Source organism: Hypomesus nipponensis, chromosome 27, assembly GCF_054491055.1.
Source record: "Hypomesus nipponensis isolate SF chromosome 27, ASM5449105v1, whole genome shotgun sequence".
NCBI classification, from domain to species: Eukaryota; Metazoa; Chordata; class Actinopteri; order Osmeriformes; family Osmeridae; genus Hypomesus; species Hypomesus nipponensis.
This window is the reverse complement of record NC_140387.1, coordinates 13,174,066-13,291,422: the sequence shown is the minus strand read 5'-3', so window position 1 is coordinate 13,291,422 and position 117,357 is coordinate 13,174,066. Positions and strand designations below refer to the sequence as shown.

The 117,357-nt window shown below is 40.3% G+C and overlaps 3 protein-coding genes across 4 annotated transcripts; all 3 read left to right on the top strand.

Moving 5' to 3' along the window:
- The first annotated feature begins 569 nt into the window (after positions 1-569).
- ror2 (receptor tyrosine kinase-like orphan receptor 2) lies at positions 570-72,855 on the top strand. 2 transcript variants are annotated; one of them, XM_084694184.1, is made up of 9 exons: positions 570-1,030; positions 49,385-49,462; positions 58,695-58,982; positions 60,177-60,207; positions 68,000-68,121; positions 69,140-69,454; positions 69,677-69,922; positions 70,172-70,377; positions 70,497-72,855. In XM_084694184.1, exons 1-9 carry the CDS (start codon positions 943-945, stop codon positions 71,949-71,951), a joined length of 2,829 nt encoding a protein of 942 aa, XP_084550310.1. In that variant the 5' UTR covers positions 570-942; the 3' UTR covers positions 71,952-72,855. The 2 variants fall into 2 exon arrangements, with proteins under 2 accessions (XP_084550310.1, XP_084550309.1); XM_084694183.1 differs by having other exon boundaries at positions 69,665-69,922.
- Positions 72,856-76,969: 4,114 nt separating this feature from the next.
- On the top strand, positions 76,970-80,772 carry nfil3 (nuclear factor, interleukin 3 regulated). The gene is made up of 2 exons (XM_084694223.1): positions 76,970-77,146; positions 78,982-80,772. Exon 2 carries the CDS (start codon positions 79,138-79,140, stop codon positions 80,515-80,517), a length of 1,380 nt encoding a protein of 459 aa, XP_084550349.1. The 5' UTR covers positions 76,970-77,146; positions 78,982-79,137; the 3' UTR covers positions 80,518-80,772.
- Positions 80,773-81,466: 694 nt separating this feature from the next.
- Positions 81,467-110,183, top strand: auh (AU RNA binding protein/enoyl-CoA hydratase). Its single transcript, XM_084693656.1, has 10 exons — positions 81,467-81,727; positions 86,076-86,143; positions 86,241-86,328; positions 86,631-86,717; positions 89,447-89,539; positions 90,605-90,661; positions 100,716-100,903; positions 106,654-106,704; positions 109,191-109,238; positions 109,542-110,183. Exons 1-10 carry the CDS (start codon positions 81,499-81,501, stop codon positions 109,617-109,619), a joined length of 987 nt encoding a protein of 328 aa, XP_084549782.1. The 5' UTR covers positions 81,467-81,498; the 3' UTR covers positions 109,620-110,183.
- Positions 110,184-117,357: the final 7,174 nt, after the last annotated feature.

Genomic DNA, 117,357 nt, shown 5'->3' with positions numbered 1-117,357 from the left:
ACTTTGTATAGGCTATCACAAGTTTAAGCCTATTGTACATTGCATACAACATACAAAATGCAGTTTTTGCCTTGTGTTGCTGCAAACCTAATGAATGAATATTAGTCAAATAAATTGTGGGTGGTTAGCCTATTTAATGATTGTGTTTTTTGTGCTAGGGTTGTACATTTAATCATTTAGCAGACGCTCTTATCCAGAGCAATTTGTTTGTACACTAACTAGGAATATTATGTCATTTTGTCGCTGTAAGTTCCCTAGTAACCTTTGTATTCTGAATAGTAGCCTATTTAATACAGCTCTGAAGAAGAAAAAAATGACCACTGCACCTTTTTCTTTACTTAAAAAAAAAAGTTGAGAAGGTCAATTTTGAGTGAACAACAGAAGGGTAAAATTTGGTAGTGGCCTCTTAAATGTGACCATTCTGTTCATCCCTCAAAATTGTCCTTTTTTACTTTATTTAAAAGGAAAGAAAAAGGTGCAATGATTCTTTATTTTTTCTAGAGCAGTATTAATTAAAAGTTGTGTCACCAACGTCTAAAAGATTCCACCCCTAGATGGCGTGTCTTTCGAAGAAATCAGTTCCTCTTTTGGAGAGCGATTCAAGATAGTCTACGTCATGTGTTGAGCACGTTCACTTTTCAGCAATGATACCTTGGGTTGCATAGGAAAAGATCGAATCTCGACGCACTCAGTTTGCCGCAAGGGATGCAAGTTACACTTTTTTGGTCTCCCATTGCAACAGAGTTTTTTTTTCATCGCATACATTCAATTTAAAAATTTGATCCCCCTGATGATCTAGGAATGTTTTTTTTTCTCTCGGATCTTTAGTAATTTCAACAACAGAATTCGTCCCTCAACAAGAACCATCTCAAAAGCAGAATTGTAAATCGGATGCGACCCTCAGGTCAAGTTTCATATAACTGACGAGTCCACTCTGGAGCAATGGCAAGGATAATGGCTGATGTGCTTATCCACTCGGTGAAAACTTTACTTCTGGCTGTCGTCGTAGCTCAAAGTTGGAGATGCACAGGTAAGTGCCCATGTGATGGGAACTTGAGTGTTAAATAGTAATTGTAAAAATAATTTAGCTCATAAAGATATTGTTAAATTCTTCTGAAGAAAGACATTTCGCCCACGAGCTTCACATCTTCAAGGGTGCGAGAAAGTCTTAGTTCACCTTGATGTCATGCACAAATGTGATTTCTTGAACTGATGGTTCAATTATTTTGCAGTTACTTTTCTCACGTAGCTGGCTGTAGCGTGCAAGTTTTTTTTTTTACTTGGGTGCATTCGTGTGTTTAAAGGCGTTTTGTAAAGTCAATCCCTAATACCCTGTTTTGGGTGTTTATAAATGTTCAACAGACTGCTTGGTTGCACCGACAAAGCTCGTTGTAATAAAACAATGGGAAAGGAAGTCCTAACTATTGAGTAAAATCCAAATAATTGACAGAAATGTATTAGGGTAGGCTATAGCAAAGTCGAATAACGTTGGCTATGTTAATATTCGAGACTTGGCAGACTTCCTAATTAATTTACTCTCAGTAGGAGTGAGATGTTGAGATTTCCTGTACTTAACTTAGGTTTCCCAGTTGTGCAATTGGGTGTCAAGACAGGGGGGATGGGCCCCTGATTAGCGCACTATCACCATATAGTTATGTCGTTTGCTCTAAGTAAAAGCTTCGGACTTCATTTGTAGCTATGGTGGACTACCATGGTAAGTACTGGCTAAGCTTATGTTTATGGTAAAAGCAGTCATTGGATTGAAGAGAAAGGTTATGGACGTGACTTTGGAATTGCTTTCAATTTCTGTAGAATTGTAATTATAAATGGGTCTAGTTAATTTTACTATTCCCTTAAATTTACAATTTCCATAAGCTAAAGGACCACGACCCCTCCCAACTCTATTCAGATAATTGGTAGAACTGTCTTACTAGAGCTTTGGTTAGAAATAGAATTGCAAGTTGATGTAGATGGGGCTAGGCTAGGTTTCCCATGGCCTTGGGAGGTGCAAGCAGGGGGTATCCACAGAAGGATCAGCTCCTTTTGCTCCTCACCCACCTCCCATCAAAAGGTGTTGGGGGATATCAAACCAGGCCATTGACATGGTAATTGATTCACTTGCTAATGGTGGCTTGTGAACCTACAGGCCATTGTCTTAGAGCCCAACAAAGGAACATTCCTTGAAGAGGAATTGTTTTTTTTTAAATGTGAATGACTGGAGTAAGTCATTGAGTCCCTGAGCTGAGGACTATTCCAATTAACTGGAATGATTATGCATATATTGTCTAAATGATGTATTTTATCTAGTCTTTCTTGTTAATGCAGTATTGACATTAAAGTACAGGGTGTGCAAGGCATGGCGCAAGCAAGGCAACATCCAGATGAACGTTTCACTTTGTAGCTCCACTATTGACCAGATCTTTTTTTCCCATCCAAAATTAAAAGCTATTCCCAGAGTTTCCCCATTGGTGCCTAGCTTGTTACTCTCTGAAACTTGATATATTATGGATGTGTAGTCATGTTCGGTTTAGAATTAACTGTTGCAAAGAGGTGCCCTTTAATGAGTCAATTTGATTGAGAATAATAAACATCTGTCATAGTACGGTGGATCCCACCTGTGGTTTGTAATGGTTGGTCAACAACAGCAACAGATGGTCACTAGCACACCAGGATACATGGCACACTCATTGAGGACATATCATAAATTGTTGCAGAGCAGGGGAAGTAAGCAAAGGGCCGGGTTGTCTCTTTTAGAAACTTTACTGCTCCCCACAATCAACCTCACCACAGAGCTGTGAAGTGAAGCGAGAGGTAGGCAATGGACATGGTTGAAGAGTTAGCCAGAGTTCACTCTGTTAATCTTGTGTTAACCAAGGCTATGTGGGAAATCTTCAAAGAAGGCAGTGGTCCAGGCCCAGAGGTTTTTCTCTTTTCACAGGAGCAAAGTGGGAGTTGATCCCCTTAGCTTTTCTAAATATTTAATCCCTCCACATTAGGGGACTAAGAAAGGTTATTAGTGATGCTTGTGGTCGTTGATATGCATTCAAATGGCCAGTGTTTAGATATTACGTTGTGTTGATTTGCTGACAAATGTAGGGGTTGAAGAATCAAGTGTTTCCATATCACAGTGACCTCCTGAAAGTCAGTTATAAATTGTGTCTGTTCTTTCTTGGAAGTTGGCCTACTTGTTAGCTGTTGATGAGTATGAGGAGAGAACTGAAACTGATATGATATTGATGCTTATGTATTTTACAGCTATGTAAGAGTTGGGGAGAGGGAAGGAATAGGCTGTAGACTAGAGCTTGTTTCTCATGCTATATTGAATACTACCATATATTACAATGACTGATTGTTTGACTTATAAAACCCATTCTTTATTCGCCATGAAAGTTTGCACAGACAGGGAATTTACTTTAGCAGGAAGGTGCATACAATAAACATATAGGAACCTAACATTTAAATATGTGGACTGTCTATACTAAGGGTACATAGGGTATAAAAACTAGCAGTATTAAGTGGAATTAGAATTAAATAAAATGTACAATAAAATAAAATAAAATCCAAGTTGTCATAAAATATAAGTTACCACTTACAATATAAAAATACAAATATTATTTAAAAAAATACAAATGTGCAAGATACAATTGTGTAATGTAATGTGTTTTAAGTAGTCATTACAGTCAGTGTGGACCCTTGGCCTTGTTGAAGAGGCCAACAGCGGATGGGAAAAAACTGTTTTTGTGGCGTGAGGTATTGGTCCTGATGGACCGCAGCCTTCTGCCGGAGGGGAGTGACTGAAACAGGGAGTGTCCAGGGTGGGAGGAGTCAGCCACAAACTTCCTTGCTCGCCTCAGGGTCCTCGAGGGAAGGCAGACTGCAGCCAATCACCTTCTCAGCAGTGCGGATGAAACACTGCAGCCCGCTCTTGTCTTTGGATGGTCCTTGGATGTGCATTAATAATACATTCAGTACCCACAGCCAATCTGAATCAAGGGCACACAGTGCGCAAACTGTCAAAAAAGTCAGTCCTTAAGCCCAATTTATACTTACGTCGCAGACACTTTTGAAAAGGTCGCCAACAGAAATGACGTCACGGTCGACACTTTAAACCGTCGCTTGGAAGTGTCGCCCACCAGGAGAAATTTCTACTGGCGCTGATGTCGTCACATAGTGAAAAATTAAAATGGTCAGTTTCTCCGATCGATCACCAAGGCTACAAAGCGTTAACAATGTAACCATAGCTATGAATGTAATGGTAAAATGATTCTGTTTACGTCACGCAAACCTTGAGCACAGGCGACTGTTTGCCAAAGAATAAAGTACTTTGTACTTAAAGCACTTAAAGTACCTGTGCTCAAGGTTTCCGTGACGTAAACATTTACATTTAGTAATTTAGCAGACGCTCTTATCCAGAGCGACTTACAGTAAGTACAGGGACATTCCCCCCCGAGGCAAGTAGGATGAAGTGCCTTGCCCAAGGACACAACGTCATTTGGCACGGCGGGGAATCGGTCCGGCAAGCTTCTGATTACTAGCCCGACTCACCGCTCAGCCATCTGAATCCCCATAATCAGAATAATTTTACTGTTACATTCATAGCCATGGTTACATTGTTAACGCTTTGTAGCCTTGGTGATCAATCGGAGAAACGGACAATTTAAAATGTTCACTATGTGACAACATCAGCGCCAGTAGAAATTTCTCCTGGAAGGCGACACTTCCAAGCGACGGTTAAAAGTGTCGACTGTGACGTCATTTCTGTCGGCAACCCAACAAAAAAAGTGTCTGCGACCTAAGAATAAATTGGGCTTTAGAGTCTGGCCAAGAATCCAAACATGGAGAAAGGTCAAATAGACAAGCTTTCTTTCAAACCAAACCAGGCTATATACATTGGCCCGAGGGACCAGGAAAAAGCCATGCTAGTCTACAGAGGTGAACACAAGACATACCTGAGGTTGTGGGAAAAGAGAGCCTGTGGTGATCTGGAGGCTTGGCTGAATGAGATCTCAGCATCACGTCATTAGATAATCTGACACATATGACATGCTGAGAGAGAATGAAGGATAAAAGGAGGTGGAGGATAAACATTTTTCTTAAATGATAATGATAACTTGCTGCAGGAGCAGGTACTTGATTAAAATACTCTTTAAAATGGACTTTTGAAAGCTGGGTTTCCTTCAACCGATATACACATAAGTGACTTGTGTTATCACCTCCACATTTGACACACTGGCATTGAATGCAGTCAGGCCCCAGCCCTAAGTAGCAAAGAAGCCAAAGGCTCTACATAAATCAAAAGCACCATTGAGTTCCAGTCCTAGGGAAGCACATTTAAAATAATCTCCCATTATATTAATATTTCATTTGTTGAATACAAAAGGATCTAAAGGAACATTTGATCTCACTTCCAAGTTCAATTCTTAGGGTCAGCTTCTTCTTCGTCTTATCTGACCTCTTATATTTTGTTATGCTAGATTGCTTGCGTTGTCTTGGGAGACTGGCGTTGGTCACGGTTTGTAATGGAAGGGAGAAAACAGGACAACGCCGGATATTGCTATTAATTTAAAAAAACAACAACAACAATTTATGACGACGTAGTTAAGGCGACAGGCGTGTGTTGCTTAGGCAGCCGCCTTAACTGAAAAGTGCTGCAGGAAACCCTGAGATTAGATGTTGCCCGACAGCTTTAAATCTTTGCGTAAGCACATTCAGACTTTATAATCAGGAAAATAGTCTGTAAAATAAACTACACCATCAATGCTACATTTTAAGTGACAAAGGAAATACAAATGTGGTTGCCTTTTATTGGACAATTTCACCCCCCCCCCCATCCCTAAAGGCAAGTACAAATGTTTTGTTAAATATTGAATCCCCCAATGAAGGCAGTTTAGAATCAGCATGATTTTACCATTCTTAATTTTAAGTCATGCATGAAGGATAGAAGGATAAAGAAAAGAGAAGTGAATGTATTACTTTGCAGGTGACATTTTGCCCGTCTATTCTTGCACATTGTGTTATTATAGAAAACCCAAAACTAAGGTTCTGCCATTACGGTTGTTGCTTTAACACAAACTGCTCAGCTCTGGAATTGTCTGTATTTATTTGGGGAGTCTAAAACACTTGGTCATAATTTTAAATTGATGAGACTGTTTCATAGGGTTTCTGGCCTCTTGTTCCTTAAATGGGCTTTGTTTACCTTGTATTACTTTGTCAGAGGTTTTCAACAGAGAAACTTACTGCATTCCATTCAGTGTAAATAACTTTTTGTTCCCGATCTCTTCTTGGTCAAAGCCTCCAGAAATGGAAAAACTCTTAAAGGCAATGTCTTAAATCCATTAACTGCTGGGTTTTAATTTTTTGGGCTGGATCATTTATTTGCATTTGATTGGGTGAAATTATTTTGATTGCATGCCAAACCAGACAGAATTTTTACTCATGCAAACTGTGAGCACATCTATACATTTATGGTTCCAGTAAAAAAGAAAGAAATTGATGGTGAAAGGGATGTTTATCAAGAGGACGACGGTAACTTTCAAATTAAGATAGAGGAAAAGGAATGGAAGGGATAGTTTATTAGTTTACAGGTGTGATAATAATGTAGTTCATATTACATTAGGCTATGTTTTCTCTTCAAGAGTGTCTGAAGAGCATGTGTTTGTCTACAGTCGTGGCCAAAAGTATTGGCAGTGATATACATTTTGTGTTTGCAAAGTTTGATGGTTCAGAATTTGTGGATACCTTTTTCACGTTTCTATGGAATACTGGAAAACAATAATACACATTTCATAGGTTTTGAAAGAATAGCCATTTTGAAATGGACAGAATTTGATTAAAGGAATCAATCCTTTTTGATTTTTAAATGTTCTGCATTTCCGGTTACTGTATGGATTTAGTAGTTGTATAATTTGTCAGCACACAATAGAAGTTTTTTACATTGCTTATGTGATATTGCATTTAACCCCTATATGGATGTTGGGATAGCCCTCATTTAAACTATATTTACCCAGGGACGTGTAAAAGGCCCATACATTAGGTTTGTTCCGGTAGTGGAATGAGGTTATGGAAAGAAGCCAAGGCTGTAGTTGGTAATAAAGGTGTGTTGAGGGGTTGCTTCCATTAATGTCTGTCACATTCCAGAGCTGGTGATTCTAACAGGCTTCACTATCCCATCTGGAGCACCAGGTGTTCCAAATAAGCCCTACGTTTCATGAACGGATACCCGGCCTCTATAATAGACATGAAAGACGTAGCAAGAAGAAGGATGCCTAAAATTCAAGAATGTAATCAAAGAATAAGAGCGATAGTGGTAGAGATTTCACATTCTCAGGTTTCAGGTTCTCAACTTAGTGTGAGGGATTTAAGAATTTAAGATTTCCTGTACCACAGTTATGTGGTGAGAAACATATTTAGAATTTCCTAGTTTTCAATTGTTTTTTTCTATGATTTTTTTGTTTTGTAGATTGGCAGAAGGAAGTTAAATAGACTGAGCCCTACAGAAAATAAAATGTGTGTAAAAGATGTATGACTATTGTTTTGCATAAACTTCTGTCCTGATAGTGTGTTATTTGTATCTGTAAGTTTCTGGCTATGCTTTAGCAGTACATTTAATAGTCACTGAAAAGGCTTGTCTGACTGTTTCTGTCTTTGAGAAATCCTGGATCTATGAATATTCAAACATGTCAATATCACAGGCCTTGTGCCTTGCTAACCACTGATGCTTGTGCTAGTTTGAATTCTAATTATTGTACCTCAGATGTCCTAGAAGTGCCTCACATGTAAGAACACCAGAAAACAGTTGACTGGTACTATGCCATCTGGTAACCTGAAGCATGATGCAAACCTGATGCAATGAGATTGCGAAGCAACATATTGCCCTGAGCATATAGTTTAAAACACATCATTCAAATCATTAGTGACAAAATGGCCAAGTAATTTTATTTTATAAATGAAACAAAGCAAAAAATTATTTCCCATCTTCTGTAATTCTTACTGACATATTTTTGTCGCTGCCATTTAATGTCATCAATTTTGCTGAACTGTGAGCATACTCGGGCTGTCCCGACTCAGTCGACTGGTCAATTTTTTGGTCGTTATGCTCTAGGTTGACATGCTCTTGGTCGACTAAGATATTTTTAGTCAAGCTGCCGTATGGCAGTGTGGGAATTGATTCCCGCTTGTGTCATCATTGCTGAATTAACGAAATCTTCTACAGAAATTGTAGATTATATTATTGAAGACAAATAAAGCAACTCTAAAAAAATATAATTTAAAAGAAAAGGTGTTACTATTTCCCCTTTCCTTAATCTGCGTGTATTTTGCACAGGGCACTAGCACAATTGGCTGCAGAACTACAAACTCTGCCATAGCCTACTTTGTCGGTGTTATTAGTCAAAATGGCAAAGAAATCTGTGGTATGGCAGCATTTCATTAAAGTACATTTACATTTACAAAGTACCGGGTGACTCGAAAAACATTGAATGCAAACTCTGCCCACAACGATTTATTTGTCATAGTTTGACATTGAATATGATGTAGCCTACCACCTGAAAAACGTAAGTTGGCCTAGCCCTACTTCGCTCATGCTAACGCGCTGGGTTGAAAAATGAATATGCCTATTATAAGACCCAGTGCCAGTCCTACCACATTCGGCGCCCTAGGCGAGATGTATGAACAGCGCCCCACCCCCCGTGCCCTCTGCTGGTGGTGCGGGACTGTTAATTGATGGATGAACTTCGGAATTTGCCGCCCCCCTCTTGATGCCGCCCTAGGCGGCTGCCTAGGTAGCCTATGCCCAGGACCGGCCCTGATAAGATCCAAACCACATGACATTATCCGGTCTAGACAACAAAATCTTTCTCTGTTGCACCGTTCCCCACTCAGCTTCTACGTAAGTTCGCGTGCTGCAAGATCAGGCAGTTTTAAGCGCGCTCTGATGATTTGCATGTTAAACAAACAATGTTTTTAATTTGTAGTAGGACCTACATTGTAAGAGATACTAAATACCATCGGCATTCGGTTACAACAGGACTGGTGATACGAGTCTTATATTTAGTAGGCTATTAGCGGCTGAATCTGCAATGTCCATTGCGTCAGATCGCGTAAATGAAATTGTATGTTTTTTGGGGGTGAAAAAAGCGTTTCAAATTTCGATTAGTCGATTTTCAGACGTTTTAGTCGAGTCTTGGTCGACCAAAGAAAATCTTAGTCGGGGACAGCCCTAGAGCATACTTTCAATAAATGCCTTAGCCCAGCTCTATATGGACAAAAAATGTGAGCATTTGAGCATGCATGTGAGCCCAATAAATGCATTCCAAACATTTCAGCAGCATAGTGGGATTTTTGGTCAATGTTGGAAGGAAGCTCCAAAGTCAGGTTTACATCCATATCCAAAAACTGCACACTGCACCCTGTTTGCCTTCAAACCTTTCTCTACAATGCTAATGCAAACTCTGTACCTATTAATCTGCTCTTGAATGCTGGATCCTTTGGGTTTCTTTGCCCGGATTTGAATGTGGTTTTTGAATTTATGACATACCCAATCTAGTTTGCCCAGGAAATGTTTGAATCTCAGATTGTGGCGAAGAGCAGAGACATCTCCCATTTCAGTAGAGGAATGAGAAAACACCGCTCTTGTGAAGAACTTTGCACTGATCTATCAAAGCATTGTCAAGGTCAGCCATTTTAGAGGACATAAGAAACATAAGAAAAAGACAAATCTGGAGGGAGTCATTTAGAAAGACCAAACTATCTATTTACTGCGTGTTCTGGAGTTTTGCAGATACCTAACAAGAATGTGTCGGTTCTGAATCAGATTCCTTGCAGCTGAATAATAATTTTCATTGCTCATCTATTATGGATGGTTTTTATCCTGTAGAACTTTAACATCTGGCTGACTAATGTCTGTTTAATTTGAGGTTTAGATTAGTCTGGGCCTGTGATAAACCATTAAGCAGTGTTCTTAAATCTGTTCCCAATCTACCTCGTAAACAGTCACAGGACATTGTCTCATGTTTGATAAAGCATTCTTCCCCAACTATGTAATCTTGTTTAATTTCCACTGCTGTTTTTTGTATTCATGTTCCTCCTGGGCCCCTAGGCCCCTTGTCTTGCATCCTACCTAACTGAGTTAAAATAAATGGGCCTGGTTCTAAACCAGGCATGTATATAAAAGACTGCTCTGCTCCCTTTTGATCCAGCAGTGAAAGGAGTTAATTTAGTGTTTCCAAAAATTTTAAAGTAATTGTAGCAGTTTTGACAGGTGAAAGACAGGCATATTTTATAACGTTGAGTTTAGAAGCATCTTAGGGCTAGTGTTATAATGAACCCAAATGAGTTGATGTCGTTCAAGAATGTCCTACCTCCTCTTATTTGTTTCTGGTGTTTTTCCTTTACAGATATGTTTGGAACAGCTTGTTGTGAATGTTTGGAAACACCATTTGCGAACCATTAATTTTAACAAGCTGTTAGATGGAAAAGGAAGTTGTCTCTGCCTGATCACACGGATACTTTGTTAAACATAGATTAGTAATGGAGACTACAATAGGATAGCTTGGAATTAATATTTTGAGCTGCTTTTACCAACCTAAAACTTAATTGCATACTATGTGGCTGAAAGAGAATACACATCACACATTCAGATTTTCTACTCTCCTGACTGTCATGGTAAAGACAAGGGGAAAGACAAATGTAGTTAACATTTGTAGGGTTCTGCACTCAGTTTTAACTAGACCTAAACAGTTTTCCTCAAAATTGACCAAACTGAGGTCAAAAACTCCCTTTAGTGTACACTAGCTTATCAGTTAACAAATAATATATGTGAATGGATGTTTGCATCATTTATTATTGTTGTGTTTTAGCCTTCAAATCACATGAGCTTCAAAGGATGCTGACTCAATTTTACGAGATACGAATTGTTGTTTTAACCCAGCCACTGGGATGGAGTTACCCCTCTAAGCTACCTTGACAATGAGGGCACAAATCCTGATTCTAGTGGGAGGAATGTCTAATTCCATAATATGGGGTAACATTCCAGTTGTATGCAAACACAATCTTGTTGCAAGATATGCTGATACTGCCAACAAAATGACCGTGCAAACTTGTTCTATGCTTGTTTTGGTGCTAGATTATTTAAGTGATTGAAAGTGATGTATTGTTGTGTCTGCTGTTCAGGTACTGACAAGTTGTAGATTGTTTTTCAATTGATAATTATCTGAGAATTATAGCGCTTAACATAAATCACAGGATGTAGTCATAATACATGTCTTTCTGAAACAGAATATGACCTGTTGTAGTACTTTGGAATCTTGGTTAAACAATTATTATCTAGATAAAATCTTAAATTGGATTTTAACAGTAAATATGTAGAAATGGGATAAACAAATGTTGCTTTTATCACTGATATACGGTATAGGCAAGTAGGATCAGGAAGGGAAGTAAAGGGGCATCTGCATCTAATTATTGTAGGCTGCAATCCCTGGTTCATCTTATGAGTATGGGGAGCAGCCTGCTTGTTTCTGATGTGATGTTTACAGCTCCACCCACACCCACTCCTGAACAATTAGAAGCACTGCTCCATCACTAGAAAGTGACCAAGAAGAAAAACCTTACAACCATTTTCAGATTCACACACTTTTATACTTTTATACCTACGGCAAGCATCAATTTTGTACTTGTCATTTTATTAGATAAAATGACAATGTGGAGCCCCCCTGTCCCCCTTACTATCAGATACAGATGACATGGCGCCTTATGATAGGCCATAATGTTTGTAGAGGGCATGGTATTTTTGGATTGAGGCCAAATTTCTCTAACCTAAAGTTATTTTTACTGGCCAGAAGCTGTTGATTACGTGTTTGCTACAGCTTTGTCTTACTAGCCATGAAGCCATGTCCTCCGGGAAAGAAACAACATCCTCTGTTGATTTGTTTCTCTAACTTCGCAAGGTTTCTTTTAAAGGGGTCATTGATTGCGAAACCGATTTTACCTTGGCATAGTTGAATAACGACGAAAATGCACATACAGTGAACCTCAAAGTCCATTGACACCTCTTTCCTATTTAAATCTCACAACTTGAAACTGCATCTGTAAAACGATCGGTTTTGAAAAAGCGGAATTTGTGACGTCACAAATTCCGTATCAAATTCTGCATCACCTTTGTCACGCCCCAACATTTACATACAGACAGCCTCCTGTATCTAGCTTAGGTAGAATGCTAAATACGTTTCTAAACACTTCAACATAGCTACCTTACCAACATAGCGAATGACTCTACCTAGACTAGCTGTAGTCGGCATTAGAAGGGAATAGCCTATTGCTAACACCTGTTTAGATTAGTCTGTCTATTTGAAAGAACTGGAGAAAGGCAGGTGCTAGATACAGGATACGTTAGCATTGCTAATAACGGTTGCCGACAAAATTGTACTACAGCTGGCGGTTGTGATGAACATAAGGTCGGAACGCAACTCTTTTCAGCAACAGCTTCATAGCAAATCCTGCTTTACATTTTCCCAGGTTTTCAAAACCGTCCTTGGTGAAATGGTTCGCGCAAATGTGTCGAGTGTCGAACTGCACAGGGATCTACTACGCTATGGTATAGACAAATATCAATGCTCGTTGAGTCAGTGTTAGCTAGACTCTAGCTCATCTGCTTTTTATTAACGCTGATTTGGAAGGAATGGAACAGCTAGATAGCGAAAACACCTAGACTGTAGGCATGTTAACTAGTTTAGCTTGCTAACGCAAGAGCATAGGTAGAATGTGTGATGATTTAGCCTAGTGTATTGGCAATGGGGATAACGTTATTTCATGTTCCTGACTCTGTTTCATTCAAATAAATAACCTGTGTTGTCCTGTAAATCTACAATTCAAGATGCATGTTTGTCCAGATATATTTTTTCAGCAAGATACTGCAGCTAACTAAAGCTGAGTTGAATCACGATAGTTTGTTTGCTAAGCTGTAGTGCTAACGTTACCCACCTAGCTAAGGCGATCCTGTTTTCTTTCGATAACAGCAGTGAAAACAACTAACGGAATAATTTCAAATTATATCTAGTCAATCTGTTGAAAACAGTGTTGTGTAGACACAATGAATGTATTTGTATTAATGCTGTCAGTTAAACGCGTCATTAACGGCGTTAACGCAAACCCATTTTAACGGCGTCAATTTTTTATCGCGAGATTCACGTTCTCTTTGGTCTAGCAAACTTTGTAGTTTTCTTCACATGATGATGCAACAACTACTGATGTTAGAAAAACTACAACACCACACCGGATTGAGCTAGATCGGAAACAAAACAACAGGCACACCCTTGTTTGGGCTTGAGAGCCGGCTAAGGAGTAGTAGGCTAATGTTACGTTTTGAGGGGTTGGCGAGCGCGAGGCGCTGAAATGGATGTCAATAAAATACTGAATAGAAAGTTTACTTTTAAGAAGTTGCCAAATGGTTCCATTGACAAGACCAAAGTGATATGTGTGTTTTGTTGTTGTGCACTGAGCTATCAACGCAGCACGTCCAGTCTGATATATCACTTGATGGCCAAGCACACAGCTGATGCAAATTCTCCGCCCCCTCGTCAAAGCCAGGCAATTGCAATGTTGTTTTCAATAAAATAAAATAAACATTTGCACTAAGCAATCAGATCCACTTTTCCATGTTGACAAGAGCGTTAAAATGAGAAAAAATTATGGGACAAAAAGAAATCAAGGGACATTTAGAATAGATAAAAATGTGCGATTAATTGCGAGTTAACTATGACAATGTAATTAATCGCGATTAAATATTTTAATCGTTTGACAGCACTAATTTGTATGTTTTTATTTCAAGTCTCCAACTTCATTGTTTCAGTGAGTGTTGCGTCTTTTCTCGGCAACTTCACTCGTTGTAAACCAACCAATCAGCGCGCATATTCATGAGCATACCATAAAAGGAGAAAACCTAGCGTTTTTTCCCAGGGAAATTTCACTGGAAATATCAGGGGGTATAGAACAGCACCCGGGACAATTGTAGCCCAACCAATGTTACATACCCTATTCGGAGACCTTAAGGAACAGTGTGAAATACCAAAACAAACCAGTCAATCACCCCTTTAATGACGTAATATGGGTTTTTTAAGTTTGCAGACAAGTTGGCGACAATCAAACCATTTTTGTGAGAATGAACTTACTGAAGTGTTTGATCTTCTAACAAGTTATGCACATACTGACTAACAGAAATGGTAATCAAATTTTTTGCTATTTATTGACAGCTGAGTAGGCAGTTTTTTGGTTATCATAACCAGAATTCTACAGACTGGCTTTATGGCCCTCTGGGACAATGAATTTATTGTTACCATTGATGGCCTACCTCTTATGGAATTATCTCGGTGCTAAATACTAAAGCGTTAGCCAGGTTTATCGTTGCACAGAGGGTGGGATTCGCAGGACAGGGGATAAGAGTAAGTGTTTTTCCAGTGTCAGTAACTCTAAATCCCTCTCTACACATACAGCCAGGTGTTAACTGAGAGCTACACTTCACACAAGGTAAATGGGGCTTCACTTTTAGGAGGAATCCCCCAAAGGAGCTCCAGACTTGGAACAGGTTTTAGAATGTTCTTGGCCACTGACAAGACTATAGTAAAAGTATAATTTGGCATACGTCTTAGCTGTGTGTGTGTGTGTGTGTGTGTTTTATAATGACATTTTAGGGCAGCGAGTTACCCACGATTATCTTGAGAACCAGGCACTATGCAAAGTTTTGCAGGTGTCCTTTTCAGAACCCAAGGGAGTACAGTGCCGCATTTGACATTGTTTGGATAAGTGCTCCGACAGCGCCCCTCCAAAGAAAGACCACCAGTTTTGTTCTCTCCAATCTCGACTCTTTAAGCCATGTTGAGGTGGCTGAGCTGCACTAAACTAGCTACTGATCTCGCGAACCAATAGGATATGGATGGGTATAGCGAGCCGAAAACAGGCATAAGATATGAACAACATTATTGATATCAATGCGTTACAGAAAATACAAGACTATTTTTCTGCACTGCTGTGACTAAGACTGCTGTAACAGACTAAGAGGGAGAGTAGAGGGTTTGTTTGATCACATGACAGTCAAGGTACAAGCAGAGATCGGCAACAGGATCTGTAACAGACGTGCAGGATGCTGGGAAAGTTTGCGACGGCCAGATGAGCTGGGTTTTAGTCATGGATGAAATACTGACTAGCTAAGAGAAGGACGATATTTAAAGTGCAACGTGTTTTTCAGTAGGTATAGCTGGGAGGTTATTAGCAACAATTGATGCTGTGTAGACTACACACTACAGGCAAGTCACAACGGTTTAGCCTAGATTGACTACAGGGGTTTGATTTCCATTGCTTTAGGCATCATCAAACAAGGGCTAACTTGCCGGACAACCTTTCAATTGGAAATTCATTAAAAAAAAATTGTGTAGCCTTTAGTCTACTGTCATTTAGAAGCTAATCCGCTTTTACAACGGCGTTACGGCCAAGTGAGCAGTGCTGGCTTCTGGCATAACATTGAGTTAGCTTCTTTCAAAGGGTTCTTTTTATGGATGCTGGCTAGCTAACAATATTAAGTGGATACTTTATTCAGAATAGTTCAGTGACAATGTGTTAACTTATGCAAGAACTCTGCCTGCACATTGCAAATGTGCCTTTGTCTTCTTTATGTCAATGTAATACAGAAAATACTATTTTACTGCACTGCATAGCACAAAGGAAAGAAATACAAATGTCAATGTAAACATAGCAAACACCCCTTGGACAGAACTGAAAACGCAGCGCTGTATGTTTTTAGGCCAATAACTGTCTCAACCTTTGTTAATGTAATTAATTCAATTACATTTTTCAATCATCAACTCGCAGTGCAGAGTGTTGAGCAGCCATGTACCACTGAATTGTGTTGATTTTACACAGATTACTACAGTACATATTAAAATCAAACAGTGATAACTAAATTCACAAGTACATGGATACATAGATATTATTATTATTATAATTAATGACTTATGTAAATAACTAAATGTCTAGATGTTTGTGGGGGTAAGACAATTGAAAAGAAAACCAATATAATACATTTTGATCAACATTACAAACAATTTATACCGTAGTAAACAGCAGACAAATGAAGGCTATATAATCATTTGCATGAATGCAGGCTACCACAACATTGGCAATTTGACTAGAATAGATGTGGAGGTTGAACAAGTACTTTAGAGATGACAGACAATTGATGGCGGTCCTAGGACATTTGGCTCTCCGGGCAAGCCGTAATGGATTTGAGGTGTGCCAGCACCAGGCTAAAGACTTCATTACCACAGAGGTCAGGGCGATGGGTCTGTAGTCATTAAGTCCTGTTGGCCTTGGCTTTTTGGGCACAGGGATGATGGTGGAGGACTTGAGACAGGCTGGCACATGGCCTGTCTCCAGGGAGGTGTTAAAGATGTTGGTGAACACTGGAGATAGCTGGTCAGCACAGTGCTTCAGGGTGGCTGGATAGACAGTCATTTAGTCTCTCTCACGCCTTGCTAAACCTGTTCTTTGACTCCTGGAATTTGGATCTGTCCCCACTCCTAAACGTTTCCTCCTTGTCCAACCGAATCCACCGGAGTTTAGCTGTAAACCAGGGTTTGTCATGTTGTAACTCACCCTGGTGTGTGTTGGTATGCGGCAGTCCTCACAGAAACTGATGTATGACGTCACATCCTCCATGAGCTCATCCAGACTATTGGTAGCAGTCGCAAACATATCCTAGTCTTTAACACTGCAAGCACACCCGCAGATCCTCCAGAGCCACACTGGTCCACTGTTTGGATGTCCTCACAGCAGGTTTACAGAGCATTAGTTTCTGCCTGTATGCAGGAATCATGTGGACTATGGTGTGGTCAGAGTGTCCCAGTGCTGCTCTGGGGACAGCGTGGTGGACTCTACTGACTAGTCTAGCAGTGATCCAAAGTGTTCCCATCTCTGGTAGGGCATCACTCTAATGTGTCGAATCAGTGTGTGAGTGTGTGTACAAATTTGAATGGGTTTAGTTTCCCACGCTCATTTCAAGAACCGGGCATTTTGCAAAGTTCTTATTCTGCATAGGTCCTCTTTATAATCCAACGGAGTGCAGTGCCGCAATTTACGTTGTTTGGATAAGCAATTTTACATAAAAGAATGGAAATATTAATATTAAGTTTGACTTGATCTCTTTGCGTCCCAACCCCTGCACTCTGATTGGCCCTCTGGTCAGCAGCAAGTTTGCTACGAATGTCTCGGAACCTTTTTATAATCCAACGCAGTGCAAACCGGGCAAAGGAAGTTAGGGAAATTCAGTTTCGTTATTTAGAAGCAAGTTCTCTTTTACAACTGATATTCAGCTGCTTTCAAAGTTGTGTCGTCAGCAAACTCAACAAGGAGGTTGGAACTGTGCGTTGCTGCACAGTCGTGCGTGACCAAGGAGAACAGGAGAGGGCTGAGCACACAGCCCTGGGGGGTACTTGTGTTGTTGATCAGTACAGATGAGGTGCGGTCACCTATTCTCACCACCTGTGGCCTCCCTGTCAGGAAGTTGAAGATCCACTTGCAGATGGAGGTGCTTAGTCCCAGGTTCACAATCTTGGAGACAAGTCTGGAGGGGATGATGGTGTTGAATGCTGAGCTGTAATCAATGAACAGCATCCTCACATACGTATTCCCTTTGTCCAGGTGGGAGAGCGGTGTGCATTGTCAGGGCAATGGCATCGTCTGTAGACCTGTTGGACCGGTATGCAAACTGCATAGGGTCCAGGGTGAGAGGCAGCGAGGAGCAGATGAATGATTTGACTAGCTGCTCAAAGCCGCTCTTCATGCTGGCAAGCTGGCACTTAACCTGCACCGGATCAGACTACATAGCCATTGCCAAGGGCTACTTATAGAAGCCAGGATGCTCAAAGGCATCCCATTGTACTGCAATCTGTGTGATAGCCCATAGGGCTGAGGGCCCCCATTATCTCCAAGTCTAAATTAGTCCCCTTGTCAACCCCTCTCTGCTATCCTGCAGATACTCTAAGTATCAATTGTGCATTCACAAGTGGTACCCTCTTATGTGTAGGCCTTGGTCAGTTCACCGTTTCCTGTCATGGGATTCAGGCTGGACTTCTTCAGTTACTGAGATAAACAGTGTCTCTTAGAAAGTCTGTTGGTGTTGTGAAGGTTTCTTATCATTAGATTGGTAACTACCTAATTTTGACTTGTTCAGGGATTAGTGCTTTTGTGCATCATAGTGATAATGATAAATAAGTTATGTTTAATAATCTTGGTATTTCAAAGGCATTGATTGCTCAGATTTTGTTGTTAACTTAAATATTATAGTTAAGACTGTGTACTTCCCAAAAGAATGTGAATTGTTGAATGTTGGATGGAAATATGTTCTCCTCTTTTCTCAAAGATGCTAGTGATTGAATGTGTTAAAGCTGCAATTGGTAACATTAGAAAACTAAACTAAACATGGTGCCAGCAATTTGTGTCAGAACGTCTGCTCTTTCTCCAGCTTGAGTTTGACTGTGGTTTCACTAAATTAGCCAAGTAGGAAGGCTTGCCTCGCTAAAGGCAATTGCTAGAACATAAGTGGCTGGAAAGTCGTGGGCTGCTCCAAAATGAGAAATTAGCAGTTGACTGCCACTAACATGTCTGTGTTGGTAAATGACTTTCAGAGGGCCACATTAGCTTACACAACATGTTTATAGGTGACAAAAACTGTATTTTTACTGAAAAAAGTATTGCTTATTGTACCTTTTCAAAGTGTGCTAAATTACAACGTGTCTGTATTGAGTCGTTATAGTGTCATCCCAGTATTTTTTGTATCCCATGTGCATTGCTATTCTCACAGCTCTATGTGAGCTAAAGTGAACTTGAATTCCATTTTGGATGGATACTGTTTACCCAGTTATATTCACCAAACATAGGTGTTTCAGCCATACAGCATCTTTGTTTTGTTTTTTATTAAGTGAAACATTGAAAACTTCACAATGACTTCTAATCAAAGTGCTTATAAGAAGCTCTGTTTAGGGTGAGAGACAGATGAAATGGGTTGGGAACCACCCTGGGTTGTTGTTTCCAGCCAGACGGAGACTGTCTTGCTGGCTGGGTAAATTGATGCCAGTTGGAATCTGCTGCTGCAAGGTAATAGATGCCTACCACCCCAAAATGGACCATACCTCAGTAATGTCTGGTGACTAATGGACTGACTCCAACCTCACTACAGACATAATGGTGTGTGCAGGTCTTCTCTATGAAAGGCATGGTATAGAGCTGCCATAAACAAACTACAGCAACAAAATAACTTGTGGTGAGGGCATTGTGGGGGTTTGATGTGCAATTTTTGACTTTGGTGCTGCAAAATGGTTTTAGTTTGAAAAATAGTGTATTAACTTTGAGAGTTTCTCATATTAGTTGGTAAAATGTCCCACCACGTGTTTTCTATAAACAAAACTGGATGTTTTTTTAAATGGAAAAGCTAACTTTAGTTATATAGTCATATGGCCAGGTAAACAAATCTGACCTTATTTGACTGGTCAAAACAAATTGCTTTATTGGCAGCTTGGCGGCACAAATGGCAAAATGAAGCAAATTAAAGTAAATAATGTAAGTAGTCTTCAATTCTACACTTGCCTATGTTCAGTGCCATTAAACAACATTTCCCCATATTTCAGATAAACTTGTGTTTGGCTTTACTTTTTTAAGTGGCAATCTCAAATAACCTAAATAAATAATGATAGTTTTGCACTTGCCTGAAGTAATAAATGCTTAATAAGAGTGGGACTGAACTGGAAGTTGTATAAGCTTAACATTTGAGACCTTTTGCTCACAGTTTGCTCCCCTCTCCTTCAGACATCTCTCCAGCACCTGCATCTTCACAGACTGTGCCTGCCACTTCTGTTGTGTGTCCAAGTTTTATATTCCTGGGATGTAAATTTTGGAGAGGTATTGGCATTCTGGATGTACATCATAACTTAACTCATAAATCAAAAAAAACAAAACTAAAACACTCCATGAACCTTGTTTTATTGTTCTGTTTTATATGACACAACTTCCAACATTTACAGAGACTTCAACATAAAAAATGCAGCATGGAAGAGTGTAGCCATGCAAGCAAGGTTGGTTAGAATTGTGAAATGTTTATTGTAGGCCAACAGAATTGAATATTTTGAAGCCATGTATTCATTTGTTATAGCTAGCTCATTGCAAATATTGTGTGATCCCATAAACATACAGTTGAAAGCTACATATGAGCTCAAAGGCAAAGCACTGCGAAAGTTGGAAAGATTATAGTCATGCAAGGGCGTAATTATATGGGGGGACAGGGGGACACGTCCCCCCCAATATTTAAAGAAGGACAATTTGTCCCCCCCAAAATGTGTTTATATGTATGATTATGCGGGCAATATCGATGACTGCTAGCTTACGACTTTCTTTCCAGCTCCGAAAATATCAAATCCCGTCAGTACATTTCCCAAATCCATTCGACTTGCCTTACACTATACATTAACAAAACCTATTTCTCCTGAAATCCATGTCATAACTTATACGTCAATGAGTGAGTTAGCAGCGCAATATCAGACAGACATTTGGCAAGTATTTATGGATGGTAAATATCCAGTATTTGGCTAACATCATCCCTGAGATAAGGACCAGGTGAAATACACTAGAATTGTAGAATTAGTGCGAATTTCGATTGCAATACTATACAGCTTGTATAGGACTTTTGACAAGCTAGCCAACAGCAACTCATACAGGCTAGCATGTAGCCTGGCTTTACAGCAAACTGGGATAGCAGTCATGCAGTGACAGGCTAGTCAAATGTACCAAAGCTTTGACAGCGTTTTGGGCTACGTTCCTGTTCTCTGAATTGGGCAATCGCAAGTTATTTTAGACTCCTGCCATTTGTTCTTTCTTTCTTCATCGTTTTCATACCTATGGAATTGCGTTGCTGTTGTATTTCCATAGCCTGGCTGCCAGCCCAACTTAGCCCCGCCCACAAACAAATTTGGTCGGGAAGTTGGGTCTGGGATTTCTAGTTTGGTGAAAAAGTATGTCCGAACAGGAGAAAATGAACCAAAAATGAACGAGACTTCAGCAGCTGACGTCCGTTATTTCTTTGGAAAGAAAAAAAAAGTATGTTTCTGGAGATGTTAGGCATTATTAACAGAGTAGTAGTTAATTTAACAAGTTTTCAAGGTACAGGACATCAGACTGACATAAATAGTTTTTAACTGACATTGAGTGAATGTATATGGGTACGATGAGGTAATAAAACCAACACAGAAAATCCCACAGCTGTCCCCCTCAATGTTTGATTGACAATTTCGCCCTTGTAGTCATGCGACTATTAGTCAATATATTGTGATTAATACCGTTACCGGTCGTGTTTCAAATGTATGCTGTGATACATTTTAGGCCATACTGCCCAGCCATAATTCCTACTGCTAATTTAAATACACAGTATTTCAATACTCTTCATGTGTCTAACGCTTAGGGTTTTTGTGTATGTCTTAACGCAACATGCAAAAGGACTGGACTTGAGTTTGTAGTCCCTTATTACTCAAGGCAGAGGAAATTGCTTTTTCCCCTTCTTTGAAAAAACATTGCCTTCAGACATGTTCAGTCATAGACCTCAGCCCATCAAACCTGGCAATTAACAAATATCTTAACACAAGTCAGCTTTTCAGTGCATGCAGCCCATCTGGGGCCCACTACGGATTTATGGACATTTGGGGACTTGAGAAGGAGTCTGTGATTACAAATCTAACTACTTGTTTGAATGGCCTTCCAAGTCTTCTCTCCTCTGTTTCCCTTCCCACAAACATGTTGCAACAAGGAGCTTGGATCATGTGATTATGATTTGTACAGGTAACCTCTGGTTTGCCTGTCATTTACAGAGCATGGATAGACAAAGAATGTGTGTGGCTGACCACTGAATTATTTTGAATATTCATGGGGTGGATTTATCAAGGCAGATTGAGACTCTTTTAGATTTACCCCTGCTTTGTCCTGATAGCATTTTAGCGATTAAACCTAGCCCACTAAAAATCGGTCGAGAAACAGACCAGGATCTCCTGTCTTGTTGTACAGAGAAGTACCAAAGGAACTGTAGCCTACACAGACAGTTGTGTTGCTCCTGGAAACATTTAAATCCAGTTTGTGTGACGTCTGACCTTTGATGTGTTCAGGCTTCAAGGCAGTGGTGATGAACCGTCATATTTTGAAAGGAAGCTGCAGGATGCATGGCTTGCTTGTATCTGACAAACCACTACGGTCAAGTAGTGTCCCATTACCATTCTCCTACAGCAAAAATGTGTTCTAGGTCATGGGAGGACTAATCCTATTTTTCATGCAAAGTCTTGGTTATAACAGACTTGTTTGAAGGAGATATGTTATCCAGTCTGGATTGTATAATTCCTATAGAACTATCTTTGAAGGGAAAACATTCTTATGAATTCCTTTTGACAGAAGCTATTTGCAACTGATGCATTGGGACATAGACTTGTGCTGTTTTGGTGCATTCCCACCAAAAAACAAAGGGTTTGTTTAAAACAAAGGGGTTTGCTTCCGGTCTGCAGTAAATCAAGGGAGTAGCAGACGTTTGACATGCACATTCCACTGGTGAGGCTCAGTACCGCTCTCCCAAGCAGCCTGTGAACAGATGGACAGATATGAAATTCTGATAAATCAGCTCTCAGAAGTCTTCCAGACGTTCAAAGCTCATTTCAAAAGTATTCCAGAACTGCTGCCAATTACCCTCCACTCCCTGCTTTCTCTTCGCTAATCTGTTTGGATAACGCCAGCACAGGATCTCGTCCCATTTTGAGCCCGAGCTAGCTGATTGGCTGCTTTTCTAGTGAGGTAACGCAAAGCAGCTGGGATAAGGGTTTTGTACCCCATCTTGTGCTGTGTGCAGACTGCCGGACAACTACGACCGCCAGGTTTACCCTCAGTCAGAGCGTGTGGGAGCTAAATCACTGCAAGGCTTTGCAAACACAGCCCCTGTGCCCCCTCCAAAGCTTTAGGTTAGCCCCCAGACAGGAAGTGAGGGCTCAAGGCAAGAGTATGAGAAGAAGTCTTGGGAAGCTCAACCTCCAATAAAAAGTGTGCTAGAGTTTTCTGTATCACCACAATCCACCAAAATGTGTGCTCTCTATGGTAACCAGGGTTACCTGGTTACAATTAAATCGTGATGCTTTTGAGGAACAAAATGCACTTACCCCTTTGGAAAACGAGAAACTCACCAGAAGATCTGTATTTTTTTTTGCCCCATCTGTGGATTCTCCATAGTCTTAATGAATAAACCCAAGACTCATGAAAGACATTTAAAGATCAAGGATTGGGCAGACTTGTCAGTGCCTTCAACGTCGCACCTCCAAGTCCCTGTACCTGGCAGGGGGCAATATTATGACATACTCTCGTCTTTACTCCCATCCCATGTCTGCTTAAGTTTTTGGGGCCGTTCCTATACTTGTCCATTTATTGTACAGGTTTTTGTAAAGGAGTGACAGTAGGTCAGGTGGAAGAAGTTTCCCAGCTGTAAATTCCGGAAGGATCCTGATGATCTCCTCTGCACTACACAGCCATTGAAATCAGTCACACTAAATCAAGGTCCCTCTGCTGTTGCCGTTGATCCCTCCTGCACAAATGCTTTCACGTTGCCATGGTGATTCAACCTCTTTGTTGAGCTACGCCCTCAGTATACTATGGAGTTATCTGTGGAGTTAGAAGAATCTTCTCAATGCAGTAGTAGGCACTTCTACATCTCCAAATGTTGGCGGAGAACTCTGGAAGATAACCAAAGCCTTGTGGCATAGAGACATAATGAGCAGAAGACAGTGGCCCCTCAGGGCTTTAAGATGTGATGCTACTCCTCCAGCCATGCACTGATTTAACCCTAGTAGGGGTTTAGTAGTCAATTGACAAATGGTTGCCATGTGTTTGTTAAAGCTCCTTTTTTCATTTGTTTGCATATCTGGTCGTGGGGAAGAGGTTATCGGAAATCCCAGTTTGTCCATTCACTGGAGTTCAGGGAGGAAAGTACTTCATCAGCAAGGAACTGGTATTAAGCGTTGTATTTTGGTTTGTAATTGCAATGTAATTGAGTGTTTGAACCTTGCACTATTCTTAAAGAGTTCTAATGGTACAGTACCAGTCAAAAGTTTGGAATTATTTTCAAGGGAAAATGTGTCCAAACCTTTGACTGGTACTGTATATTTGCACTGATCTTGAATAAGTGAGTTTTCCCAGCTAGATGTCAGCTATTATGACAAGTGTTGATCAAATGAACACCAGGTTTATAGATGACCTCTCCAATGGCGGCTTGGGCATCTGATTGTTGAAATTAAAAAGCAGTTTGCTAATTCCTCTATCAATCTAAAGTCTCAAGTGTTCTTAAATTCTCAATTATATATCTAAGAAAAACGTATCTAAGAATGGTTTTAGGCTTCAGTAATGATTATGGCTGTAAGGCAGGGTTTTGATTTTACGATTCATTATTTCATACATTTTGATCTGATGGGTTCAGCCACCAACACTAGGCCTGATATTTAGATAAGTATTGTCATCTAGTCTGTTCATCATATTTTATTAATTGAAGGGATAAATATGGTTGTCCTACTGGTTCTGGGCACAGAATGTGATGTTTAACCAGCATAAAATTCAGAATAAAATTTAAGAACTAAAGTGCCCCTTGGAGGTCTTCAAATAGAAGGCTCTGCCATATGTCATTGTGTGTCTTCTTATGAGCTGTTTAACTCTGTGTGTTAACAGTGTGTTAAGAGCAGCCACACTCAAGGTCAAATTATCATCTTCCACTTGTGCAGTCCATTAAAGAAACCTTAAACTTTTAGCACCCAGCTTGATGTGGGTTTCAAAGACCTTGATTTTTCATGTTGCTTGTATGTAGCTTTTTTGTGAATTACCAAATAATAATAAGAAAAATACATTGCTAGCAAGTAACAGTGGCACAGCAAGGGGACCTTGGCAGTTTGGGTCACAGGTGCTAGGGATTGTCTGCTAATCTCCTCCATACTATCCCAGTCTTATCCATGTTTACTCCAACGTCCAGTCTCTCAGGGAGGTTGGATAGGTGTAGACTGTAAACTTTGCTTGAGGTGCTGAAAGATACACAAGTGAAGCCCCCCGAAGCTCGAGAGGCATGCACTATGAAAACAAAGGGGAGTCTAAAACCCATGACTGGGCCTACCACAGGGCCATGTGTATATTGAAACTGAAATGATTATGATATTCGCCATAAAAAGCACTACAGGCTCTGGACTGTTTATAGGGCTGGGTATTGTCATGAAGGGGCCATGCAGACGGGATATGGGGAGCTGTACTGCTGATTAATTCACTGCCGTGCCATGTGTGGTCTGAGAACGTGGGACCTGACATAGGTAGAGAAGCAGTCAGGGCAAATAGTGGGAACTGGAGAGTTGATTACTTTTCTGAAGGCCCATGTAAGGCCAGTTGAAAAGGGAGCCAGTAGATTGCTCTTGGGCCAGTATGGTCCTGCTATTTGTCTTGTCTGTTAAATTGAACTAAGGAAGCAAATGTAGAAGAACCAAGTTTAAGTTTTAACAATTTACTTTATCAGTCAGTGCATTCATTAAGATTGATAATCCCAGAAAAAGAAACGCAGTTTAACCAAAAACACAAACTGATGCATGCCCACAGAATTCCATGTCCGCACCCTCTTCTGTGCCACTGCAGCACGCACACATAGACCAGGGGCCTCATGTATAAACGTTGCGTACTCACAAAAACCTTTCAACGCTGGTTTTCACGCACACTTTGTGATGTATAAAGATTTATTTGACGTGAAAATGTGCGGGCCGTCACGGAAACTTTTGAGCAGACGTGAGAATGTGCGGACTGTCCGTAAAGTCGTCTGGCTCTGTAACGTGGAAAATGTGAACTGAAAAGTGCCAAAACTCACCAAATATTACAGAATCAAGTTTCCACTACTACGTTTATGACGTTGACTATTCAAAAAACATTAAAATAAAAGTTTGATCATTAATGTGAATGATCACATCAAAATGGCAAAACCCAAAACAGGAAATGCTACATAGCCTTCTGTTTAATCCGCTACCACTTAATAACTTCTGTTAAACTTGAGGGCGTCAAACAAATGACAAAATAACTCAGGAAATGCATGATACGCTAACCCTATAGCTGCCATGCTGTTACGATGCGCCACCACTCAATTCTTCATTTAAAGTTTTACATCGGACCATTTCTTCTTAATTTCTGCCATGGTCTGGTTCACTGAACCCACGGCATTTATGGCCCTATAATAACAATAATAATAATTTGATTTGTAATGCACTTTACATTTGGCTAAATCTCAGTGGTACAGGTAAAAACAAGAAAGGGTGCAAATAGTGACAGTTTTCCACTCCGCCGACTTTCTTTTGTCGCTAATACCTGATGACAGGCCGCCAAACAGGACACATTTTCTCGCCTCCACACTTGGTTGTCAGAACCTCGATTCCACAGTCACCGTATTTCTTTGAATAAACACAGCGGAGTTTAACGTTCATTTTTGGTGAGGTGTTTATTTGAGGGCGGAGTTTATTTGAAGAAATACGGTAATTCAGACAAAGAAATGACTTCATGAGTGCATTTACAGTTCATCTGCATATTCATTTATGGGAGGAGGCAAGGTCAGTGGCTCGTTCACTATGGAGCTAAATCAGGACCAAATGTTTTGTTAATTCAAAAAGAAAATCTTCAGTCGAAAAACTAAAGCTTGATATTGAAAATGTAGGTTTTGGTCGAAAACTTGACAAATAAAACCATGTATGCAAAAAAAAATAAGTGTACACATTTTTTTTTCAGGTTGAAAAAAATGTCAATTACATTTCGGAACAATTTTGAATAAGTTATTAACTTTCATTTTTCACTTTCATATTTTCATGTTTTCAGATTCAAACCTTTTTTCTTACAGCTTAAATGTTTTTTGGGAGTTTCATTTTTATTTTTATTTTTTTAGTTTCAGACGATTTTGCGTAGGGGGTGTGGCTTCAACTCAGAGGCGGGCATTATGAGTGACAGCCTAACAAAGAGGCAGAAGACTCTGCAGTCGGCATGCCGTCCGCTCCGCCAACCCAGTCTCATACTTCTGCGTATCTATGACACGGGTTTACACATCTATTTTGTGTATTCCCCAAAAAACTGAAACTCCCCCCCAAAAAATTGAAGCTGTAAAAAAAATATTTTGAAATCTGAAAACATGAAATGTGAAACTGAAAATTATTCCGAAAAAAAAAATTGTACACTTATTTTTTCTTTGAATACATAGTTTTATTTTTCAAGTTTTTGACCATTTTCAATGTCAAGCTTTAGTTTTTTGACTAAAGATTATTATTTTTTATTAACAAAACATTTGGCCCTGATTTAGCTCCATAGTTCTCATGCAGTCAATCTCAATTTTCATTGTGATTTATAAAGGAAAGGTGCGCAGGACCTGGCGTACGACTGGTTTTATACATATTTATGTACGTAGGTACTTTTCGAGTTTTGGCTGTACGCCATCTTCTGGTATGAAAGCTGCGCAATCATTTATACACAAGGCCCCAGGTGTCAATACGCAAGTCAGAACTGAGGTAGGCTAAGAACAAATTACGAACCTATAGAAAGTTTCTAAATAATAGGCCAACCGATCATCTTATTTTGACTCAAACATAATAACAATGAGTCCAACATATTATATAACATGAAGCTGAAATAACATTATTTGTGCTCAAGTTATTGAGCACAAATGATATTGCACATATTGATATGGCCAGGTTAGCAGTTCTGGCATAACATTGAATTAGGATCAAGGATTTTCTTTATGGATGAAATGCTGACAGTTAACAAAAAGATAACGTGAATACTTATTTCAGTTTAGTTGAATTGAATGAATATTTTTCATGTTTTCAAGACCCTCCATGGGCCCATGTTTATAAATTGAATACCTTCGGTCACCCCTTCTAACAATGGTTTTGTTCTTTTTGGTCTAGTCTATCTTCACCCCTGCCCTCCCCATAACACCTTTTCTGTGCATAAATACATAAGCGAAAGTAGGCTACATTAGATTGAAGTGACATGATGACTGAAAGCCGTAAAGGTAGCAGTATTTGGACGCATTTTAATGAAGTGTCAGCAACAGTTTCCTCATGCACCATTTGCAAGGTGCCGATATCCCCCGAAGGTGGGTCCACAAGTAATGTTCTCAGACATTTAATGTTGAAGCACCCAACTGCTCAATTGACCCCAGCCTGGGGCAGCAGAAGAGTCCAGGGAGGGTGCGAGCAATACCATTAATGCACCCCCAAATGTTCCATCTGGTAGAGGAAAGGAAACAGAGCACACTGACCCATTTTGTTACCCATTAGAGCAGACGATTATGAGGAGCTAGCAACAATTGTAGCTCCTGAAACTTTTTCAATTGTTTTAAGACAGGGGGTTTTGAGGTTACACAAAGGCTTTAAATCCCATATATGCCTTGCCTTGCAGGAAAACACTGTCCAATACAGTTATTTCTGAAATGTACAGCAAACCCCCCAATCCTAGACGAAATAAAATGTTACCCCCCCAATATACATTACAACGTAGGTAATGTGTTACAGCACTACTTTTGGTGTGTCCCCTCAAAAATTGCTCTTGTGAAAAATGTTATGTATTAGTCAACCACCCCCCCCCCCCCTTCCAAAGTATATATGACATTTTTGCCCCTGTTTCACATGTAGACACTTTGGAATGCTTTTTCCACTGCCTTTTCGCAGACAAAAACGATGTCTCAGTGTAGATGGAAGGCCAAAACGGAGAGAAAACAATGCATTTTCAAACGAAAACGTATTTGTGTGAACGGGGCCTGAGATTTAGCAGACAGCCTGTGCCAATACCCCAGTAGATGGAGCAGTCTGGCCCCTATCTATAGCCTACTCTTTCCACCTTTCAAAGAGCCCTTTCATGGTTTGGGCAGCAGGCAACAGGAATGCGTCAGCCAGCTGATATTCAGCTATGGATATAGGAGCGCTCCCTAATTTCTAAGGACTAAACTGCTATAAATTGGAAGGGAAAGTTATCTCACTGTGCATACACTATAATATAGTAGGCTTATAGCTGCTGAATAATGGGCTACCATAATTGTTCATTTGTGTCTGTTTTTGAAAGATTTTAGTTTTCTGTGACTAGTTGGCCTTGGGTATGCTGGAAAAGGGCAACATATACTGTTAAGCCTTATTTGGTCAGTAGTTTGAAAGGGGGTAGACAATCAGCTCCTGGCCCTTTTTAAGTTTAATTGCAGTGTTGTAGTTCACAGACAGTAAATACTTCCTTTGGTGACTTCTAAACCCTAAATGCCTCTCTATCTGCTACACTGCACTAAACCTTTCTCTCAGTTCAACATATATGGTGAAAATCCTCAAGTCAATTTAGATCCAATTTAGCTTGGATAAAATCTTGGGAACACATTCCATCTTATCTAAAACCCAGGAGTATAAATTTGGCTTTGGGCAATTCAATACGTAGGGTCCTGTAGAAGTTTCTAGAGTTTACCATTTATTTTGACATGAACTTAAACTACAGGCCCACCTCAGGAAAGACAAAGCCCTGACTGTTCGTTAAATAACAACAATAATCCAACAAGATGTATGATGTAAAACAGATTAATATAGCCCCCTGTATTTTCATTAGGTTTATGTTACATATCAGGGTAAACTTTTCAGGTTTGTGAAAAGTCAACTTTGTACGGTAGAAAAACACTGGAATGAATGTACAATCAATGTGCTGTGCCCTAGTAAGACCTCAATCATCAAATTCGACCAATTGGCTCCATGGTGTTACAGAGAGAAACTAGCCAACTGGGTCCCATGGCACCTCAAAAGGAAATGAATGCCCCTATATTCCCACAAGGAGCAAGTCTCTGTTGACAGGGTGGAGAGGTGAAAGGGTATAGACTGTATACAAAAATGGGGGTGGGGGAAAAGGTGGGGAATCTCGGAAGCAGCCTTTGTCTATGTCTTGTTTGACACTGACAAATGTGTTTGTGAGATCCTGTTTGTTCAGTACTACTCTTTTCTCAAAAAAACATTGTAATCATGTTGTAGGATTAACGTTAAGGGTTTAACTTTGTTGCTGACTTGCCGTTCCAATGTGAAGGGTATTCTTTAAGCAACCTCCTCAGTAGTGTCAAAAATAAGGTATGATGGTGTCGCACTTCTAAGATTCAGTGCTTATGTTATTACATCTAGCTTTGATGGAATTATCTATTTGCTTCTTTCCTTTCATCTTTAAAAATCAGAAAATAAGTGTAATTCCACAAATAGAAATCAGTGTTTGTATTAACAAGCCTCTTGGAGGTCAAAGTCTGGCTTGTGTTAGGCCAAACCACAACACAGAAAATAGAAGCATGGGTATAGAGGGAAAAAGAGCGTGCTTTTGTTCTCCTCCTCTACCTCCACCACCACATCTGTCAAGCACATGGTGGTGGCACGGGAGAGTGAGAGAGTGGGGTGATGGGAGTTGGCGTATCAGTCTTTAAGGTACCACAGTCGCCGCCTTGTGTCTCTGGTCTTGATTAGCTCCCAAGGAGACCTGAGATACAATCAGTCACACAGACACAGTATCCATTTCACACAGTCTCTGTAAACAAGACCAACTATATGCCCTTAGATGAGTATAAACCATCAGATATGGTTGAAAGAATACGGTTGGGTCTCTTTTTGTGCCAACCCTATTGTGGGTTGTGTTGGGTTCTTTTTTTTAAATATATATAATCTAAAATGATGATTCCGAACAGTAGATTTTTCAGACACACTTTTTGCTGCATACATCTATAGCCCAGGAACACATCATGCTGGTCAACACTAGTTGGAGCAGTGTGCCTGCTTCTTCAACACTAGTGGGAAAAATGCCTTCTCTACCCTCTCTCCATCGACTGCCTTTTTGACCTGCTGAGTTTCTTTCGTCCTTCCAACATCTCTGTTTTACATTTTCGCAAAAACCTTGTGTCTCTCACTTCTCAGCAGTGATGGCTTTATCCAAACCAGAGCAGACAAGTCCCCACTTACAGAAGACTTTTATCAGTCTTTCCTTCTGTTCTCAGGACCCACAATGTTTGATGTTGCCTTCTCCCCGTCCCTGTCCCCCCTCCCCAGTCCCTTCAATGAAACATAAACGTAGAGTATGTGCATCGTTTATGGATGGGAAAATGTACAAGAGAACAGTGTTGTTCTCTAGACCCTGGGTTTAATTAATTGGAAATCTAGCCCTTTGACTTTATCTAAACAAGTCCCATCTCAAGCAGACACTGTCGTGCTTGGCTTAAGTTTAAGGAGTACATGTCTTGCCTGTGTGAAATCTATATTATGTACTTGGTTGGCAGTCACGCATCTGTTTTTAGCATCTGCCAAGCCTCCCTCGAAGCCTAATCTAAAGACAGGACTGGAAAGTGGACTGAATAAACAAGATCTGACTGCATTGGTTTCACCTTTCACCTTCTGAGAATAACTAGAGTTTTCCTTAGTTGTTATAGAATTCTACAAGAGGTTTAGCTACTTTATTAGAAACTGGAAACAGTCATATCTGTCTGATGGAAAATCCCCAAATGTTACCAGTATAATGCTGGTGTAGCACAATGCTAGTGAAACTGAATGTAAAAGCATGTAATAACTGGTAGGTCTATTAGTAAATAAACTGGAAGGATAAAGGATAATCGAACCCATATTGGCCATTCTAGAGTTTGAGATGCAGGGATGTGGTCCTCTGTGTCAGCCAGAGGGCATATAAAAGGAAGTGTGCATGTGTGAGTTTGTTCATAAGATTGACAGCAACAATGTAAAGAAGAATGCTTCAATTGTTTCAGTTCTTTTCAGGCCCAAACAACAGATTGAGGATTTATTTCCTGATCCTAATCTTAACCCTTCAATGCAAGATATGTACAAAAATGTACACGACTGGATTAATTGCTTTGACCATAATGACAGTTTTGACATTTGATTAGAAAAATTCAAAGATTTGCTGAATTTTTTTCCAGTTTCGTATCAAATCCATGATGCTCTCCTTTGACTGCCAACTCTGATTTAGGACTCATTGTGTTTTTTGGCTGCCTTGGCGAGCAGCGGAAATTGTGTTTTGCTGTTTTTCTGGATGTTGTGGTACTTGAGGTCTGTTTGCAGATGGTTAAACCATGTTGATTTTGGTTTACTCCAACTCAAACTGCTATTTTTGAATTTCTGTCAAGCCGGCACTGTAGAATGGGCTGCAAAGGCCAAATGCAAATTCATTTAGCTAAATGTTTGTTGGGATGGACGGCAAGCATGATGATAAAATAAAGGTGGTCTTCCAACAACTACTAATTGTATTTCTGAGTTAAATAAGGTAACACACACACATACACTGTGATCTCCTCTGATTGAAGTCACAGCCCAAGAAACATTGTTATTTCTACATTGAAATTGTTATTTGTTATCAGTTGCATAGCATATGGATGTCTGCTATACCCTTTAGTTTAACGGTACAAGGATTCATGACAACAAAAGCTACACTAACACAGAATATTCGGTTTGAACATGAACAATGTTGTAGCATTGCTAATGATACTAATTGCTAATCCTTGGACCCACTCTACATGAACCCGGTGTCCCAAGAGTCACATCCCAGTCAAGTTTGAGTTGAGCTAAACAGGGAAACACGAGGACTACATAAAACGCGAGCAGTAGGCCTGTTTGTACTTTCTATTCAAATCTTCCAAAGCCTGAATGAGTGTGTAAAGTTATCCATGACATTCTTGACAGGCTTTTAAGTTTCCGGAAGCCTTGGACTTTCACCTGGTCAGTTTATGAAAGCTACATGTTAGCCATTATAGAAAATAAATACATTCTAGTTTACTCTTTATTTCCTATATCAGAGGGGGGTCCGGGTCCCCAAAAAAGGGTTTGTAGAATATATGGCGCTTCCCATGGAATAGAGGACCCCAGAGTTCTTTGTGTGAGTCCATAGGATCAACATTGCAAATTATTGATGGTTTCTCCTCACTGTGAAAAGACTTTCATTCTTTGTTACTTACTGATTTGTATGTGGCTTAATGGACCTAGACATTCTTACTTTTTAAGGTAAAATGTAATTCATGAAATGCATGTTTTAGCAATTTCTCACAGTCTACGATCACTGATCTGACTAGTAACAAAAGCTTTCCATGTCTCATTACCTTTTGTGAAAGGTAGGGGCTAAGGAGGAACTGTGTGTGTGTTTTGTGAAAGGAAATGTATAATAATGGAGTTTGGTAAGTTTTTAGCTCCTAAGCCTGTCTCACTAGCAGCTCCTACAGTGGAGACTGTTGTCATACCGGGGCCCTAAAAAGTAAGAGCCCCCTCAGGGCTTCGCTGACACTGAGGCAAATTACTCCTAAGCTTCCTGCCTATGACACAATACTCCCATTAGCTTTTAGTGCATGTGAAAACCCCCTGCCACCCTTCCAAGAATGCTGAAAGAAAAAAAGAAAAAAATTACAAGTTTTAATAAACTACTCAAAACAATGTTAGCTATACAATTCCTCTTTCAGAACTCTGAAAACTCAAATTGATGCGTGGCACACCTCACCAATGCTTTGTCCTGGGAATTCAATTTAGTTTTATTCTTCTTCTGGTTTTCCACTGATTATGCTACAAAAAAAACGGTGTTAGTAAAATGATCTGTGTTTTGTTGTTGTTGTTGTGAAAGTACCCACTTTTGATAAGACTTTACCTGCTGTTGCTCATCTAATCCACCAGATGCTATTTTTGTGCATGTGTAGATCAGTTAAACTCACTCCTCAGGTATGTATACAGGCAACCAGCACAAGCGAATTGCTAGCTTTTTGTTGGCGTAGCTGGCAGTGGTCATACTTGAGGAGTCGGAGGTGGCGGGTTTGATCCCAGGTCTGGGCAGCCATGTGTAGCCTTTCTCAGGTGGTGGAGCGACCATGTCTGTTACACACACATGCACACAAACACACAGGTTAATTCCATGGTTTTTGTGGATTTTGTTTGTGGATATTTCCTCATACTTTTTGGGCTCATTGCCGTGCTACAGGATGTCATGATGTCCAATGAGAAGAGGCATTTAGTGCATAAAATAAAAATGATGCAGTCCGTTCTACTTTTGCTGTCAGCTGTCACATCATAAATGAGGCAGTTCCTGCATCAACCTTGGATGCCAAAGCCTAAAACAATACAATAGTAAGATTTGGATCATGACCACATCCTTTTTGTTCATCATACGTAGTTCGTGGACTGTATCCAGGGCCTTTTTGCTGCCTTCTCATATTGGCTACCGTTTGAAGTTTTGCTTATGTAGACCTATGCATATGGTAGACTTGGACATGTCTTTAGCTACATGCTGGAGAGTGTTTCGGATCAGTTGGGATGTTATTACTTCTTACGTCTTCTTTAATCTAGCAGATTGTTTTCCATGATTGGGCTCACCTTTTTTAGATCGCATGTGCACTTCTGAGTTTCTCACACGATCACCCAGTTAAAACAAAATCAAAAGAGACTGTAGTGATGAGAATCTAGACTAGATATCGGCAGATTAGGTATAACCACATTCATCTGCCAATTTTGAAACAGCGGCTAGTAAATTAAACAAATCTATTCCTAATCTGTAAGTATGGCATCAAAAGGTAATGCAAAACTTAAATGATATGAAAGAAATGACATGATAGAGTTTACACAATCTGGCATAATGTATACTATTAAGGTATAGTAATGAAATTATCAACATCAAAAACTGTGAAAACCATAATTTTCCAAGCATGGCCTCACAAACTTCAGTTATTTGGCCAAATTAGAAAAGTTAGTTTTTGTGGGATTGAATTGACCTATTTTATATTGATGCAAATAATTACATCTTGGATGTGTATGCCTTCTGAACAGGGTTCTAAAATGAGCAAGTAAAGCCTTTGACAGCAGCTGCTGGCAAACAAGCAGTTGCTCAATAAGAAGAGACTTATCAGTCTGCCATTTTGGAATCCTATTATCAGTCAAATGCCTGTCAGCATGTTGCAATAATAAGAGTTTACTACTGAAACGTATTTTTTCCTTTCTAACTGACATGCTCAGTCCAGTATGATTTACAGTTGACCGATTGCTCCTAGCAGATGGAGAGGGATCCCCTCGAGAGTGTAAGTACAGTCCATAAAGCAAACATGAAAGAATTATTGCTCATACACCACTCTGGAGTGAGCAGAGGTCATACTGTGCATAGCTCCATGGAGATGGAACCACTATTAAATGTTGTAGCCCATGTCAGATGAGTGCCAGTTCGACGTCTGTTCAAAGATTCTAACTAAATGAAAAAAGGTTGATATACTCTTTTCTATTTGCTTTACCTCTTGCTTGTAATGTTTTTCAGTAGTCAGGAGATTTACATAGCAGGCTGAAATTTAATGGAGGCAGGGTGTAGTGTGATGGAGCCAGGCTGCTATGGGGCAGGGGTCTGACCAGCTTAGGAGCTTCTGCCATAGTGTGTGTGTGTGTGTGTGTGTTTGTGTCTCTGTCTATATTAGCATGAGCCAGTGTTGCCCCACAACACACCAGTCTCACTTCCAGATGTGTATTGGAAGTGGCGACCTCAGAGGAAGTGTGCTTCACTGGGCCCATCCTTACTGTGTAATAGTTACCCTTCAACACTTGGAAGTGATATAGACCAGAAGGCTGCTCTGCACTACTCACATGGGAGAGACAAGTTACAAATAATGCCCTTTATCTAGGGAAGCTTCGCTCTACTTTAAATATTTCATTCTAACTGCACTTGTAAACAGACACAGAAGTAGTTACTTTGTCGTGTTTTTCTTTGCCATTTGTCAGAATAGTTTGCATGTGTTTTCTCCACACTTGTCTGCACTGACAGTTTGTATTATTTGAGGAGCAACAAAAAGTACTGAGACAAGTTAGTAGCACTCAAAGCCCTGAGGTGGATCGCACTAAAGGAGACCACCATGTGTAAACTATATTTATGTTATTCCATGTCTTCTTGGAGATTGTTGTAAAGTAAATGTTCCTGAATCAAAAAGCAAAGAAGAAGCTTTTCTCTGTGGTCTGACTGCTCACAGATGAAGCTGCAGTAGTCTGCAAAATGTCCCACCCAGCTCCCCGACCCTTTATGCTAGATTGGGCATTATTACAAACATTATATTATCAGATCAGTGTAGCTATAGACAGCAACTGTTCTCTAGGGTGGAAAGTTGAAGCTATGCATGTCAGTGGTTGTAATTTATAGTCCCTAGAAGCTTGACGTGTGCAAGCGAAACGGGCCACCGCAAGCTGACTTTTTGGTAAATGTGTACTTTGTCAACCTTCCAACTTGAGCATTAAAGTCTTTGGGTCCAAAATATGTGTAGCCTATGCCTAGCTGGTGATGTTGAGCTCTGACAAGAGAACTTTGTCCCTGCTTCAACACGGATCGATGTGTTGTTTGATTTCCCTCCAGACATAAATATTAAGAGACTATAACATTACAATGGTAGCCTACTTATAATACTACACAATAGTATGCTATTACTTACTGTTAGATAGCCAACAGGTACATTAACATTTAGTAGCCTAGTCATAAGAAATCCAAAACCTTCTTAAATAGCTAGTCTAGCTTTTAAATTACTGTAGGTTACTTATTTTGCCGTCCGCATCACAGGTTGGCATACTTTGGAGATACCCCATTGGAAATCAGCCATCTCAAATTGCCAATAGCCTGGGTTTTACACCATAGAACTCAAGTGCAACTTAGTTTAACCTAGCTATAGGTTCCAACCAATTAACGTTTTGTGAAAATGTCACCATGTAAAACCAGCCTTAGTCACCACAATGTCCTACAGCAGAACTTGTAGAGTATGGTGAAGTTGACTTAACAAGAACAACCTTCTGAAGTCCACAGAATATTATAAGTCATGGTTGCCATGCTAAAAATATTGCTTTGAGCCTTTGATTCTAGTGGTGCAGTGTTTTATGCCACATGTTATAGCAGCAGAACTGGACAGCCATTCATCCTCTTCAGATCTCCCATACAAATGACGGGATAATGACAGTTCTTCTTCTTAGACATAAACTGAACATTGCCGAAGATGCAAGGTTCTGTGTTTATCCTTAGGAATGACTGTAGTCATAACAAGGTTTCTATATATAAAAGTGTAACAGATCATTAAACCAATGGAGAACATGGAACAGAAAATGTTCATACCCCCACCCCCTTGTGATGTTAAGGAGGTGGAGATATGGATGTTGATGTCAAAAGCAGGGTGGAGTTATGGCTTGAACCTCCAGCTGGAGTTGCTGTAATAAATCATGACTATCAGCCATGGCAACCCCAGAAAAAGAGAAAAATAATCTCTTCCCCAAATGGTTGTTTGGTTTTTGAGGTTCTGAACTGTTCCACAGTTCAGTGAATCGTATGTTACTCCTGCGCATGCAAACAGTAGGCTAAATCAGCAGAGACACTGGCAGAACAGGACCACCTCATGAGGTGCCACAGCATTGCTAATAAGATATATAAATAATTTGGCCCAGTTAAATGAGGGGTAACAACACTGTACAATGTCCTACTGTGTACATTCAAGACAACTTGGATTTGAAATCTAAAATGCATTATTAATAGCCATATACCTTTTTCAAGGCTGAACATTTGAAGAACTATTATTATTCCAGAGCATAAAATAATTTACTAGATTTGAATTGTCTCCATAAAAATAGGTTATCATTATAGAAGGCCTTTATTAAGGTTTCAACCACCCGAGAGGCCAAGTTTCTGGGGTCTGAGGCAAGAATGTTTGCTCCACTGCCTCATAAAACCTCTGGTATGATGCAGAAGATACACTGGAGAGAAGAAAGCAGGAGTTGGATGGAAGAGCACAAGTTTAAAGTGTGGTTCTCCTAACCAGACTAATTTCTTTTCTGCATGTTCATCAGTGTGAGGGAGTAGCAGTTGCCAAGGGGGCTTGAAAACAGTTCGACTGAAGCCTGGAAGATATCCCAATCCTTTCCTGCTTCCTGCCAGAGAGCCTGGAGCTTCTGGAAAGCATCTATGGTTAACAGAGGCAGCACCACAGTCTGTGTGCTTCAACAGACCTATAAAATATACCATACACAGCTAGAGCTGTCAGGTTACATGAATTTAATGGATCCATATTAAGCTACATTGATAGTAAAATATCACTTGAGACAATTCAGAATTTAAGGTCATATAGATCATCAGGTAGTATCTGTTGTCAAGATGCAGAATACTGTTTTGAAAATGTATTTGCCTGGTATGCCTGGATTTAAGTCCCTATGACCATGTATATCATATTTGCCCTATCATTCATGCATCCTCATGCCTGTTATGAGTAAAACCGTAAACATGAAAAAATATCGTCAGTAAACAAAATAAAAGACTGCATTCTTTCACAGGCTGGGAGTTTTTCTTAGCAATTGGGACAATTTTCTTAGCAATTCATTCAGTTGTTAAAGAATGCAGCAGACTAAACCTGGTGGTCAACGAGGTTAGTAGGAATTACATCCGATGTTGTTTTGCCACGACTTGTTATTAACAGGTTAGCTAAGAGGCAAAGCCCCAGGTTCAGAGGTTTAAGACTTTTTAATGTTTAGATTAACTTTAAGACTCCTAGAGGATGTGGAAATGATAAGTATATTGTGTGGGCTTTACATCTGAAAGCAATATGCCATTCATAACTGTTATGCTTGTTAAAGGAAGCTGGGCTTTAGACCAGAGGCCATCTGAAATGTCATTTTTTTCACGTTTTTAACCAGTGCGAGCATAGCAAAAAAAAAAAAAAAGAGAGATTTACTTAACATGGTATTTCCCAGGAGAGCTGGAAATAAGAGCTTCACTCTGGGTTCATTTATTTTCTCTCACTGGCTGTCCAGGACAAATAAACATTGTCAGGAGGGATGACATTAGCCAAAATTCAGGACAATACATTCTGGGTTGAAATTAAATAAACGTATTAATGTGTGATGTGTTTAGCACTTAATGTGTTAGGTTATGAACTTAATAGTTAAATAAAAAATCTTCAAAGTATCTCTGCTTCCTTTGATTAAATGCAACTGCTCCATTTGGTGACCTCAGTCATAAGAGACGAATTTTGCATCTACCACACCATAGATTAATAAACATAGCTTTGACCAGCTTTGTGCCATTTTTGGCAAAAACTAAACAAAATCTCAACTGCAATTTCACCAATTTCGTGTAACGTTTACTGTTCTTCAGTCATCCATGGATGAACATTACTTTTGTTTTCATTGTAGACAAGTTGAGCATGAAGGGAGAGGGAGAGTACACATTTTGTAAGGCAAGATCTGTGCTGATGTAAGAGGTATAAAAAGGAAGAAGAAAGGAAAATCAGCTAATTTCATTTTAACCTGTTTTCACAGGTTCACCATTATTGCCGGTTTTATGACCCACTTTCACCTTCAATTAGATTAAAGCCTGGGTGTCTATAGTGTTGTAAATAAGACCATTACAGAGGCCTTGTGGTGAAGTTGGCTTAAACCGTCTGCACACTAGAATTTTGCCTACGATTTGGTCATCTGAGACACATTTTGAGAATCCTAAAAGATTCCTATAATCCTAGGCCAAAATATGTAGTCTTTGATCGCTAGTTTGACATATTTCCTAACAGCCGATTAATGGCTGTTGGATCAAACATTTTCTCAGATTAAATTCTGGCAGTGTCAGAAGATTTTAGAAACTGTTTTGTTGGTTTTTCCTACAACGATTGTGTCTTTAATTAATGTTGATTGAGTCTTCTTGCATGCGTCCGTGTTTCGCATCTTGACTGTCGTACAGTCTGACATTAATGACAAACGAGATCCTACTGTGTGACATGGCTTACAGTGGGGATCATGTTCGTACCTTCTGACAGTAACAAGTAACAATTGCAAAGGACGGTGTGCAAAATGTGAAATGTGCGCACCTGGCTTTAGTCATTTAATTGTGTCTACAAAGTCTGAACAAATCATTTATGCAGTGTACACAATGCAGTATGTACAGTATACATAGTACAGTATACAAAATGACAACTGTAGTATAAGAGCACAGCCATAGGCATCATACCACAGTAAGTCTGATGTCCTTTCGCACATTGTAATTTATGGCTTTGTGTTTTATCATGATCAAGCTCCATTACATTTTCCATTGGTTTTAAACCTTGGCAGAGTCAAGAACAAGACATGGGAGATATTTCCAGACATTCCCTTCATCTGCCTGGTTAGCGAGTGGAAGACGTGAAGAGTTTCTTCCACAAGCCGGAATGTGTTTACCTGGAACCTCAGTGACCACAATGAATAAATGATGGAATACAATAATTAATTCATCAACAACAGCTAATAATGTAGATTGCTTATGTGGATTAAAATGGGGAAGGGTGTTGTTGATACTAAAGTCTGTGCAAAAAATCTTCACTCCCAGTTACAAGGTCACACTTTCCCATATTACTGATGGATGGTAAAAATTGTGATTCTATTTGTAATGACTGATTGCAGTGAAAAGCAATCTGAAATACACATCAAGTACCATGTAGTAGGTAAATTGGTGTAAACCATGACAGTCTCCTGGGATGGGCAGCGGGGGGTGTTGAAAGAGCTTCAAACAGCAGCTTTTGGTGTGATAACTGGGCCAAGGTGTCAGAAGGCAGCCAGTCATAACACTCATGTTTGTTTGTGTTTTCAGGGACCTGAGGGAACCTCATTGCATGGCAGTGTGTTGTCTGCGCAGACACACACTGGTCCTTTGCTCTTGCTAATGTCCAGTTAGTTGCTCAACGACCATACATCAACACCTAAGATGCTTGCTGATTCACGCTGCATAAAAGAGCTCCCTGGTTTGAGGACACAAACTTGTGGCCATTAGCACAGAAATGAATCGTCCACTTATCAACTCTGGCTGTAAACATGTTTCATAGTTACAAGGAAGGATAGAAATTAAGGTGCAGTCAGTCATAGTTTTGCTATTTGTTGGATAGTGTCTTGTGCCAACACAGTGCTTTATTTTTTCAGCATAAAACTAGAAAATGCTGATGTTCCTGTTCTGCAGTAGACATAACTTAAGCGCTGGGATTATCACAATGAAGGGTTTATATGTGCAAATTGAATTTACTATTTGTGGTGACGTAAAGGGGTCCTTTACTTCTGGGTAACATATCAGGGAGGGTTGGTGGAATCCGGTAGCAACAGTACCGGCTAAACTAATCTCAACAGTACCGGCTAAACTAGAGTCAAAAAGGCGGGTCTAGTCGGGTCGAGGTGAAATGGTACCATGCAGTGGAAAAGCGCCATAATATTTCAAGCAGGTTTAGTAGGAAAACAATTTCAGTAGACGTTTTAAATGTCATGTGTCCTTTACACCCACAAAAATGCCACATTTGGAGAGTTGGACAAATCTCACAAATTGTAAACAAATGCACAATCCTGTACATGCTCCACAAGTACCAAGGTACAGGCCTAGTCCGGTGTGAAAGTGGTCTGAAGTTTCTGGAAGTAAATTCATAATTGATTAGTTCTAATAGGCTCTCATCGATTAGTATTACTTGCTAAAGGTATGAATGCGTGAAGCACTTTACATTGTTTCCACCCCTCTCTACTGTTCCTGCTAGTTATATAAATTTGTTTTGATAATTTTACAAGGCTATAATTATACCCCACCTTGCATTACTCCTTTTGATGCAGCCATGTTTTTCTTTGTACACTGTACTTATAAAGATTTGCCCAAGCTGTTTTAAATTGCCATTCAATGTAATAGACAATTTGCACTAATTGCTGTATGACTAATTTGATTCTAATTACATTTCAAATGCTGTTACATTTACAGATTTCTTATTAGCTTATAAATTTAAGAGGTTTTGACTGCTTACCTTCCTTGCCAGTTGAGGGTTCAGTTAGCTGTGAAGTTCTCATAACTTAATGAGGAATTTGCATGCTGCATATGGGAAGGTTTTATAAAGATCACTCTTGGGATTATGGGTAGTGTAGTTAGTGGGTAATGGACTAAATGTCCGTGTATAATGAAAAATGTTAATGTAAACAGTCAGTTTACACTTTGATCACAGATTACTTTGGTATGGATTGGTCAGCATTAAGGCATGCACCCATATTGACGGAAGATAACAAAACATGTAGGAGGGCATTAGAAGGAAGCCAAACCAACATCAGCCACCTGCAAGTACCGTTCTGAGAGTGCAGCACAACACAAGCTGTAGTAAAGCTGTCTGACTTATTTTGGTCTGAAATTAGGTTATACTCAAAGTTAGCCTCCATTTGTGTTTCTTTAAGTTTGTTAGAAAGATTCAAAATAAATATGGTCTTATGTCATGTAATCCACTCAAACTCCAGAACTGTGTTACTTTATCATATATTTAAAAACAGCAACAAAAACAACTGTAAAATGTAAGCAGCAATGGTTAATTCCTCCCGATGTTTGCAAACCATTTAAAAAATTACATGGAGACATGTATTTCACACATGTACACATTTCAAGGCATTTGGAGCAATACGCTATTTTAAGTTCTTTTTTCACGTCACTGTAATGAAAAATTTATCACGCAGACATTATGGGTTCTTGAGACTTGTTTGTTACCCTTGAGCAAAAAGGCATGCATACCAACCTTCAGACACTTTGGCCTGAGATCACGGTCGTGGAACTCTAATGTGATTAATGTGGAAAATGCCAATTTACAATAACGAAATTAGTTCACTTCATGCTCTTATATTTGAGTATTCTGTTTGCCCACAACGATCTGCTTTTGGCTGTTCAATTTCTTTGAGCAATTTCCTTTTATTCAGCCTTTTTGATTTTATGACTTTGTCAAACCAGCCCTTTCAGAATGGGTCTCCAGCGGGTCACAGAGAGTGTTAACAAGCTCCTACATTTTGAGTTGGACCAAGAAGAGGTTTGCTGTTCAATCTCGGGCTGAAGCCCAGCTAAACCGATGGGGAGCCTGGGAGGAATTTAAGGCAGCTCGCCCCCCTTCTTTGCCTGTCTTGACAAACACTTGGAGTGGCCTGGGTCAGCCTAGCTGTTGCCAGGTGAAATGAATGCCGAAAATGAAGAATACCCAGTGGAAGGGCTGTGTGAATCAGATGCCCTAGGGCTATTTAAGGGTCCTCCTTGGGTGGAGCAAAGAAAATCAGCCAGTGCACGAAAATCAGCGAGTGCACGAAAAAATTAGCCAGGCTCACTCCACACTGGCCCTTTTAAAGGACCCCTTTAGTCAAAACATCAGTCATTGTCTCTCTGCCAGTCTATCTCCCCTCCTCTCCCCATATTTATCTTTTTGTTTCACTGCCCCATTTCACCCCCCGACACACTGTCCTTACTCACTCACTAACAGAATGTATACCTCTTTACACATTTTTTCTTTACTTATTTTTGAAGTGAAGGGGAGGTGGTAATGGTGTCCTTGTTGATTATTACAAGGGATCATTATCAAGATGGCCTTTGTTCTGTTTGGCTTTTTGGTAAGGTCTTTAGATGTCAATGAATTTAGGAAAAGTGTCATGATATAGGTGTCACATACATGAGACCTATAAAGCAGGCAGATGGTCTTGAAACGCAATTTTGGTCACTCATGGGGTGAAAAAAGCTAAACGTTGTCCTGGGTTGAACTTTAAATGCAGATGTCAGAACAATGGGAAAAAAATGTTTTTTAGCAAGCCTCTTCATCACAGGTTGAGAGAAACTGAAGTGTGCTGTTACAGGGAGAAGTTGTTATCACTGAAACATTTATCTCCTCTCTGTCCTCATTTATTACCCAGTGAATATAAATGACTCCTGACTTTCTGTTTTACAACAGGCCTTCATTCATCTTCTCTCCTCCCTTCTGGACACCACAGAACTTTTGGCTGGGGTCAGCTTTCAGACTCCATTATTCGGAGCCTCTGCAAAGCAAATTAGAATCACTTAATCAAGTTGATATTTGACTTGTGGCATTGTGAAACAAGGCGGCCATCATATGAATGTGCCATGCTACAGAGAATATGTGTGACAGGCTGTAGGTCATGCTTTTAGTTGACCTCAACAGCTGAAGCTCTGTATTTTGACAAGTTACACTACTAGTTAGTTATTATAATGAGGACATACACAAGATCTCTCTTATGCTTTTAATACCACAAAGCTGACAGAAAAAGTTGTGAACATCTACCTAAAAGTTGTCAAGCATAACAAGGCTACAGTACTGGCAGTAAGCAAAATGTCTTGTTTATCTCTTTTTTTGGTAACTTGCTGTTGAAAGTCAAGTCCTGGCTGTTTGGCTGGTGTCTGTAACAATGGCAACCTTATATTGTCGTCAGTGTCACTCAGGGTCTGGGGATCTTTAGCTACTAGTCTTGAGTTAGCATGCCGTTCAAGAGCATGCCGTTCAAGATGGTTTGAAAGATTAGAGGTTGTGTTCATGGTGGTGGAGAGGTGTTTTTAGTTGGGCACAATGTGCATTGTACAGTTTTTGTCCTTTTGCGCAACTATACGAAGTAATGTGCATACCTCCATCCCTCAAAAGACGTCCTAAGCGACTCTGCCATTCTTGTCTCGCCTGTTGAACTCTGGGGCTAAGTCAAGTGACATTTGTGTTGTTGTTTTTTCTCCTCCAGATATGCAGATCGCATTAATGCAAGTAACGCAAAACATTTTTTTAAATTAGTAACTGTAATGTGATTGCTGAAGTTATCAACAGTAATGCGTTACATTACTGCGTGACAGACAAATGTAATCTGCTTACAGTAACGCACAAAGTACTTTGTAACGTGTTACCCCCAACACTGTATAAACTGTAACTACATAACCCAACTTAAGATATTTTCCATTCTTTGAGGGTGTCCAAGGAATTGAAAGAATGTGAATGGGAGATGACTGAACAGCCACATATGCATATGGTTCCCTGTTACGCCTGGGACACACTGGCTGCGAAGCACTGCGAAGCGCCTGGAAGATGCCTTTTTTCTTTCGGCGCCCATGTTATCAATTTGGACCGGCCACACAGGCTGCGAAGCGCTGCGAATGCCTGCCACTTGCAGCGATCGTTTCGGCAGCTGGTCGAATTTTTACGCGACACGCTTGCGAATTGGCTGCAGGATGATAAAATACACCATATTAGTTCATATACTGAATACAAAAACATGTTAAGATTTTACGACATTAATTGTAGACTACGGTGAACATTTGTAAAGTTGTAGACTTTATAAAAAAAATAATAATATGACTTTGGAGGCCTACGTAGGCTACCCTGCTTTACCAATATTCACCCTATATAAAACCTAATTACACAATGTTGGTAACGAACGAAGCCGTTCCAAGTGGTTACCCTGATAAAAATGAATGAAAAAATATAGCTGCAAGCAGCAAGGGCGGATTCCTACAAACATTGCGAAACATGAGAAAACATTTTTATTCTTCACAAATTGTCATTGTATAGAAAAATCCATGCTGCAGACTTACCAATGGGCAGGCCCAAACGGTAAACGCGGGTGCAGAATTCCGACGAAAACGATTTTCAAGTAGAACGCATTGGTCTGAAGCAAAATGTTATTACAATTTTCAACTTTACTTCTCTGTTATTAAATCGTTGAAAAGGAAACATTTATCGACCCAAATTACAGCAAGAGACAGGGCCAGGGAGTTTTCGGCCGATCTTTATGAGGATGGATCAATTAACGGAGATTTTCAGTCTGAATAACCGCAGAAAATTCTGAAATGTAATACATGCAAGATCCACAAGGGCCTTTGCTTCAAGCCACAATCAGGAGCCACAATCTCCTGAAATGTTGTGTGTGTCTCGCCAAGCTTGCGCATGTGTCAAGGGACTCAAGCCCCTTGCGTGTTGTGCAGGGGTGCAACTACCCAGTGTCAGAGTGGTATGCAGCAACAATTTTGCGCCCCCCCTCACCCCCCCAAAAAATAAATAAGTGCCGGACATCATCATGTATAGGCTTTAAATAATAAAGGTTTATTTGAAAGTATATCAGTCACTGTAGGCCTACCATAATTATAAATAATTATATATGTGTATATATAGCATAGGTATATTCAGGGATCGACAAATTGTGGCAACCATATTGTGACAAGTGGTAACCTAATCATCACCCCTGGCAACCACATTATTGTAGCCTATTTTTTTCATGTACTTTATTTTCATTACAAATAAATCATCATTGATGGCATTTGAGCATATGCTTTGCGGATGTTTAAATTTGAATTCTGATTTGTTTACGTTGTCCCCACTGTCAGACATAGGCTAATTGTTATATTTCCCACATGCAGGGTTTTGATACAGAAATGCATTTTTCATTTGCAATGGCAAGATTAGCTTAGCCCATAACAAAACATGTTAAATTATTTCGATTTGGCATTAGAACATGTCAGACTTCATCTGTAAGCAACCCCATTTTAGCTCACATTAGCAAACACTAGCTAGTCTGAAAACAGCTGTTTTCTGTTAGCATGAATATTTGCAAGTCTCCAAGTTTGGTAGAAAATCTATGCATGATTGCACACTGTGCATGATTGATGTAAACCAGAGTTATTGCATTATGTTTTCCAGATTCTTGTCATTTATTGTACATGCTACCTTATATTTTCCGGTTTTCAGCTCAGCAACCTCGGTTTTGCATATTCTAAACTAGCCTTAAACCCAAATTTGGCTGCTACATTGCCAGTGTTAGCAAACGCTAGCTAGTCTGTTAACATGAATATTTGCAAGCCTCCAAGCACAAACGTCATACTTTAAATCCTACCTGTTGCCTTTAACCATCCACTTATTTACTACTACTGTTGCATCTCTTGACATGTCATCTCCCTTTCCCTATTTCTTTTTCTATTTTTATCCCCCGACAACTGTTTTGATTTGTCCATCATTTTCCATAGACGGCAACTCAATACTCGTAACTGCTCGCTCAGCGCTCACGGCGCCCCGCTCCCTCTACTAGATGTCAAAATTCTATCTTATGAGATAGGGCGCCTAGCCTAGCGGTTCTAAAATGTTTCATAACCTTGAGGAAATGCAGGAACGCACAACAGCAGCTATAAATAGAAAATACAAAAAAAATATTTAATATTTTTAAATTTATTAATTTTTAATCTTTATTAATTTGGCGCCCCCATGGTGCGGCGCCCCTATGCGCCGCATATAGCGCATACCCACTTTTTGCGCCCCTGTGTGTGTGAGAGAATTTGGAGCACGCACGGTGAGGAGCAGAGGGACAGAGGATTTGGGGGGAAAGCCCTAGCAATTAGCCAAGCATGCATATTTAAAATATTCACAAAAAATCTACTTTTCATCTTACAGTCAACTTATTAGATTTGTGTACTAAACATTCTCAAGATTTCCTTTATTTCAATCATTTTTGTAGATAAAAAGTTGCCTTTGCACATCGTAACATATTGTAGTGTCTTCCACGTGACATACCAAGTTTGGTGTTGATATCTCAAAGATTTGCTGAGATTTAACCCAATTTCCTGTTTGGTTGCTTTGTTGCCGATTTTGATTGGCTGTACCAGACAAATGGTTTTGATAACTTTTGTGAGGCTCAGTCCGGAGATCATCTCTGGCAATTTTGAAGAAAATTTGACAAAAAATGTAGGAGAAGTATAGCCTGGCTGCCAGCCCAACTTCACACCGCCCACAAAAAAATTTGGTCGGGAAGTTGGGTCTGGGGAAGGTCGGTTGGGGAAAAACTATGTGCGAAAAGGAGCTGTTCGGACCAATGAAATTGTCAGGGCGGGCTTTATACGATGATGGACAGATGATCAACAGTAACGTAATCAACCATGTCACCAAAAAGCGCTTGGGTTGAGTTCGTTTTCAACAAACAACATATTACGTTGCTCTGATTGGATGTAGGTCTATAGAATTGAGCAAAAAGGCATTTGTATTACGAGTTTTGTTGAAACACGCCCCATACTCACAGCCCAACGGAGAGTTATCAGACTCATATTCTGACTAAAACTATGAGTATGACAACGTCAGGCTAGGAGAAGTAGGGAAAAAACTTGTTTCCTTAATCTTTATTGTACAGAAAAATCCAATATGGATTATAGGTTATAGGTTCTTGAGGCTTTTTTGTTCCTCATGAGCAATAAGGCATATATACAATTCCTCCTTAATGAGGTTTATGTACCATGTCAGCGTTACATGTGGGAGTCAGGTGGCTGAGCAGTTAGGGAATCGGGCTAGTAATCTATAGGTCGCCAGTTCGATTCCCGGCCGTGCCAAATGACGTTGTGTCCATTGGCAAGGCACTTCACCCTACTTGCCTCGGGGGAATGTCCCTCTACTTACTGTAAATCGCTCTGGATAAGAGCGTCTGCTAAATGACTAAATGTAAATGTACATGTGAAAAGGAAAACACAGAGTAGCTTGGTGACGTCTGGTGTAAACAGCCTTGAGTCAGTCGTAGCCGATCAGGCTACTTGCGGTGTGTCAGCCTATGTGAGTTGCGTAGTGGACTGGATAGGACTTAAATAGTGCTCGCCGCTACCCCCTAATGCTAATCGCTAATTGACTGGCCTACAGCGCATTCCTAACCAGAGACTGCTGGGAAATTTTACTTAAATTAGTGTGGAAGTGCTTTCAACTGGTCAAGCTGCTTTGGCTGCCATGTCTCATTCTGGTTTCCTTTAGACTCAGTTTATATAACAAGCAACTTCTCAATTGTTGGTTGTTCGTTAACCTGTTCCGACACCTTATGTTATAGTCAATTAGCCTATGCTGCACAGCTGCAACAAATTCCTCCCTGCTTATTGTTGTTCTATCAATAATTAGCCAATTATGTTTTTTTCCGTGTTTATCAAACATCTACAGACCATTTATCTAATAACAAAATTACTAGGCTGCACTGGTGCCTTTAACACTGATTATTTTCTAGCCAGGGTTTGTTGAGTCATTCTTTCTTGTAAGACACAAACGACATGCACTTGTTTGCCGATATTGCATGCCAGAGATGTAATATAATTAGTTTTGTCCAAACCCTTTTGTCTTTTGCTGCAGGCAATAGCAGTTCTCATACAACTCCATATCCCTCTTGTCAGACTAAGCCCCTCTTTACAACACAGCTGTATTTGGTTTTTAGACACTGCCTTTTTGGATTGCAGAGCCCTGCACTCCTCTCCCTATTTCCCCTTCATCCCTGTCTCTGTGTGGCTCATATTTCCAGAAATTCAGACCTCCCAATGATATTATTTTAATTTTCTATGATAATTTTTTAAGCTGCTGGTTCTGTATGCGGTTGACATCACCATTTAATAATATAATGATAATGTATGATTATGGTGAAGTCATAAGAAGCCATGTTTTGCATTGTCATCTGGTCTGTTTGACATCTGTCGTGAAAAGCAGAGTAGATTTATGTTCTAATTCTCTTCTCTCTTTTTTTCCCTGTAGCTGAGTCTAGCATTTCCCAACCAATGGAATCAGAAGGTCTGGCAGAAGCCCAAAGTGGAGCTGCACCCACAGCTGAAGGTTAAAATACCCCTGACTCGCTTTCTCATTTGTTTTACCCCCTCTCTGTTCCATAATCATTATTTACAATGACAAACAGAGCCTTGTACACACATCTGCTGTAATTTGTCATCTGCTGTAATTGTTTCTTATCAATCCAACAAACTAACTGATGGATGGACTCCTTTATCTTTCCAATAAGAATAGTGGTTCATGTTAAGTCAGAGTGAGGGAATACAGGCCTCCAGAATTTACCCCATTTAGACTCTAAATGACCTCCCTGTTAAGTTCTGTGAAGACCAGTTTCTTCTCAAGCCTGGTGTCTTTGGTGCTCCTGTTTCCCAAGTATCTCTGTCTCCCTTTTTAACAGAATCCTTAATTTGATTCACAGTCAATTAAAGGGATGGATTATGTTTCCCCCATGGGGAAGTTCTGCAACTAAAAGCCTGCCATGAACAGAGCTAAACCTTCTTTAAGCCAGCCCTCACCCTTCAGCTCGGCCATTGTGTGGTGATGGCCTTTGACTTTAATGATTGTAGACTAAGGAAGCAATTAAGTCAGAATGAAGCATTTGTCATAGTAGTTCCTTCCTCTTTGCCCTCCCCCCATATTTATCTCCCCCCCTTAAAAAAAAGTTACCTTGAAACACATTTCTTCTGTCACATTGCAATATTTACTGAACTGAGTATGTTTTGAAGTGCTGCTCACCATGGAGGGAAATTGAACCCCAGGTTGGAAGAATTGGTCACAGATCTTATCCACAACAAAATATTACTGGAAAATGCCCATACCAAAATGTCTCCACTAGAAACCACACTCCACGCTCAATTTTTAAACAAGGGGCCCCACAGCCTTGCAGTATTAGGATTATTAATAACCACCGGATGAACTGTTTAATAACATGTGTGGCTGAGAACACTTATGTCCAACAGAATATGGCCGTTCAAAACCCTTGCAGATCGTTATCTACATGAGTAACAGCTACTGTAAGTATGGCTGAAGAGTGTAGAGGAATATCACGTGTATAGATCAGATTGTAATTTTAGGAGAAGCAACCACTTTACTTTAGTGGGCCTGGGTAATACCAGCAAAGCTAAATGTGATGGTGCACCATGGACCATGCACCATTTTGTTGGCCATCAGTTGTGAGCCGAGAGGAGCGACACAGATTCGAGTTTCAGAGGAAGCTGCTTTTCATTACATCTATCTCTCAGGGCGAAGCTAATCAATCAAGCCTTGATATACAATATGACTCCATTGCCGCAAGAGCCCCATGTTGGTCACAAAATAGTTTGTCTTTTGACCAGGACTGATGATGACTGTATACCCTTTAGATTACTGAACCAGGCCCAGTTTTTGTGACTTAAGCAGATGAAGATGTATTTAATTATATACTATGTCCCACTGGATCAGGAGTGCAGACATTTTGGATGCAAAGGTATTATGAATTAGTCGTTTTTTAAGTCTGCTCAAGAGCATTTATTGTCGCAGTTAGAGAGGAGTTTGTGTGGAAGTTGAAGAGTTGCGTTTTAAGCTATACTCTCTGAAATGTTCACCTCCTAATGAGCTTTCTGCATATCTCTAAATGGGTTTAGGGGTGTCTGGCGATGGTGCAAGGGTTGTTGACCAATTGTACGCCAGTCTGTCAGTACTTGTAGCTTTGTTTGGTGTCCCCCAATCATTACTGAACACAATAGTGAAACCCATTTGATTATGTGTGCCAGGTGTGGGCTCCATGGAAAAGAAAAAGAGCCAGATTCCAAATGGAGGACAAGGAAGCTTAAATGAACCCCCTAAAATCATGACGTCATTCATCTCCACTGTTCTGAGCACAGTGCTCTGCCATGGTGGGGATGGGCACTCGTTTCCTTGTTTCCATTGCGTAAGCTTTACCACAACTCCAGGCAGATGTTGAGAAAAGGCAGGAGGGAAGTTGTGAAAGGGTGAGTGTGTCTATGCATGTTTAGATTATCTCATACATTGTAATCAGTAAAGGACATGGTGAGGTATGAGGGTCTTTAGGATGAAGGCTACACACTGTAAAATAGTCCTGCTGTCGTTTTCAGTGGGATCCAGATGGAAAACAAAAACTACCTAAAAAGAACGCAAAACGTTCAGTATTCTTTCATATGGAAAGCTTTACGAGATGGTACATTTGGAAATTGCTTTTATTGGGAAAATGCCATTTTTGTTAATCATCCCTTCCTCATATCAGTTCCAAGTTGTGTATAGAAAAGGATAGTGTACAATAATTACCAACAGAAGACAACACAGGATGTTTATAACTGCAAACACCATTTTATTTTTGTACTTTTTTCTGCTATCAACCTTTTGTATGGATGTTTAGTGGAAGTTTAAATGTATAAAGCCTTTCACCAGCTTTTTGAACGGATGCCTTAAGCACAAGAAAACAAGATATCTTCCTGACAGTGTGTATTTATTTGAACCAACAATTTGTGTCAGCCAACAGCCTTTCTGGCCTTGAGGAAGGGGAAAAACTGATTTAGTTTTTTTTCCACTTCCACTTCTATCTGTGAAATCTGTGGATTTCACTTCACCCTCTCCTTGGCCTTATTGATGGCGTCCGCTGTTTTGGATTACAGTTTTAGGCTCATGTTGCAAGTTGTGGTTTGGCAGTCTACGTCAATAAAAGGTCAGTTAGAATTAAATGTTACTCTACTGTCACCATATTGTTTAGCAATTGAGGAGCTAAAGGAATACAAGGAAACGATTCATCCTTGTCCTACAGTATTTATCTTATTTACCGTAAGGTTGGGCGGTATACACATTGAAGCACGGACGGTAAAGGTATACGATATAGTAGTTTTTCTTTAAAAATTCTAGTGTAGTTCGTTTCAATAGAATGCAATCCGCACCAGCTTGAACACAAGGAAATTGAATCTTTTTATTTCCGCCTGGATTTTATTTTGAAAACGCATGCCTGCAGAGGCCTAGAGGTGGTAGGTATCAGCTGGAAGACACAATTGGACCACAACATGAAGCCTTACCTAATTCAAGTCAAAAGTCAAATATAATACCACAATATATTAATATTTTACACGTTTTTCTAAGAGTACATCCAGGCGTTTTCTTTTGAAGACTCCAAAAGGACCCTTGGTAACCAAGGTCAAATACTTAAAATAAAAATTATGGCTGTCGAAGTTAACGCGTTAACACAATCCCACTTTAACGCAATAAAAAAAATTATGCCGTTAACGCAGTTTTCTTTTTTACTCTGGGAATCACCTGTTGTCACATGACTTCGACTGTCGACGGTAGCTGAATGATGGAGAGAGGGCCTTTAGATGGGAAGTTCCATTTAAAAAAGCTGTGTGTGGCTGTGTGTACTGATTGACTGGAAAAAAGATTTGTTCATTTTACTGAACGAGATTCAAAGAACCGAATCAGTAAAATGATCCGAACTGATGACCCATCACTAATGATCTTTTTTCATATATAAGGCGCACTGGACTATAAGGTGCATTAAGCGAAACAAAACAGTCAGATAAGTCAGTCAGTCAAACTTTATTAAACGTGTTCACAATAACTCTCAACATTGTTCAAACGTTAATGAGCGTATTTACAATAACTCCCAACTTTGTTCAGTTGTAACACGTTTAAAAATAACGCTAAATCGAACGTTAGCGTATTCACAATGTAATATTATGGTGAAGCACAGTATGTATTACTCCGCGACACTCCTGACTACGGTAGCCGTAATGCTGCAAGCGGTGCGGCTTTGTAGTTTACCAAAGTCGTATTAAAACATTTTGACAGAGCGCCGTGTACCACACAAAATCGCTTAGAACAACCAGAATTAATCATATATAAAGCGCCCCGGATTATAAGGCGCACTGTAGTTTTTTGAGAAAATTAAAGGCTTTTAAGTGCGCCTTATAGTCCGGAAAATACGGTACTCTTATTAGTATCCAATGACTAGTTCTATTGATTGGTGAAAAGTTATATTGATTATTGAATAATGTAAGTACACAGGAAATCCCAATTTCCTCCACAGTGGCTGAATAAATTGAGCCCAAATGGGTGGCAAATCAAGAGGGCGTGACACCTGTCACTCACAAGTCCACACTCTTGTACAGTACCACCCCCGGCTGTCATTGGTCAAATTTCAGTGTCCGAATAGTGTGCTGAATAATTTAAGCCCAAACCAGAGCCATAGAAAAAAAATTGCAACACTCCCATAGACTTCCATTGTAATCGAAGATCTTGCAAGACCGCAAGGACAAGAGAACGTACCTATCCTGATTGAGATGCGTGTGTGCTTGGCTATTGCGCAAACTCAGCTCATTAAGGCAGCGGTATGACAACAACACTGGCATTATCATCGCAACATTTGATAAACTTTTACTACCTTGTGTTATAAGGTCATGTAATAAATGTAAACAATAACAAGTAGCAGACATAATGCAACACACCAGTTACCAATTGATGTAAAGCAGGATTTGCTATGAAGTTGTTGCTGAAAAGAGGTGTTGTTCCGACCTTAAGTTCATCACAACCGCAAGCTGTAGTATGATGTTGTCGCTAACAGTTATTAGCAATGCTAACGTATCCTACCTGTATCTAGCATCGGTTGAATGTGTGAAGATTTAGTTTATTGGCAATGGGGCTAATGTTATTTCATGTTCCTGACTGTGTTTCAAATAAATAACCTATGTTGTCATGTAAATCTACAATTCAAGATGAATGTTCAGAGCTCGACAATAACGATGGCCCGGGGCCAGTAAAAAGTAACGTCGGGACAGTTAAACTAGCAACTCACTGGCCCGATCGGGCCACTGCAAATTATTGATTGAAAAAAGAATTTGCATTGTAAAAGTTAACATCCTTCATATGTTTTGCTATCTGCTAAATGCACAAATAACTTTGCAGCTCGTGGGGCGCACAGTTGGCAAATCAAGAGTTGAGGAGTGATGAGTGGTTGTCAAATTGTAATTCTTTAATGTCGATACATTTTTTAACAACTGGCGCGAGACAAAAAATTGAAGATGGCAGCAAAGTACAGCTACGAGCTCAAAGGGAAGCAACTTTTTTATGGAACTAAGATGCACTGTGTTGTTTGTCGTATGTTCCCGTCTAAAGCAGACAAAAGTGGATATTTTTACATTTTACAGAGGCACCGACAATTTTCGAAAACAATACCTGACCAGCCATGCTAGCAGTAGCAGACAGCACCTGGTTTGCGTGACAGCTAGCAAGTGGATGGTTGACAATCCATCTTCCAGGCCGTTGACTATGCTGGTCAGGAATTTCAATGTAGATGCCCATCGTGTTATTGCACGACTTATAACAACGGCATATCACGTAATTAAAACGGGCCAGCCATTCGCCTCGTTCCGCCAGGCTATTGAACTGCAGCGGAAGAATGGTGTCGACTTGGGTACTTAGCATTATACTGATGAAATGCTATGGAAGCTTTTATATATTAGCATTGAGGGACCAGAGGTTTCAGTTGTGCAGAAAGATGGCTGTCAGCAGGGAAGAGAGCACGTCACGTTTGAGGTTAAAAGTCAATTGTTTTGCTAACTATTACCTTTTTATTATCACTAGAAATGTGATTTCATTTTTGTTCTTTTTATATCCAGGATGTGTTTAATAAATGGTTAAACATGTTAACAGAATAACACAACTTGTAAGTCTTTGGTTTTGTTGTAACAATGATAAATTACAACTTTGAGGGGGGGCCAGTAAACATCGTCTTGGGGCCAGTAAGTTTCAAACCCAAAAATGTTAATGTTGAGCCCTGAATGTTTGTCCAGATATATTTTTCAGCAAGATAGCTAGAGCTAACTGAAGCAGAGTTGAATCACGATAGTTTGTTTGCTAAGCTGTAGTGCTAACGTTACCCACCTACGTCAATCCCGTTTGTTGAAGTGGAAACAACTAACGTTATAATTTCAAATTATATCTAGTCAATCTGTTGAAAACAGTGTTTTGCAGACACATTAGATGTATTTGTATTTTTTTATTTCAAGTCTCCACTTTTGATGTTTCAGTGAGTGCTGTTGGCTGTGTTGCGTTTTTGCTCCGCAGCTTCGCTCATTGTAAACCAACCAATCAGCGCGTTGCTCATCTATATATTCATGAGCATACCATAAAAGGAGAAAACTTAGCGTTTCATTCTCGGGCTATTTTACAGGATGCATCAGGGGGCATAGAACAGCACTGGGGCCAATTCAGCCCAACCAATGTTACATACCCTATTCGGAGACCTTAAGGCATTGTGTGAAATACCCCAAAAACCCAGTCAATTACCCCTTTAACAATCTGTTTTTTTACAATAATTATCTCATTATCTTGATATGATCGCATTATCTATTCAATATTAAAGACCACTGCAGTGAAAGAAAGAGAAAGAAAGAAAGGAAACCATGTATCACAGGGGACATTCAAGATGAGACAGAGCACATGAAAAAGAAATTACTGAGCAGGATCTTATTGAAGGTGTAGCTTTGTTTGATGTGTTCCACCAAGGTGGAAAAGGGACCCATGATGGTGCTTTAGAGGAGGCAATGACAGGATGTGCATCACTTCAACACTGAGCACGTCTGATACTAATCTCTGGAGGTAAGTGTGAGGGAACTGGCAAAGGCTTACAGGGGGAATGGTAGGATGAGGAAGAGCAGTGAAAGAAACAGACATACAGACAGAATGAAAGATGAGAGGAAGAAGCTCAGGCAAGTCAAAAAGCAGAGTAAGTAGAAAGTGAACAGGGAGAGGGAGGCTGGGGAACAGCCATGTCTGTGATAAGGATGAGATGAAGAGAATGCACCAGTGAAAAGTAAGAGGGTTTTGGGGCAGGTTCTCACAGGCATCTCAATCTTTCATTAGAGCAGCAGCATGACCATAGCCTCTCTGGTGTGAGCTTTGCTGGGTATGCTCCATCAGCTGTCTAAAGAGCTGATTACACTATGCACTGAGGCTAACTTTCACAATCAAAAACTGTGAACACAACACAAAGTCTAGCCTATAGTCTCCAACCACTCAAACATAGATACCTGCAAAACCAACACCATACTGACTCACACCTAATTACTCACAAGGGAAGTGACTAAGATTATATTTCCCTACAAAACTCCTTGTAGAGAGTATGGTATCTTTGCTATCTTTACTGCCAGAGGGCTGGCGTAATCAGGCTTTCATCAACTCCTGGGAAGAGAACAGTATTGTAGAAGATGCCTTGATCAATGATGTATGTCCTTGCACAAACAAAAACATACCGTCCACCCCTATTTTACAGTATGAACGGTATAGAAATATATCGGTATGAATTTGGCCTACGATATGGATTTTGACTACACCGTGCTAACTGCGGTAGAGCCTTCCAGAAATAAGATGTCACAGCCCCATTCACACCAGGCATGGCTTACAATTACCGTATGGAACATTAAAGCAAATATTCCAGTCAATCCACGCAAACATCGCAAGCATTCTTCCAAATCTCTTATTGCACAGATGGAGTAGAGCATTGTTTTTGGGCTTTATCATTTGGTTTTATATGACACAACTTCCAACGTTTACAGAGACTTAAACGTCAAAATGCAGCATGCAAGAGTATAGCCGTGCAAGCAAAAATACCAGGGGTGCGTTTTCCGGAAGCATCGTAAGCCTAATTGACCGTAGAATCCATCGTAAAACTAATCTTAGTTTTACGGGCCATTCCCCAAGACATTGTAGCTTAAGTGTCTCTTGAAAATTCGTAGCTCTTGAAAGCGCATAGATTAGCATACTCCTTACGAGCATGTTTGGGAAACGCACGTAAGAAATATCAATGGTTTTGTTTTTGCTTGATCGTTGCTATGATCCATCGTTATCGGGAAACGCAGTTAGAATTGTGAAATGTTTATCATACTATGGTCTGGGTGAATACTCAACTCTGATTGGCTGCAGGGGTGTCCATTATCAGGACACATGATTGGTGGCTATAACAACACAGAAGTACAATTACAGTTATTTTAATGCTGCTCAACAACAAAAATGGAGATTGCCAAAGTAGTCTCTAGATAGGAATACTTTTGTCCCTTGGGAAGGTGAAAAGTTGCTAAATCTAGCGACATTGTTGCTAACTTGGCAACACTGTTTAACTGATGGTATTAACCTGTAAACATTTGTATTGTTGGTGAACAGTTACACGGTTAATCATGAACATCCCTAATTTAGACCATTCTATGTAAGGGATCATGCCCGAGGAGGTGTCCAATATCAGCTGATAATGGACGATGCGGAGGCGTGAGCTTCCTTGGAGTCCATTATCAGATGATATTGGACACCTCGAAGGGCATTATCCCGCTTATACCATGGTCACTTGCCAACTATTTTTTTTTGCAAACATTAATTTATGTCTTCAGGCGTTTTGCAAAAGAAATGTAACGTTTTTTAACGTTAGCCTGATATTTTACAGTCCGCTCAGCTCATGGAACCAGCACTGGCTTTCCCTTGGCTGAGATATTAGCTCGAAAGCTAACGTTAATGCTAGCAAGATTTAAAGGCAGTAACATTGTGTACGGTTGACAAACAGTAAATATAATTTTACAGTATGTTTGACAATAAGATTTGCTTGCTAACCAGCCATGTCACTGTCCCAAAATCAATATCAAGATTTTCACGAACAATATCGGCCATATACTAGTAGCCTACTAGGCTACAGTACAGTATGGCTACAGTACAGTATGGCCGCAGCCTGTGGAGCGAGTTGAATAGCAAATGGATGTGAGATGATCGCATCAATCAACATTTTCTCCAAACAGTGACTATAATTTGACAGTATGTTTAACAACAAGACTAGCCAGCTATCGAGCCATGTCATTGTCCCCAAATAAAATCAAGATTTTTATGTATAGTTGCTGCTACTGTCGTGTTGACCGCAGCCTGTCTGAAGATTGACTAGCGAGGTGAATAGCAAATGGGATGTGAGATGAGCAGTTACGTGACACTGACGGAAGTCTTCTCAGAAAACAACTCCCATTCACAGGCAGCCCTGACACAGTTAACCGTAGACCTTTACTAGACATTATAATCACACTATTGATTTTCCTACACTCTACTCTTCCCTAAGATGACTTCTGTGGTACTTTGCCTTGATAAATTGTATTTCAATAAAACTGTTCAAAACGATTACAATGAGTTTAGAAGAACAAAAACACTTCAGTAGTTTGTCAAATGGATTTCTCGACATACCTTTCTCCTTGAACCTCCCTTACCTTTAGCCATTCTCATCCCTCTCTTTCAAATACAGGCTACTACTTAGAGTTTCAGGAGCCAGTCAACAACATCACCATTGTCCAGGGTCAGACAGCCACTCTGCACTGCAAGGTGATGGGGAACCCACGGCCCACCATCCGCTGGCTAAAGAATGATGCTCCCGTGGTGCAGGAGCAGGGCAGGATCTCCATCAGAAAGACTGAGGCGGGCTCCAAGCTCCGGATTCAGGACCTGGACACCACTGACACAGGGTACTACCAGTGCGTGGCATCCAACACTGTCAAGGTGATATCTGCCACAGGGCTGCTCTACGTCAAGCTGGGTAAGGCTTCTGGTGATCTTTTCATGTCTGTTGTATTTCCTGGAGGTCACCATTGTTTATACACCAGCTCAACATGGCACCAGTTCATGATCAGAACACATCTCTGTGTAGGCACTTAATTGGCCTTTCATCTCCTCGGACATCCATCCATCTTTCATTTTCTGTTTCTCTCACTTCCATTAAACACCTCTGTACCCCTCCTTTTTCAGTAATGGGTTAAAGACAGAACCAATTGTTTGACCTACATTGGTCTGAATGATTACATAACTGTTCATTGTTACATAACCGCCTCCTGACCATGCCCAACCAATAAAATAAAAACACAGCTGTAAACAAAAAACACATTGGAATTTCCTTGTAGAGGATGTAACTTCTGTGTCAAGTACGCACGTTTAGCGCAGTCCAATTATTTTAGACTTATGTGTGCTAGCACATTTATCTGTTAAAACTGTTTTAGGGCCATCTGCTTTATGTCTTAGCACTGAAATTAGATTCATCAATGGGCCTCCCTGAGTATAAATCTTTCGCTTCTCAGCATTAGAAACAGAATTCCCTTCACCCACTGGGCTTGGCAGTTGGACAACCTCCTCTGTGTTTTTTTTCCAAGTTAGTTAAATTAGTCAGATGAAGAAAAACTTGACAACACTTACATTAATGTTATGTTGATTACCTTAATACCTATACCTATAATACGTATAGCTATACCTGTAGTAACAAAATCATACTTGTTGCATGGGAACTGCTAAATAGTTTCTCTGCATTATGGTTTACCGACACAAGTGGTTACACAAGTGAAACAGTATGGGGGAGGTTGGGCATTCATGGGGTAAGTGTATGTTAACATTGATCTTGTTTTGGGAACACAACCTTAAACTGCCCGATTATAGCACCACCACTTACCCCTACAACTCTTCCCCCCCACTGTGCCTTCTTATACTTTTTTAAATAACCTATACCTTTAAGACTTTATACCATTTAATTGCATACCAATTCCTATGCACCTACAATGATTTACAATAGAAATGTCTTTGTATATGTTAATATACACTCAATGTTAAGTGTTGCCTCTTCTTTTTTTCTGACAGTTTTAAGGCCTATATAAAAGGTATAAGAGTATAAAGAGTAAAGAGTAACAGCATAATACCTAGTGACAAACTTGTCATATTTACACTCCACCTCTTTTTTAATCCACAGGGCAGTCACCTACACATGGGCCCGATGATGGGTAAGTATTATTACTTTGTGTGTTGGTCAGTGTCCTTCATATGGTAATTTCTTGTGTTTATGTAGTTTTCCAGGAGCAAAACACACCCATACATACACATGCTCACGTTGTAATTACAATTATCAGTGCATTTGGACACTCTACACAATGGGAAACATAAACTTATTAAGACCATGAATACTTATAGCCTTAACACTCTCCTTTTTTATGCTTAACCCGAAGTTACAAAAATAACCAGGAATAGATACCTTTCTTTGATGTCAGACTCCAGTGGTTAGGTTGATTAGGTTGGTCTAAAGTGGAAAGAACACTGATTCATTGGCTGTTGTGACCAATAGGTCACATTCTCACTCGGCTTGTTCATCAGTGTGCTAACAATGAAGTGAACCATTCGAAAGAGGCTTTGTTAAAGACAGGATGCATGCCAGACAGGCTAGAATTAGGTTTGCTTAAGAGTCCCTTTCATCAGCTTGCGTTATTTCTGTGTTAGTGTTTTGCTAAGCCTGTGGGGTCAGACATTATTGAATACACACCCCAGCATTTTTTAACACTTCATGTTTTGCCCCTTTCTACCCACATCCACCCTACCACTTGCACACACATAATTTAATTATGTTAGAAACACACTTGCACACTCTTTACAGGCCTAACACAACAGACAGTTTGGCCGGTAAAAAAATCTAACAGCGCCTCACTGTGTTTCCTTAAGACAAGAAAAGCTCAATAGGCCTTTAGTCTCAGCCGGCCTTGGCCCCCAACATCTAACCTGTGACTATGTACGCAGCTTCTGATGACTGTGTGTGTGTTCCTCAATCACACTCACCCTGTAAACCCCCCTCAAATTTACCCCCCACACACATGTAGACACTCTCTCAGCCTTCCAACCCACCCAGTTACCAGAACCCTAGTTGTTGCTCTTGGCTGATGCAGCGTCCTAACAAAGCTGGTGCAATAATTGGAGGTGAGGAGTTAAACTGTGAGGTAGAAGGGCTGACAAACAGAAGTTACTGCCCTCAATAGGTGCAGCCAACTCCACCCGGGACACCTTTTATGAAGTTAAAACTAAAGTTATATTTTGGTGTGGGCCTGACCCTGTCTAATGTCCCAGAGAAACTGGAGAATAACTGGCAGTCATACTCAGTTTAGTGTCCTAGTTGTTCCTACCCATGGTAAAATAAATATGGGCATGTCAGAGGGGACATTCTTGAAACAGCATGCAAACAGTGAAGCTGAATGGAGCATGTGAATGAGGCTTTGTGCAACAGAAAAGTTATAGAGGATGGTTTTGACGGGAAGCCTATCAAGCGCACACAATGGCATGTAAAAATGTGTTTGGGTATTTCTGACTTGGTGGATCACAATGTCTGTAGTTTACACACACACACACACACACACACACATATTGGAAAATAATCTTTGATGGTGCCTCACCGCTACCATTCCAGTCACCAGTGTGGTTCATTTGATAGCACGCCAATCCTCTTCACCTCTCTTCCAATGTCTGACTCAGCTGGATCTTCTAACAACCCCTTTAATTAAGCAAATGTGCATGACCTGTTGCCTTTTAAGTAAAACATGGTAGGCAGTGTTAAATAAGCTAAACATAAATAAAGTAGGAGCAATTTAGGCTGGGAAATGGTGAAAACTATGATTTTGTGGGACACTTTAAGCTGAACTTCTAGACGGTCATTATCAGAGAGACTTGCAATAAAATGTTGGACCTGTAAGATTGCCCTGAAGGCTAAGAAGGCAACATTTCTGATGAGGGGGCAGGTTTCCATGACTGTTGTTCCCTAGGCTACTAAAATGCAGGACACAGCATAGATTAGGGCATGGTCATAAATACCAGACTGGTAGAAGGCCTTTGTTTCTCCCAAGAGCTCCATTATCTTTCAGCATCACCCTTTATTTATTTTTGTCTTATTTGAGTTAGGACAGACTGGCAGATGGTAACAATACACATCAATATCACAAACACACAAGCATAAACTTTATCTGTAGTTTTCTTCTTCCTCGTGTGTTAAGAATACTTTGCAAACACCCATGAAAGGAGAAGGAAGAGCAGCATTGTTAAGGCTTGGTTAAGTAAACTTTGGCAGAGCAAGGCAGGGTGTCACTGTTCTTTCCACTCTTCAAATAACCCTTGGTTGTATATGGATTTTTTCTGGGTCATGCTTGCATACTTAACTCCTAAATGGCAAATTGCAGAGGACTGTTTTTTAAGTGTAAAAAAAGTTATTGTCTAATCAGCTCATCCCTGGTATTTAAATTCACTGGTGCCACCATGTGGTGATGGACTGCACCACAAGCACTGTTTATCTCTGCGACCAAAGTCCCTGCATTTGCCCTTTTAATCCAGAGGCCAACAACAAACCTACATGCCCATGGGTAAATAGAAACTCTTATATGCCCCTGGCAGTACCATTAAACTTAAATTTATCTCTGGAGAAGCCTAATTATGAGACTCATTTACATGATTTGATGACTTTAGCCAAGGTAAATTAAATGTTGCTGAGGTAAACATGACCGTAGTCTGACACCATGGTGAACAACACCTCACAGAATTTACCCTTACAGGGAAGTATAACTTGCTCAGATATAGTTTGCTAACAAATAATGTTAGTTTGAATTTGCCTTGTGATTTTTATAGAGCTTTCAGAGCAATTATCCCTCTTGTTAGTGGAGAGTTTAATAGCTTTTCCTCTACATAGTCAGTACCAATCAACACTGAACTCTGGGAGTACTAGGCCTCCTTCTGGGAAGCTAATTTGTGTGCGGCTTGTCTTGTTAGGTTGGCATGGAAGTATGTTGTATTATGTGTCCCCATCCTGCAGGTTGACAGCTTGTTTAATCACTCCTTGGAGAGTTAAGTATATATCCTTGTCTTTTTAACAAAGTAAACCATATACATATAACAACAACTACTTTTCATCTCCATAGGCCAAAGAAGAAGTTGTTTTAGAGAATCATACAGAAACTCACACAATTTCCAGTGTATGGATAGCTTGCATCCCTTATATAGAGTGCTTATATAGAGTGCATTGTTGTTGAGCCATCTGTAGACAGTCAATGTATAATTGTCTACAGATCCAGACGCTGGACGTCCTTGGCCTATGGCAGCACACTTATCCTCTGGCCAATGGCAGCTTTCTCTGATTGAATATACAGATAACTATTACAACTACTGTTCCTGAAGTATTTATCTGCCAACATATTTTCCTCCACCAATGTCCTTGTTACTCCTTTATTTATCCTTTGAAATTCTACATAGTTATATTGATTGAATGCACATCATAGATCTTAGTTTTTAATGAAATTGACTGGACAAATGTCCAAAAATCAACATAAGCCTTAAAATGATCTGACTTTTTCACAAATCAAGAATTTGTTTATTTCTTCAAACATTTTTGTGTGCGTATGTGCATGCTTGCACATGTACAGTGCTTGCAGGGCAGGTAGGATGTTTGCCTATACAGTCTTCCTGTGTTTTCTCCACTCTAGATGTGACCTGGTTCTGCTACCCCTCTTCCCAGCTCACACAAACACTCCTCTGTCTCAGGCTCCCCCTGTACACACACCTCAAGTTTGGATCCCGTCTGTGAAATGTCCTAACAACATTTTTGAGCATTAGGTTTCAAAACACGGAATTTAATATTTGAAACTTGCTAGTTATGTTACTTTTTCACCCTGCATTTAGCCTCTTCCACTTTTTCAAAAGGGTAGTATGAAATAAAATACAGAATAAATGATGCAGGCATTTATGTACTACAGTATGAGGTGCTACAGGCTTGTGTACTTGTAACAATGTCTTTGCAGATAATCTACAACCCTTTAAATGGTATGAAAAAATAAGCTGTCAGAAAAATCCAGGAACATGTATTGTGCCAAAGAAATTCAGTTTTTTCTCTTTTGTGCAACCACATGAAGCTTTTTTATTGTCCAAGACCTTCTACATAAATATAGGTTCCAGACTCTTTATATTTTGTGCAGTGAAAGGGAAAATCAGTGGTGTAGGCATAGAAAGATGGATTAGAGTTTGTATAAGTAGATGCTCTCTTAGATCAAAAGCTGTTTGAAATGAGTACGCCACATGAAAGTGAGGGAGAAAAATATAATTCCTGTGATTTTCAGTCCAGCTGATGTGAATAAAGGATAAGTTTATTGCGTAGTTACAAACATTCTGTGCCTGTCTGTTGGTGCAAAATGAAGGGCAGAACCTTCATTACCTCTATTTCGATGCTGGTGCACAATAGTGTTTTCTGTCAGAATTGACACATGTCCATGACCCTTCACTTCCCCACAACATCAGAAAGCCTTACTCATTCTGAAACTCATCTGCACCACAAACCCCAAGGAGCGTTATAACACAGTCCAGCTCCTGTGGCAACATTTCAGCCTCTTCCATTTGGCAATGTTTTCCGTTCCACTATTTTATGTGGGTATTTATCTTTTACCCCATTGCCAATCTTTTGCCAAAAGGAAGTAGAAATGTAAAAAGCTACAGTAATTCTTGTTAAACTTCAGTCTTCAAATGTAGGTTTTTGGGCAAAATGTCCCCTGCATTCAGTCCAAGCTGAAGTGAAATTGTAACCATATGTGATATTGACGCAGGAAGGACTGTGGGGCTTAAGCATTGACAGCTCTCCTTGGCAACATGCCTGTCTGGGGTTTGAGCTAAATGAGAATGAACAGTGTAGAAATTCCTTTTGAGAGGTGCTATTGTACAATCCTACCATACACACCATATCCATTCACAGGTCCTGCTGTATTATAGAGAGCGAGTATAAATCACACATATGGCCTGAAATGGAACCATGTGTAAGAGCTGTTGTTAAACATTACCCTTCTATTTTACATTTTTATAACTTATTGTCACGTGACCCTGAAGTCTCATGATAGCATTTGGTCTTTAGAAGTCTTGGTTTCAGACTGTCTGGTTCCAATAAAGGCACTTTATTGTTTACAATGTGGCTGGACAAAATCCCCGGGGCAGTGCAAGGTTTTCTGTTCTACAGGCCTTTGTTGCCCGCCACATGTAATGATGTCTCTAGCTTATCTCTGTCATATCCTCCTGCATTTTTTCTTCTGTGTTGAGGTTCTAACTGCTTTTCATAAATCAGCTGAGTTACTTCTCCCCGGTGTAACACTGTTGACAAGTGGCTGCCTCGTTTTTGTCTGGTTCAAGAGCTGCCACAAAATGTATTACCTCTTCGATTCATTTCTTCAATCAAATATTCAGCTCTTTACCTATGAATGCTAAGGTTGGAGGAAGTCATAAGAAGTGTAGGTGTTTATTGAGGATTGTGGATATTAGGATTTAAAGACAAAAAGATCTCCTAATTGCATGTTAGAGATAACATTTTTATGTTGACATGAGTCAGTTTCTAAAAAGCATGTTTGCAACTTGAAAACCCTCCAGCACCACAGACACTTATGCATCAGTCTCCTATATATTTACTGTGTGTCTGTGGTCAGAAACCAAGCATGGTTCTTTAACCCACAACCGATTGCTCCATGACACTGATATGACGTTTTCCTGTGTTTAAGGCTTGGTTACAGAGAGGATAGTCAGATCTTTCATGTGTCATCATTTCTAACCAAGAAATTAGAACTTAGACTAAAACTTGTATGTCCTCACTCACCATTGGACTTCAGTAAGTTCACACATACTGTACTGTACACACACACACACACAATTCATAGCCAGAACATTTAAAATGACAGCAACCTCTATTTTCTAGGGAAATTGGATCCTGAACCTATGTACTTTTGTTGAAGTTAGTACCTTAACTGCTTCAGTCATTCACTCGATCCAGCTTTTCCTCAGGGGGAAAACAGAGTTCTCGCAACACTCTAGAATGGTGAACTCTGCTGGCATACGTCCTTGTGGCTGTACTTGCCAGAGCTGGTGGTTTCCTTGATTCTTTTACCCATAGTCTCTCTTGAATGTAAGATCACAAAGCTGAAGTATACTGAAACCTGTGTTTCAGAGGATGTCATAGGCTATTGGCCTACTATCTGTGTCTTGTGTCTTAGATAATCTGATACACAAAGATAATGAACATGGTTGACTTGAAGTCAGAGAAGAGAACATTTCCAGCAAGGCTTTATGACAAACTGTTCATAAGTTATGAAAGTAGATGTGACAAATTACAAATACTAGTGTCACAAGTGTGGTGTCCATCATACATTAGTATGATAAACACTTTATATATACTGTATGCAGAAAGTTGGATCAATTATTTTAATATTTTGGTGTAGCAATAAGTTGTTTTCAACGCTAGCGACAAGCTATTTCATATTAGCTGGTGTGTGTGTGCGCAAGTATATTAATTCATGATTTAAGTATGTGCAAACATGGTTAGATTACACTTGGACTGTTGAATGTGCAAACACACAAGAACAGAAAAAGCTCACAATTCTTCAAGATACACAACGTGGTCTAACACCCCAGGAATAATGAGTTGACTACTCTATGGTAACTTTCAATAAGAACCCCTGCTTCAGTCTTAGCCTGTTTGTTTTGGGATTAGACAGTAGTTGGGGCTGACAGCTCCATGACAGATCTGGAATTAGTCTAAGCCCAGCGCAAACACAAAATGTGAATGTTCTGAGCGTGAAGGTAAAGTTTGGAAACAAGTGGAGATTAGATTAGAAAAATCCTCAATTAAACTGATGCAGACAGGCCACCTATATTACCATGAACAGCTGGTAGTTGAGTTACCTATTTTAGCTTCTATAGCAAATTATCTTGTGCTGTGCAAACTCTTTTTGACTGCATATTACAAAATCCGGGCAAATAAAGCGATTACTTTTCAACAGCAATCAAGTTTTTCCCAAACTCAAAATTCATGTGAAGACATGGGTGAAAGAAACCAGTGTCTTCACCCTACTGAGTTAGGGTACCAATAAACAGTGAATACATGTCTTCTATTAAATTACTGGGCAACATGTTACATTAAGGTTACATTGACCTACCATGTAACTACATATTATAACAACATTGAAGTTGTATAAGAACTGCTGTGTAGTTATACTTAATTACGTTTTAGCTGTATGGTTAGTAATTACACAAGTAAAAGTTGCGATGGGGGAGGTTGGGCTTTCCAGGGGTACATGGATGTTAACAATAATCTTTCTTTGTTAACACAACTGCCTCTTTACAAAATCTATTTACCCCCTACAACCCCTCCTCTACACTGTGCCTTGTTGAATGACATCTGCACAATGACACCCTGCACATTGCAATTTGCACTATTGTATCGTTCTCTTTGCGCTATCAGTTTTTTTTTAGGTTAGATTGTAAATGATGGCTACTTATATTCTTTATTTTATTTTTTATTCCCCTTACTATTAGCTAAACCCCCCTTAGTATTAGCTAGACTTTGCTCCTTTTATATAGTTAGTCCACATATTTAAGTTTCAATATTCCTATATGTTTAATGTATGCACCTCCCTGCCAAAGTAAATTCCTTGTTTGTGCAAACATTCATGGCAAATAAAATCCCTTCTGATTCTGATACATTTATGAAATAACCTATACCACTAACGCTGTAATTTAATGGTATTGTCATTCCTATGTACCTACAATGTTGTTACTATACGTATTGCTATGTAGTTACATGGTATTAATGTAACGTTAATGTGAAGTGTTACTTTGTGAAGTGTTACTTTGTTGTAGTTTGTTATATGTTAATCTCCCTAAGGTAGCTTTATAAAGTAAACAGTGGGTGTAGCAATCAATGTGATTCATAGACTTACCGCATGTCTCCTAATGTTGGTGTTTCAACAGAACACACGAGAAGGGCTTTTGCCAGCCGTACCGGGGTATTGCCTGTGCCCGCTTCATTGGCAACCGCAGTATCTACGTTGAGTCTCTGCAGATGCAAGGGGAAAGCGAGAACCGCATCACAGGTGAGAGGGATAGAGCAATCATTACTTTGTTAAAATGCTTTGGATCTGAAACCTAAAACAATAAATAGGACCACATTTACTCTGGGATTTTATGAAAGATTTCCAAATACTTGTTTGTTAATCTTTCATGTGATTTAAGTCTGAACCTGGACATGCTGCCACACATGAAATATCAGTGGTTTTAACCCTCTCTTATAAAACAGTTGGACCTTTTTACACTAAGTGAATTACCGTATGTGTCTTGGGTGGGGAGCCAAAAAAGTCACAAGGTTGGTTAAAATGAAGTACTGTCTTTCTCTTTCACTTTCCAAGTGCCATATGCCAAGAACAAAACAGTAGGAAATCAACCACTTTGTCTTGCGTCAGCATTACTTGAGATAATAATGTGGGATGTGAACAGTACTTATTTCCTTTATGTAATGCAACCAAATCAAATAGGTGAAAATTGTCTAGCCAGATATGCTTTCTTTTTTTACTTTACAGATTTGCGTGCTAAATGTTATGTATATACCTAAATGTAGGGTAATAGGTAAATGTAATGTTATGTTTGTGCCATGTACAGTCAGAATTGTTTAAGTATGAAAAATATAAGGAGAAGAAGTAACATTCCGAACAATAAAATAAAATAATGCATCACCATTCTTCATTCCAAGTCCTCAATATTTTGCTTCAGGTCAACCAGGAGTCCCAAGGGGTTTCTATTTGATGGTTTGGCCTTGGTAAATCCTTGCCTCACCTGTGACAGTTTATTTTCAGTGTCAGTTTTCCTGCTCCATATAACTCTAGTTACTGTGAGCATTGCTTCCTTTCTGTGTGTTTTTCTCCACATTTTCAGATATTTCGTTTACAATGAAGCTGTCATATTGCATTCATTAGCAGCTATATTGTCCAGTTCTAATTGGGATGTGAGCAACCTGGAGGCAGAAATATCATATTTAATATATATTTTTTATGTTTTCAGTGGTGGAGCTGCACAGCATTATAAGAAAACTTAATGTACCCTTCTGCTTTCCAACAGCTGCCTTCACCATGATTGGCACCTCCACTCAGCTCTCAGACCAGTGCTCCAAGTTTGCCATACCCTCCTTTTGCCACTTTGTGTTCCCACTGTGCGATGATGGGGCACGGGTCCCACGGCGGCGTCAGTTGTGTCGGGATGAGTGCGAGGCTCTGGAGAGCGACCTCTGCCTGGCCGAGTACACCATCGCCCGTTCTAACCCCCTCATCCTCATGCAGCTGGAGCTTCCCAGCTGCCACCTACTACCACACCCAGGCTCACCTGATGCCGCCTCATGCATGAGGATTGGAGTGCCTCTAGACAAGTTGAGCACATGTAGGTTTATTCATGGACACAATGTGGATCTTTAGCTTAATGAGAGTGTGCATAGGGTGCCCTCTTGTGGCATTTGTAAAAAAAAAAACATTTTGGTTTACATTATATGGGGAAACAATACAAATCAGTTTATTCATTTATTGTTTAAACTAAGTTTGTGTCAAGCAACATGCCCAGTGCAGCCACATTAACTATCAATCTTCGTGAAAGATTCTCCCTCAGATCACAGCTGTTACAATGGGAGCGGTGCTGACTACAAGGGCACGGTTAGCGTCACCAAATCAGGCTACCCGTGCCAGCCCTGGAGTGCCCAGTACCCCCACAGCCACCACTTGTCTCCCATAGAATACCCTGAGCTGCGTGGAGGACACAACTTTTGCCGTAACCCAGGGGGTCAAATGGAGGGCCCCTGGTGCTTCACATTGGACTCAGATGTCAGGGTTGACATGTGTGACATCCAGCCCTGCAGTAAGTAACTAGCCCTGTATTTAAGTTTTCAAAGTTATCTGAAATGTCATATTTTCTGTGAATCAACAAGCAAAGTTGTTAAATGTAAAGGGTGACTGTAAGAAATGTATGTATTCACCAATTACTTTTAATTAACTTTTGTTAATCGTACATTTCTAAAACCTTTCGATTAAGAACATTTGCCCAAATCTAGAAAGACTTCTAAAAATGATACCTTCTTCTGCGTGACCATTGTTTTTACATCCACAGAGCCACCAGAGAACCTCAAGAAGGAGATCCTGTACATCCTGATCCCCAGCATCGCCATCCCATTTGTTATTGCCTGCCTCTTTTTTCTGGTCTGCATGTGCCGCAACAAGCAGAAGGACTCCACAGACACACCCCCTCGCCGCCAACTTACAGCCTCCCCCAGTCAGGAAATGGAACTGCCACTGCTCAACCAGCACAAACACCAGGTGGGGTGACTATTTTATGAATATTCTGTATTCAATGGGATGTTATTCCCAAAATGTAGAAGAAATGTCACAAATTGGTAACGTACTGTATGCATCCTTGTATCATTGTGCATCTGCAGGCCAAGCTGAGAGAGATCAACCTGTCGGCAGTGCGTTTTATGGAAGAACTGGGTGAGGACCGCTTTGGAAAGGTCTACAAGGGCCATCTGTATGGCACAGCGCCTGGTGAACAGACCCAGGTGGTAGCAATCAAGACTGTGAAGGACAAGGACGACGGCACGCTCCGTGAGGAGTTTCGCCATGAGGCCATGCTCCGTTCCCGCCTCCAGCATCCCAACATTGTCTGCCTGCTGGGCGTGGTCACCAAGGAGCAGCCAATCAGTATGATCTTCAGCTACTCTGGCCTTGGTGATCTTCACGAGTTCCTGGTCATGCGTTCACCGCACTCAGACGTCGGGAGCTCAGATGACGACAAGACGGTGAAATCCACCTTGGAGCAGGCTGACTTCCTACATGTTGTCACACAGGTGGCCGCTGGTATGGAGTACCTGTCTAGTCACCACGTGGTCCACAAAGATCTTGCCACAAGAAACATCTTGGTCTGCGACAAGCTCAACATCAAAATCCTGGACCTGGGTCTGTTCAGGGATGTCTACTCTGCCGACTACTATAAGCTCATGGGTGCCAGTCCCTTTCCCATTCGTTGGATGTCTCCAGAAGCTATTATGTATGGCAAATTCTCCACCGACTCAGACATCTGGTCATATGGGGTGGTTCTGTGGGAGATTTTCAGTTATGGCCTACAGCCTTACTGTGGCTACTCCAACCAGGACGTTATTGAGATGGTGCGCAGCCGGCAAGTGCTGGCCTGCCCAGACGACTGTCCAGCTTGGATCTACACGGTCATGCTGGAGTGCTGGAGCGAGTTTCCAGCTAGACGGCCTCGCTTCAAGGATATCCACAACCGCCTGCGAACCTGGGAGAGCCTTTCCAACTATAACAGTACGGCACAGACCTCCGGGACCAGCAACACTACTCAGACCAGTTCCCTGAGCACTAGCCCCGTCAGCAACATCAGCATAAGTGCCGCCAACGCTGCACGCTACTCCAGCCCAAAGAAAAGCTCACCTTTCCCCCAGCCCCAATTTATGCCCATGAAGGGCCAGATGCACCGACCCATGGTACCCCAGCAGCTGTACATCCCAGTCAATGGGTACCAGCCTATGCCTGCGTATCCCTACCTACAGAACTTCTACCCCATGCAGATCCCCATTCAAATGGCTCACCAGCAAATGCACCACCCACTCCAGATGGTGCCCAAACCTGGGTCGCACCATAGTGGCAGTGGCTCCACCTCCACAGGCTACGTTACAACCGCACCGTCCAACGGATCGGGTACGGAGAGAGCTGCCCTGCTCAATGAGGACCCCAAGGTTAATGAGGAGGACATGGCTGACGGGGCATCTCAGAAAGGGTTGGGACAAAATGAAGACTTGTCAATCCCTGAAACAGATTTGTTGAGCAACAATGATGCTTCTCGTACTGATGACATGGACATGCACTCAGAGGCATAGATCTGGAAGACTGGAACAAAATACAACCGAAATGCTTACTTTGAGTTGAGACCTTTAGTTGGAGGGCCATCAATGAACAAGTGAAGGGAAAGCATTGTGAAAGCAGTGACTGAATGTAATTTATGTATTTTGATGGCGATTGTTGCATCAGAATGCAAGCAGCAGAATATCATGTTTCTCTCCTAGAGCTATGTGTCTCACCCTTAAAAGTTGCTCATCCATAAAGGGGCATTTTTATTGATACAAGATTGTGCATTACCAAAACGGACAGTGTTTTCAATTAATTTTGTTGCAAAGCCCTTCAGAAGAATTTATGTTCTTACTGTTGCTGTGCAACATAAAGCATCTTCTTACAGACAAGGCTCCCTGAAAAAGCCTTTTTTGATACCATCTTTGACATTTTCGAAAATTATAGAGACTAAATCTAGTTTTATGCAATTTACTGCGTGTTGTCTGTTTGGTCACAATAACAGAAGGCGTTTGAGACAAGACATGGCAGAATGTATGATGATTGGATAGCAAAAACTCGTATAAGATGTGATTACGTTGTTTTTTTGTTTTTTTTACTTAAGGGTTAAATATTGCTTACTGAACATGGATGTGTTACTACACAACGTATGCCTGCTTGTGAAACAGAAAAAAAACTTGGCCTTTTTTTTAAATAGTCTTATGTTTAAATTTCCCTTTACTGCTCATCTTCAACTTTGATATCCTGTTGTACAGATTTGTAATTTATGTAAGTAATTAGGAAAACTTTTAAGTCGTTTTTTACTTTTTCTTGGTGGTAAATATTGTTTAACATGATTTTCTTTTTTTATTGTCCCTGGCATCAGATAATTTGCTTTTCACTAAGATATTATAACAGATGTTAACCATATTTGTACATCCAGCCACGGAGCATCAAATAAAGTGATACATTATCGAGTATGTTATTATTTAAATGTTAGTAAATGCTCTAATATTAGTTTATTATATCACATCATTGCAGCCTTGTTAAGGTAGTCATTCCAAAGCTTTGTCTGCTATGGAAAGAATCGGTTAAGTGTGTAGTAGTAAGAGTAGATGTGCATATAATACATTATACAGTAGGCTATGTGTATTAACCAAAAAAATGTGACAAGCGTCTGACTACTTGGTGCAGGACTATTGTGGGAGGTTGGCAGCAGCACTGTAGGTTGTGATTTATTTATTTATTACAAATATTTGAGTAACTATGCTTTTAAAGTCATATGAAAATGTCATATGCATACAGTCAGCACATTGGTTGGTGGCAGTGCCGGTCCTAGCACATTTGGCGCCCTAGGCAAGAGTTATCACCAGCACTCCCCCCCCACCCCCGGGGAGCGCAAAACGGGGTGCCGCCCCCCCCCCCCCGCCCCCCCAACCACAACACGGACATATGACATGGCGCGGTTAGCGCCCTCTGCTGGTAGTGCGGGAGGGTTAATTAATGGATGCACTTGGGAAAATGCCGCCCCTCTCTTCATGCCGCACTAGGCAGCTGCCTATGTCGCCTATAGGAAGGACCAGTCCTGAATGTAGGCATAACAAGAACGGTATAAACCGCTTTTCAAGTATGTGGGCGTGTCTTACTGTTCAAGTTTGAAAACATCGCTGAACGCCCCTCAGAAGTCACTTGAAAAGCATACACGCCTTGGAGAAAGAGACGAAGCTGTTGACATGGCAGGTGCACAGCAAATGGGTGGATATACGCACGTACCTGATGACAAACTAGTACACGAGACCCGTGTTGATGACCTGTATCCATCTGTCTTAAGAAATGGCAGGTCAACTATTACAAGTATAGCTTTGCTTGCTCGAGAGTCAAGTGACAAACACAGCAACCTTTTGCGTAATTACGCAAACTCCGTACCGGAGTTGCAGTTGAGCCCCAAATTTGATTTGAGGCAACGCAGAAAAAGGGAGTTCATTCCCGAGGACCAAAAGGATTGCAATTACTGGTCCAAGAGAAAAAGAAATAACGAGGCTGCGAAAAGATCAAGACATCGTCGACGAGTGGAAGAGGGGCTTTTGGAAGGCCGTGCAGTTGAACTTTTCCGTGAAAACGAAAAACTGAGAGCGACTCTTTCGGCTGTACAATATGGCACCACTGAGTCTCGCTGCAACCGGTCGGTTGAGAACCAAAATATGTCAGCCCACTATTTCCATCCGTTCTCAAATGACCACCCTCATCTGATGCTCCCGCCGGCTGCGTCGTCTGTTGGCATGCATTTTAGAATTACAAATGATGTGCCAGACAATGAGTTTACTCGTTCTGGATTTATTAACACGCCATGTTTATCGTCCGTTGATCACTTTCAGTTTAAATATGGGAATGGTTCAGATGTCTTACCTAAATATAAAGTAGGCTTACCTGGAAGCATGGGCGTTTTCTCTGGAGCTCCGGTTATCGATCAGAATGGTTCCTCTGCCGAGGCAATTTTTTATCAAAACCACAGAAGTGCTGCAACTGCAGGCTGTGTTGGACATGAATCTAGTGAAGTAGACAACACCTCTGACAATTCAGGCATCTCTGAATATCCATGTCTAAATAATCGATTGGGCTCTTGTCGGAACTCTACTGACTCACTTGAACATCATGCCCATCGCAAGACTGTGAATTTAGAGAGCATGAATCAAGACCCCACATCTGAAGCACAGACACACATCGCATCTAGCACAGTGGAATTAATGATGAAAGACGAAGTACACAAAGACAGAAGAACCGCTGAAACCACGGGTGTTTGGACAGTGTTTTCTTTACCCCACAAACTGAGATATAAACTTCTAAAAGCTTTTGAGGAACCAGCTTTAATGTCTCGTACACCCACAACTGCCACGCAGGAAATCATGGACAAAGCGCTTGCACAGACAAGTGGTACAACTTTTAATAGTGCAGATTCCGAGACAATGGCATTGCCAAAAGTGTCTTCAACGTCCCTTTCTGTTAAGTCAAGTGAGATGAGGGATGATGAACATCTAAAGAAGCAGTTAGCATCACTTTGTGCAGAGGTGAAACATCTGAAACAATTAATTTTGGCAAAGTCAAACTAATTTGACTGATGTAGAGTAGAATTTGAAAGATTGGTATGGGCAACAATGTCACTTTGTGGGATGTAGGAACCTACTTAAGAACCATACAGCCTACATATGTTATAGATAAACTGTACAAATGAATAATTAGGGTTAACTAACTAGGTTCTCTAACTAACTAGGCCTAGGTTCTCATCTATTAGGCTATTCAAGATAATCCATGCAATGCTTTGCCTTTAACAAGTGATTTGCATGTAGGTAATATGATAATAAATACCAAAAATGCATTCAAATTGTTATAAGAATAAGTTAAATTGGGAGGTAGGGGCCAAATTGTGCGCCTAATTAATGTAGATTATGAAAGTAACATTTGATGACATTGCTTCGAAGTTATTGCCACTGGATGTCTCTGATTTTGTCAATGAAATAAACGAATGCTCTTAGATGAAGTAAATGAAGACCTATGTAAAATCCGCATCATAATGCCTAAAGTCTTCTATGCAGGTTTAACCTTGTCGTCTTACCGGGTTGTCTGTGATATTTTATGAAATAACCTTTCTACCGGCTTTTCAAATGTGAAGTATTATGTTGAATTTAGCCTCTAATGTAGCCTATCAAATCTTAAAATGTCCTGTGTGCGTTTGATTTGTTGATGATCTTGGGCTGTGCCTTTTGAGCATTCACTATAGGCATGTTTGACAATCTATTACAGATCATTTTTGTAATCCAATTAACAAAGATAGATTTTGTAAAAATTCTGTAAAAAGAATAGAGGGGAAAACTTTGAAGACGTGTACACTTTTCAATATTTGTATTTAATTCTACATCAAGCACCCCCTAGTGTGCGAGTGTTTATATCTTTGTAATAATTTTTTTCGAAGATATGTAATATTGTTTCTGTTAATAAAAAAAGAAAAGAATGGAGGGTATAACAACTCTGAAAAGTGAAGCCAAAACATCTCGATCGCCCCCTGATGGCAGGATGCAGTATAGGTCATAAATTCCGCCCCCTCTATGTTAGCGGGATTAATGTGGCTCCACCACATCACTACTGCGCAAACTCTGGCTCCAAATGGCATCACCAGCGCAAAATTGCATTTTTTTACAGTGGGAGGAAGCGGAGACGCGTCGTCCATTCTTTTTACATTCTATGGGACAGAGAGCGTCTGATGCAACGCGATAGTCGGACCTACGCGCCTAGATACTTTTTAGCTGGTGCACGTAACCTGTGAAGCCTTGCTGTGCGGCCCTGTCTGGTTGAAGCCTGGTTTATGCTTCAATGTCAAACGCGTCAGCGTAGGGTCCGCACACCCGGAGATTACATTAAGAACACAGACCCGCAGACCCAGGCTTAAATCAGGCTTGAGTCGGGAATAGGTTTACCGCGAGTTCGAACCACGGTATGGGCAAGAGACATAGGAAACGTGTAGGCTACGGAAGAGCGATGACGACACTTGTGACACATGGACACTAGAGGGCAACAAACATCACTCAATTGTGCCAAATAGCCCTTGAATAAAGAATGGCTACAGCTTCAACCCATTTTTTCCACATATTTTGGTTAACTACAATCATGTTTTTATTGTTATTAGTGTTATTATTAAACAAGTTGTCTAATATGGATTGAAGTAGCCACGTACGGACTAATTGGTAAAAATCAAATTGGACGATGTGTTGTCCATTGAACATTTGACACTATAACGGTTTGAAATGCATAGCCTATATTTACTCGGCATACTTCCTGTTAATTTTGCAAAGTAGGCTACTTCGTAATTTAGCGTATTGATAAACTTCAATGCAATGTAAGCAATCCCTCTGTGTTCCCCGAATTTGGACGACCATGAAGGCCTTATTTGCATCAGACTCTGTACGTCTACGACAAGAAAGAATGATTGGCTAAAATGAGAAAATGCTGTCTTTCAATTGGCTGCATGGGCTGTCAATAAAGGTACGCTGCCAATACGCTTTGCCACTGACCTACTAACACAGATCCATGAGGCAGTAGTCATTCCGGCAGGAAAAGCAGAAGGAGACGAGGAGCGTTTCCCATAATATAATTTATTGGATTTAACAACGGCATGTGTTTTTGGTTTTGGTGTTATTTCTTCTACTGTTGTGAAACTGCGGAAAACAACACTTCGTGTTCCTGATGGTAGAAAAAGGTAAATTTCAATTTGAGGTCAGCTCGTAGCCTACCAGTAGAAAGATTGTGAACTACAAAATGTTTGCAGCGTACAGGCCACTCGGCAGTGTAAACAATGTTGTGAACTCACTTCAAATGATGTGGTAAAAATCACTTAAATCAAAAGTTTAATCGACACAAACGATCAAGTTAGGCCTAAATTAACTTCACTACAAGTATGTTATGTAATCACAACTGCTTCAAGCTACTTTGGTGATTGTTATGTAGGTTATAATGTTCTCCAGCTTTGTGAACGGCTCAAGACCAGTTACTGCTACAGCTTGGCTTTTTAATTACGTTTGAGAACGTATAGGCTACGCTATCAACTGGCACAGTGACCTAGAATGTGGTGCTGATGGGTAGGCTTGCCGTTGTCTCCGCAGACCGGACATAGTCAAGATTTGTCCGTGGCAATACATTTTAGTTACTATACCGATGTGGTTCAAAAGGGGTCACCTTATAATATTGCAGTATTTAAGGCTCTCCGAATGTAGCCAAGTTGTCTGCCAATGCCGCGGAACTGGGCCAGATGAACTGTTTTGAGTAGCCTAGTATAGGCTACATATTTTTGGGGAGTCTATCTCCTGAATCGATCTCTAAATTGTACAGTGTAAGGTCTGCAGCCATAGACTTTGCTAGCAGCCAAGGCAGAGGGGCTGATCACGCTCGTTTTGTAATCCTGACACAATGAAGGAATTTTGGGCTATGAGACGTGACGGTTAACAAGCAACCCATGGGTTGCATCCGTTCGAACATTCCATCGATATTAAACCATAAATTACTTTGCAAGACGCATTAGACAGTGTGTTGATAGTCCACCGCTCCCAAAAAGTGGAAGTAGGTCTATGTCAGTTGTTTTATTCGAATAGGCTCCTACTATTTAACTTCACTTTATTTTAAATTAGTTGAAAGTAATAGACGGGTGCAAATCGCGCTAGAATCAGCGCATGTAACATTTGTCTAGTGCTTTTTTCGCATTTGTAACCTCGTAAATGTATGCTTTTATTTCGTTGTCTTTCCAACCACGTTTAATGATTGCGGTTGGTCGTATTCCTTTGTTTCTTGTCCTCCGGAGATATACCAACAATACGTTGAGACAAGGAAATCATACAGTGGTCCATTTCCTTATTTAATAGAAATGTTTACCATACGAATTTATCGTAGGCCTATCATAAATTCGTTCATCTGAGACGATTTTAACAAAGCTGTTGGGCCCATGAAGGTCATTGTCAGACGCTCAGGTTCTCTATCTACTTTGCCAAAATCAATGTAGTTGGAACCAGCTATTCAGAAAAACAATTCCGTAGTAACAGGAAGAATAAGCCTTCAGGCTACATACTGTAGCCTAGTTTTTTTTCTTCCTGAAACGCTCATTGTTTCAGTGCCTACACTTTTTGCGTTAACACTACTGGCGATGACATCATTTGGAGAGCTGGAATTGGGTCGTGCCTGGTGCGGAGTGAATTACATAAATTGCAATAATTTTTTTGGCAGATTTTCTTAATAGCAGTGTCTCTCCCAACATATTGACATATGTTTTAGGATTGCTTTAAAGCAATTCAATCGTTTGTTGGAAGCTGGATATGGTCCGATAATATTTTATACCCCGTCTTGGTATTGTCCAATTATCAAAGTCCCTCAAAATAGTTTTTTGCATAATGCCCATAATTTATGACACCAGACTTCAAATAAAGAACTGAATGGAGAACATACTTGTATTTTGAACTCTTGTAAGCATGCCTTCAAAATGATGTGATGACACAATAAGTCTAGGTCTACATAACCTATGTAGTGTTGCAATTCTTTTCTTTACAGATTTCCATTGCTTCACTGGACTATTTTGCTGTTGGAATTACCCATAATAAAAGCTGATGTCATTGGAAACTTTAGGCTTCTGATAACATAAATATCCAGTCAACATGACTAAGGACCTATGAAAATATTCAACACCGCTATCCTAATTGTGCTAACATGCAGGGGATCAAGAGAGAGCCAGACTCCTACAGTGGAGAGGATGCCCTAGTCTTGGCCCTCCAGGGGGCTGACCAGGATTTGATTGGCCACAAGTTTTCTGGCATTCCGTTCAAGGCCAAGTCCACATCTTGCCGTAGGAAACGGGAGTTCATCCCTGATGAGAAGAAAGATATTATCTACTGGGAGAGGAGGCGCAAAAACAATGAGGCAGCCAAACGCTCCCGGGAGAAACGACGCCTCAACGACATGGTGCTGGAGAACAAGCTAATGGCCCTTGGGGAAGAAAATGCCACCCTGAAGGCTGAGTTGCTGTCATTGAAGCTAAAGTTTGGCCTCGTCAGCTCGGCAGTATACGCCCAAGAGGTCCAGAAGATCTCCAGCTCCACCGCGGCACTCTATCAAGACTTTGTTTCGCCTGGTGCTGGCCATGGCTCTTACTCCAGGGACCTAGAGCCTCCTCACCTTGGCAGCAGCTGCATATCAGTCATCAAACACTCGCCCCACAGCACGTTGTCGGACGTATCGGAGATGTCTTCTGCCACCCAGGGCAGTCTGAGCAGTATCTGCAGGACCCCGGAGATCATCAAGCAAGAGCCTGCTGAGCATAACGGCTACGCCCGAGACAGGAGTAGCCCATATGAACTGTACAGCAACTACATAGTCAGCCCTTTCCCTGGTACCTACTCCCAACCTTCGCCATTCCTGCAGATCACCCGGTCATCCAGTAACTCCCCCAGGACTTCCGATGATGGAGTTGTGAGTAAATCATCGGATGGCGAGGATGAACAGCAGGTCCCTAAAGGCCCCCTCCCATCCGCTTCTGATTCCAAAAGCGTCATTGTCTCCACACTTAAAGTGCCAGATGCAAGCTCCTCTGCCTTACCCCACAAACTGCGGATCAAGGCCAGAGCCATCCAAATTAAAGTGGAGGCCATTGATCCAGACTACGACTCCTCTGGAAAACCATCCTCGCCCATTGACATGTCAGCCAGAGGGTGCTACCCAATGGGTCAAGGTCCTGCATCCGAGTACATTCACTCATCCCTCAGCCCTTTGTCTCTCCAAGTGAGCAATATCCAGGATTGGACCCACCGGCCAGAGCACTGGCACGAAGACAGCACAGAGAGGCAGCCTAATGGCTGCAAGAGTCATCTCAGTCAAAGCCCCATCCCCAGTAAACTCATTGTGGCCCTTAAAAGCACCTCTTATGGCCCTTCAGAGTCAGAGGATTTATACTTAAAACAGGGCATTGCAGACCTGTCTGCAGAAGTGGCCTCTCTGAAAAGACTGATTACGACTCGGCAAGGTTCTGTGATTGAGTCAACCAAAGGCACTACTGATCGAGAGTTATTAACAAAAGGATGTTACTCAAAATGAGTTCTGTATGTTTTGCACAATGCCTGTTTTTTTCACTGTTTACTCTTGCACTGTGTGGTTGATAAGGTGTAAAATGCAGTTCATTTCAAATGAATAGTGTGTTGTGGAATTGCTTTCGTAGTTGACACACATCTCATGATAACTCATCTGTAGCCCAGCAGTCAGGCTACTATACATGCAAATTCAATGTTAACTGTTTTTCTCAAGTTTTGTTGTAAATGGTGAGTTTTGTTTACAATAAATATACACACAGATGTTTTGGGTGTGTCTGTGTTCCTTTCAATAAATACATTACTAGTGTGTTCTACAAATAGCCTACTCCATGTTATTTATAGGTTAAAGCTGGCTTAAGCAAGTTTTGCAAAGCTAGCTATTTTAACTCCCACAAAACTACAGTTACGCGTGCAGGGGCAGAGTGCATGCAGGTAGGTAGGTACACAGACAGGTAGCCCGTCCAATCAGTAGTCAGGGTACGGCCTAATCATTGCTTTTATTTATTACAGTCTTGTGACACCCACCACAGATGTTGGATTGGTTTCATATTACACCTTTATGTGTATTAAATGCTATCAAGATGTAAAGTTTATTTAGGTAAATATGACAAAGTGCTTCTCAAACACAATAGACAAAAAACTGTTGCCTGGGTCAAATATAAATACATTTTATTATAAAGGCAATGTTATTAATAGTCCTGCTTTCTGTCAAGTAACCTGTTAACACGATGCATCAAACACTAGGCAGAGTTTTGCTAGGTAGGCAACTCACCTTCTTCACATAACAATGTTAAAAGCAAATGTGGAATCGTAACAGTGGTGCCTGAGCTCCTGTCATCTTTCACCTGAGTAGAGGAATGTATCTTGTACAGTATGAATTCTGCGGTTAAGAGAGGGCCGATACGCTCCTAAGAGTAGGTCACATGACCAAAATCTACGTCACATCGGTTCAAAGTTGAAAGTCAAAACAACACTACAGTTGTGCAGTATGGCGGTCTTGGCAGGATGCAGAGTTTATCTGCAATCTTTTCTAACAAAAATGGGAAAGCTTGAGGGAGTTTACAAATTACATGAGCATTCAAAGTCTTTGCATCATGCTGCCTCAAACAAACTGGTGTATTGCCGTCCGGCAAGGAATGGCGCTAGCCGTCATTCTAGCTCCGACGCTAAGTCAGGGGAAGATCTGAGCGTTAGGTATTTGGACGGAGAAGATTCAGGTAGTGGAATTGTAAAAAAAGGACCCGAAGTCACGTTTGTTGTTGACTTGTTTAATATGTGATGCCATTTAACAATTGTAATGGGAAAGTCGGTTGTGTAGCTTGTGAGCGTGTCTATGTTCCCAGCGACCTAAGTTCCCAATATTATGTTCCCCTGGTCAATTTCCCAGGTGAATATTCGTTTAACACACATTAACTCTTGTCTTCGGGTCAAATATGAATGAAAACATTCCATAAATAATATTCCTCTTTTAATTATTGGAAAAAGACCCCAAAGCAGCTATATAAACACAACAAACCAATTATCTTTTTTTTCACATCTGTGATGTTCCGCAGTTTAGTCTGTTTTAACAAAATCACTGTTGTATTGAAACAATACGGCAGATAATCAAAAAAAGATTAAGACAAACAAACTGGATTCAATTGGATCCTTAGGTCATGATGTCATGTTTTTTTTTAGATCAGTTGAAAGTCAGATGCGACGTGTGAGATATTCAAAACATGTAACGTTATGTTATAGTAGGCTAGTTGTCACCTAAGGAAGTATTAAGTTATGACCTTGGTGATTCCATCACTCCTACCATTGACAAGTTGAATCAAGTGTAGTCCTATTATACTGAGAGGAAGGCAACAGTGCCATTATGTTAGCAAATGTACCCAATAGCCTATGTTTACTACATACTACATAGTTGTGGGTCATCAGCATAATTTCAAATGACACTAAAAATATTGATTGGTGTAAAACATTAATATTTGATTTATTATGAATGGTTGCATATTCTATCATAACCCTATTACATGCTGTAGTGCTATAACATGCAACAACAACAAAAAGCCAATATTTTTTGTACAAATGTGTTTGTATTGGATGAGTAGTTTTAGAAGTTGTCTACTGGTAAAATAAAATGGACACCTTACATGTTAGGGTTGCAAAAGGAAAGTTCCTGGGAATTTTCAGGAAAATGTCCTAAGAATTTTTCATTATAAATACATACACATTCTATAACACATACTTACACGTACATTTTTAATGTAATAGATAATTCATTGTTCACAGGATATTATAAAGATGTGTAATTAATGCAACACAATATTTATTAAAGGGGTCATTGATTGCAAAACCGATTTTACCTTGTCATAGTTGAATAACGACAGTTTGGTGGGTAAAATGGACATACAGTGAACCTCAAAGTCCATTAACACCTCTTTCCTATCTAAATCTCACAACTTGAAACTGCAGCTGTATAACTATCGGTTTTGAAAAAGCTGTATTTGTGACGTCACAAATATAGCATCACCTTTGTCGCGCCCCAACATTTACCTACAGACCAGCCCTCTGGTGTTCTGGCCCAGGATCTCAGACACTAGTTTAGCTGTGCGCTGCTCTGTGTACTTCCACGCGAAGAACAAAGGAGAAAGTTTGAAAGTTTTTAAAGTATATTGAAAATGGACCATCGTAAATGCAGTCTTTCAGGTTGTACTGGGAATGCTGACCCTTTCCATAATCTTCCCAAGGAACCAGACATTCGACGGGCATGGCTGATGTTTTTCTATGAGAAGATCCCTGTAAAGTTCGACACTCATTTATTCATTTGCTCAAACCATTTCACCAAAGACAGTTTTGAATGAAAACCTTGGACAATTTAAGAAGGATTTGCTGAGCCGCTGTTGCTAAAAAGAGGTGCTGCTCCAACCGTATGCTCATCATGCTCATCACAAACCCAAGCTGTAAGTATGATTTTGTTGCTAACAGTTAGCCTATTAGCAATGCTAACGTCTCCTGTATCTAGCATAGATAGAATGCTAAATAAGTTTCAAAACACATCATAACATACCTTACTTAGCAAATGACTGTAGCTAGACTAGCTGTAGTCGGCATTAGAAGGGAAGCTTCTGAAAAAATTGCCAGAAAACGAATAGTAGTCTAGCCTATTGCTAACGCCTGTCTAGATTATCTATTTGAAAGAATTGGAGAAAGGCAGGTGCTAGATACAGGATAAGTTATCTTTGCTAATAACTGTTACCGACAAAATCATACTACAGCCTGCGGTTGTGATGAGCATAAAGTCAGAACGCACCTCTTTTCAGCAACAGCTTCATAGCAAATCCTGCTTAACATTGTCCCAGGTTTTCAAAACCGTCCTTTGTAAAATAGTTTGAGCAACTGTTTAATTGAGGGTCGAACTGCACAGGCATCTTCTACGCTACGGTATAGACAAATATAAGCCATGCCCGTTGATTCAATGGTATCTAGACTCAAGCTCATCTGCTTTTTATTAACGCTGATTTGCAAGGAATGCAAGAACAGCTAGGTAGCGAAAACACCTAGACTGTAGGCATCTAAACTAGTTTAGCTTGCTAACCCAAGAGCATGCGTAGAATGTGTGACGATTTAGCCTAGTTTTTTGGGGCTGGGGCTAATGCGTTATTTCATGTTCCTGACTGTGTTTCATTCGAATAAATAACCTGTGTTGTCATGTAAATCTATAATTCACGATGCATGTTTGTCTAGATCTTTGTCAGGTTATTTTTCATTTAATTTTTCAGCAAGATATCTAGCTAACTGAAGCTGAGTTAAATCACGATATAGTTTGGTTGATAAACTGTAACGTTACCCACCTAAGACAATCCCGTTTGCTTCGACAACACAAGTGTAAACAACTAATGTTATCATTTCAAATTATATCTAGTCTGTTGAAAACAGTGTTGTGTAGACACAATATATTTATTTGCACGTTTTTTTTCAAGTCTCCACCTTAGATGTTTCAGTGAGTGCTGTTGGCCGTGTTGCGGGTTGCTCTGCAGCTTCACTCGTTAATAACCAACCAATCAGCGTGCAGCTCATCTATATATTCATGAGCATACCATGAAAGGAGAAAACCTAGCGTTTTTTCACGGGACAATTTCACAGGAAGCACCAGGGGGAATAGAACAGCACCTGGGCCATTTTCAGCCGAACCAATGTACATACCCTATTCGGAGACCTTAAGGAACAGTGTGAAATATCAACCCCCAATATACAGTCAAGGACCCCTTTAAAACAGTCAACTTTTATCTGGTTGGAATACACACACTTGAAGGTAGACTCATTTGATTGCTTGTGGCACTGTAAAAACAGCCCTGTCTAATGGAAGAGAATGGTTTATACTTCCCTCCTACAAACCTATAGGCCTACTGTATTTGCTAATAATTTATGTCAGCATATGAAATGTATAACATATGCATGATACATTTCACATTAATTGGGAGTGTTAACCTTTGGCAAGGCAAAACCTATATTCTCTCTCATATATTTTTTATTATTAATATTTTTATTTTTATTTATTTTCCCACCCCCCTGTGAATTTTTGCACTACATAGACAATGTTGGTGTAGAAATGTTCGTTTTGGTCCCAGTTGCATTGCTTGTGTCTGCGCTAATGTTCCGTTCCACAGTCACCAACATCACTAACTAGTCACTACTTCACAAACCCATGCGTGATAACATATAGTAGCCCAGAATACTAGTTTAGCAGCTCGTTAACTTCTGGGAGATAGATAAAACGGCAAGACAGCTGCAGAAACGCCACAGGCAAAGGCCAGCATAATAAAATGTAGCTAGCTATGCTTCCAGGCTGTGATATCAACCATAATGATTATAAATCCTGTAGAGCAATCAAATACCATTCAATCAGAACGAGTGGAAATATGCGAGGGGGTTTTCCCTACTTAAAGCGCGGATAGCCAGTCACATCACATGACCCCTTAGTCTTCAGACAGGGACGTTGTTACAATACTGACACATAATGATCACTTCTAGCAAACTTGTTATATTTGCCAGTTTTCCAGAAATACTTTTCAAGCTTATTTAAGTTTTTGGGGGCATTTTCTTTAGTTTGCAGAGGGTACTTTTTGAATCGGGATTCCAGCTCATATATTGCCAGTGACAACGTTGATAGATATAGGTTAGGACAATTTTTACACAGGATTGGCCAATTTCTTCATTTTGATGCAACTTTTTCAACTGTGAGGCTGCAACAGAGCCTATCACCATTCCCTCTTGCATTTAAGGGAAATTACAAGAGAACCCTGTTTCATTCAACACTTCAATCTTAGTATTTTGAAGTGTTAATGAGCAGCAACACATTTATGATTTTGGATCTATGCCATCTTTATAAAAACTAGTTTTTAGTAGGCATCAGTTGAACATTTTCAGTAACAATTGGCAACCGACGCAAGCACACCTCACAATTTCCCCACAAATTGTGCCCTCAAGTTATGTTTATTCCCTCAAAAATCAGTATTACATTTGTTTTGGTTGGTTCCTCCAAGATCATGAAATCATTTTATGTGTGTGGTTGTGTTTTAGGAATTGTTGTTTTTGGAATCAACAGAGCAAAAGCCAAAAATGCCATTAGCAAAAATCTGGTGAATTTGGTATGTATGCAGCTTACAAAATACCTTAAAATGTATTTTAACAGTCATTGAATTTCCACTTGTATCTATTCATATCCACTTGTTTGTCCTGTTTCAGATGTCAGAGGCTGTAGAGAAGGTGAAAAAGAATAACAAAGTACGAACTGTCATTTTGTGCAGTTTGGTGCCTGGGATATTCTGTGCAGGTAAAGTTGAAAGGCGTCGTTGGTACTTGTCAAGGCATTATTATCTTTTTTATATATATATATAAAAAACGTCCAAACAGATTAATATTTATGAAATTATGTTCTTAAAATGTATCTTCTTTGTGTATTGTTGTCTAAAGTCCTGTGCCAAATTGCTTATTTATTATGTATTTAAAGCTGAGAGGTCTATTGAAATGGTACTGTGTTTTTGTTATTGAAATGGTATGAAACAATCATAATTTCTTCTGATGCTTATTTTTAGACATTTGCATTTTATGATTTGTCGTTTTTGCTTTATGCAGGTGCAGACTTGAAAGAGAGGGCCAAAATGCACCAAAGTGAAGTGGGACCTTTTGTCTCAAAAGCAAGGGCGCTAATCACAGAACTTGGTGAGGGGAGTGATTTAATTTGTATGATTTTATTCTCTTAGCACAGCATTATGGGTAATAGTTTTATGTTTATAAATCACCCATCAGAATCCTTTCTTTTTACTGAATTTCATCAGTCCCATTGATAAGAAAAACCTTGTTCAAAGCCAATGTTAAAAAATGCATGCAAGTGAGAAATTGCATGCAATATATGGCATCCGACCGTCTTTGAGAGACGATGGTGTAGGTTCCGTGGGAGCCTTATCTGCTCTGTCATGAGTGGCTGAAGAGACAGACTCTGGAGTGACTTGTGAGTTGTTGTGGCTATTGTTTCGACTTCCTCCTGGCTCTGTTACCAGCGGTTTGTGTTTCTCACTCGCTCGGCTTTCTGAACACCTTGACTGACATATAGATGTCAGTCAAGATTGAGATACAGCAAGGCGCCAGGAGGAGTGGTCTTCAGCACAGCTCTCCCAGTCATTGATGTTAATGTATATCTTTTTCACATACATCTTTGAAGCGCAGATGTGGTCTTCCAGTCAGTTGTGCGCCTTCTGCTAGTTCTGCGACTTTATACTAGTGTACCTGCCGTATAGCAGGTCCTTAAGAATGCGGCCTTAAGAGTCCATTCTCTTTACGTGGCCAAACCAACAAAAGGGCCTCACACTGACAATGGAGAACATGTTGTTCATGTTGGTCCATTCCAGAGCCTTTGTATTGAGTGTATACATATTACTGTTACTTTTAAAATCCGTAGATTTGCACTTTGGAGCCAAACAGGTGTAACTCAATATACAGAGTTGGCATTAGGACTGGGCGAAAAAAAGTGATATCTCGATATTGTCAAAATGTTTACGATATTCGATATCTCGGTATGTTTGCATTGCTTTTAAATAAGCAAACAACATTAGAAACCATTAAAAAACAACTAAAACTATTTAGATAGAACAGCTATTTTTACAAAGTACAAAATGTGTAGTGCAAAAAAAAGACCCTCCCCCACCTTACCTCTCTTGCGCGGGAATACATGACAAGACGAAAGGAGACGTAATATTGGACGTTCGGCGCGTTCTTTGGGAAAGTATTCTTGAATTTGAAATATTTTACATTCACAATATTTTCACATTTTACATCATCGTCAAAATTATTGCGATATTATTGCAAATATTAAATATATATCGCCCAGCCCTAGTTGACATATGGTTTATAGTTAGTAATCTGCAAAGTCTAACCAAGTTAAGCTCTGTATCACTCTAATAATACCAGGAATCTCTGTGTGTGTGTGTGTGTACAAATTTGAATGGGTTTAGTTTCCCATGTTCAGCTCAAGAGCAGTGCTGCGATAGAACAAATGCGATTAACACGTAAGGCATTCGGAATGAAATGAAACTAAGCGTAGTAAGAAAATAGGGAATTCTGATAAGTCATCTCGAAGCAAATTCGCTTTTACAACTGATATTCAGCAGTTTTCAAAAGGGCCGGCTAATCAAAATTACAATATAAAGTGTATATACTTTCAGTATAGATCAGTGAATTTCGTTACATAAATGAATGTGTTTACTGATGTAAAAACTGCCTAAGTAACCTACCGCAATTAAACTAATGCGATTAACAAAATAATTCACAATTATATTAAACAAAGCATAGTAAGGAAAATAGAGAAATTATGTTTTGATATTTAAATGCAAATTCGCTTTGACAACCGATAATCAGCTGCTTTCAAAGGGGCTGGCTAGCTAACAGAACGACAATATAAAGTGGATATCATTTCAGTATAGATAAGTGAAATTTGAAACATAAATGTACGTGTTTAATGATGTCAAAACTGTCTGCACATTGCAAATGTATTGCTGTATGGTGACTTAGGCAATTATGACAACTGGCTCAACCATTGTGCATGTAATGACTTCTGTTATGAACTGAATGTTTAGATGTTTGTAGTGGTAAGACAATTTAACAGAACCAATATAGTACATTTTGACTAACATAAGTAATTTATAACGTAGGAAACAGCAGACAAATAAAGGCTACATAATCATTTGCATGAATGTAGGCTACCACAGCATTGATAATTTGACTAGAATAGATGTGGAGGTTGAACAAGTACTTCAGAGATGACAGAACATTTCAACCGTGATCTGAGAAATATAGGTACCTAAAACACTTAGAAGAACTGTCATCACCAGCTGCATTACAGGCACTGCCCTATCTATCTATAATTCCAGAAATCTGAGTGTGTCACCAATATCATCGCGGTTACTGTGCTTTATCTATAATTTCAAGAATCTGTGTGTGTATGCCACCAATTTTATCACTGGCACTATGCACTATCTACAGTTCCAGAAATCTGTACTTGTGTGTTTCACTGACATCTTAATCACCAACTGCATCATGGACACTGTGCACTAGTTACATTAAATGTAATTAATTAGCTTTTCTTTTTTTCTTTCTTGATTGATACCCTGTACTACACCCTGTGTAGTCTAGTGTGATGTACTGGGCGTACTGGAGACCCTCTCTATCCCTTGTCATCCCCTACCACGTATTCCTGCACATTTTATAGTGGGCATGTGGGAAATATTTGTGATCATACGAAGTACTTGCATATCACAGATATTACACCAATACTTATCTGCATTGATGTCTTGTCGACTAGATATTGCAAGAAGACAAATTATAAGAGTTAAATATTGTTTAGATTCCTTTTTTTCTTACCACTAATAAGTATCTCCCCTCTTTGTACTATGAAGGTAATTTGCCAATGCCTACAATTGCTGCCATCGATGGAGCTGCATTGGGAGGGGGACTTGAGATGGCCCTTGCCTGTGACATCAGAATTGCATGTAAGACTGGGCTCTCTGAAACATGCATGCAGATGCTTGTGTAGTATGAGCACATGGTCGTGATTTCATCAGCAATCTTTTAATAGAGAAGCTATACACACTCACACACACATTGTCTTGTTATTTGCAATGACAGAGGAGGACGTTTGTAATGTCCACACATGCCTTTCTCTATGAATGGCAATATCAGCTGTATATTTGAATATGGCCATAAGGTTATGTTATGAACATAAAATTAAAAATGTTGGTCTGTTATGTGAAATAAAACCTTAATATCATCAAAACATAGACCACAAAAGGTCAGCCTATGAAGTTCAAATCATAAAATTCAATAGATCACATGCACTCACTTGGCTTTTTTATTACAACCTTTTGACAAAATCTTACAAAAGCTTCAGTTGTCTAAACCTTAAGAAGAATACATTGACTTCAGAAAACATTCAACACTCAACTCAAACTAACTGTCACAGATTTATTTTTTCTAAGATAGTATTAATCTCTTATAAGAATATGTAAATGTGTTGACTTTTACACGTGTGTCTCTGATAACATGGTTAGTGACAGTTAACGGCAGAGCCACAAGTTATTTTAAGTGTATGTCATTGATGCAGCTGCTTTGAGAAGTGATGTGGTGGAGAATTGTTTTGGAATCATAGCATCAGTGCTATGGCATCCCATGTTCGTTAGTAATTATTGGGAAATTTACCAAAACATGAGATGAGTCCTGGGATAAATCAACTTCCTATAGCCAAATGAGTATAAACATATTGTTTCGATGTTTTGTTTGCAAAAAAAACTATATTATTAGAAGGACCAACCGATTTTTGTGGAAAGTGAGGCACTTTATACTGCAAAACGTATTATTTATCAGCATAATTACTTTAGAATGGAAAGTGGTAGAATTGCAACAGGTTTATTAAGCCGAGTTTAAAGATGTTATGTTGTTTTAATTTTGTCTATTGAAATGCTACTGTGTCATTATAACCAGAATACCTGAGGGTATGTCCAAGTGAATCACTCAGGGTACTTAAGATGACAATGCTTCTCTCTTTCTCTCTTATTTAGCAAACTGTGCAAAAATGGGCCTGGTAGAGACCAAACTTGCAATAATTCCAGGAGCAGGTAAGGTTTGATTTGAGTTCTTTTCTGCTCATGTTTGTTAAGTCAAGTTCCACAAATCACCCCACCTACCATAAATATTTTATATTGTAAGGTTACCCTCAAGTAAATGCAAACCTTGTTTGGTTTTGATGAGAAGCATTTTAAGAAAACATTTTAATCCAACCTTGCTGTTACAACAAATAGCTCAAATTACAGTGAGAAAGTCACTCCATGTTATGAACTTTTTTTTTTTTTTCAGTTTACGCTGGCATGAAAGTCACACAACATTTCTTCCCTGAATCAAAATACCGTTCTTTATTTTTGATTTATGGTTAACCAGCTATTGACAATGTGAGGTTGACTGAATCAAAAATTGGGGGTACAAACGGATTCAGCTTTACTTTGGTAAAGCTTCATTAACTCATGTTTCAGTGTTGTTTTTCTAATGTGTCAAACTTAGTTACCCATCATATCAGGTGTCCTGGACTTTAATCTGATTCCCTCAGTTATCACTGGGAGTTGAGACAATGAGCATGCTAGCAATAATAGAAGGGTAAGAGCAGGAAAGTGGGTCAATCTGCAAATGTCCAAGGTCGATGTCGCAGATCCTTGACCCCCCCCCTCCCAAAAATGTTTTTTATGAAACAAGATCCCTGATTAACCAATTCTAAGAAAATGGAGGTGTGTCACACCAGACCCACCTTTGCGTTTTTGTGTATAGTAAATATAGCTGAGAGAACACCAATGGTACAAGGGTAAATGCCTTGATCAGAACAAAATGGTTGGCCTGGGAATTCAAGTTATTTTGTTGTGTAAACCTAGGCATTTAGATGTTTTCACAAGTCTGATGCAATATGAAATGTTGTATTTGACCAGCATTTTGGATCTAATAGGGTTTAGATAAATTTGTACTTGTTTGTCCATATATCAAATTATGGTGATTGTGTTACATGACATGAATACAGAGATACCATGACTGTTATTTGTGATTTGCTTCTCTTGTTTTTCCTTTCCTCTCTGCTGGACGCTGTCACTGAGAACAACATTTGTTACAGTGGCACCTGTCGTTTGTGCTCATTGATTCATCTTGTCCAATGTCAGGGATTTGTGTGTCTTCAGGTTTCTGTGTTTGGACTCCGTCCAAGCATTCAGTTGCCCTTTGTATTCCCCTCCCGCGTACCCAAAGGGATTTAGCTCTTGACATTTAGCTAGCTTTGCCTCCTTGCTCAGTCTCAACCTCTAATTCTTTCATCAAATTCATGTGGCTGTAGTGACATTCTATATTATATTTATAGATAGAGCATGAAAAGAGGTCTTTAGGTATTGGGGAACTTGTTAGCAGAACGTTAGTCCTCTTATCATGGCAGTCAACAAATTATGTTTAAAATGAAATATTATGTAGCCCTACAGAAATATTACTTCTGCAGTCTGGGACCATTGTTAGAGGATCATAAGTATCAATGAGATAAGGTGTCTTCTCATTCTTGCACTCTAAAACTTATCTGCAGAGAAAACTGGGAAGACAGATACAGTGTCACAATCTCTTCTCTATTTGCCTGTTGCCTGTCTATCCCCCGCATGAAAATAGGTCACCAGAGCGCTGGCTCCTGTCCAAGAATTGAGAGATTTATTCACCACTGCCACGCTTCCTGGAAATGGAGGGGTGGATGTCGTCACAAGACATATTTTTGTTTGGCAAACATGCTGCCTTGTGCGCTGGAACATATGCCCCCCTGACCAGTTACTAAATGCTATCCATCTGAAGAGGGTTACTGCTTGTTCTACAACTGTATGTGTCATTGATCACCCTTGCTTTGTCTCTTGTCTCCCCCATCTGCCTCGGTAAATATCAAGTACACAGGACAAGAGTTTTATGTTGAGTTTCCTGTTTATCTTTGGATTTAACAGCTGGAATTAGCAGTCCTCAAGCATAAGAGTACAATGGAAGTATCTGTCCTTATAAACCCGTCACAAGCTTGTGTGTATAAGACCCATAATCTTGTAATGATATTGCTTACCAGATTTTCATTGTATGAAACGGTTATACTGGTATTTAACGTGAATTCTATTCTCCTTTGCATATCAAAGTTCTCTGCTGTAAAACGGTTTGCTCCTTCCCTAACCCGTTTGGCAGGCGCTGAACCATTTTCAATGAATGAGCACACTGAGGTCAAAGAGCTGTCGGTATTGAGGCTACACATGCAAGAGGGTCCAACTGCAAAATAAATACTGTCCAAAAATATATGTAAATGTAAACGTTTCTTCACAGTCACACTGAAATAAATCAGTCACTTGCATACGGTTATGCAAATTAGGTGATGACGTCATTTTGTGACTTTTAGGACAGCCAATAGCTACTTTCCGTACTGAGGAGTTGGCAACACTGGTTGGAGGATGTATTGCATTTATATGTATGACTTAGGCTCTGTTCGAAATGTCTTAAAATGCGTCCTTCCTTCCTTCCTTTTAAGACAGCGAGGTCTGTTCTAAATGTCTTAAATCTTCTCTTTCTGTCTAATAAGATACCTTGAAATACGTCACATAACGGTCATTTTTTAAGAGAGCATATGAGCTGCCTTGCTGCCTTAATGGCGGCACGTATTAGCCATAACTCTGTGCGCGGGGTTACCGTGAGCAACAAGTTAAACAGAATCCTTTGACCGCCATTGCTCTAAGTTTTTACAATTCATATTTCAGCTAAACGATACTTGTAAATCAGCATCTGAATAAAAATGTATCGAGAAATGGGCAGTGTAGTTGCTGAAAATGTACTTATTTTATTGATGACACTCCTAATTTGTAAATTTGCTCCGACTTTTCGATAACGTACAGTAGCTAGCATCGCAGTGCAGTGCAGACACTAGCTAGTTGCTGCATTTTATCATAATCCCATCAAATGAGTGAAATACAAACACAAATGTTATGAGCTATTGAGCCTATATCTAACACAAGTTTAAATACAGCTTAACTTGACTTAGTGTGACAATAAACTCAATGCAATTGACGACCGTCTGACAAAGCACGCTAGTGCGAGCACACGCAGCGCGATGACGTACATCCTGTCTTAATAGGCTGTTTGAAAACAACGGTTTTTAAGATACCTTACCCCGAAGAGAGCTGTCTCGTTAGACACCTGTCTAGTAAGACATCAAGGATTAAGACAGCTGTCTAAGTTTTCGAACAGAGCCTTAGGCTACTTGAACTTCGGTTTTAGCTTAAGTCAAAGTGTTTAACATAGCAAAAATTAGCATTGCGGCTAGGTGTTAACGCCACCGCTGGTTGGAGGATATATTGCATATGTATGACATGGCCAATCATTTTGTTTGTGAACATCTTTATATTGATTTGGGGACAATGAAATGGTTGAATAGCTGGCTAGTCTTGTTGTTAAACATACTGTCAAATTATATGTAGGTTAGTTTGGAGAATATGTCAACTTTGAAGCAATTGTAATCATGCTTTTAAGGTAAGGTGACCAGACGTCTACGGTTTCCGGGGACAATCCCCGTTTTTTTTGTGGGCTGTCCCCGGTTTTCACTGTGACCAACAACAGACCCAGAACACAAATTTAAAAAAGAGAGAAAGAAAACAATGACCAAACGTTAGTTGGGTCACCTACACGCCACAGGCTGAAGCAAACAAGCCAGCAGCCAGGGCAGCAATTGAGCTCAGAGCATAAAGATGGTCTAGAATGCCTGTCTTTGTAGTATTTTGATAGCTATTGAATATGCAGCACGAGAAATTTGCGTCCTTTCATTCATTCATTCAGCCAGCCAGCTCTGACTAATCGAGTACAAGACAAGATTGCATTGCGATAGGCAGTTGACAAATAGTGTTTGTTGTAAATATCATTACTTATCATCTATGTCATATATTATTTAACCTATAATTATTATATAGATAATATGTATGTACAATTAGCAACAATGTGCATGTCAACATTGTATCTGTCAGGTGTCAGCTACAGCTGTACTTGCTAACTAACTAACATTACGGATACTAGCTAACTAACCAGTACTATGACATTTCAGTTTCACTAGTCTGGGTTGCTACTTAGAGGTCGTTGGCAACTTGTCATTAAATGACAAGGTGCTCAAGTCAGGTGAGCATACAAACACTTCAAGGTTGAAGTTAATTAAGAACACATTATGGGCAGAACAGTATGGCAAAAGGTTGTTACCTTTACTAATCTTCATTTCTATGATTGAAACACCTACACCTGTCACCCATCTGTGCAGACCAGTCCCTTATTAGCAAATCACAGAGGTGCTGCAAGGAAGCTTGTGCATCAACAAAGTTCTTATCGCTGATATTGGTTCTTATTATTTAGATAAAGGTTTTTACTAGGGCTGTCAAGCGATTAAAATATTTAATTGCGATTAATCACATTATTTCATATGATTAATTGTGATTAATCGCAAAATTATTAAATCTATTTAATCTGTAAAAATTTTACCCCAATAAATGTTTTTTTTTGTGGAAATAACATTAAAAGGGTGTACTTAACTTCAGATAGACCTAACTGGATAATAATGTCCATATAGAAGTTCAGATGGAACACAACTTAAATTGTAAGGGAGTTGTATTCACTCACAAACTATACTGCTGTATAATAAACATCCACAAAATTAGCTTTAGGCTATTCTGGAATATATAGCCTATTACGATATCCTGCTCCATAATATTCAAATCTCAATCAAACATACTTCATATACTTAAGCAACCACAGATTGACCTTACTATTGAACAACACAGTTTCTATCTTCTTGAACCCAGTCAACTGTTTGCTTCTTTTGCAAGTTCTGTCTGCCATATATTACCGGAGTGAACGCTGCTGCTGCTACCGCTAACGCTGCTAACGCTGCTGCTAGCTGTGTGCTTTGCTTGCATGTGATAGTTTAGGCTGAAGTACTCCGGTGATTACTAAGCTCAGCCTGACTTTTTGAAGAGGAACTTCCCATCTAAAATCCCTCTCTCCACCATTCAGCTACCGTCGGCAGTCAAAATCATGTGATGACAAGTGATTCCCAGGGTCAAAAAGAAACCTGCAATAACGACACTTTTTTTCGCATTAAAATTAGATTGTGTTAACGCGTTATTAACACGTTAACCTTGACAGGCCTAGTTTTTACCTTTACTAATCTTTATTTCAAAAAACTGAAAATGTCCCCGGATTTTTGTCTCAGAAATCTGGTCACCTTATTTTAAGGTTGGGTTGGTTTACACAATTGTTGGTTGATAAAATAAAGAAACGAGACGATGGAGATCGAATGGCGAACACTTAATTTTTCTCCAGAAGTGTAACACCTGACACCGGAAGGCACTAGAGAGAAAGTTTGAGAGTTGGTGTTGCTACGGCAAGACCCTAGGGGCAAAATGTATTGCATACCCACATCCAAACTTTTACCGTACTTCCTCTACCTTCCATTTAATCTTTTTACACAATCATCTCACACAGTGCCAGTCCTAGCACATTTGGTGCCCTAGGCAAGGTTTACCCCTGGCACCCCCCCACCAAGTCAACGGCACGAAATGACAGTCAAAATGACCCAGTGCACTAACTTTTTAATGCCAGCAGAAGGGCGCCAACCACAACACGGACAAATGACATGCCGCGGTTGGCGCCCTCTGCTAGTAGTGTGTCTGCTGGTAGTGCCCCCTCTTCATGCCGCCCTAAGCGGGTGCCTATGTCGCCTATAGAAAGGACCGGCACTGATCTCAAATCCCATTCGCTATTCAACTTGCTACTTCAAGCAATCTTACGCAATCGTTTTTGGGCTTTACCCTTCAGTTTTATTTGACACAACGTTTAGTCTACAAAGACTTGAACGTCAAACATGTAGCATGGATGAGTGTAGCCATGCAACCAAAGATGCCAGGTTAGTTAGAATTATGAAATGTTTATTGTATGCCAACAGAATTGAGTGTTCAGCCATGTTATATTTTGTTATCTAGCTCAATACAAATATTTAACCAAGTGAACTTGTTATCCCATAAACATATTGTTGAAAGATATATTATCCTAGCTCTTTTTCTATGGCAAAAGCACTGCAAAAGTTGGAAATACCAAATCCGCGTTTGATATACTAGCCTACTAGAACCTTTAAGAAAAATGTATATATTGTGATATACCGTTACCTTCTGTGCTTCAAAATTATACCGTGATTTTTAGGCCATACCGCCGAGCCCTGATTAAACCAAATAGTAAAAACATCAAACCTAATGTTTTGGTTGTTTACTAATCAGAAGTTTTTTTTTTTTATGAATTCATCGAAATACAATTCACATTTCTTCCATTATATTTTTTACCAGTTCTCTTTCTAAGAATATGGCACGTGTTGAATATGGCATGTGTTTTTTTCCAATACTGTACAAAACAACTCAAAGGACATTCTTGGGAAACCTTTTGATAATCTGTGTAATTTCTTTTCTGAAGGAAATGAATGTAGATTCGATGAAACGGGCCAACTTTATCGATGTAATCTATAGTAGCATGTCACCATTGTTCCACTGACCCAATTTGTTGTTACAACCATCAGTTGTCACCTAGTTCCTTTATATTTAAAGCCACTTTGTCTCCTAAGTAAGCTTTTTGTTTTCACTGCCCTATTTTCACATGAGTTGACCTTAACTGGACATGATATAGCAATTACCACATTGATATGTGTGCCTCAAGTTTTGCACCAAGTAACTATGGAGGTTGAGCAATGATTTGGTTTCTTCACAATTGGATCTGCCCAGGAACAATGGGAACAACAAAACAAAAACAAAACAACAAAAGATTGAGTCAATTTACCAATATGTTGCCTTCAAGATCTTAATCACTGAACTGGTATGTTTTTAGCACTTCTTGCAACCACAGTTAAAGATTCATCAAGATTATTAAAAACTAAGGAATGGGCGAACATTTTATTGACAAAATTGGATCACTCCAAATGTTCTCAACAACAGTAGAAGCAGAAAAGGGGCCAGAGGAAAGAGGTTGAAATGTAAAATCCAGGTTGAATTGAAACCTAGAAATAGACACACTGTGGAGCCTTGTTGCCTGGTGATGAGCAATGGTAATTCAAGCTTCAAGCACAATCTTTTTAAAGTGGGACACATTCATGTACCTTGTAGCAAAATGTAAATAAAGTTGTGTTGTACATTATAGTTATGCTTATTTTTCCTGTCAAAAAGTCTCTGTATACAGAGGTAGATGTGATACTCTGGTCTGCCCAAACCATCTGGTCTGGGTTTGTAATCTGAGCCACTTGTGAGTGATAAGCCGGACCCACTGCACAGTGATGTCAGAAGACCTTAGCCTAGCCATGTATTCAGCAGAAACCAGATCTTTCCAACCCATGCAGAAGTAGGACAGGGGTTACATGTCGGTTACCTTATTGTGCTCGTTGGCACTATACAAGGACAAGATTTGTGGAATTCCTGGCTGTCATCCAAGACTGCTATTTTGGCTGGTTAGACAAAAGTGGGTTTGGTGCATTGCAAAATTTGATCTAGATTTATTGGATTATACAGCATCTGGAATGAATTTAGATCAAATGTATAGAAATAGATAAAATTGTATTAATCAAGACTCCTTTGTTCTACACTGCCAAAATGGTAGTGGATTGACTTTAGCATTTGATTAATTTGACAGGAACTCTCAGGCTTGCCCTGCCAAGTTAGAAGTCCTAGAGCATTGTGTTGTTGTCTTTATGAAATAAGATAAATATAACAGCAGTTGATTTATGTAAACGTAAAAGTTGCTGTTTACTTTGTAGAATACGTTTCTGGGTGAGTCCTGTGAGGTTGGTGTTGCGATTCCTGGAGCAGCATTTCAGTCAAAGTACTTGGCTCTCGGCAGCTTCCACATACTCTGTGGATCCCTCCTCTTCCATAGCCTTTAACTTATCTAGGAAGCGGAGTATTTCACTTCAGTTCATTTGATGTTTGTAAGGAATTTTAACACACCCAGAACCACTGCATGCAATCGAGCATTCCAACACTCCCAGGCAGTGTGGTTAAAAAAAAACTAACTATTCCAATTTAGCTTACATGTCTTCATATTTTCTTTAGGCATATTAAGGCATTACTTGTAGTTTATTTATTATTAGTGTAAGCATAAGTGGCATTGTGACATAACCATTTCTGAAAAATTCTTGCAAAACATCTCTGGTGCAAAAAAAAAAACCTCAGGGGTAGTTACACGAATATTATGCAACAATGAGGCCAGCTGACGACAGTTACCAGAATTCTGTGGTCAGTGATGTAAATGATGACTGTCATTGTCTATCTTTGCCTGTAACTTTTTTCCCCCAGCCATGTTTGTTCAATCTGTACTGTTGAATAGATAATGAAACTAAAATGATACAGCGTATTGGATTACTTGGTGTTCCTGGATAATTTTTGTATTCTCACTCTGTGAAACCAAAACATGAGTTGTCAGCCATGTTTTTTTTTTGCCATAGCATTCCTGGCACTATTGAATCTGGTTACTGAGCTGAGATGAGTCAAGGGTGAGAGTGTGGGTGTGAGAAATATAAAATGGCAGTCATCAACAAAAGGAATGTAGGGAATGGCTTCATCAGTGTGATAAAACTCATGCAGGCTCCTCCATGTGTAAACGTTTTTCAATCCAAGCTCTTGAGTAAGAGTTGAGCAACAAGGTCATGCTGTTAGCCAACCGGTTTTACGCAAACTAAACCAGAGGGCTTTAATGTGTCTCGAACAGCCACATTTACCCCAACAGTTAATTTCAGATGTGACCTGTTTTGTAGTTGTGTGATACAAAATGGAAATATTTGGCACCAGTAGTGTAGGAAAAGGGCATAGTGCATAGTACAGATGAGAGCAAAGCACTATGAAAAACTCCAATGTTACAACATTAATCTTACACAATCCAGAGGGCTGTCTAACTGGTCTAATTGACTGTAAGACAAGAGAAAATACAATTTTTACTTGGCACCCTGAATTTTATTTTTGCCCTCTGTTACTAGGTGTAACAGCTACTTCAGGGTTTTTTTGTGAGTCACAAGAGAAAATAGTGTTTTTCTTTTCACTTCAGTACCTGTTTTATCTAAACTTCACCGCACAGAATGGGAGTTTTGACAAACTCAAATGGATTGAAGAAGTTTGTTCCACACTCGCACAAGAGAATGCGTCAACATTGGAAGAGAAGTTGGCCTATAGTTTTGCAAAGCAAATGGGCTATTTTTTAAACAGTTATTTTTCTGCACAGGGAATTGTAAAGTAATGTTCATTGGGATCTTTAGGGAATAGATTTAGCTTTCTCTTTTTAATCTGGAAGACTCCTAAATCAGTGTTTTTCTCTTGAAATGGCTACAGTTTGTAAATGTGCTGCAATGTGATCTAATAGACTGCAACTCCTCAAGCAGGAAGCCTTTTATAAACTTGTGTTCATTACAGTCTCTTCAGACTTCAACTGTCACTTCAACTTGAGCCTAAAGTGACCCACACAGTTTAGCATTTTCCTGCCATTTGTCAAATAAATGAAGGCAAATAAAATAAATGTTTATAGACACAGCACAGTTCTTCAAAGTTTGCCACAACTCAAAATAAATGTGCAATGAGGTAGATGAACAATAGAACACGAACATTTAGGTCAATGCTGACCACCTACCAATATATGCCAGAGTATTGTTCAGAAAGCCGCCTCAGTGGCACTGGAATTTTCTGTTGCACCTCCTTTTCTTTGGTCATAACTAGCAACTTCTAGCGAGAAATTAAAAATCAATGTCAGTAAGCATGTAGACACTTACCCCTTAATGCTATAAAATGTTTGCACCCTCACTTGTCTCTCTGTACTATTACACACGTTTTGTTATAAATATTGCCACACTGTGCATTTGCCCATGGGGTTTTCCCACCCATCTTTTTATCCATCTAAATAAAAAAGATGTAGACAAGTTTGAAATTAGGAGTCACATTGTTTGGTTTTCTCCCCATTGTTTATACAGCCATTAAAATGGAAAACCAAACGTGTCATAACATGCCAGCCCTACTCTGTTTATAAAAGGGTGGGTGTGGCAACTGAGAGAAGAAAAGTCAATAAATCATTATTTTTCTACTGAAGGTGGCACCCAGCGACTGCCTCGTGCTATTGGGGTGGCTCTGGCCAAGGAGCTGATCTTTGCAGCGCGGGTGGTGGACGGGGCGCAGGCACGATCCTTGGGCCTAGTCAGCCATGCGGTGGAGCAAAACAAGAGTGGAGACGCCGCCTACTTGCGAGCACTGGACCTGGCCCGAGAATTTAACCCCCAGGTGATCTCTCACACACACCTAGGCCCCGTGTAGGGACTTGTTTGATGCCCTACATGTCGCTGTGCATATGACTGTGGAATGGAATCAAGTTTTAAATAGGGATGCAGCGGAAATGAAACCTCGGGGTCGAAACCTAAAATTCTGGATGCACTTGGCAGAAAATCAAAACCAAACATTACTTCCAATCCAATCAACCAGAATATAATATTGACATCACGTTTGTCCAATTATAATTTCGGAATTTCATCTTGAATTTGTAACCACTGTACTCTACCGTGAGTGACGAATTGATGGTAGTGATCGGGATAGCAATAGATATAGCGATAAATACAATACTATATTAGAAAATATAAATGATAAATGCAAATTTTGAACCACTTTTTTTAGATTTACGTTTCCCTTTTTTTATTGAGAAGTAGCAAGCTAGTGTTAGCTTGTTGTGGTAGTCCTAAAGGAGCGTGACTAGAATGCTTGCTAACGAGGCAAGTATTGCACCTTTAGTCACAGAGAGGCATGGATGCAAGAGTGGGATTGGGAAGAACCACTTGTTGATTAATTTTTTTTTTTTTGTAAAAGCCTTTCCACAGTTTGGATTACGCAGCAAAGGAAAGGATCTGGGGTCTCATTTATAAAACTGTGCGTAGGATTCTTACTAAAAGTGTACGTACGCCCAAAAGCCTAAAATGGCGTACACACCCAAAAATTCAGATTTATAAAACCGTGCGTACGCACACCTGTACGCCATGTTCCCTTTATAAATCACAGATTACCCACAAGTGTGCGTACGTAAATCAGCATTGTACCCCGCCCTGAACACGCCCATTTTTAACCATATATAGTCAATGCAAAGCACCTCATGAATGCTAATCTAGTATCTCATCATGACCCTGGCATACGATTGTTCTTTACGGTGAATCATAGCGCATGACAACTTCTCAGACACTGTTAGCCTATTGGTGGAGCCCGAAAACTCTGAAAATGTGGTGGCCGGTAGATCACCAATTTTTAAAAAATGTGCGAGTGGCGTCAACTGTGGCAGTGATACTGCGAGTCGCGATAAAATTTGAAAACAAAAAGCATTTTGTTATGAACAGTAATCTATTAAAGTCTGGACTGATAACGAGGACGTAGAGTGTAGCGATTGCACGGGAGCTTGACGACTGTATTTCCAGTTTTTGACATATGACGATATTTGCACAGCATTAAATAAATATATTTAGTTATACACTGTGTTCTGCAGTTATCTAAAGGTAGGATATGTTATGTTATCCTGTATTCCATGCAGTCGGGAAATCTCCCCCTCCTGAACTCCCGTAGTGGACAATCTGATGGTGAGGAAGCGCTGAATTAAAAAAAAAAAAATAAGTTGGATTGTACAAGGTGTTTATGGAACAAGAATCACTCAATACAAGCGAAAATAACACTGCTGGATGTAATCTTCATGATAATCATGAAATTGAATGAAAAAAACGTGTGAGGAAAACAAAATATATAAATATTATGAGTAATGTTCTTCCCGCATTCATTTTCTGCAGTCTGACTACAGTACGGTCATCTGCGTTGCCAATTCCAACTGTTTCCAAAATGTGCGTAGGCCTACGAGAGGGTCAGAGTTTGCGTGGAGGACCGCACAATCTCTCGTCAAGTTTGTTTTTTATAAATCACAACCTTTGCGTGGAAAGTGGCGTACGCACATTTTCAGCCCCGTTTTCTGCGTACGCAAGCTTTATAAATGAGACCCCTGGACTGCCGAAACTCCACAGAAAATATTATATATTTATATATGTGTGTATGTATATATGGGTGTATATCCTTTGTGTTGTAATAGGCCTATGATATATGATAATATGATATTTGTTCCTTATGGAAGATGGGGATAAACTTCGGGTGCATTACCTTACCTTAGTTCAGGGTTCGCACGGTCATGGAAAACCTGGAAAAGTCATGGAATTTTAAAATGGTTATTTCCAGGCTTGGAAAAGTGCTCTAAAAAAATAAAATCCCAAAAGTTTTGGAAAAGTCATGGAAAGTTGTTATCATATTTTCATTTTGTTAATTTACGCTGAGTTTTAAATAATTCACACGCTTTTAAAATAAATACCTTCAAAATATAAGCAGGCATCTATGCGGCCATAGCAACAGTAACCAGGGAAGCGTGCGGAATCATTAAAAATGCCAGGAAAGTGTACATCAAAAGTCGCTTGTCAACATTGGTTCATGTGGGTTGCATATACTCCACAACGCATTCAGAGAAGGATGCAAATCTACAGGTTGGGAAGTTGAACACACACTCCAGCATTTACTGGCTGTTCCACAACTGCCCAGCTCGTCACGAAGATTTTGTGACGGCAACTGGTTGCAGCACCAACATGCTTCGGTTTTGTAACCACCGATGGATCGAAAATGTCAACATGTCAGAACAAGGAATTCTGCTATGGCCGCACGTAAAGGCCTACGTGGAGATGGTGGGGAAACGTGAACTACCCAATCCAAAAGTGAAGTCATTTGAGGCTCTGAAGGACCGCTGTGCAGATCTTCTCTTCACCGTTAAAGTGGGTATCTTCAATAGCGTTGCAAGAGAGGTCACTCCATTCCTCACCACCTACCAAACAGACAAACCCATGCTTCCCTTCCTCAGTGAGGACATGTTCAAACTCCTGAAAGGTAAGCATGAACATATTTTGAAGGCATACATTTTTGCTTTAAACTGTTAATTAGTAGTGTCACACATATGTGATCGTTCGAAAGCGGGCCCCACAGAGTACCGTGATACGTGTGATTCTGAACTTCCAACCCACTATTTTCCGATAGACAAAAACTATATGACAAACGCTATAATATGGCTTCAAAATTTACAATCAGGAGGCTAACAAGTAACACTAGCAGGTAGTAGCCTTGCTGCGAGTATTATGCTAGGTTGCTAGGTAACAGAAGCTAACTAAAGCTAGCTAGCTTCCGTTTTGAAAAAATTACTCACTCTGGTGACAGGGTCAGTAATATTTAGACCTCACTCCTCAATAGTTTAAGCATTGCAATAGAACAATACTCTATTTTGGCTTTTAAATGTCTTGTAACATTTTGACAATTTCAATTAGTCTTAGAGTAATATGTTGGATAAAAACTTATTATAAATATATGTCTTTGTAGAACATTTGAACAACTTTTTCTGTACTGTACCTATTAAAATGTAAAATGTGGTTTGGAAGGGACCATCCCTCTTCTAGTGTAATGAGGGTTAATTTGAGTTAATCTGCATCTAGAAAAATAAGTTATGAATTGGGTACTATTCACTTGTTTAGCGTGTCTGATCAGAGAGTGTATCATACTCACACTATTAACACTTATTATTTTGTGAATTTGCCAATAGAGTGATCAAAATTAAAATGTTATATATTTGAAATTAATCATTATTTTCATGTCAATATTTGAAGGGCTCATGGTACGATTTCTGAAGGAAAACACCCTGAGGGAGGCCACCTCCACACTGAAGCTCTTCCATGTTGCTTTTCAGGACAGCAGTCTGCATAAAGACTCTTCCAAGATTGACATCGGATTTGCAGCAGAAACCACCCTAAACCAACTCAAGTCTTCCAAGAAGATTTCAGAGAGGCAGGTGCTAGAGATCAAGATGGACTGTAAGAAACTCTTGATCACTCTGACTGAGAAGCTGCTAAAAAAGGGTCCAGTGCATCACCAACTGGTGAGAAGCATGCAGTGCCTTGACCCAAGACGCATGGCCGTCGCCAAGGATCTGTGCATGCCCCAAATGAGAAGAATGTTGCACACACTTGTTGAGGCCAAACATGTAGACGAGTCAGTGTGCGATGACATCCTCCGAGAGCTCAGTGAGTTTTGTGACTCAACTGCTCTTCAGGCCAACTTCAGGGAGTTTGACCCCAAGACAGACCGGGTGGACACCCTCCTGTACGAGACAATGGGGTCAAAACCATCATTTTCCAGTGTGTGGGATGTGGTGAAGGTACTGCTTGTCCTGTCTCATGGACAGGCCAGTGATGAGCGTGGATTCTCAATCAACAAGGAAATGATCGATGATGATAGAGAATCAGAAGGAGATGTCCCTGGTGGCTCAGAGGCTCATTGTCGACCATGTCAGGTCTGTTGGGGGCGTAAATAAGGTAGAGATCACCAAAGAACTGTTGCTTTCAGCTGCAAGAGCCAGGCAGAAGTACCATGGGTACCTGGATGAAGAGAAGAGAAAGAAGGAGAGGCAAGGAATTGACCTGAAGAGAAAGGCCCTCACAGATGAGCTGGATGACTTGAAAAAGAAGAGGGCAAGAATGGAGACTGATATTAGCGCACTTCAGAAATCAGCAGATGAATATGCTGAGAAAGCAGAAGCTACAAGCCAACTGACCTTCATCACCAAATCCAACAGCTTCCGCCGAACGCAAAAATAGAAGAAAGTATCTCTGCTGGAGATTGAAAAGCAGATAGATGCGAAGCTTACAGAAATGAAATGCTAAGCTGGCAAGTGACTGTACAGTTAAGGTCCCGAGGACAGTAAGAAAGCACTTTTTTCTCTCATTACAACTTGGTCAGGTTGCCACCAGCTATTCTCTCTTACTAGCCACTCAAGGGACAGAAATGTGTGTGTGTGTGTGTGTGTGTCAGTCAAACACAAAAAGAAAGCACTTGTTATGCAAATGTTGTTTTATAAACCTGTTATAATGTGAAATTGTTTTTGTTGATTAATGGTCAAAGAGTTTGTTTCCAACTCAACATTTTGTTAAATTTTGCACTAAAAAAGAGAAAGCATTGTGTGCACTAGCTGGATGCTACTACATACTAAAGCTCTTATTGATGTGTCAGTGTTATGAATGCCTGTCAACCAGAGTACATTTATAAATGTTTATTTTTTTAATCAACTATTGTCTCTCATTCATTTGTGTCATCTAAGGTATACTGTATGCTTTGGAATTCTCATTGTTTGTTTAAATACTCAATTTATAACTTTTTAACGTATACACCAAGATGTCACAAAAGGTTTGGTCATGGAAATTTGGTTTAAAGTCATTAAAAAGGCATGGAAAAGTCATGGAAATCCATTGGTCAAAATTTGTATGAACCCTGTTAGTTGTATAGTACATTTTCATTAGTTTGCTAGTTGAATTATTGCTACATTTGAACATAAGAACATAACATAACAACATAACATAACAACTTGAATATAAGAAATTATAGAAAAATAGCCAACTAGTGTAAAATAACATGTCTCAGTGTGTTCGGTTTTCCTCCTGTCCTCCCCATTTTCTTTGGTCACCAGCCGCCACTGTTGTGCATTCTGTACTCATACAGATAGTCTGAAAATAGTTTGAGGTTAGTAGGTCACATAACCAAGTTTAAATTAAAGTTTTAATAAAATTACATTTTTTTTGTTTTAATGACATTTTTATTTTAAAACAAAATATATAAAATATGTGAGGTGAAAACAGACAAGCCAAAGCGTGAATTGTGTCGTTATTATTGGGTTAGCTGTGATAATGATTAGATTGAACGAGTGAAATATGAGCACAAAGGGCGGCATATATTTTCACCTCAGTCCTTTTTTTATTTAGGCCTAAATCTTAATTTCGCTGTATCCCTAGTTTAAAATTACTGTAAAATAAACTGCAGATATTGTGCATTTAAGTTAATGAGCAAACCTAAACCTTTGGTTGTCTTAATTTGTATTTTGCTCTGTACTGTGATGCTGTGTCATTAAATGCTGTGACATGTTGTTTTGTTTTCAGGGCCCTATCGCCATTAGGATGGCAAAGTTGGCTATCAATCAGGGTATAGAGGTAAGATTCCTACCAAGCTCATATAAGGCTTCCTCTCCAACCTCTACTCTCCAGCCCCTTACAGGAAATAACATACCTGTGATGATTCACACATTCATAATTTGTCCTGAAGTTAACACACTTACTAGATTATTGATGCATTTCTTATGTCTGCCGTTAAATAATGCCAAATATTGGGCCATTTGAGGAATTAGGTTCTGTCGTAAAGAAGAAATCTTTCCCTTTAGTCACTGTCTGACTCTTCAAACTGGAATGTGAGAAACCTTCATCAAATTTCATCAAATTTTTCATCAAAAATTTGATGAAAGACCTCACCATTAACCTTAAGGTCAAAGTTTAGATCTGTGGACTAGAACATTCGTAACTAGGGATGGGGATCAATACCCGGTTCTGTAAGGACCCGGTTCCAAATTTCTCAAAACCCGAAGATCAATAAGGTCCGAGCTTATCGATACGCTATCGAGACTACGTAATATAATGTAACTTAGGTGTCGAGAGATAAGTCAGGTAATTTTAATCAAATCACTGGTGCACAAACATACATCGATTGTCTAATAAAATTACTACATTCAATTGAATGGCCTGCCAACCGCCTTTAAACTAAAAGAAGAAGAATTCTTCTTCACGCCCGACTTCGCAACATTTCTTATTTTGTTGCTAGCTACCATGGCTGAACGTAGCCTGTTAAGCAGTCAAAGGCTTGGCTACATTTTAATAAAGCCAAAGATACGGACGAAGCGACGTGTAATCAGGGCTGGTCCTTCCTACAGGTGACATAAGCAGCCGCCTAGGGCTACATGAAGACGGGGCGGCATTTTCCCAAGTGCATCCATTAAATAACCCTCCAACACAACCAGCAGAAGGCGCCAACCGCGCCACGTCATATCTCCCTGTTGCGTTTGGGCGGGATGGCACTGCGATTTGCGCTCCCGGGGGACATTTCGTCCTCCTCCACCCAAAGTATGCTTGGTGAGCGCAGTCAGCGCACCCCAACTTCGTAGCAAGTAACCATCGTTGACAGTAATAAGCCTCAATAATAAGAGCCAGGGCTCTACAGTGCAACTATTTAACTCGCATATGCCCCTAAAATTTGATGCATGCGTAAACCGGAAAAATTATTTGTGTGTAATGACTAGCCTCCCCCACCCCGCTGCTGATCATTCAAAACATAGTCACCAGGAGCATGGCTCTGTGGGCTGCTTAAGCATCTTGTTAAACAATAACAGAGACAGAACAAAATAGGGATGAGATAAGGAAGGTTTGGGTTTGGTTAGCTGGTCATTTAGCTATATCAGGTGCCTTTTGTTGAAACGTGTTAAACTTTTCATAAAGCAGGGCTGCCAACTTTTCCAAAAACCATTATGCCAATATGTGCTCCTTTTATCCACCCTCCACCTGAGAACCTGCAACACGTTCCCTTTGTTCTATTTTACATTCGTTTTACTTAAGTTATTGTTATAAATGTTGTTCAGTAATCTTGTTTAGCTACATAAAGTGTGGCATGGGTTGTGTGGGTGCTGCTTTATGTTTAACATTTTCCAAATTCATTAATTTAGATGGTGGTCAGCTCAAGATCACCCCAGAAAAGTATCAATAGTGGAATCGATAGTCTCGGATGTTAAGCAGTCTCGAAAATTGTATCGATATCGATAAAAATTAACAATCCCCATCCCTATTCGTTACTCTGGAGCATTCTGACAGGTGTTGATATGTTTTTTTGTCACAGTGTGCTACCAAAGAGTTTGCTGTGTATTACAGACTGGAATATGTTGCTGAACATGTTTATTGTGATGCTTTTCATGATTGCCTTTTGCAAGACCAATTTTACTCAGTGTGTTCTGGAGCTTGATTATATGTTTTGCAAAAAACTTTGCCTGACTCACCCCACTATCCTGCACATGACCCTCTGAAAAGGGGCCCACTTAACAACAACAACAGTTCAAGGATGGGACAAAAAATCATAATTTGAATCCACAAAGTGTCTTCTATTCAGTCCACTCTAGGACATTTTTTTCCGTAAGGAAGTTTCTCAAAATCCTTTTTTCTTGAGGAGAGTGCAGCGTACGGATATTTCAGGTTCTAGTAAATAAGTCATCTGTAAAAGTAAGTTACTTATTCCTTACACACAGGAAACAGAATAACTGGCAACACTTAACAGTAAGCTTACATTACCCAGCAATTAAATACATATCAATAGTAACAACATTGTAGTTGCATAGGAAAAGGAATTACGGTTGAGTTATTACACAAAGGCAGTTTTCTAGTAAATCTTTCTAATAACAAGTATCAAGTATGAACAAGGTATTTAATCTTAAAAATGTTATGTTGTAGGCAGTTGTTACATGCACTCACCCGTATTTTTTTTCTTGTATTTTTTTGTTGTTGCTAGTAATGACAATGAAAGTTAACTGAAACTTTCAAGGTTTAACCACCTTGAAAGGTGTATTCTGTTGCACCCATAAAAGTATGTATGTCCTTTTCTTCAGGTGGATTTAGCTACAGGATTAGCTATTGAAGAGGCATGCTATGCCCAGGTATGTTGATGGCCCAAATATAGAATACAAAAAAACCCAACAGATTATTATGTTGACATTGAATAATTACCTTTATACGTATGTTGTAGAAGACAATTACATATGTCACATGCTGTATACATTTTACAAGCACGAAATGTAGTTACTTTACTAAGAAATAAGCCCTTTGCTGAGGGCTCTATTATACAGCATATTAGGAATCCAACACAATAGGGACAATAAACAACAACCAACGTGGGCTGGATGACTAAATATAGAATGTCACATCTTACTTTTTTGAACACATCTTTTGTTGTTTCCAAGGTGATACCAACCAAGGACAGACTGGAGGGCCTCACCGCCTTCAAGGAAAAGCGCACTCCTCGCTTCAAGGGAGAGTAACGCTGGCAAATCAAATCACAAGCCACAGCCTTCCTCTGCTTCTTTCAGATTCCCAGTAATGGTGATATAGCCCATGCCCTCCGTAGAACTGGAGCGAACTACGTAGAGGTTTATGGTCATTTGCACGCCTTGTAAAACGGACTGAACACTACATTGGGAATTAAAATGATTTATGCTGAGCAAACTGATTATCTGAATTTTGCATGTGTTATAAGTGGCCTGTCCTTGGCTGCAAAGTAGTTTGTCTTCCATGAACTGAAATCACAGTTTTCTTCTATGATTCACAGTGAATGATTTATGTTCAATGTAACTAATCATAATGTCAACTAACTGTTTATACTAACAAGAATAATCAAGAAATGGCCACGAACCGTAAAAACCTTTTTGGTGAGCCTTGTTTTAGTTGTTATTTCACAACTTAATTTCGTGACAAATAATTAAAAAGCCAAATGTATGTTGAATGCAATGGACTTCAAAGTTAACTTTTTTATTTGAGAAGAAAGTTACTCCCAAGGGGTAATATTTGTAGAGCAATCACAATAAAAGTATTGTCTCCAACTCAAATACTGGCTGTGTACTTCTCATCTTCTCACACACAACATTATATACATTTTTTATAGGAAACCTATTGTTAGATCAGATGTGGAGCTTTGAAACTTTTCTATTCTAAATTGTTTTCCTGGAAGTGTATCTTAGTCAGGAAAGGCATGTTTGGCAAACCTAGCAAGTTTAGTTAGAGTTTGAAAGGATTCAAACCAAAATATTCCACCCACTCCCTGAAAAGCTATTCCCCAAAACACATGAATGCACTGCATGACAACTGCTGGGAAGTATGTAAACAGACAAGTAGCCGGTCCAATCACTGCTTTTGGTCCGAATACCGTCCATTTATTAGTGCCGGTCCAACCTTAGTGATTATTTGTGTTTATAAGAGTTCTGCGATACTCACAGATATAGGATTGCTTTAATTTACAAATATACGTTGCTATCAGGATGTGAAGTTATATTTTTATCACAAAAAGAATTTCTTAATAACCTTATCTATCCTGCCTTTAACAAAAAAAGTAAACAAACTATAATCTATTAGAAGATGAAAATGAAATCAAAAGTCCCATTTAATTTTCTCAAGAACCAATTATCTGAATATCCTGTTGTTAAGAACATAGTTTACAGTTTAATGAGTAGTGCCTGTATTGCTTTCTTTCAACTTACAGGGAGGTAAAAAAAATATTTGATCCCCTGCTGAATTTGTACGTTTGCCCAAACTGACTGGAGAGATGTTGTCTAAGAGAACTATATGACTGGAGAGATGTTGTCTAAGAGAACTATATGGGTATAAAAACAAATTGTGGCATGAAAAACGTAGGGGATCAATTAGTGAATACAGGTAAAGTTGGACTAAGGGTAAAGTGGGACACTTAATCATGATCGTCTATGTCTTCATGTGTAAATACTTAAATGATCAAAACTCATTACAGAGTTTATCCTTGGAGGGTAAAGGGCTAAATTGGTGGGGTTCTGTGTTTTTGTTTTCACTTTTGGGGGAGGGGCATGCGTCTTTTCAACACCAGAATCAAAAAAAATAAAATAAGAAGTTAAATGACAGCAATATGAAGCAAATATTGTTAAAACTTGGTTTACCACACACATTTTGGTAAGAAGTAAAATTGTAGCAGGAAATCTTGAAATGTATTTAAATAATTGTATATGTTTGTGTTGACAGCCATTTAGTGTGTGTCTCAGTTTACCAGTAGACTATTGGTAAAGTGGGATAAGGTGTTACTGGTAAACTGGGACAGCCACTCAATTAATTTAAAGGAGGTTCATGTCCCCTGTTGTTGTGTTTATTATTAATTTCAACAAGGATTGCATTTATTAATAGTATCTACTTTGGGATAGGCTATAATTTACTTATTTTCAGTATAATGTTAAACAGACAGGGAGGAAGATGAGGAACAAGAAAGAGAAGCTTAAATACTAAATGAAAGTAGCCTCAGATTTGTTATGTAGAGTAAAGAAATGTAGTTTTATACTTAATAGTATACTATATATAGAATAGTAATAGAAAAATAAATTTAAAATACTTTAATTGACTACTTACATAGACAGTAATGCTGTCCCACTTTGACAGTATAGGTGTCCCACTAACCAATATCACATGAAAAAATGGAGGGTTTGGTCCGCAGAGGTTCAAAGAAAGTTTCTGTGTTTGATCTCTCATTTTTTAAAATTATATATAGTTTAAGGGAGACTTTCATGATTTTCATAAAGGTATCATGTGTGATTATCAATATCGTCGTCGTCGTCGTCGTCATCTGCCGCTTGTCCGGGGATCGGGTCGCGGGGGCAACGACCTAAGCAGGGAGGCCCAGGCTTCCCTCTCCCCGGCCACTTCCACCACCTCTTCCTGGGGGACCCCGAGGCGTTCCCAGGCCAGCCGAGTGACATAGTCCCTCCAGCGTGTCCTGGGTCTTCCCCGGGGCCTCTTCCCAGTGGGACGTGCCCGGAACACCTCACCAGGGAGGCGTCCAGGAGGCATCCTAATCAGATGCCCGAGCCACCTCAGCTGGCTCCTCTCGACGCGGAGGAGCAGCGGTTCTACTCTGAGCCCCTCCCGGATGACCGAGCTTCTCACCCTATCTCTAAGGGAGAGCCCGGACACCCTGCGGAGAAAGCTCATTTCGGCCGCTTGTATTCGCGATCTCGTTCTTTCGGTCACTACCCATAGTTCGTGACCATAGGTGAGGGTAGGAACGTAGATCGACTGGTAAATAGAGAGCTTCGCCTTTCGACTCAGCTCCTTCTTCACCACGACGGACCGATGCAGAGCCCGCATCACTGCGGACGCCGCACCGATCCGCCTGTCGACCTTGCGCTCCATTCTTCCCTCACTCGTGAACAAGACCCCGAGATACTTGAACTCCTCCACTTGGTTCAGGATCTCCTCCCCGACCCGGAGATGGCACTCCACCCTTTTCCGGTCGATAACCATGGCCTCAGATTTGGAGGTGCTGATTCGCATCCCAGCCGCTTCACATTCGGTTGCGAACCGCTCCAGTGAGAGCTGAAGGTCACGGCCCGATGAAGCCAACAGGACCACATCATCTGCAAAAAGCAGCGACCCGATCCTGAGGTCACCAAACCGGACCCCCTCAACACCCTGACTGCGCCTAGAAATCCTGTCCATATAGGTAATGAGCACCCCCCACATGAGCCCCCGAGGGACACGGTCGAACGCCTTTTCCAAATCCACAAAACATGTGTAGACTGGTTGGGCGAACTCCCATGTACCCTCCAGGACTCCGCGGAGGGTATAGAGCTGGTCTACTGTTCCACGGCCTGGACGAAAACCACATTGCTCCTCCTGAATCCAAGGTTCGACAATCCGGCGGACCCTCCTCTCCAGGACCCCTGAATAGACTTTCCCAGGGAGGCTGAGGAGTGTGATCCCCCTAAAGTTGGAGCACACCCTCCGGTCCCCCTTTTAAAAGAGGGGAACCACCACCCCGGTCTGCCAGTCCAGAGGCACTGTCCCCGATGTCCACGCGATGTTGCAGAGTCGTGTCAACCAAGACAGCCCTACAACATCCAGAGCCTTAAGGAACTCCGGGCGGACCTCGTCCACCCCAGGGGCCCTGCCGCCGCGGAGCTTTTCAACCACCTCGGCGACCTCGGCCCCAGAGATAGAAGGGCCCCCCCCGATGTCCCCAGACTCTGCCTCCACGTCGGAAAGCGTGTTGGTGGAATTAAGGAGGTCTTCAAAGTATTCCTTCCACCAATCCAGGACGTCCCCCGTCGAATTCAGCAGCGCACCGTCCCCACCGTATACAGTGTTGACTATCAATATTTAATTACTTATGTGTTCTGACATACAAATACATTTTTCTGAAAGCGTCCCACTTGTCCTACCTGTATTCAACTTATATATTCTTTATATATCATTGACTTAACATGCGTTAATAATCCACATACCTTTGCATTGTCTGTGAATGTGCCAATGCTGTTTGCATGTGTGTATAGAATTAATAATTTGACCTGGGTTTGACTCCTGCCAAGGACCTTTACCACATGTCCTCTCTCTCTCTCTAACTCTCTCTCTCTCTCCCCACATTTTCTGTCCTCTCCAAACACACTATGGCCCAATCACAATGTTTAAGGCGTGTTCTCGTTAAGTCTGTAAGGACTTAGGGCTGTCCCACTGTCAAATTGTCAAGTGCACAAAGTCACTATCGGAGACATTTTGAGTCCTTTATGCACCCTTTTTGTATGTACGCATTTTTGCAGACTTGGGCTGAGGGAATTGACCACAATTCACAGTGTTGTGACTTAAAACACGAGGGTTACGCAAGCATAGACATATAATAACTAGACCAAGCCAATGAGCTCTTTAAAGATGGTAGCCCCATTCATTTCTATGAAAAGTGCTCAGTGGTGCAGTGAGGAGAGCGAGAAACGGACCACGCCATCTTCCAAGTTCCGGCTCATCCGGTCTTGCGTAGAACAGTGGCTCGCCATGCTCCTAGCTCAGTGGCTTGTGCACGCTCGCAAGCAGCTGTACACTTCATACTTTGCGACAACTAGTAACAAGCGTGTGAGCTAAGGCATTGCAGAGTCAGAAAACTGGCTGATGGTACAAGTCCGATCAAGAAGCAGACACATGATGCAGACTTAACGAAAATCAATGCTATCACTGTATAGTATTCCTTTCACTAGATTTTTTTTAAATATAGGCCTATTCTAGATGGAACTCACCAAATACGTTGGTTTTTTTTTGCTTTGTGTTTTGAGAATGATTGCCAACGCATTGGATTGGATTCAATAAACTGTAAACGTGAATACCTTGCTCTGTCGTTGTTCTCACCTGGCAAAGCAACCTAAATACTTATATATATACACACATTACTATTATGATGATGAGTATTGTTTTATTATTACTAACTGACTTTTATTGTTAATGCCATCACTGTGGTGTTAATAGACATGACGTTGCATAACCATAACAATATTGTAGCAACAGCTCGCGTATAGAATCAACCAGGGGATGGTGAGGTGCCAACCGGTCCCGGTGCAACACAATTTTCTGCCTTCTGAGGTTCAGTCTCACCTTCACCAAATATACTATGTACGAGATCTGCTCCAACACTTGACAGGGTCAAGGGAGACCCCCTTCTTTCATGTCGGTTGATAGACTCAGACCTTCTCTCCAGGTGAGAATGCATGACCTCAACAACGGGTATCATACCCCCGCTTGTGCCGTACCCCTGCCTTGGCCTGATGCCGTCGAATGTAGTCATGCGCCACGGCCAGGCGCTGCTGCAGATCCAGCAGATACTCGTACCCAGGCACGGAGCGCAGTTCAGTGTTGGAGGGGGTGCCAAAAGCCAGGTCAACCGGCGTCTGCAGCTGAGGGTGACTGGTGAACACCCGGTGCTCTCTTGTACTGCTGATCAGTACGCCCACAGGCCCAACGGCAGGTAGAAATCCCATTGGTCGCATTGGTGTTGGGAGGTGACGATGGCTAGTTGTGCAACAACCATCCTATTAAAGCGTTTGACTAACCCAGTGCTCTGTGGATGGAGTGGTGTCGTCCTGGTCTTATTCACCCCCCTTCGCTGACACACCTCCCCGAACACCGGTGCCTCAAAATTTCGTCCCTGGTCGCTGTGAAGCTCTTGGGGCGCCCCGAACTGTCAGAACATCTCGCACACAAGCTTCTCCGCTGCATATTCCTCAGGCCACACGTAAAGTAGTCCATTGCTACCGGGACGTATCGGTTTCCAGCATCTGTGGTAGGGAAAAAGGAAGTCCACCCCAACCCATTCAATGGGCACCCGTACTTGGTACTGCTATAGGGGAGAATGTGACCGTCCAGAGGGTCCCTTACTAGCGGTGCAGGCATCACAACAGTGTACAAACAGTTAGGTGTCCTGGCTGCACCCCGGCCAGTAGAACCACTGCCGCAGTCGGTTCAAGCTCTTTGCTACTCCAAAGTGGCCCGTTCCAACGGAACCATGGATGGCCCTCAGCACCCACTGACGACAGTGCTTGGGCACCAGTAGCTGCCATGAGCACCCCCAAGATCCGGGGCAAGCCAAATCCAGTAGAGCAGTCTGTGTGCTGGGCTAGGGAAGCCCACTGTGAGTAGTAGGCCTTGGTCTCAACAGATGCAGTGGAGGCATCTTTTCAGGGAGGGTGTTCCCTAGCATCAACCCAGTGCCCCACCACAGTTAAGATGGTGTTGTGTGCTTGCACTGCTTGCCACTCTGGGTCACTCATTCCTGAAAAACAACCTTCTACTGTCTCCTCCACCACCACCTGGCTAACTGCCCTTCAAGCTCATTAAAGCTGAGCAGCCAGGTCAGAGGCATGATCAGTTCACAGAAGGAAGGGCTGGCCATAGAAGTAGGGTTGAAAAAGACGAAGTGCAGAGACCAACGCCAGCAGTTCTCTCCGGGTGACACAGTAGTTGCGTTCAGGGCGGCTCAAGGCTGACTGTAGTAAGCCACAGCTCTCTCTCTTTCCACTTTCTCCTTCTTGGGACAGGACCGCCCCAATTCCCACATCACTTGCGTCGGTATCAACAATGAATCAACGTCCCAGATGAATTTCCGCCCTTTGTCGGTGAGTCGGTGGAGGGGAGTGGCGATGGATCCGAACCCCCTGACAAAATGTCTGTAGTACGAGGCGAACCCCAGGAAGCTGCACATCTCTGTAGAGGCACAGGCCAGTCTCTCACAGCCTCCACTTTTGCTGGGCCGGTGGCTACACCCCCGCCCCCAACTACATGGCCCAAAAACTTGACCTCCCACCACAGACCTCCGGCACTTCTTCACCTTGACCTCCCGCACTTCTTGGGGCTGAGGCACAGTCCGGCTCCCTGGATCTCTTTAAAGAATCGGTGGAGTATGTAAATGTAAATAACTAAATGTAAATGGAGTAGCCCCCCCAATGCAGTGGTGTGTACCAGAAAGTCGTCAAGGTATACTACACACTGGTTCTGGGGAATGTTTGCCAGGACTCGCGAGTAGCATGTACCTGCAGAGCCGGAGAGCTGCAGTTTCAGGACCGCAGTTCCAGGACCGCCGTTCTAGGACCCTCATTTTATCTGACATAACCATGGACCGGAACAAGATCATCAATATTTTCCTGCAGTACTGAATGTAGGTTACGGCTCTACATTAAATTATAACAAGAAGAAGAAGAGGAAGTGATGTAGGCTAGCTTGTTTCATAACAAGATGGTCGAGAATCAGAGTGTAAGTAGCTAATTTGCACTTCACTTGTGGTTCTGTATAAAACAATTCTGGTGTCTTGAATTCAATTAAATATTTATTTGTCATTGTCATAGAAAAACTACAAAATTATGTTTAGAGCATTCAAACACTGCATACTTTTGACATAGAAAGTGCAATACAAAGGTGCAACATCCCTCCAACAAAGTTCTCATAAATAACCCCTGTGTAAACCTTAGCACAATCAAGACACGTGTTCTAAACAGTAACAATTTTCAGTCATTAGCAGCATCATGAAGGGCTTTAACAGCATAGACCTAACAGGAACATTAACAAGGGCGGTACAGTCAAGAAATGTGGAGTATTTTGTCATTTGTGCAACAATGCAAAGTCCAGTTCATTGTTATGGTATTGGTGGGTGTGTCTACTCTCCATGAGAGGGAGGCAGAAAGGGGGGAAGGGGGGCACTGTTCAGAAGCCTCACAGCATGAGGATACAAACTGGGAT

Coding starts and splice junctions, on each gene's coding strand:
- ror2 (XM_084694183.1), top strand. CDS start 943: ATGGCAAGGATAATGGCTGATGTGCTTATCCACTCGGTGAAAACTTTA. Junction 58,983..60,176: donor GCTGCTCTACGTCAAGCTGG/GTAAGGCTTCTG, acceptor TTTAATCCACAG/GGCAGTCACCTACACATGGG. Junction 69,455..69,664: donor TCTAGACAAGTTGAGCACAT/GTAGGTTTATTC, acceptor TCTTCGTGAAAG/ATTCTCCCTCAGATCACAGC.
- auh (XM_084693656.1), top strand. CDS start 81,499: ATGGCGGTCTTGGCAGGATGCAGAGTTTATCTGCAATCTTTTCTAACA. Junction 86,329..86,630: donor GCCTGGGATATTCTGTGCAG/GTAAAGTTGAAA, acceptor TGCTTTATGCAG/GTGCAGACTTGAAAGAGAGG. Junction 89,540..90,604: donor CTGTGACATCAGAATTGCAT/GTAAGACTGGGC, acceptor TCTCTTATTTAG/CAAACTGTGCAAAAATGGGC.
- nfil3 (XM_084694223.1), top strand. CDS start 79,138: ATGCAGGGGATCAAGAGAGAGCCAGACTCCTACAGTGGAGAGGATGCC.